The sequence below is a fragment of the Acipenser ruthenus genome, chromosome 2 (genome assembly GCF_902713425.1).
Source record: "Acipenser ruthenus chromosome 2, fAciRut3.2 maternal haplotype, whole genome shotgun sequence".
Classification (NCBI taxonomy): domain Eukaryota; kingdom Metazoa; phylum Chordata; class Actinopteri; order Acipenseriformes; family Acipenseridae; genus Acipenser; species Acipenser ruthenus.
Genome location: NC_081190.1, coordinates 89768262 through 89893570, shown reverse-complemented (window position 1 = coordinate 89893570; position 125309 = coordinate 89768262). Strand labels below are relative to the sequence as shown.

General features: G+C 39.4%; 2 protein-coding genes across 2 annotated transcripts in view; both read left to right on the top strand.

Annotated features, from left to right (window-relative positions):
- The window catches only part of vax2 (ventral anterior homeobox 2), a 46802-nt gene extending 1091 nt beyond the window's left edge, over positions 1-45711 (top strand). The window contains exons 2-3 of the mRNA XM_034014741.3: positions 22050-22237; positions 45259-45711. Of these exons, the coding sequence (XP_033870632.1) occupies positions 22050-22237; positions 45259-45711 (641 nt within the window). The remainder of the gene's footprint in view (positions 1-22049; positions 22238-45258) is intronic.
- A 15322-nt stretch (positions 45712-61033) lies between these two features.
- LOC117408467 (V-type proton ATPase subunit B-like) lies at positions 61034-120249 on the top strand. Its single transcript, XM_059003475.1, has 14 exons — positions 61034-61193; positions 86280-86335; positions 88351-88449; positions 103014-103107; positions 105481-105558; positions 114447-114586; positions 115160-115261; positions 116922-117019; positions 117414-117537; positions 118036-118186; positions 118569-118651; positions 118749-118853; positions 119234-119363; positions 119878-120249. The coding sequence occupies exons 1-14, from the start codon at positions 61043-61045 to the stop codon at positions 120024-120026; spliced, it is 1560 nt and encodes a 519-aa protein (XP_058859458.1). The 5' UTR covers positions 61034-61042; the 3' UTR covers positions 120027-120249.
- The last annotated feature ends 5060 nt before the right edge of the window (positions 120250-125309 follow it).

Sequence of the window (125309 nt, the reverse complement as noted above, 5' to 3'; positions counted from 1 at the left end):
AACTGGAATTCCAATCTGTCAGTGGCAGGCCTTCCGATTTAAATCGAGCATTGCATTGATTTCAAAGCGCTAAATAGGCTAATAATACTAAATTGTAAAAATGTATTTTTTAAAAAAATGGTTCACCTTGCTGCTAATTGTTGAATCCCTAATCTGCTGCAGTAAAAACGCACTTTACTGAAGAAAATATCGATGATATTTCAAATACAAATGCAACAGTATAATTTCCTGCCAAAGTACCATTTAAATGCACACTTTAGCCTGTTCTGTTGTAGGCTACACCTCCTCACGAGGTCTGATTCCGGCAGTTTTTAATATGGAGTATTTAAATATGGATATAAATACCGAGGAAGCATACGAAAAGGCATCGCGTTGGGTTTCATTTAGCTCCATAATGATTTAAACTAGTGTGTATTATAGGCTTTAAAACAGTCGCATAAATAACTCGTCATTAATAGCTTACTCCTTTACAATTTAACTACTTAGTGGCTGAAGTTTTTTTTAACGCTGTCAAATTAAATGAGTAAATACAACTATGACAAAGAAAACGCTTATATTTACTTGGCAGTTTCAGATTAGGCCTATTTAAAAAAAAAAAAAAAAAATGCGATCCGTTAACCAACCAACACAGTAAGACGACACATATATTATACAATTAACGATACTGTTATTAATTTAGCGGGGCATGTCCATCTGCCTGTTTATATATCCATGTTTGTTTTTAAACCGTGATTCCAAATTGTATTAAGGTATAGATTCGTTTATGTGATAGGACGAAAAAAATAGCAATGTTAAAATGTTCTTCTTTATTAGGTCAAGTGTATGTCCTCACAGTATATTACTGAATAAACGCAGCGACTTAATAGTTGCACGTTTTCAGAATAATATATTAATTAATATTTTGATTTTTAAATCCCTTTATTTCAATAATTAACCAACACAATACAATTCACAATAAAACACACATGTACATTCATACTTTATAATTCCCCCTCTACATATATATATATATATATATATATATATATATATATATATATATATATATATATATATATATATATATATATATATAATACATTGCATGTAAAGTGACTCGCATACTTAATCAGCAGCCGTTTTTATTATTATTATTATTATTATTATTATTATTATTATTATTATTATTATTATTATTATTATTATTCCCTCTACCTTTAATATAATATCCTCTGTGTACCCACAATGTTAAATACATATCATATAAACGAAGACTATCAAAACGCGTCTAGCTCGCTTCTCCCTTGTTCTAAGGCAACTAAATTCCATCTGGGCTCTTTATGAAGTTTTAGGTATAATTAAAAAAAAGAAAAAAAAGAAAAAATAGTGCGTGTTTAATAAACAATAAAAAAAAGACAGTGAGCGACACCGAGTTTGTGTTCCCTGTAAACGACGCCGATTTTGATTGTAAAGTTCGTATTTAATACTTAAAACAGGAATGAAAATAAATTGCACAGGGAGTATAGTGCCATTAAAAGGGGTAGTTTACAAAGATACAGTGGAACTGCTGAAAATCAGTTACTGTGAACAATTCAACACGGAGCATTATAAACGACAGTCAGGTGTACTGTTTACTGTGCAACCTTATCATCCTGATTAGTTTTTATTTTATTTTATGTTATTTAAAAAAAAAAAAAAAAAAATAGTCTTCTTGGGCAACCTCTGAACATTTAAACAAATCGGTGTCAAACCACATTTAAAAAAATAAAACCTGTTTATACCAGTGCTTAGGTTACAATAAACATATTTTAGAAATCAATAAGTTTATTCTAAAACAATACGTGTAAAATAAACTGCTTGCACTTAAACCTTATATCATATTAAAATATTAGTTTGTATACATATTGTAACCCCCCCAATAAATAATATCAACAACAGAAGTGCATTATTTTATTTATTTATCTATCTAGCTGTCTATTTATTTTGCAAATAGTTATACACATTCTTTCGATTTTAAAACAGCCCGTTGTTCTTTTTATTCACCCGCAAAAGCTAAATTAAATTACAAGTTCAGTGCGCATTGTTATTTTTAATTTGCGTATTTTTTTTATTCATTTTCTATTCTTTAAATTGGAGAAGGTGGTTGGTTTTATCTGACAGTTGCAATACACTCCCAAGTTAGTGAAATTACACACTGTGTGTGATCAAACTCATTTTGTGTGGTTCTTGCCATTTTTATTCTCGTAATGGTAAACAAACATACGAATAGAATGTAATACCTGCATAAACACATATTTTCTTAAACACGTAATCAAATGATTGCGGTCTTCGCATATTAGTTTCTCCAAGTGCTTTGGGCGAAACCGATGATTATAAGAGGCAATAGTTACTGATGGAGAAAGATCGTATCTGGAATACGGATATTAACGGTTTTGGCAGAGCTCTGCAGCTCTGGAACTCGAAAATATAGTTACGCGTGCAATCCCCGGTGTCACTATTTGTTTTTAAAGCTGTCGATTGAACTCACTGGATACCTCGTGAGAACTGTGGGTCACAGAGAGGTCAGCAAGTCTGTTTTATATTCTGACTGACGTGTGAAATATTACAGCTAGAGCTGCAGCGACCAGGGGTGATTGAAAATGGTATAGACATGTATCAATTGCCTGAAGAAGAGACTTGTGATTTAATATCATAGTTAATCTGATAAAGAGTATCTTCAAATCTATTACCGCTATTGCCTTCATTAGCATGGCAAAAACGAATCTCTTTCGAAACGAAGATGCCGAATATTACACTTTTAAAAATAAAGTCTTTGAGTGATCAACGTGGTTTGATCGTATAAAATGTAAATAAACATCCAACATAAATACACTGGACTTAGATTTCATGGAAGTTAAATGTGTTGGATTTAACCGAATTATCCGGATTTTAATTAACAGCATACTGGAAACACGAGTTTAAACACATGGTTATTCTATTCCTAGCATAATTTAATTCATCCAGATCTAACTGTTCCGATACTCGTTTTATTTATCCTGTTTGTCTATAAAATCAATTCAGGCTTGTATGGGAACATATTGGGAGGAGGCCTAATGGGGATTTTTTTTTTTTTTTTTGCGTACCAAAATCTGCCGACATTTACTTTACATTTTTATTTTGAGTGGATATATTTTAATAGACTATTTATATTTTAATAATACATAAAAGGGCAGATCCACCCTTTCCATGAACACACATGTACAGAAAGCTATCTATTATTAAAAAAACAGTCCCCAGTTATTAACTACACTTGCTACTTTATAACTTTCTATATCTTATTAAAACAAAACAAAACAAAAAAACACACATAGATGTCCTCAGCCCAATAGAAATGATTTGAAATTAAATGGGGAAAATAAATCTGCATGAGATCAAGAGGAGATTTTAAAATGTAAATCTTATCTCACAGCGACGACAATGAGACAGTAGGCTTCTTAAATTAATACACGCGTAGAAAAGTATTCATATTGCATTTTTCCTTTCTTTTATGATCTCAATATCTATGGCTATTTTATGGCACTGCTGTTTTGTTACATATCGCGACTGATCCATGAGGTATCCGTACCCAAACAATAACAGCTCGTCCTCGCAAGCAGTATCACTGCATTACATTCCAACCGCAATGTACAGCTCTTTCTTTCTGGTTGTAATAGCGGTGATGTTTGACATCCTCGGTGTTTTATAAAATTGTCCTCCCATTATTTGATCAGTTTATTCTGATTGTGTTCGCTGCTGCTGTGTGTGTGTGTGTGTGTGTGTGTGTGTGTGTGCGCGTGTGCGCGCCCACGCGAGCGCATGTGTTTTAAAATACAATAGTCACAGATGTAAGAAATAAACACGTATGGAAGCTATAAGTATACTAGGAATTGCATTTCTTCTCTAAAGGTCAAATAAATATTTTAAACCATCATCCAAAATGCAGCCGACGTATTATATATATATGGAAAAATCACTCTATAAATAGACAGTGATATCGTTTGTTTTAAATTCTTCTTCGTCATTTTTTTTCTATAAACTGCCATTAAACAGTTTCACCATTAATTATATGGAATAGTATATTAAATAATGTGCTATTATCTTTCTCATGTGTGTAGTAAATGTAGTCCTAAATGCATACACATTATTATTTTAAAAGTCTCCTAACATAATCAGATCCATCTATCTGCTTTGCCGTGTGATTTTGAGTGATGTAGTGTAGCCATTTCATTCATTTAATTAGAAATAAAGAACAAGAAAAAGAAAAAGGAAAAAAAAAGACTTTGTGGGCCAACAAAGCCAGGGTATAAAAACTGCTATACTTCACCAGTTAATATCCAAAGATGCTACTAAAGCAGAAGTTGTCTAGTGTAAAGGGCAACAGAGAAACACGACCACGGCGAACAATATTTGAAACTATTCGTCTATTCGTTGCAGCCTTGACACTGAACGCCACTATTGGTTGCTGCCTACATTATTATTATTATTATTATTATTATTATTATTATTATTATTATTATTATTATTATTATTATTATTATTATTATTATTATAAAGGTACATTCTTATAAGCAATACATACGTGATCTGTTTATTCTCAGTGAAGGGGTCTAAGAAATGTATAAAGCAATATTAGTTTGTGTGTGTTCAGTGTGGTAAATTTTAATTAAAAATATCAAAATACATATTAATAACAACAATAAAACTGTTTTCTCGATAACTATTTCAGTAGTTTGTTAAACATTTGTATGTGGTGTTGAGGTATGTGCACATATTAACTTGTAAACTGAAAGAAAACGGTGCTTGTTGTATTGATCGATATCTGCATTTAGCTTAGGCTGATAAGTTTTAATTAGTATTATTCTGCTGTGTTCGATTAAAATTATATATGATTTTAAGTGCGAGACAGGGAAAACTATAAGGTTAATAAGGTGAAGGGTTGTTTCCAAATAAAAAAATAAGCACACAATAAATTACAAATGAAGGAAAACACATTTAAAAAAATTGAAAATATCCTAAATATATAAAATATCGCTTTTTGGAGAAAAACATATTTAACATCTCTCTGTGCGACATATTTTCAACACATCTATGTGTTCATTTTTAAACATTAGATGCACACAAATAAACCAAAATATACATTTCTTTGTAAAGTAGGCTGTATTCATAGATGTAGATGTGCGAGCTCTCCCTTATTTGACGGGACTTTCCGTTTTTTGGACACCTCCCGGGACAGACTTTCTCCAGTATTTTGCTTAAAACTCTTCAACCCCTTTATGTCAGCAAACTTTACATTTCTGCAAAAGGCATGTAGCCTACTGTCTCTGGTTAGTGCAATCCCCGTCTGTACTAGGTTTAGGACCCAGGGGAGCCCTGTGGCAGGCATGCATTCAGTGCGCGAGGCTATGAAGGCCATCAGGGTCAAACATGCGTTAGTTAGTAGGCCTACGCGTTTCAAATGTTTAGTACGTGTTCTAATTTGACTTTAGTACGTGTTGTAATTCTAATTTTTACACATATTAACTTGGCCAATCAGATTAGTTAAAATGAAATGAGAACCAATGAATTTAAAGAAAATAGTAAGTGTAATAAATTATCAAATTAAAGGTCGCCTTACATCTGCAATTGCCGCCCAATTCGCGGCGGCAGGGGAGGCCGGGGGACAGTTGTAACACCTTGAATTTCTCCTATTGGAAGCCATCACTCGCTCGGCACATGCTCCGTTCAGGTCTCTGTCTGCCTGTGTAAGAGGGGCTGCCTGTGAAAAAGCCAAGAGATTGTATCTCCAAAAATCAATTTTTGACCTAGGAGAGTCAAGTTTTTCCACGTTTTGTGATGTATACCTGTGTTACCCATTTTATGGATCCAGACTTCTAGATGTTTAGTAATGGCTCCTTGGGCTGGGGACAGTTATGTAATACCTGTTACAACGGACCCCAACGTCCTTAGCTCAACTATATTTGGGCACATGAAGCTTGCACTGAAGGAAACAAAATGTACATGTCACAATTGTGACAGAGTGACATATTGTTGCTTGAAAATACCATTACATGATACAAATATCATTTTAGGAATGGTAAATAGTTTAAAAATGAGGACATACAAAAATAAACAGTTTTTGACTTAAATAAAAACAAAAATATTTGCTTCATGTGAAAATCGATTTTCTTCAATAAAACATTCAGTTACTGAGTTAAATTAAATGTCTTGTTATTTATTTAGTTATTCTTCACAGAATGTTACAACTGACTCTGACCATGGGGTCAATTGTAACATCGGACACCTTACATTTCAAGCGCTCCTCATGTATGTATATCAGCTTTTTAAACAGGATAACTATGGGGATTGGTAGAAGGCAGATTTAAGTTGTTTGTATCAAAGTCTGGTCACTAAAAATCGTCAGTGCGTAATGGAGAGAAAGGTAAAAAAAATATTACATCTGTCCCCGGTCTCCCCATTATTGACTTGGCATTGGGTCAAGTCAAGAAAGATGGTTTAATTCAGTGGTAACCCCGCTGTAACTAATATGTAATTTTAAACCAGTGTTGAAAGATCTGACATATTGAATATCAGCTATGGTAACTCAATATTTGAATAAAACTGTAATAAATATATAAACAATAAGATAATAAAAAAAAAGATTTTGTACATTATTGATACAAACGTAACCGTGTCACGCTCTACATTCTCTGTCTGAGGAAGTCGGCAGCAGTCAGCAAATATATATTTGCACCGTAGAAGAAAATCTCTCGCCGCCATTATTTGCAATTTTCCTTATTCTTGATTTTTAAACTGTATTTGATATTTATTTGTAAATTCTTATTTACATACCATTTTGTATTTCTTTATATTGTATGTGTTTGTTTTGCATTTTTATTGTCTAATATTGTATAATATTTTGCAATCTGTAATATTTTGTTTAATTTCTGTAAGTCGCTTTGGATAAAAGCGTCTGCTAATAATAATAATAATAATAATAATAATAATAATAATAATAATAATAATAATAATAATAATATGTCTGAAATTAAAAATAGGACTATTTTATCCCATAGTATACTCTTGTAATTAACACGTGATTTATAAAACTAATGGTTGGTTATTTTATCGGCCAGTAATAATTTTAGATGTTATATTTCGTCACGGATAGTTACCGAGGGATTTTATCTAACCAGTTGTCATAGGTGTACGAATGAGCTGTGTCCCCTACTTAAGACGTCAATGGCATAGACCGTCTGTTTACACCGTCGCGTTATGTCTGCGGAACATGTCTGGAGACAGGCAGGTTGTCCGAAATATCAAGATATCATTTTTAAAAATAATAATAGATGCACACAGGTGCTAGGCGCGAATGAGAGGTTAGGGAAGGTGCAATATATATATATATATATATATATATATATATATATATATATATATATATATATATATACATACATACATACATACATACATACATACATACATAAAAAATAAATACATACATACATACATAAAAAATAAATACATACATACATACATACATACACACACACACACACACACGCTTTGAAAAAGCACCAGTCGTCAGAAATGTAATATGTTTTCACAGTTCATGATATTTTGGTTGACAAAAAAAGGATCCTCCAATCATACTGTTAACACACTTTCCTTTTCAATGAATTATAGAAGCCTCTACAGAGCCAGCAAGCCCCGCTTATTTCTTATATTCTGTTTAAAACTTTCATTTGAATGACAAATGGCACCAAAAGACAACACCGCAGTTACATTAAAATACAACGAACTGTTAAATGGCATACACATTGTCTATGCTTTGTTACTGTATTCCCTCAGTTTGCAAATACATGATCAATTCATTCAAATACAACATCTCAAATCTGATTCTCATACAGTACATCTTCTCACACAAAAGCTTAATTTATTAAAATTAATATAGCCAGATTGAAAAACCATGCCCGTCGGTTTCATAGCGAAATTGGATTCGAAAACGCCACATTTCATGCAATTAGTTACAACCAGTAGTCCTAAATCTGGAAGTACCGGCACGCCAGTGAAAATATAGATTTTTCTAAAACAAATTATTCGAATTCAGTTTTTTTTTTTTGTACATTGAACTTCACGTAACATTAAGTAGGTAATGCATGCGTCTCGCACGCGATTTCCAGGCTACCCCCCCCCCCCCCCCCCCCCCCCCCTTTATCAGTGCTGCAAAATTGGCGGTTTTCCAGACAAAGTTGGCTTGTGATGAAAGCATCTAGCGGGTAAATGTTGTCTTTGGTGGTTTGGTTATTTTTTGGCTTTTTATCATAAATGTTTTATAAAGCCAAACCAATACAGGGGTGTGTACAGCTACAGTCAGGCGAAGACACCACCGTGGCGTGCAGTAATCTAAGCCAGCTCACATATCCACACACACCTACAGTTGAATGTCTCCCAATCGTGCCCTAGTTTAACAGCACAGGTTATTTTATTGGGAAATAGCAATGCATGAACCACAAGAAAAGCAGGACAAACACAATGGAGTTCAATGTTTTTATTTATAAGACAAAATATTATTTTTGCATTTAGAAAAATAGAATATATGATAGATCCCCCCCCCCCCCAGATTCCTAAAATATTAGGCATATTAGTTATCAGCTAGGCCTACACAATTTAGACACCATTGTTCACAAGTCAGCATCACAGGTTGTAAAGCACTGAAGGGCACCTAAGCAGAACAAAATCAGTCTAGTTAGTTACATTGGTGAATTGGAGCTGTGGTTGAGGACTCGGTCAACGAAATGTATTCAAATCAAAATAATTCTAGATCTTCCCTGCCCGTCTCACTACAGACAGAGCAGCAGTGCCAACACACGAGCTATATGCGGATACACACCACCGCCACTATACTCAGTTCATAAACTTCAGTAGCAGTTTCTCTGACTTGAGCTGCCGCTATCGGTAGATGGAATGCTATGAAAAATATGTAAAGCTATGTAGCCTACTAGCTTTCTGCGCACGGTGATGAATATACTGTAAGAACGCATTAATACGGGGAAAGCATTGTTTTAGCAGCTCCACTCTTCTCTGTTAGAAAGAAAGGTACACATCTGTACTTCAAAAAGGTACAAATGCTTGTCTCTGTAGTGGTATCTTTCAAGGTACAATATATGTACTTTTTAGGAAGGTGCAAATTTGTACCATCTCGTTTTGTACCTCATGTGGCAGTTATGTACCTATTAATGGTACTAATGTCTTGGTACTTATAAGTACCCACGTGACCAAATTGTACCTCTTCCTAATGCACCATGATGGGTACAAACACTTGTATTTGTACCTTTAAGAGAACTATAGTAAAAAATATATATAATGGCTGGTAATTAAAAAAAAAATGAACAAAGTTAAGAATAATGAAATTGGATGCATAACAGTATAAGTACAATGAATGGCAGCCAACTTAAATACCTCTGCAAAAACCATTCACTCAAGGACCAATAAAACAGGAATTTCACCTTTTATTAATCATGTATGTAAACAATTACAAAATTATTTTTCATTACAATTCATAGTTATAATAAATATGGGCACAAACATATTGGAAATTAAAATAAAAAGCACAAATTCTAGCTGTGTATTCAAACTCAACTGCCTTTAAAAATAGATGGTAAAAAGGGGCAGCTTTTCTTAACTTCACTTACATTTCTTATTAAATTTTATACTTTGAGCATTGTAAAGGTACAGAGGATATGTATTACCAATACATTTGTGTTAACCAAAATAATTGCAAAGTCCAGTTACTGGACAGAGCATAGTAGTCTCAGTTGAAAACAAAAAGGAACCTAATATTCTACAAAAAAACAATGATCTAGGTCTATTGTAGAAGCAGTAACATTAAACATTTGCGAAACCATAACCTAGATTTGATGTAAAAAGCAATAATAAGCAACAATCTTTTTAAAACCAGAATACATTTAACCAGAATATAAACACATTTAAAACCACACATACATATTAAAAACATCTCGAGTTCATAAGAAATTAATGCAATCCATGTATTATGTCCTGACGACGTAGTTCAGAGGGAGTATTTACAAAGTTTCTAGTGTGCTTTACTATAGGCAACAATTTTTAGTAATGAGTGACAGTGAATTAAATTGAAATCCATATATTAGTGTCTCTTAAGAATGCATGCTAAAATTTCATGCTGATCGCTAATTTGTGCAGTATCTTGTTGCTACACAAAGATTATCATCAACGGAATACGTCAAGTGCCTGAAAGTCTATTTCATCTCCTGGTTTTAACACAGTCCAGTCATTATCAAATATTACCCGATAAGCATGGTAGCGTTTCTCTTAGGCAACTGGTACTAACATTTTCTCACACAAAAGCCACTGAGTATCCATATTCAATATGTACTTTATTTGGAAAAATAATGGGATTTCTTCAGCATGTAACAATCCAATAACAAACACATCCTTTGTAGCATATTTAACACAGTTAATATTAACTGATGTAACATATTGGAATATTTTAGTTTCTAAGCTGACAATTCCATGCTGTTCATAAAATTTCAGGACAGCAAGCTGTAGTCCATTTGGTAAAGAAGAATATGATGTAGACACACTGGTTCCTGGAACCCTCTCATATTCATTTGGCATATCTGCAGAAAAAAACTCCCAACACTGTTTCATCTGGTGCCGAATGCCAAGAGTCAAAGCAAGGTTTATGAAATTCCTGCAATGGTTGGCTACACTTTTAAAGCATTGATGGTTCCCCTCAAATCTCATATACCATAATGGTCGGAAAGGCCCATAATAATAATAATGAATCAAATAGTGACACTTAGGCATACAAACAGTACCAAACATGTCTTTCATTTCTGACAAAAACTCAAAACCCAGTAATTCAAGAGTTGCAATAAGGTCCTTCTTAATCTTTGGAGCCATAATGACAGTCCAATACCTAGCATCATGGGGAATAAAAGGTAGAACCATTTTTGAGATGCACATCCAACAATCCCTCCATTTTGAATAGGTTTTTTCAGAAATACATACAGGCTTGTTTGCTTTGTCATTTTGACCAATAGGTATTTTTTTTTTATTTCTTCATTTACTTCATGCAGTGTTATGTGCCTGTCTATGTGCTTTTGTCAATACAAGCTAATGGAAGTACACCCTCAAAGTCATGCATCAAATCAGGAGGAAAAGCTGTCGTAGTATCAAAATTAATTTAATTCTTCAAAAGGACAACGGCTTTGTATGCCATAGATTGCAGAATTCTCAGGATTTTCTCTTATGGATTGCAGGTGGTATTTGTGAACTTCTGAAGTTCTTAATTGGAATTGATCCTCTGATACTTTTCTTTTATATCCCCATAAGTAGCCAAGCAGTGTCTACAGATACAGCCTGTATTAAATGACATGGTAAACCAATCAAGTGTGCAGAGAGGTTGTCTCCAGATATTGTTGCTATTGCAGCATGTATTTTATAGTCAATTCCATTCACTGTCACAGTAACATCATTAGATGCAAGCTCTTGCAGATCTTTATGCATTGGCTGTAAAATGCTATCCAAGCCACGCTGCTGCACACATTTGTACCTTACCTTAATAGAGCAAGATGAATATGTTTGAGCTGCGATCTGTACCTACTGTGTACCCCAGTGACCCCAGTGGGTTCACTACCTCAAATTCATCTTCATAGAAATGCAAACGTAATGCATTTGGGTCTGCTGAAAAGGGTGTTTTCTGAAATGAATCCCATCACAGTACTCAGTTAACATATGATAATTCCTTTCTACAACTGCCATAGCTTGAACATGATGCCAAATGTCCTCGTGACTACAATATTTCCAATGGAAATGTATGAGTATGTTCCTACTTTATCACCATTTTCATTTCGGAGAACATACTGTACAGGTTCTGTCATATCAAGTTTTGATTTCTAGTATTCTTTTAACATGTGCTGAGAACGAATTACTTCTGCAGCCTCAGAAAAAAAGTTAGGTGTCTGAACCAACTGTTCAAGTTCAGGATTTTCTGAAATATTGAAACCACTCTGATGGAGATGACACACAATGAATGCATCATAGTTCTCTTTGAAAAATGTGAACACGAAATTTACATCATCAAGAATGTCCTGCTGAACAGACTGTGTAAGAAGGTTCTTTTCTCTGCATTTCAGGATAAAACTACATACATTTTCTCTGAAATTCTCCATTAACTGACCTAAACTCAAAGGAGGGCTATTAACATCCTCTGCATTAACATGCTCATATTCCTCCTGATTGACTTCTTGAACTACATTTCCATGTGTACACTGTGTTACATGTCGTCTATGTTTTCGATAAACATGTTGTCTGTAGGATTCATATTTAAAGAAAGTGCACTGACAGTTGTTTAGGCCACACATCATAGTAAAATTTGGTTAATGGGCATGGATTAAGTCAACATGTTGTATTCATTTAACCAATGTATAAGTACTACGTGCACATTTTGGGCAATGGTAAAATGTTCTGAAAGACATTGTTGGTAAAAATGTAATTGAATTAAGAAGGTTAATAATTTGTGCCAGTATTGTCGGTAGTGGTTTGTCCTGATCTAGTTTCAACTGTAGAACATACCGTTGCAGGAAAGTCATAGTGTTCTTGAGATGTGATGGGTATGATACATCGTACACAAAGTGACTGCAAAATGTTAAAACAACACCTTCTTCCACCGAGTCAGATCTCAACCCCCATCCATCTTGACTAACACTACTGCATTACTCTTGGAGAATACAGAGCTCCACTCAGTGATTTTTGGCATCTGCATGCTTGGATAAGGGGTAGCTGGCTCATTCTGCAATTAAAAAAAAGATAATACAAGTCAAACAAATCAGGTGGTAAAGTTTATGTTTTTAACCTTACATTTTAGATGTCTCCTCTTACTAAAGTCCAAATACCAGTTGTCCTATAAATAAACATGGAACCCATTGTATGGTCCTTTTTCATATAAAGTATTATACTATATTTTGGAGGAAGTGACCTTAAAAATTCTAAATAAGTAAAAAAAAAATGGAGAAAAGAAATTAGAGCGCAGAAGGGTTTTAAAATGTGCAGAGATTGGAAATCGTAAGAATTACAAGACAAGTGTAAAAAAAAAAAATTAAAAATACTCAAGTGCTAAATTTGGTCCACTTTTTTTCTAACTCCAAATAAATTCATTTTACAAAATAAAGTTTAGATGAAAAAAAAATGTCATATCTCTTTTCCATACCAACGTTGTCTTAGATTTTTCTCTGTAGCAAAAAAGCTTTAAAACCATCCCTACTACTGCATTCACAGCATGACAGTATAGGTTAAACATTCCAGTCTTTCAGTGTTTTATTAAACATGAAGCAAACGTGGCAATGATAGAAAACAATTGCTAGTCAGTGACGAAAATAAAATTAACAAATTAGGTCCCCATATTGGACCTGAAATGGAGCCTACAAACCAAAACTACAGACAGTGTAACCACCTCCTGTACTTTATTAGTGAGGCTTGCGAAGCAAGAGTCCCCACTTTAAATCTTCGACATACTACTTCTTCTTCTTCTTCTTCTACTTCTTCTTCTTCTTCTTTGGCATGCTACTCTTCTTTCACCGTTTAAGCTAGAAACGCCGTTCAAACTTTAAAACGTGTAGACCGGTCTGGAATAGTGTGCTTGTATACAACTTTTTGATATATGTTATACTTTTTAAACTATTAAGCTTTTTGTCCTTTTTTGGTCCATCTTCATTCACTTTAATGGGACTTTTTTCAACATTCTAAAGCTCCCCATTGTTTAAAAACTCCCAGACTTCCAACATTCTATTTACTGTAAACTATGTAACTTTTGACACAAATCAGCTACGTTGACCACTTTCCCAACAAGTAAGACAAAAAGTTAGAGCATATGAAATTTTCCTATACTTCTCTGCTATTCAAATCTGAAATCAAAACAGAAATAACTTTTACCAATCAAGAGGTAGAGCTGTTTTAGTAACCGCATCAACTAAATTTTCTCGAACTTTTTATAAACAACTGACATTTTTACCACTTTCCCGACAAGCTAGACAAAAAGTTAGAGGGTATGACATGTTCCTCTACTTCTCTGCCATTCCAATATGAAATCAAAACAGAAATAACTTTTACCAATCAAGAAGTACACGTTTTAGTAACCGCACCAACTATGTTTTCTGTGAATTTTTAGAAATAACTGCCGTTTTGACCACTTTCCCAACAAGTTAGACAAATACTTAGAGCAAATGAAATCTTCCTCTACTTCTCAGCTATTCAAATATGAAATCAAAACAGGAATGGCGTCTACCAATCAAGAGGTACAGCTGTTTTAGTAACCGCATCAACTTCTTTCAGTAGGCTACTTGCCACTGTTGAATTAACTGTCATAGAACTTTGAGAAATTTCAAATTCTAGCACATTCTAAGCATGAGACAATTAGTAAACAATGTGACTTTTGACACAAATCGGCTACTTTGACCACTTTCCCAATAAAGCAAGCCCCACAACTTTACTTGTAAAGTTACAATCTAGTTCATTTTTGTTATTTTCAGGAAAGGTGCTTTATTTCAAATATTCAACACTTTCTTTTCTAATGATGCCATTAAGGAAATTATGACTTTTATTGCCACAATGAAGAGACTGACAATTTTTTAGTTCCATTCATCCAGCTGACACATTTACTACATACCTTTCCCAGGGTTATGGTGTTTTCCGTTTTCTCTCGCATTATTGTAGGTAGCAAAATCAGTGCAGCTCTCTGGTTCATTTCTAAGAGAAGTAATGAGAAATTGTTTTAATAAAAATCTGAATTATTCCAAACCAATTTAAAGGATAATGGAACTGAACTGTTTTTAATTACATTAAACCTTTTTCTTTCGGAAATTACCTTTTAAGATCATCACCCAAAACCTCAGCCTTGGTCTCAGTATATGCTTGGCATTCAACCAATTTGTCCTGAGCCAACTGCAACACATTTGTAAGGTTTTCAAACCTTCCCTGGAATCTTCTGAAGATATTTCCAGTGTGTTGTAATCGGTCCATCTCTTGACACAACTGTGCGAGACAGGGAGGGAATACACTTATATACACTAAAATACATGTAACTGAAAAAAATTAGTGATTTTAACTAAAAATACTTGCAAATTGTAAGGCTGGTCTAGTTTTAATATTTTTAAAACTGCCAATGTGTATATCAACCTGCAACACATCAATCACCGTACAAGATTACTTCACATTTGTTTGTTTTTTTAAATGGTGTGAAAAGGCATCTTACCACTGTTGGTGTGGAGAGAAATGGATATTTCTCTAATTTTTCACTTATCTCTTTCCGTCGGTAAGAAAAGGTTTTAATCATCTGTTTTAATCATCTTGTCTTCCACTGACTTTGTCTGGCTTAGCTTTCTGGAATTGTTCCTCGAGGATCTGGATGTGTTTCAGCATAGATGCTTCATCTTCCTCATAACTCTGAAGATACTGGAGCAAAAAAAAAAAAAAAAAACATAAAAAACATCACTGCATCTACAGCAATTAAATTAAAAAAAAAATGGAAATGTATATTTAATATATTATTCAATTAAAAATATAATTTAATAGAAGAGGAATGTCTTACTCACAGTACTTGACCTTACTCTCCTTTTGCTCCTGTGCACATCTTCGTCACTTGTCTTAGCTTTTTTTACTTGACTTCTAAATTTTTCTTTGAACCGCTTCACTCACATTAACTAATGGTGACCGTTCATTCTTAAATTTCCTCTTCAGCGACATGTGCCACTTCAGATACCTAGATATTTTTTGATGTCTTATTATGAATGTATTTGAATACTTTCACAAATTATATATATTTTTCTTCCAGATTAGCTTTAAAGCCATTTGCAATATGAAACAACAATATAACTAACCTTGTATTTCTGGTCAGATTAACAGAACTATACAAAACTGCTCATTTAAGAAAACATGCATACTTACATATCCATTGCCCTCTGTGTCGCTCAGGAATGCATATTTGGTGATTTTAAAGCCTTTGTCACCTGCACATACTGAGAATTTGATGGATACTATCAAAATGTATTTTAAAAAAAGATGTGTGTTTTTTGAAAAAGAAAATGTTAAACACCATACGGATCCCTAAGTAGTCTTTAGAAATGTCTAATATTTCAATACTGTCTGCAAACTCTTTGTGTATTGTAATTGATCCAATTCTTAATAAATAAGTGATTACAAACACCAGTATATGAATTAAATACATTAGAAAATACATTTTGTCCTACATTGTCCCCTTAAAAACATGTATTAACTCTGCTGTTATCTGAAAACTAATTAGTTCATAAAAATCTACTTTACATTGTATATTGTGCCATTGCTTTTTGTAAAACCCTTAAGATCTTGTGTCGATCCTTGGGCTATTTGTGACATGCCACCTTGCTGTCCAGTTTAGCCTGTATATCTTTTGGAAATACTGGTAATGTAAATACAGCAGGAAAGTTAGCTTCCGCAATGCGTGTTTCAGAGAGATGTTCGTAATTACTAATGAAGGAAAGTAAAGGGAAAGAATCAGAAATTAGTTATGTCATGTATGCCTTGATTAACATGTGTTCTATTGACCAGGTGCTAAATTGCACATAAAGCAAAAGAGGATTTTTAATTTTAAATACAGAACATTTAAGACTGGGTTGAAATTATAGAATTTTTTTCAGTAATGATGAATGAAAGCAGGCATGAATGCTTATATATCTGAAGCACTTGCGTAATACTGTTCCCATTCAAGTGAGTTTTCTTTTTGATTAGACATAAATTTGCCATATAACAATACTTTTGTTATTTACTGCAAATCCAGTAATAAAAAAGGGAACAAGGTTGATAAATTAAAATTTTGTAACAACCTCTGAGTCCAGCATGGTTTTAATTGATTCTCTTTCGTAACTTGTTTTAATTAGAAATATTTAACCATCTGTGTTGAAGTAATTTTTCTACTTCAAAAAGGTATTATTGAAGGCATACATTCACACTTAGCTACAGAATGTGTTTAGTTGTATAATCACCACAAATACTTGCCTGGCTGTAGCAAGTGGGCTTGACTGAAGACAATCCCTTTGCTAAGAACTGACAAGTTGCATACATTTAGCTTGTTTTTTGAATGAACCTATGAATAACTGGCCAACCATTCCTTCAGTGAGTCCAGTAGTAACATTTTCGCCATCTACCTCATTCTCTGTTAAATGCAAAACAAATGTATGTATATATATATACAGTACCGTTCAAAAGTTTGGAAACACCTATTGATATATAGAGGGAAACTGTGCAACTCGGGAGGGTGTGTAAGTGTGTGTTACCTGATTAATCAAGTTAAGCTAGTCCTGATTTTTTTTTTGTTTTGTTTTTTTGCAAACGCTTTAAATGGAATGAGCAGTCTGTCCTAGTGATGTAAAGCACATCAAAATAGGACACACTAAAACAATTCCACTCTTAGCAATGTTTTTATAAAATGTATTGTCCTGTCAAAACATTGACTCTCCTTTTTACCCCAATGTGGTGTTTCTTGCCAGTGATATGTTGCCAAAAGGATTCAAATATTTGGACATTTGAAATTATTTTGACAGGATAATACATTTTATAAAAACATTGCTAAGAGTGGAATTGTTTTAGTGTATCCTGTTTTGGTGTGCTTTACATCACTAGGACAGACTGCTCATTTAAAGCAAAGGTGCGCAAACAAACTTTTATCACGGGCCGTATATCCAGAAAACGTACTGTTATCATATACACACTCATTGCATAATACGAAGCAGTTTTTATTTTAGCAGACCGACTTGTTCAGTTGTAGCAGCCAGCAAAGGCACAAGGCAGTGACGCCAGTTCCCTAGCAACAAGCCTCTATGTTAGGAATGGATTCTTTAAATGCAGCGGTTTTGAGAAAGGAGAGGAAGACTCATTAAATTAGTTGAAGACAAACTGATGAAAAGCAATTACTCAGGGCCAGCCTTAGGGTATTTTTTGATCTGTGCGAACTTTGTTTTTGGCGCCCCTGTCAGTATTCTAACGAAAATGATTAAGAACGAAGTATAATGGAATATATATATATATATATATCTTTTAATATGACCATTTATTCATGTTATCACAAATTCATAACAAGTAATTTAGAAAAAGAAAAAAAAAAAAAAAAAAAAAACTGGCCCGGAAAGATCGATTTTGACAACGACATCGTTTTCAATAGATGGGACAGCTTGCGAAGAAAGCCTTTTATCTCCCATAGTTGATCGTAAGTGGAGTTTTTTTGTTGTTGTTTTTTGTTTTATCAACTTCAATTTAGAAGAACTCCGCTCGCCACTTGCCACTGAAACAGGCAAAGTTAATAATAATCTGAGTGCTACCCAGATGTTCGGAAAGTTGTCACTCAGATTATATTTTTAAAATGAATTCGCATTACGTTGAAAACCAGAGCCGGTAGTTGTTACTAGTTTTCCTGGATCATCTATGTCATCGTCATTTTTTTCTTCAACTCTAGTTTCTATTTCTGTCGTTGGTGCAGAATTTCCAATACTGGTTCCACTGCAACCAGCACCAGCATCCTCAGTCTCAAAGTTTTCGATTAGTTTAAAGAATATTTTTTAATGCTTCCGCACTTTCTTATTTTTGACCTGTTGATCAGCTTTTCGCTTTCTGTTCAGGTATCATGATCTTTTCTCCTTAGACGACATGATTTCGCTCTTTTAAGGGAAACTAAAACTAATATGACACACTTGTGTTGGTAATATAACATTCAACGATTACTATTTATACTTTACATAGGCGACACATTTGCAAGTACCAGCAAAGACAAAGGCTTTGGAGGCGTGGCTTGCTTGTCAAGGGGTGGATGAGATCTCTGTCATGTATCAACAAACAGCATGCCACGACGAAGTGCCCATTTAACTGTGGAAACACAGTGCAGAAACAAGGCGATATCTACTGTTTGTTTTTTTAGATTTCCGCGGGACGATCTCTTGTGATTATCTAACTAGCTAATGATACAGTATTTGAATAATACCGAAAATACCGGACGCCCCATACCCTCCTATTGTCTACTTCTTCATTTGTCTCTGCCATTGTGACTAACGTTACAGTATGCTACTTAATAGTTTCGCGCTTGCTTTTATTGGTTGAATAGGTCTGTCCCTCTTCTGATACGTTAGTATATCTATCATTGTTTAAGTGTGTACCTGTTAGAGAAGCATTAACAGATTTTCTGTGAATTGTTGTCTCTCCGGGTATCTGCTTGAATAAAGACTACCTTCTTTATCACCGACTCTTGGAGATTGATTTCATTTTTCGTCCCTACAGTCTATTTATTTTTTATAACAGATTATTCTATTTCGAATATATCGTTGCAAAAGGCAATATGAAAAACGCCAAAAACGATTAGCCGGAATGTACATGGACCGTCTTTTCCTGTCTGTGTTTTATTTTGTTCCAAAATAAAAATAAATTAATTTTAAAAAAATGCCACTCATCCTCAGTAAAATGTATACAATTTTCACCTAATTTTGCTATCAGGTTATTTGTTGAAAACAAATGTAAGACTGACATTCTCACATATGAAATTCAACCGCCAAAAAAGCCTCTTGATTTCAACCGTACTTGCTCGCGCTGTACTAAAATCACGTGCGCATTCTTCTTTCTGTGACGTAAGCAAGAAGGTATTGTACCTTATTTGTAGAACAAATTTGTACCTTTTGACTTATATTTTTAAATGTTGTACCTTTTTATTAACGGTAAACTACAAAAATGTACCAGCAAGGATCTGTACCTTAAAGGGAATATGGTACTTGTTTGTTCTTTGGGGCACATAAAAGTACTCCAGTTGTACCCTTTTTTTCTAACAGTGTTCAGTACATGTTACTTCTCCAAAAAGGTGAATAATTGTGCTCCTGTTAAATCAATACCTGCTACGAATCACACCATCATAGTAATACAGAGCAGATCTGCGGCGTCTTCTCACTCTAAAGGATCATGTTCCAAGATATCTCCCTCCTCTTGATGTACAGTCCACACAAGCACACCGAAGCCTGGCATTTTCTCAGAGCAAGTAGGCTATAAACATGATTTATGTTTTCCCATCAGTAAGCAGCCTATTCTGTTTAGACAAGTTAACAGTGCAATTTAATGTAGGCCTATACGTTTCAAATAACAAAATACTTAAATTACGTAATTACTGGATGATAAAACATATACGTTTTTATTATTACTATTGTCTTAAATACATGTTCCTAAACGCAGAAATTATGTTAGGAAATGATACAGTTAAGAGGCACATGTTAATTATAATGTGTAATGTCAATTAACGGGACAATACAGATTTATGAATCAGACAAATAATATGCTAATGAGAAAACTGGTCTCTGTGCACGTTATTCTAACGTCGCGATGAGTGATGTTTTTTGACGGTAAATTGCGTTTATGCATCACCCGATGAAATACTGTCATGTACACGGGCGCTGGAACTAGGGGATTGCTGGGGTTTACAGTTTTGTTCTGTGGCTTTCAGCACCCCCACTTTAAAAATTGTTCCAGCGCCACTGGTCATGTAACACTATTAGAGGCACCATAAAGGACTAAAGGGGAGGTATATGTAGAGTTTTAAATAATTAAAAAGTCATTTATTTCAGTAAATCAATATGGTAAATCCAGTGTGTATCTGTGTATTTGTAAAATAAGTCTTTTAGAAGGGAGTTTGTGTCTCAAGTTTTGTTTTTGTAAAAAAAAATGTAAAACTCAATGTGGTTTTAATAATATTTAAAAAAAAGAATATTGTAACAATGCATTAATACATCATGTAATAATATAATCCATATGTAGTTAATAATAATAATAATAATAATAATAATAATAATAATAATAATAATAATAATAATAATAATAATAATAATAATAATAATTAATAAATAATATAGTAAACTCTAATCATGTATGTATGTATGTAGGGGAAACCGGGGTTGGTTGTCACACGGGTTGGTTGTCACAGTGCTCATAACTATGATGGTGCAGGCAGGTGATACTAACACTGAAATGTGTGTTCTGTTGTCTGGAACTCAACCATCTTGTAATTTGAGGTCAAGTCCATCTAACATAAAGGTTAGAACATATTTCATTTTTTTCATATCCAAAGTAAAAAAATGTATATCTTGTTATTTATGTTACTACTCTTAGTAGTATTGGAGTTTGTTTGAACTGATGGCCATGTTAATAGAACCAGATTGGCTATCTTTTTGTCACATAGTTTTTGGGGTTGGTTGTCACATGTAAATCCTATAGGAAGAAGTCTTATATTTTTTTCTTTCTACTATTTTTACACCAACATGTGGGATATGTCACCATATAATGCTTATTTAAGTTATTAACTGTTTGTTCTCTTGTTCTGTGGAGGCTGTGGTATTATTTTGTAGCATGGGTCAACATTTCAAATATATATATAGGTTTATTTTTTATGTTCACATAAAAAGAAAAAAATACAACTTTTTCTGTCATTGTACACAGTAGAAACTTTATGTTATTAAAAAAAAAAAAAAAGTGCATTATTGTCTACTGTAAAACCAAGAACATACTTTGTGACAACCAACCCCAGTCTGGGTCAGGTTGTCACGGGTGACCGGCGCATTTTCAACCGGCTAAATATCATATTTGGAATAAAGTTACGCTGAAATAAAAAAAAAAAAAAAAAAACATCAATTTGTACGTGAAGAGTTATTCTTCAATATAATGAGGAACAGAACCTCGCAGAATGTCACCAGATTGAGGAAAATAATAAAGAGAAAAAAGTGTGACAACCAACCCCAGTCTCCCCTATGTATGTATGTATGTATGTATGTATGTATGTATGTGTGTATGACTGTATCTGTCTGTCTGTCTGTCTGTCTGTCTGTCTGTCTGTCTGTCTGTCTGTCTGTCTGTTTGTCTTTTACATAGGACATAAACCATATGTGCTGTTTCTGTCGTCAAAACCTGCTAAATAAAGTGTGTTTCCCCCACCCCATCCCATCCCCAACCCCAACCCCAACCCCAACCCCTACACACACCAGACGCCAAAGGGACGATTCGGGAAATAGTTCTCCCAAAGGGTCTGGATCTGGACCGGCCCAAACGCACCCGGACGTCGTTTACTGCAGAGCAGCTGTACCGTCTGGAGCTGGAGTTTCATCGCTGTCAGTACGTGGTGGGCCGGGAGAGGACAGAACTGGCGCGGCAGCTCAACCTGTCTGAGACTCAGGTAACAGGAAACAACACAAACATGAATGCAGGCCGAATTCACACGTTTGCAGCATTTGCGAAAGTAAAACTGCTAATTTTACACAACTAGCAACAAGTAATTCTGGTGTATGCACTGCTGCTAAGCCGAGTGGTGTCCTGGTAATATTTGTTAACTTACAATTTAGATCTCTTTAGATAACCCCTTGCATCATACCAACTGAAATACAATTTTCTGAAAACTTCAATATTAGTAGGTTATCGAGTTTTTCTACTCCATTTTCTTTTCAAGAAAAAACGTTTTTGATGACGATATTAAGACAAAAAGAAGTGGACCCGTGATATATTAGTTGTGGAATAGGTAGTACTTTTTTTATTTGAAACATGTTTGTGTTGACTTATCACATGTGCAGTACTCGGCTCAGTGCGTGCGTGCGTGAGTGTGTGTGTGTGTGCGTCTGTGTCTGTGTCTGTATCCTGTTCGAAAACTTTCATATTTTGGTAATGCTTCTACAGGTATCTAATATGCATGCACAAGTGTGTCGTTTAGATTGATTTATTTTATTATTTTGAAAATCCAGCACTAACCCATTAGTGTCACTGTCCTAATTTGAAGCCCGGGGCTCGTTTCTATCTTGCGAGGTCGTAACTGCATTTACAATAGGGATTTCGAGCATGATCACCTGCCTATAACTAAACGAGTTTTCCGTCTTGCAGAGGAAGAGGATTGCCAAGAACCCCGTACCTCTCCATCTCTATTCTGCACCACCAAGACGCCAATCTGCATTGAATTAGAAAAAATAGAAATAAAAGAACAAATGCCGGCATTAAAAAAGAGCAGCTTTTGCAGGTCTTGAAGGGAATCGCTGAGACTGCTGAGAAACAAGTGTTTACACAGACACTAATGTTGATGTTACTTCGGTCAGACCCTTCTGTACCATCATGGGAGCTGTCTCGCACTAGCTGCTGAAAGTTAGCTTTTTTTTAACATAAATAGTTATTTACCTGTCGTGTTTATACATCAAGCAAGTTGGTGTCGATAGAATACGACAAGTAATACGATCAGGTAGTGTGTGCGACGTTATATAGAAACGCTACTTCTATCGTATATCTGCTCCCTAGATCATACTTGCCCGATAAGATAACGTACGTGCATATAGAAATTGCTATGATAATTTACTCTGAATTTGTAAGCCACAAAATTTAAATGTAATATAGCCGATCACATTACATAAATACAGCTGGTGTTGTTGTTTTTTTCAAAGAAAAATAATTTGGTAATGGGTTAAGAGGAGTTTAGCCGTTTCCATACACACGGCACTCTGCAGACTACAGTGGCAGTGCAAACACTCGCTCATATGTTCAATGGGTTACACTTTCCATTTCTGAGCTTGCTGTGCTGTACAAAAGTTAAAACAAGATATCAAGAATAGACCAGATTTTACTATTGCTATTACTGTTACTAATGATGATGACAGTATTATTATTAACATGTTCTTAGTTATACAGTGGAAAGGTTGCAAACTGCGTTTGCCTCAGTTGTTCCGCATATCGTCATGACAGCTTATGTACTATTGTAATATTAGTGAAACAATTACCTTTGTACAAGAGCCAATCAAATCGCGTAAAAGCACAAAGCGGGCGGAGCTCATTTGCATACAAACACCAGATTTAGGTGGCCAGTTAAATATTTAGCTAAATGTTAAATCTTGTAATCAGATTTATAAATTATATCTGAATGTACACATTATATATATATATATATATATATATATATATATATATATATATATATATATATATATATATATTTGTTTTCACAATATTGATAAATCTGGGGAAAAATACACGACTTAAGTTAAATCTGGAAAAAAGACGTTAAAATACTACAGTCTTTTGCTAAATTGCATTTTACGTTGTATTCAGTTCTGTGCATGGGTAACAATTTGATTTCATTTTGTTGTTGTGTCATTAATGGGGAATTTTACATACTGCTACAATATGTACCGGATTTTAAAGGATGTACTGTATTACAGTTCACGTGTCGTCTCTTGGCAAGTGACATTTTCAGAATCATATCGTTCTGAATTAATTTGTAGTTTTAGAAGAAGTGTAGCATAAAAAAAAATGAATAGATTCTACATCATGGTGCTTGAAGGTTTAAATAGACAGGAACAGTAGGCTATGTCGCTGTGCTATTTTGCTTTGCTAAAAACATAAGCATGTGATGCAAAATATTTTGAACACATCTTTTTAGTTTATCATTCTGTAAAGTATATATAATCGCCGACTAAATATGTTTAAAATCTTTCAATTCTTAAATGTTTGATTAGATAGATAGATAGATAGTTAGATAGATAGATAGATAGATCACACAAGGGTGAATCTGTTAGTTCATTGTTTACATAAGCAGGTTATGAATACAGCTTTTCATAAACATAAGTCTTACTGGATATGGTAATGTCATTGAAATGGTAGTAACAAAAGTATAAAGTGAAAATTACAATGAACACTAAAATGCTTTAAAAAAAATCTGTACTTAAATATTTGCGTTTACATTGGTATGAGTATAATAAAGAAATTATTTAAAGAAATAATTAAATTAATAAATACATCTAACTCAAACGGCGTTGTCCCTAATCAGAAACATCACCCAAAACGTGCGGTGTATTTCACTTGCTGCGTTTATTTGTTGCTTGAAACGGTGCATAGATTCCCTCCCCTGGTTTTGAGCAGCCTATCCCTTTGATGATAGTGAATCAGTGAACATGTATTCGAGCTGTAATTACTGGTATTTTTTTTTTTTACTGGTAAGTAACACAATGGAGATGTAACCCTGACCTGTGGTGGTAATGTGAAATGTTGTTGTTGTTTGTGGTGGTGGTGGTAGTCGTAGTCATTTTATTTTTATTTGGAGCAGCACTTGTTGTATTCTTCTAGTTTGCGTATAGGCCTATACATCCGCGTATGACGTGTCATGGCAAAATCTCATTAATAATATTTAAGAGTAGACCACTAACTGATTTCTGAACAGCACATACGAAATCATATTATATTTGCATGCATTGCTTTTACTTCCAAGAAACTGACAGGTGTGTTAATAGGACAACCCGAACCAAACTATTTCCTTCTAGGCAACGAAACAAGTAATACCTTTTCCGGGTCCTTTTTAAAATATGTTGTCCTCAAAAATGGAAACAACGTTTTTCCCTCAAATGGTACCATAAATAGCCAATTTGTGTTATGCTGTGTTCCAGTGTGTGTGTGTGTGTGTGTGTGTGTGTGTGTGTGTCGGTGTGTCGGTGTCAGTGTGGGCGAGTTGGTGTGTCTGTGTGTCTGTGTGGGCAAGTTGGTGTGTGTGTGTGTGTGTGTCGGTGTCTGTGTGGGCGAGTTGGTGTGTGTGTCGGTGTCTGTGTGGACGAGTGTGTGTCTGTGTCGATGTCTGTGTGGGCAAGTTGGTCTGTGTGTTGGTGTGTGTGTGTGTCTGTGTGTGTGTCGGTGTCTGTGTGGGCGAGTGTGTGTTTGTGTCTGTGTCTGTGTGGGCGAGTTGGTCTGTGTGTGTGTGTGTCGGTGTCTGCGTGGGTGAGTTGGTGTGTGTGTTGGTGTCTGTGTGGGCGAATTGGTGTGTGTGTGTCTGTATGTGTGTCGGTGTCTGTGTGGGCGAGTTGGTCTGTGTGTGTGTGTCTGTGTGGGCGAATTGGTGTGTGTGTGTGTCTGTGTGTGTGTCGGTGTCTGTGTGGGCGAGTGTGTGTTTGTGTCTGTGTCTGTGTGGGCGAGTTGGTCTGTGTGTGTGTGTGTGTCGGTGTCTGCGTGGGTGAGTTGGTGTGTGTGTTGGTGTCTGTGTGGGCGAATTGGTGTGTGTGTGTCTGTATGTGTGTCGGTGTCTGTGTGGGCGAGTTGGTCTGTGTGTGTGTGTGTGTCAGTGTCTGTGTGGATGAGTGTGTGTCTGTGTCTATGTCGGTGTCTGTGTCTGTGTGGGCAAGTTGGTGTGTGTGTGTGTGTGTGTGTGTTTGTATGTACGCGGGGGCAGCCGGTAAGTATTCGGGGTCCGAAAGTGCTGTTCTGTTTGTTTGTTTATTTATTTATTTTTCTTTTTTAGCAGATCTCTGAAAGTAATTTGCGATGAAGAAGGCTCAATTTAAAACGTTTTGACAGTGCAAATTGGTTCAAATTACATCTTTCTCTTAGCAACACACTGTGAATGCTTTTTTATTATAGATATGCGAAATGAAAATGAAGTAGGTTCCCATTATTGTATATACTACGTAGACACAGATAATTAAGCAATTTAGCTTACATGAAGTGCTTTGGAAACATGACAATGAAATGTACGGGTAGAATAAAACGTTTAATAAAACGTTTTGTTTATTCTTATTTTATCTGAACATATAGTATAGCTGCACTATATAAAAAGAAAAAGGGACACGGTTATTCACAATTAAGAAATAAGAAACTTTTTGAACTTGACAAGACATTATGAACAAACCTAATGCATCTATGCTTATTAACATTATTATCCAGCAGTTCTCAAAAATCCCATGTGATGTTTTACACATATTATACTGGTTTACTAGCACACTAAAAATGGCATATTTTAATCAACAATCCCTGTATGTGGAAAGTGTGGTGTGCAGCTATTGAGAACATGCTAGGGTTATAGTAAACTTTTTGCCTTGCCTGATGCATGTGAGAATGAAGAAATAAATGTGCTTGGTTTTATACTGCAGCCCTGATATTAATTATCAATTATCAATTATTATCAATTTTGTAACAAGTCATTGTTTACAAAAAAAAATACAATTAAAGTTTTTCAGATTATTATTATTATTATTATTATTATTATTATTATTATTATTATTATTATTATTATTATTATTATTATTATTATTTTCGAAATTAGCAGAATGTTTTGCAGACCATGCCAAAGGTCTTGAGGAGACAGGTGCTGTTTGCAGCCAATGCTTATGCTGTAATATACATGCCATGGGTATCTCCTCAAATGCACAGTCTGTATGAATTCAACATAAATACACAGCAAATATCCAGGAGTATAGTAACAGTGATGTGTGCTGATAAAGAACACACATCATGGGATTAGAAACCGATGAGCAATTCATTAACCTGAAATTCATTAACCTGAGGGTATAAATTATTCATTTAACGAGGACAAGAGAGACAAGCACAGCAATATATATATATATATATATATATATATATATATATATATATATATATATAGAATTACATATGAAACCTAAGAAATAAAAAAGTAAATTAACCAATAGGCTTCAAAGAATCAGCATAGCATAAATTACCTAAAATAAGTAAATAGTCTCAATGCTGTGATGTCTGAAGGTTTAATTAGAAAGGAATAGTAGATTGTTACATCATTAACTATGTAGTAAATACATCACAACAAATTAATAGATTTAAATAGAAATAAGTGAGTGTAGTTACCATGGCATCAAAAACCTATAAGTACCTCCACTATTTGTTTTCAAATACACTTTCCCTTGACAAAGGTATGTAAACATGCCAGAACTTTGGGAAGTTGGCTCTTTTGAGCAAAAAGAGCATTTAACGACAGTGCAGGCTATAGTATCTTGACACTAATCAATATAACGTGACATTAACCTAGAGTAAATAACCTGCGACTGTGGGTCATCTCGCCAATGGTGATCCATTTATTAAATCCTTCCTGTCCTTGGAGGACAGAGCAGGGTGCCTGTTTTATTATTCATTTGCAAGATGTGAATAAACAATTCAGCCGACACATTTAAATCGGGATAAAAATAGATTCTCTTGATGGGAGAATTACATAGCAGCTGCTCTGATGGAGTCACTCGTGGGGGGATTTGGGTCAATACATACAGGGTACGTGCCTGAAGGCCACCCAACACAAGGCACAACCTCCAGTCCATTCTTACAGTGGTATCTGGAATGCCGAGCAGAACAGGATATTTTCAAACAATTTTCACCAAGTTGCTCCATGTAGAATGTACAGGGGAAAAAATAATAAAGGTACGTTTTTAGGTAAAGTTATAGACCAACACTGTAAAACCAAATGTTTAAGAGTTAAACGACTGCTAAATATGTGGAGAACTGTGCAATCTCATTTTAGTTGTTTAAGAAAATACTTTAGATGCACAGAAAACACTGGAGTGTGACATAGAAACATTACAGTATACAGTACTTAAGGTACATAAGGAATAAAGCGGTTGTTTAAAGGGTAGGCCTATCTTCTTAAAATCAATTTGAGTTTATTTAAATATATAATTAGTTGTAGTCAAAAGTTTACATACCCTAATATAAATTTATAATACTAGAAATTTCTCAAAAACAAAGAATTTTAGGGACAATTTTTTGTAGCAACAAATTTGCTTTTGTGGATGAGGAACAGAAGTTACAAGAAATAGATGTCTACAATTATTTATTTCAGCACTTTTTTGCTAATTCAACAGTATTCATACCCTGACAAGGAAAAGGAAATGAATAGGCAGTTGAGGCAACTTTAGCAATAATAACCTCTTTTAAACGATTAGGATATTTGTCAATGAACTTTTGGCTTTCGTGATTCTTGACCATTCCTCAATGCAAAATTGTTCTAGTTCATTCAAATTCCGAGGACTTCTTTTGTGCACAGCCTTCTTCAACTCATACCAAAGATTCTCCATTGGATTTAGATTGGGACTTTGACTAGGCCATTCCAGAATCTTGATTTTATTCTTCATTAACCATTCTGACATAGATTTTGATGTGTGCTTTGGATTGTTGTTGTGTTGGAACGTCCAGTTGCGCTTTAAACCAAGTTTTGTAGCGGAGGGTTTCAGATGATAGGCCAGTATCTTTTGTTATGCTATGGAATCCATTTTACCATGTATTGGAACTAAATGTCCTGTGCCTTTAGAGAAAAAACAGCCCCATAGGAGGATATTACCACGTCCATGCTTGACAGGAGGTATGGTGTTCTTTTCTTTGTAAGCCTCACCAGACTTTCTCCAAACGTAATGACTATCAGCGTGACCAAATAGCTCGATTTTTGTTTCATCACTCCACAAAACCTTTGACCAGAACTCATATCCATCATTCATATGCCGATTTGCAAACTTTAAGTGATTGTCCTTGTGAGGTTTTCCTCGGAGTGGCTTTTTCCTTGGCCTGTGAACATTGAGACCTTCACCATGCAATACTCAACCTACTCAACCCACTTGCAGCCAATTCCCTTTGACAGTCAATCTCGGATTGTTATTAACCTTCCTCACAATTCTTCAACTTGTTCTTGGTGAAAAAACCTTCTTTCTTCCAGACCGAGGGAGTGTTGTGACAGTACCATGAGTCTTGTACTTTTTGATAATAGAAACAATAGTTGAAATTGGGATACTCAAATGCTTGGAAATCTTCTTGTATCCTTCTCCAGCTTTATAACAATAAATAATTTTCTGCCTAAGGTCTTCAGATAGCTCTTTACTTTTTCCCATATTGACTTATTTGTAATGACGGAAATCATCATATAACCCTTTTATACTCTATAAGAATGTTCACCTAGAAAACACTAACTTAGCATCAAAGGGTATGAATACTTTTGAATTAACGTTTTTTGCCAAAAATGCTGAAATAAATAATTGTAGACATCTATTTCTTGTAACTTTTTTTTCGTGCAAGCCAGCTGACCGCACGCATTTCTGTGTGTTCTGCTTTCACATTTTTTTTTAAATGGTCAGTTTGAGAAATAAACTTTGTTCAACAGCTGGCCCTGCTTTACTAGTACAAAAGCTAACTCTACATACTGGTAACATTGCTCTTAAATTACTGTCGCTGATTCTTTGGCTGAAGACATATTATCAGCTCATCATCTAACCATGGAATCTTGTGCAATTAAATCACTTAAACTCCTGACGGTAAACAATGTAACAAAGTCTCCTGGGACTCAAGACGCAAAAAAAAAAAAGAAAAGAAAAATCGTGTTTACTCAAAACTTTATTTAGGCACCCTACGATTTGACTGGCGAAAGATAACATTGCTTTATTGGAGTTCACAAAGACAATTTTTTTCAGCTTGGTACGGTAACCTTTTCACGTCCTTGTTTGTTTAATTGTTGCTCTTTTTACTGCATTACAGCCCTTCATTAATTACGTTAAGTTTTCAGGACATTTTGTTAATGGCACGTGTGCAAGACACACACCTTAAGTGTATTTTTATTTGTTGCTGTTCTTGTTCTGCATTTCCTAAACAATTGTTTATTTTAAGCTACTTTTTTTACACAACAGTACTCACACGTTTGGTCACCATCACAACTGTTGCAAGAAACTGGGGTTCATGTATTCTGCTGGTGTTAATATACCCGATGAAGACACGTTTAGTGTCGAAACGCGTTGTTTGTTATACAACTGTGTCATTTTTTTAAATCAATAAAGAGATTTTGATGAAGAATATAAACGAGCGGGAGTCAAGTACTTAAACCTCATTGAAGTAAAATGATGAATTTCATTTGGTAATCCATTTAAATATAGTGTAGCGATCTCGGTTCCCGCAGGCAGACGCATCACACAGGACGAAGCAATCCACACACAGGCGCGAATCCGGGACCTCTCGCACTGAAGCATAGCGCCGATACCGCTGTACAAAAGAGCCGGCTATCGGGCTTATGTCTTTGTGTGTGATTACGTCACCTACCAGCCCTACTGCTGCATTCTCCCGTGCAAGCTACAATATTATTATTATTATTATTATTATTATTATTATTTATTTCTTGGCTGACGCCCTTATCCAGGGCGACTTACAATTGTTACAAGATATCACATTATTTTTACATACAATTACCCATTTATACAGTTGGGTTTTTACTGGAGCAATCTAGGTAAAGTACAACAGGGTACAACAGCAGTGTCACCCACCAGGGATTGAACCCACAACCCTCCGGTCAAGAGTCCAGAGCCCTAACCACTACTCCACACTGCTGCCCAATATTTTGATCGCTTGCATCGCATTATGTGTGTGTGTGTAATATATATATATATATATATATATATATATATATATATATATATATATATATATATATATATATATATATATATATATATATATATATATATATATATATATATATATATATATAATATTTCTCAGGCCAACGTCATCTCACATTCGTAAATATTTACACTTGCTTTTAAAGGGAGATGCGGCATTTTGGTGCCTAACCCCTGAAAGAGTTTACATAAGTTTACATATAATAGAAGTCAGGCTTATTGGTCTGTAGTTTCCTGGTTCGGTTTTGTCTCCCTTTTTGTGTATCTGTATTATGTTTACAATTTTCCAGTCTGTCGGTACAACCCCTGTCTCAAGAGACTGTTGCATGATCTTGTTTAGCGGTTTGTAAATAACTTCTCTCATTTCTTTGAGTACTATTGGGAGGATCTCATCCAGCCCAGGGGATTTGTTTATTTTAAAAGCTTCTAGTCCCTTTAACACTTCTGCCTCTGTTTTGCTAAAGTTATTTAAAACTGGATAGGAACAGGTTGACATGTGGGGCATGCTGTCTGTATCCTCCTTTGTAAAAACTTGTGAAAAGTAATCATTTAATATATTTGCTTTTTTTTCTCTTCATCTATGATGTTGCCATGTTAGACATTTTACTTCCTCCTTGAATGTTCTTTTGCTGTTATAATAAATTCAAAACTTTTGGAATTGGTTTTAGCCTCCTTGGCAATGTTCATTTCTATCTCTCTCTTTGCCTTTCTAAATTCTAGTTCCACCACAAACTTTCAGTTATCCTATAATATTGTTTCAGCTCTCATTGGTCTCTTGTTCCATATAGCTGGGGGGAGGGGTTCAATTTTCTTAGCTGGGGGGGCTGCCCCCCCCCCAGTCCCCTCTCACTTTAACTATTAGGTTCATATTCAGCCACAGTTGAAGAACGTGTTATAGCTCCCCTATATAGACCCTGATGATGCAGATTACAAAAACATGCTTTTGCTACTTTTGCATATGTGGGATTTATTCACCTCTTATGAAGGCCCCTTAAAATTAACAAAACAAGGGAAAGTAAGGGAAATGGTGTGACCTACTATTTGTAGTAATTATATTAATTAGGCTATGCTGGACCATTATTTCATAGGAAAGCAGATGATTTAGTGGAAGTGGGTTAGGTAATGGGTTTTAACTGGCTTTATAAAACTAATTGCATGTTTATTCAGCAAGCAGACAAACATACAGAAATAGATCACGTAGGGTCATTGCTTTGTTTTTGTAATTGCTGTTTTCAAATCACATTGGAAGAGTGGCGCTCGGAGACAATTTATTTTTCCAATTTTTAACCTTTTATTATTATGTCCCTGATTTAAAAAAATAAAATAAAAGAAAAAAAATTGTATAGACTCGACTTCTGTATGTATGTAGCCTAGATGGAACACTGTATTTTTATTTGTTAAAGTGAAGCATTTAAATACAGCACCATAATAATAATACTAATAATAATAATAATAATAATAATAATAATAATAATAATAATAATAATAATAATAGTAATAATAATAATAATAGAAAGAACAAACAGAACAAACACCCTTCCTGGGTGACTGAGGACATATTTTTTTTTAATACATGTCACTTGCAAATCATTTCCTGTTCTTTGTATCTGTTAGCTATTTTAATAAATGAGCCTGATGGCCAGGTTGTAGGGTCAGTCCGGTGTGCTGCCAGAGTTGTCATGATTACTTTTGAGTCTTCTTGTATAAATTCATAAATAGATACAGAAGTACCAGAGGCCAGTGCATGACTTAATATTCTCATGTCATGCACTCCACTGTGAGGAAGCCCACAAGGTACAAGTTAATGTACTGAAATCTGATTTATTAGCTGGAACCTTTTAGAGTTCTGGCAGGCAGCTCTGAGTGTACAACCATGTAATGGCGAGGGAAGCAATGATGAGGCATGTTAAAGGAAGGAAACAGGCAGTGATATACAGGAACTGAAGGAAACGGGCAGGGATATACAGTAAAGGAAGGAAACAGGCAGTGATACAGAAGAAACGAAGACTACATTAGATGACAAGTGGAATCTCTCTGTGTTCACATGCATTGAGATTCCAAATGCAGTTATCCTGCAATAACAGGGTGTAATGGGATAAACAGCCCATAGCCCACCATATACAGTACACTGCCTGGCTACTTCATTAAGACCTCAACCCAGGGGGTTAATTTGTAAATAAAAAGGTTACTGAAATAATTGTTGTTTCTAGACTAAATATAGTGACCTTGATTTACAGTAGCTTCCATATATGCTTTAAGTTCTCATCAGCTTGTGTGTTTCATGCCCTATTGTTGGTGTCAGTAGCTGCATCCCGACCTTTGCCTAGCCATGTTTTAACCCAATCTTCAGGTTTGAACAATACCAGTGGCAGGCCGACTAATCGGATGAACAGGAATAACGACACTGTTGTTGTTAAGAGCTCCAGTGTTTTGGCATTTTGCTGTGTGGGTTATAAAAAAATGAATAGTTTTCTTACTTATAGATGTCGCATCCTAAAATATATCATTACAATACACTTTTGCCATTCAATTCATGGAAAGGAGAGTTTTTATTGTATGTTATGTATATCAAGTTTTTTTTTTGTAACACAAAAAGCAGTTTCCTGTTTCATTATTTGCAATCTTTACAATTCTCACCTGTCAGACAAAAAGGTACCTGATCTGGGATCTGGTGCAATCCAGCAACAATTAACCCCTGCCTCTACCCAATATCAGGTTGGGTCACCGTTTACCCTGATCAGAGCATGACACGGCAATGCATGTCTCCCCATCTTCCTCTGATAAAACTTTGAAATTTGCAGGTCGCTGTTGTTTGTTTGGGTAGCACTGATGTTTTGCTGTGTATATGTACTGGGAATCTTGAAAAACTGAGGCCAGACGACTGGACGGTTTCAGTCTGGTTAACTGCAGGGTGCATGGTATTAACACTGTTTATAATGTTAATACCAGCATGTAGTGGCTTGCTGCACCTTCTGAATCATAATAAGAATGTTAAAACTCAGGAGTGTATAGGGAGATTGTAGTTTATCATCTCTTATAATAATCATGGGAAAAGCATGTGTAAATGCAATGTTTTAAACTATAAGGGTGCCCCGTGCTGGTTTGCCTTGGCATCTCCCCTCGTCCCATCCCCTACCTCAGCAGCAGACTCTCTCTCACCCTGGGAACAGTGTTGGTTGGCACCTTGTCCTAAATCTTAATATCACCACCTTCCCATTTTATTGAGCTGATTTTCAGAGGAACCTGTATTGTTATTGCTCGTTGTATCCACTAAGCGGGTCAACAAATACAGCTGGATTATTACAGATTTAAAAAGCATCAGTATTAGGGTTTGATCAATAAATCATTAAAACAGACCCCAGTAAACCAAAATCCTGAAGTGCAATAAATTAATCTGAACTGTCATCCTTTATTGATACAAGCCATTAGAGCTGTGATGAGTGTTATAAATTCCTTGCATATTCCTAATTGTATGTCACAGTCAACAGTAGAGGACACAAGTGGCTCTTGTTGATTAAAATTAAAATCAGTCCCATGTCCAGCAGTCCCAGAGGGACCCAGTGGGTCTTTGGCAGAGAGAACAGTGCATTGCTCATACAAATATTTACCAGAAAGGAATGAGCAACACAATTAAAAACCTTAAAGGAAAAAAAAGCTGGTGTAATTGCAGTTACCATCATGCGTGTCATTTGTTATAAGGCAGGGGGGAGCAGTGGCAGTGAAAGGTATATAAACCGAGATGTCTGACTCTTTGATAGAAACAGTTTAATTTATTTGAAGTCTTCCCACTAATGATGGGAATGGGAATGCAGAGATGGGAGCCCAGCTGACAAGATTTAAGTTTTTGCAGGTATCAAGTAAAGGCCCTGGTTGCCCACACCTCTGATGTAAAACGCTGGATGCACAGGCCTGTCGTCGTAGTGTTGGCAGAACCAGTCCGAGCTGAGCCTGGCACAGAGTTCGATTCCTGTTGGGAACGTGCTGAGTTATCAGACATGAATTGGATTATTTAAACTAACCTGTATTGATTAAAATAATATGATATACTCTTTGTCAATAATTATAGTAATACTGTATATACTGCTTTCAAATAGATCTGTAAAACCAGTAGAAAATATTATTAGGAGTCTATGAAAGCACCTGCTGGAAGGAGTCAAACTTGGCAGGCTATTATCATAAGGCCTTGTTAACATATTCCAGTTTTATGAGAAAAAGTAGCTTATTTCGTTACTTTACTTTCATTACTTCATGTTTCATATTAATCAACACCAAAAAATTGGCAAAAGGCTAGGATGTCTTAAAACCTGCTTCAACTGGATTTTGTATGAACAGAGAAAGGGGTCAGACTTAATTCAGTAAAATAATATTGCCATTTCTAGGAGCAACTGTTATACTGAAGTAACTGAATTAGAAATACATGTTATAAAATCATTTCATGTTAAACTTTTATACAAATAACTATTATTGTTGAAAGAACATATTACAGTTAAAAACTAAAGAAGTTCAGTACTAACTGACACTGTCAGAATATTATAATAATTGTACTGTGTTTTAAAGAATATAAAACCAGCATAAATAATATTGCAGCAAATTATGAACATGTTACAATGATTTGAACTAACAAAACTGAACAAGAATGTTAGAAAAAAAAGCTTGTCTGTGTGCCTTTGTCATTAGTGCACATACACTCTTGAAAGCCGGTCACACTATTTCAAGTGGAAGCCTGTAACCTTGAAAGAAGCAGGCATCTGGGGGAACTAAAAACGGTTAGGTATTGCAAATTAGCAAAAACAAAAGGGTAACCCCTTTCTAGACAGAATGATATTTGAAACTAAAAAGACCTATTTGATTTTATTTGATTGTGTTGTTACTAAGCATAGAGGTTTTAAATAAAGTATTCCGATCTAATAATAGAGTGACAAAACTCTCTGAAGAGAAATAATATGTTTTAAGTATTTCGATTTAATAAGAAACATAATATTTAAACTAACAAGTGTTTTTGCTTGTTATGGCTCTACTGTAATACAAATAGACTGTAAAAGCAGAAGTGAGCATTTAATTTAATCAATTTAAGAATTAGTTCAGTTTCTTTCTCCAACTAAACAAAAAATCTTTTAGACATTACAATATCCATTAAATTAAAGAATATAAATGTTTTGTTTATATAAAGGTTTTACTGCAATAAAAAACAGGAATTGTTAGGTTGGAATATTAGACAAATAAAGTGTAAACTGTATTCAATAATTTTAGTATTCAAAAAACTTACAGAAAAATAGCCTTGCCCTTATCTGCTTGCAAGCAGAGCGGTGCTAGATATGGTAGGTTCTTTTTGGCAGTCAAAGTGAGATTTACTTGTAGTCCGTAGTTTTGAATCCAAGGTCTTTCTATGATAAGAAAACATGGCAGTCGAAGTGAGCTTTCTACGAATTATCTTATCAAATAAGTAGCGACTTTCTTTGGGAGAAAACTGATTTCATGCGGTGAATTTGAAGAATTGCTTACAATGGTGTTTCATATTAATCAAAACAATAGTCTTGGCAATAAAACAGGGTGTCTGAATCCTGCTTGAGCAGGCAACTTTTAGAAACAGAGAGAGGTCAAGCATAGTACGAGAATGGAACAGTTAAATAAGGCTATTATACTTAACATGTTCATTATAGTTTAAAATTTAAATGAAAATAACTGAACTGACCACTGTATGCTTATTCAAAGGCAGTCTTTGTCCCATACTTTAACACACATTTGTATATGAAGTTAAACTGGCCCATTGACAACACACTGAAAAGGTAACAAAATATGCAGCTCAGAGGGACATATATTTTTCACCCAGCTAAATATAATCAAATAGAGCTGGTGTTACATATTAAAAACATCTCTCATATATACACATATACTTGTATTATATTATAGCAATGATTCTGTGAACTTTGGGCCACCTGACATTTTAGAAAAAGGAGCAGTTGGAAAAAAAAGAGCGATTAAATCATGTTCCAGTATTTTTTGGCAAGAAGTTATATGCAATCAGTTTTGAAAAAGCAGTTGACCAAATCCTTCTAGAATGTATTATTAACTTAAAGATAAGAAATGTCAAGGCTGAGTGATGATTAGATTTACTTGGGACTTCTGATGTATTCAATGGATCCTATTCAAAATCCTATATAAGCCCAGAGCAAGACCCCATTCGATATCGTGCGACTTGCTAACTACAAGTGGTATGTTCCATGCTCTGAGGATCTCTGAAAAACTGATTGCTGTTTGGTCATATTCACAAGTCTCTGCCTTTTGAAGACGGTTCTTATTTTTCAATATATCCTACACTACATATACTGGAAGGTAAGCATATATATATTTGAATTTAATATCTCTTTTATATTACTGCATTGCTATAAGGTATAGAAATTATGTTTTAGTCTTAAGAGAGTGATATATATTGAATGTTCTAGAATTTAGCGGTGGGTATGTTTAACTTTATGCATGCATAGCCTGAAGGCTAAATATACAATAATCATATTTGTATTACTGTATTGAAGTACAAATGCTGTTAAACCTGTAAAGGCACTGGATCGCCCAAACTGCTTTTTACTTGGGATTTATGGTGGTCTGCGCAACCAACCAATCCAGTTTTTAAAGCATTTAATAAACTGAAAAGAGCACTACTACTGCTCTGATTCATTAAAACTTCAAATTAAATGAGTCTGTGTGATTTACTTGAATATTAGAAAGTTGTCTGGACATATAGCACGCCCAGTGCACGAACAAAACCACTACAGGAGTTTAAAACATCTCTGTCCTCCTTGAACGCCTCCCCTGAGTTTAAGAGTGTGCTCAGAGCATATATATAAATAAAAAGAGTAAGAGCAAAAATCTTGACTGTATAAACCGTGCTTTAAAAATACTTGCATTGCACATTTTGTAGAATTTATTTTAAGAATAGGAATGATGTTGACCAAGCGCAGCACGCTATCTCGTTGTAAACAGGTCCAGTTACTGCCTGTTTTTTCTCATTCATGATGCTATTTGGGACAGAGAATGTTCAATGTTGTCACAACTTTGCCCTCCTCCCCCCACCCCCCACCCCCAGAATTTTTCTGAAATGACGCCCCTGGTTACCATCATGACCATCGACTGTATATCACTGGCTGTTTCCTTTCGCTTCCTGTGGCAAAGTCTTTTGAGTGGATAATAAATAAAGAAATATTAAAGAAATAAGAAATGGACTCTATATCCATCTCTCTGTGTGTGAACACATACTGTATAGAGTCCCTGCCACCTGTTGGTTAGTAATCTGCATGAAACTGCTGTGCCTCGTTTTCACTGCCTTTGCCCAGGTATAACTGCGCTGGACAGTCTGGTTGAGGTGTAGTTAAAGATTTCTGTATTCATTTCAGTGTAATTTTGTCAGGTATAGCTGAGCTGGACGGTCTGGGCAAGGTGTAGTTAAATGCAGCTACCCTATTGTATTTACAGCTATAGTGTATGATTGTGCATCACAGTTGACACAGAAGGAGGGTTCTGAACATAAATGATCAGTCAAATGCCACAAATCCATAATTGTTTGTGAGCAATTTATTACGTGATTTTTGTGTTCGGAAACAAACCCTCAAATATTTGGTTAATGTTAGTTATCGTGCACCATTACATTGTTTGTTATATGGTATCATACACAATATTGTGGCGAACCTCGGTTCCCGCAGGCAGGGGCTTCTCATAGGTATAACCAGACATACAAAGTAGACATAATAAGGCACGTTATTGGACCCCACAAATTGAATAGGGCACAAACACAACATGATTGGACAACATTCACAAGCACATTCGGACCACGACTCGATCACGCTCCCCCCCTACCCCACAGGTGCACTCCTTCACATGGACAGGCACATAGACAAAACACAGAACAGCGACACAAAACAATGCAACACGTAACTCTTCGCTACACAGCTCCACAGATACACAGCAGGAGCTGGTATCGGAATTATGTTTTCATATTTGATTGCATCACCTACCAGCCCTGACGACTACCCCCATGCATGCTACAATATATTAGTATTACGAATATATATCTTGTATGCTTATGTTTTAAAGTGTATATAATGCATATAAACTAAATATATACTGAGTAATATCTTGGCTGTAAATATTTAAGAGGTACAATTTCATACATTGCTATATCAACTTGTGGAGTCCCCATGGGAGATAGCAGTGTCAATCATGGTACTGCATCCAGGGTTTAGCTTCATAGACTTAGTTAAGGTCGGAAGCATTTAAAATAAATAAATAAATAAAATAAGTCGTAAAACATTAAATGGATAAAGTCACAAGACTCCACAAGACATAAGTGATGTAAGGAATGCAAATTAAATTACCCACAGAGATTATTAAACTGATGAATACCCACTAACTTACTGTTGGTGGTGGAGCCCGACAGCGCATGTGTAACTTTTGAGTTAGCAAAAATAAACTGCGCATGCGCGAAGAAAAATTAAAATAACTCGCTAAATACTTTATTAGTGGAAACACCCTCCAGCTACACCTCGCCCAGATCGTCCAGCTCAGCTATACCTGGGGAAAGGCAGTGGAAATGAGGCATAAATTCTGCCTCTCTCCATCTCTATATAAATTTAACTGAGCAACGCATTATGATGTATTGTGTCCTTGGGAAGTCTCTGTGGGTTAAATGCATATTCTCTACATTATATTCATTTAGGAGATCTCTCTTGGGGGAAGACTTCAAACATTTTAAAAAGGTGTCTCTGAATAGGCCAACTCAGAATAAGTGAGTCAGCATTACTGAGGGCGCTTGGATTACAGTGGGTTCTGTTTGAGATGTGCTTATGTACTGTAACAGGCAGTGTGGTGTGATGTACTGCCGTTAGGAATATCTGTCCTCTGTCAGTGAGATGCAGACGAGCCCGGCATCTTTGCATAGTGGTTAAGACCCTCGCTTGCAGTGTGCACGTCCTAGATTCCTTTTTATGCTATGAGTGTTTCGAAGATTATTTTTTCATAATTCAATGGCCAGATTGTAAAGTAAATGACTTCATTAAATCAGTCATAATGAGTAAATGCTGACAGAAAGCACAATGATTCTTCTTAGGTAACTGAAATAATCAGTTTGCGATTTAAGACATAAACAGCTGTAGATTATCTGATCCGACTGTGTTTGTCTTCATTGGTTGATTATTGGTGCGTTACCCACTTAGAACCATCGTGCGTTCTCTATGAACAACACGACAAATCCTGGCATTTAATCAAAGGGCACTAACAGGTGTACAACGTTTATATACTCACAGCACGGCACTTGATGCCGAGATGAGCCTGAAGTGTCTGTGTATCAACAATACCAGCACATGCCACATGTCTGCGGGAGCCTCCTTTGCAAATGAGTTAATCTTGTTAGCTGTCAATGAGAGTATGCATATTCCAGGAACACATATCCTTTTAAAGAACTCTTATATATGCTGACTCAGGATTAGCAGGCTTTAGTCATGAGCTTCTGTGGGAGGGCAGATCCATTCCGTTCCTTTAATTAATTAATGAGTAAGCAGCGCCGTCCTGTTTGTGCACTGTTAAAGTAATCGCTTATGTAAATAGTTGCTCGTTGGGTTTAGTTTGTGCTGCTGGCAGACGATTCTCCTGCTATGGGGTGAAGTGGATGAACTATGCTGCAGCCCCTGGGGGGTTGCCATTTGTTGCCCAGTGTACCCCATTATAACATCATTTAAAAAAAAAAAACATGTCATTTATACTGTGCATTATAATTAGTAATTCTTTTTTTTTTACTCATGGTGAAGGCTTTTAAATCATACAACAGGGCCTGGTATTACAGATTTATACACCAGATTACAGTCTCCGCTGCAGTATGCCAAACTGGAGCCCATGCTCATGGAAACAAAGTCTTAGACTCAAGCACCACTCCGATCTGAGATTGAAGCAAGAAAACAAGAAGAGGTGGTCCCGTGGGGTAGAACTAGTCTTGCACAAGATGGGAAACTACAGTGTACAAAATGTACAACTGCAGTAAAGTAACTGGGCTGATCACCTCCATGTGCAGATCCAAACACTGCTAAATGGCAGAGCCTGGCTGGCACAGCAGATTCTCTTTGTTCCAATGACAAAAACCAGGGAAGTCTTTCAGAAAAACATTTATATGTAATAATAGATGTGACCTGTAATATTGTTATTTCTTCACATATTGTCTTGATAATGTAGTTATGTAGAATTTAAAGTTTTGCTTCTGATAATGTGTGTTTTCCTGGGAAGCCGTGTTCAAGCGTGCAAGAACAACTCCATCGCTGTTCTTTGTTTTTCAATCTTGAGATTGATGTATTACTGTGTGTATTCAGATTGGTGCACTGGTGTTTTTTCTATTCCCCTCGATCCTTTAAGCTCAAGGATATAGCCTGGATAAATCATGTTCTCAGTGTGTGTGTGTGTGTGTGTGTGACCCAGCTGGAAGCTCAATGGCATGAATCCAGCAGGACAGGAATGTTCCTCTGGAGGCTTTGCTGCTACAGGTGTTTATTGAGGAGTAAATGGGATCCACTGAATCGCCCTACACAGCGTCATCCTAATTGCTATATTCCATCTGTAGCATCGTAGCATACTGCGGTATTTATAGGTTAAGTGCTTTAGACTGAGGCGGATTACTAAGTCATATCTACCAGAGCTTCAGTAAGACGCCACTAGCCTTTCGCTGAACCCTTGTGGACATGTGTTTCATTAAAATAAAATAAACACAGACACACACACACACGCACACACAGAGTAAAGATATGTCAGGATTTAACAGGTGAAGTTGAAAAGAGGAAACCGATTAACTTATTGATCAACGAAGTAAAGTGGAAGCCGGTTGTGTAAAAGACAAGCCTTTTCGTTTCCAGCGCTGGATTTACACTGGGGGTGAGCTATCAGAATGGGGTTAGAATAGAATAACATTGTAACGTCGCGTGTAAAATTAAAGCTGGCTCCATACATACAGTAGCTTCATGCTAGAATTCAGCATCTCTCTTTCTCTCTCTCTCTCTCTCTCTCTCTCTCTCTCTCTCTCTCTCTCTGTCTCTCAATTCAGTTCAATTCAAAGTGCTTTATTGGCATGACTTATTTTCCACAGTGTTGCCAAAGCAATTACATACATATTACGAACAGATGCATATATATACAAACAAGGAACCATGGTAACAAAATAATAATAAATAGAATAGAAGATAAATAATAATAATAATAATACAGAAATTGAAATAAATATTGAAATAATAATATTGAAACCATTAAATTGTTTAATTGTGCCGTGTCTCTCTCTGTCTCTCTCTCTGTCTCTCTCTCTGTCTCTCTCTCTCTCTGTCTCTCTCCCTCTGTCTCTCTCTTTGTCTCTCTTTGTGTGTGTCTCTCTCTCTGTGTGTCTCTCTGTGTGTCTCTGTCTCTCCCCCCCCCCCATTTATATACTGCAGTTTTATCTAAATCTATTTTTTTTATTATTTGATTTTATTTGTGAACAAAATGTATTTGATATTAAAACCCGCTGCCGCTTCACTTTCACATAGGAGGGCTACGATAGGTCTGAAACGACACAAGCTGTGCATGGTCAGATGTAACGGGGTTGGTCAGATTAAACGTGATCCTAGGTAGTTGATTGAGTCAATCATCCTGCGGAGTTTTTACAATCACCAGAAAATAAGCCACAAGTATTTTAAAGGCAGGTCTTGGCGCGACCCCCAGTATGTTAACGTAACATTATTCAACAGGTTTTATTCAGCTTTGTGAAGCAACATTTGTTAATTCTGTATTGTGATGCAGAATCTTCAGGTGCCTGTAAAGCTCATGCTTTGTAATGAATGAGCTGCCAGGCTGAATAGCCCTACAAACCTCTTCAGATGGCGTGTAATGTAACAGAGTCAGAGAAAGAAACAGATAAGATTCATCTCCTTGTCTGCCCCAGCTTTGAACTCTGTATCCCATTAAGGAATACTTATTTGTAATAGTGTATATGGTTTGTGTTTGTGTGTGTGTGTGTGTGTGTGTGTGTGTGTTTACATTCTGCAAGATTTTTCTTTTGAAACAAATGCAATGTGAAAGGTGTTGTGCATTACTATGCATGATAATATTGTAACTATGTGTAAGTACGCATGTATTTACAAAGTAACTACTAAGTAAATACACAGTAATTAGAGTAATGCAAAGTGTTACCCATCATTCTATCATTAGGCTTGTCATTTGAAGCAATTTTCTGGAAACATAATCCAATTTCTTAGAAATCTGAAAAAAAACAGCTAGATTGTTTGTTTATTTATTAAATTTCACAAGTTAAAATGAAGCATGATTCATAGCAAGGCTCTCAAAGAGCATTTCTGGAGTCTTAATGGTAGACCCTGGTACTGAACACAGGCACAGAGCTCCACGATCCCAGCATACGGTAGTTGGCCCCATAGGCAAGTTCTGCTGTCTGAATTGTGGAACTACTACCATACCAGCATCCACCTGGAACAGTCTCATCCATAGCCAGTTACCAGTCCAAGTAGGTACTGCAGAATTGTGCACAAATTGTGCAATCATGCAAACTAAAAGCAATGATTTTAAATACAGAAAGCAACGTGAATAGACTTGCCACCTGCTCTCCTAATGGTCACCACCTGCTCTCCTAATGGTCACCACCTGCTCTCCTAATGGTCACCACCTGCTCTCCTAATGGTCACCACCTGCTCTCCTAATGGTCACCACCTGCTCTCCTTATGGTCAGCACCTGCTCTCCTAATGGTCAGCTCCTGCTCTCCTAATGGTCAGCACCTGCTCTCCTAATGGTCAGCACCTGCCCTCCTAATGGTCAGCACCTGCTCTCCTTATGGTCACCACCTGCTCTCCTAATGGTCACCACCTGCTCTCCTTATGGTCAGCACCTGCTCTCCTAATGGTCAGCTCCTGCTCTCCTAATGGTCAGCACTTGCCCTCCTAATGGTCACCACCTGCTCTCCTAATGGTCACCACCTGCTCTTCTAATGGTCACCACCTGCTTTCCTTATGGTCAGCACCTGCTCTCCTAATGGTCAGCTCATGCTCTCCTAATGCTCAGCACCTGCTCTCCTAATGGTCAGCACCTGCTCTCCTAATGGTCAGCTCCTGCCCTCCTAATGGTCAGCACCTGCTCTCCTAATGGTCAGCACCTGCTCTCCTAATGGTCAGCACCTGCTCTCCTAATGGTCAGCTCCTGCTCTCCTAATCGTCAGCACCTGCTCTCCTAATGGTCAGGTCCTGCTCTCCTAATGAGCTCTGTGTGTAAGGGCTTGGATGTTAAATGTAGATGTCGGCAGGGGTTGTTGAAAGGTCAGCCATGAAGGGATGGGTTCTGTGTTCCCAGGTCCTGAGTGCATGTCAGGCAGACAAAGATATTATTTTGAAAGATGCAATAAATCTCTTGTAAGCTGGAAGACGTCACTGCCCGAGGATAACACTCTTAATCCTTTCATCTCTTTGGACTTGGGGGCACTTTACACCCGCTTAACGCTTTTCAAAAAAACGCAAAACTGAATTTCAGTACGTTACGCAAATTAGCTGGCAAAATTAGCTAGAATGAATGCAGCATTAAAAATGACAGTATGTTATAGTGAGGAATAATATACAACTGTGTGGAATCATTTGAAAATGTAGTACTTTTGACATTTCTAATAATTACACTTTGTTATTGAGTAAATGGGTAATTGTAACCTGAAGTGAAGTGTCCAATTGCAAGCTTACATCTTTCTTTCTTTCTTTCTTTCTTTCTTTCTTTAATGTCCAGCACCAAGACCTTTCCTTCACCCTAATCCTGACCAGTTTCTGTGCAGTTCGCCAACTGTGCCGATTTGTGTGGCAGTGTTATAATGGGGTCCAATGTCCACTGCGAGCACTTGATCTAGATTCAAATCCTGCCTCCAGAAATGAAAGCCATGCATTTATCAGTAATGCCTCCTAATCATTAAAAGAAGACCCTCCACCCTCAGACAATCTGTGAGTTTACTAACTGTATTCTGATGTGTTCCAGGTGAAAGTGTGGTTTCAGAACCGACGCACCAAGCAGAAGAAGGACCAGGCAAAGGACTCGGACAAGAACCCTTCCTCCTCCTCCGAGTCCCTGGCCACCTGCAACATCCTGCGTCTCCTGGAGCAGGGCCGTCTGCTGAATGTGCCCCCTAACTCTCTGCTCAGCCCTTCGTCCAGCGCCCTGCCACACTCCACAGGCAACGGAAGCCCCAGCAGCACCTCCCTGGCAGTCAGCAGCACTCTGCCCAGTGCGGGGGCCACCTACGGGCTGTCGGTGCCCTCGCTGGGTGCGCCCACCTCCCCCCACCTCAGTGCCCCTTCCCTCTGCCTGCCAGTCCTGGGCAGCATGCACGAATTGCCATCTAGCTATGGCTGCGGGGCATCGGCCTTTGAACCTTACACACGGATTGAGAGAAAGGAGGCCGACTCAGGGGGCAGGAAGACCAGCTTTTAGAATCAGATCTGCCCCTAATATATATATATATATATATATATATATATATATATATATATATATATATATATATATATATATATATATATGAGGATGGTTAAAACTGGACAAAGAGAGGAGCTTTGTTCCTCTGTGCCCCTCCTCCTCCTCATTCACTGCTGCACTACTAGTGGGTTTTCTCAAGGCTGTGTGGCACTGGAACTTTTTAGAAACTTCCAAAGTGTTTGAAATGATGTCTGTGTGTGTTTTATGGAAGATATTTGATGTTTTATCACTCAAATGGGGTTTACCCCCTACCCCTGTCCCCTTTGTTTCTTTGAAAAACCCCACATCAGTTTGGACCACCCCCCCCCCCCCCCCCCCAAGTTTCTGGCCAAAGAGTGCAAATCAAGTGTGGCAGCAGTTCAGTTCTTAAGGTTGTCTTTAAGATGTCTGCATTTGCCCTCTCCTCTTCAGGCAGCCTGGTAAAGCCATCAAAGGTCCCAGATTTAGTTGAATTGTAAGCTGTTGTTCTGTGTGGCTGAGCTATCTCTAACCTGACCACACTGTACTGTAACCACAGTCTATTTCGAGGAAGAGCAGGAGGGTTTAATCATGTCTTTCCGGTCTTATCAATACAGATGAAAAATTTACCCTGGACAAATCCCTCTGCTATTACTAGGAACATTGAACACTGGTCTTCAATGCCAAAGTGCCATTTAAAAAATAAAATAAAAAAATAATAATAATTGTGAAACTGTCAATGTTACAAAACGTGTAACAAGAACAAGGCTTTCTTTTTTTATTATTTGATTTTATTTGTAAACAAAATGTATTTGATATTAAAACCTGCCGCTGCTACACTTACAAATAGGAGGGCTGGGCAACCGAGCCGCTGAGCTATGATAGGTCTGAAACGACAAGCTCTGTGGACAGAGATTGGTCCGATTTTAACAGGGGGTTGTTCAGATTAAATGTGATCTCTGGGTAGTTGATTGAGTCACTCATCTTGGAGGTCCACCGAGTCTGCCATTTACTGCAGAGCTTTTACAATCGCCAGAAAATCAGAAAAAAGTATTTTCCAGTCAGGTCTTGGTGCACCAAGAAACTTTTACAAAATTAAATAATGCTTTCCCCATCATTCTACACATTGTTAGGTACCAAAAAGACAGTTTTCTGGCAGTGTGAACTAACATAAAATGATCAAATAACTAGCTAGACCCTAATCTGTTAAACCACTCATATTGTAATTGTTATCTATCTTTCTGTCATCTGTTGTAAAATCAGTTTACTTCACTAAGACCTGACTTTTCTAAGGAGTGTCCAATAACGTAGCAGTTCAGTGACTTCTGTTCAACCCTTGTGTCCAGTGAACTTGAACTTTATCATTGATTGGTACTTGTGTAGATTGCAAATAATGGGAAAAGTATTGTTTAGTGCTTTCGAAATTAACACATTTTTAACAAGCTTCTTTCTGTTTTAATTAATACCTAATGACTTCAAGAAATATTCAAGGGAATTCTTGAATATCCTCTATATCCACACACCCACTTGTTACTGTAGGAGTCATTATGATTCAATTTAAATTGTGGTGTGTTCATTTAGAAGATAATACAGTAACAAAGATCTGCAGTTAGTTTGTCATGTGAGGGTGTTGGATACTTTATCAATGCCCGGCTTTCACAATGTTTCAGAGAATACCTGAGTTTGTAACTCAGGTATTCTCTGAAACAGAAACAGAACCCCTACTTGTAACCCCATTGTATTAGATAGAAGAAACACCTGCTGGGCTCTTAGCAGGCCACAGCATTAGCAGCAATGTCATGGCGACAGATTACCTCTGTCTAACGGTTAATACCATTGTAAAACCGCTGGTGTATCAAGATATGATTTCGACTGTGAGTCAGTTCTACCAGTGTGAATATCATTTGATAAGAGACCTCCAACTCATTTTTACTCTGGTCCCCATGGAAATCACTCTATAAACAAACTTTGAAATGACACTGTAATATCTCAAGATACAGCCCCCACCCCACCAAAATCACAAAACCCATCAGATACCCTCTACAAGCTTCTCCTTATATTACTGAACACAAGCAAAACCCCATGAGGGGGATCACAGTGATGGGATGTGCACAACACTGAATATTCTAGCTGATATGTATTCTCCTTTTAAGATTGTATTTATTAAATTATTATTATTATTATTATTATTATTATTTATTATTATGATGATGTATTGTGCCACCATTTGGCCAGATATCGTAAGTGTATTTTGTTGGATTGAGATTTCATCTCAACACAGTGGTCACAATCACCAGATCCGAGAGGGCATTTATTTACACTGCTGCATGTAACCCTGACTGCTGACAGCAGCTGTTGGCTGCTGATTGATATTCTTACCCCCCCCCCCCCCCCGGGCACTTGCTTGTTGGATTAAAGTGCGAGCATAATGCCAGTGAGATCCATCTAATTTCTAGAAGTATTGATGAGGACCAATCACTGAGTTTGAAAAGGTGGAAGAGGCACAGGGAATGTTCTGAGAGCCACCTTGTCTAAAGCATTTGAGAAACAGGGAGCCAAGATATTCAGCCATGATATAGAGTGCAGTGAGTACAAAGCAGTGTGCAATTCAGAACTGTTATATGGAGGAACACATCCTTACATGTAAATATAATTTATTAAGCATCACATCTCACATTTATCTCTTGACATTTAGGTCACAGAAACCCAAACATTGTTAAACTGTACACCGACTGCACCGACTAATCGGGATCCTGATAATCAGGATTGCTGCTTAAACGGGATACAACTCCGGGTGACGATTCTTCCCACTGCTATTTATGTTGTTTAATTGAGATGTCACTTCGTTTAATTGGGATACAGTATTTTGAAATGATGAACGGAGATTGCTTTTCAGAGCAGGACAAGCCACGTAGCACAGTGCAGTCAGTGCAGGGAGTACGTGATTACGCTGTGACTTGTGTAAACCACGTTGAACTGTTGAAGAAGGAGGAGCTGCCTGTGGTTTCTCAGGCTGCTGTTGCAAAGAAAGTTAACGTCAACATCTCAGGTGTGATTCATTTTGTTTAAAAAAAACATTGACTTGTATTTTAAATGTAATCATAATGTGATGTGATTTCATTCTTTTTCTTTTCATTAAGAATCAAAAAAGTGTGACTAAGGTCATCTCAGCTGCCTCTCGTTTAATTGGGACAGCCGGTTATTCTGGATATTTTTCCTTCTCCCGAGGCTTCCCGATAAAGCGGCGCCGACTGTACTTTAAAGTTCACAGCATTACAATAATATTTTTTTTTGTCATATTCATGTAATGTCATTAGGCCCTTATGACAAATTTTTGTTAAGGACTGTTCTAACCCCTCTAAAACAGTTAAATTCGCCCTAAAACAATATTCATTTTCATTTTAAAATTGCAAACTTGCAAAACTGAATTATAATTGAAATACTACAATATGATTTTTAATTTAATTTACTGCCACAGATCTCTAAGACTGTGTCTTTAGGCACTCAAGAAAAATACCTGATGCACTTTTGATGTGAGAGGCAGGAAAGTATCTCCAGTTATACCAGGGTGGTTGAAGGGAACACAAAACCACTTTATGGCTTGGAACTTGGTTTCAGGAGATTAGGTTTCAGGCCACTGCATGGCACACCAGGGAAGACTTGGGGTTTGATGCAGCAAAGTTGCCTGAAACTAAGTCTCCCGGTCTCCTGGAACCAGGTTTCAAGGCACTGTTCCAGTGAGACCAGTTTACAGCATCAACCTGGTTAAAGAACATTTTTGTTTCTCTTTCCCTGCGTTACTCCTTGCTTCAAACACGATCTGGGAGATAAAACAATGGATTCACACAGCTCCATTGAGCACAACAACTTGGTCAATTCCAGTGCTCCATCATCTTGTCTGTATCATTGTACAGTGTAGTCCTGCCTTGTTGCATAGCCCATCTACCTCAGATTTGTCTGTGCACAGAAAATACTCAAGCCAGGGTTCAGCGGCCATTGTTTTCCACCATGGGCAACTTGCCCATTAAATAGGGAAGAATCTGGTCTATTATTGCATTGGATTGTCTGCTTATTCTGGTCTCAACTGTAAATACAAATGTTTTGTTTTTTATCTGGTTGAAAGCACCCACAAATAACATGTTAGTCAGTTAAACCTTATGATCCCAGTTGTTTTCATCAATATCTACGACCCAAACACAACAGCCTTTGTTTTATAAACAACAAGGTACTGCTACTGCTGCATATCACGTGGAGTTGTAATTGTTTTCCGAATGAAATGGTCAGATATTTTTATCATAGTGCTGCAGTTGTAGTTCTTCCATTCTGAGATAACAGTACATCATTGTCACATCATTTTAATAGTGTAATTCTTAAATTATGATCATAATGAATCTGATTAGTCAATTCACGACACATTTTTAACTCCTAGACTGAGAGATAGCTGCGGAATCGTTTGTTTTTCTGGGCGGGGCGGGGCAGGGCGGGGCGGGGGGGGTGAGGGGGTTGGGAGTTACAGCCTCTGACTTATATAACTATGAAATACTACAATAATTAATATACTCACATACACACACAGTCTTCACTAATGTCGCAATTTTAAGACTTATTAGAAATGCGATGACCTCATGAACATTGGATATGGTATATTTTTCTGCTGAGTTATATCCAAAAAGTTTTTTGATTAAGTTTTACTCTCTGCACATCTAAGTAATTTGTATAAAACCCCATTCCTTGCTCGACCTTAACATTTAACTTTTTAACAGCCACAACAGTTCTGATTGTGAAGCCTCCACACTGCAGTTTGACAGAGCTGTATCGGTATGGACTGAGAAATATTTGCATTATGCAGGACCTTTTCATTTTAGCCATTTTTAAAGTTTGATTTCAGGGCAATGTTTTTAACATGACAGATCATTAATCACTTTTATCACATAAAACAGAAACTGTTGTGGGGTATGTTATGTTTGTTCCTTTAATAATGACAAACAGGGCGTAAGTTTATAACCTTTATTAACAAACGTAAACTAGCTAACCGGATACAACTCAGGATTACCACACCGAGCTCAGCTCCCAGGTTAGTAACATATCCATGTACGTCATTACCACACTGCCTACTGGGAACTGGAGTCCTTGTTATTAACACATAACAACACATCTTCCCCCTTTAAAATAAACTACTTTTCTTTATAAATAAGGAAGTTTTAAACAGAACACATTTGTTTCACTTTTTTCTTTCTACTCCGTCTACCCCATCCTCAACGTATCTCTCTGTTTACACAAACATACTTTTTTTTTCTTTTTTGTTGTTGTCTAACCACAGTCCCTATGCTATTGCAATTTAGCAAGTTTCAATAAGTCTCTCACGTGGCTTTACAGTCCTTCGTGGTCTGCTATATATCTCCGCTGGTGTACTGGGTACAGCTGTCAGACCAAAGTCAGTTTGATTCAGGGAACTGTGATCAACCTGTTCACTGATGGTGGCTTTTGACCATTCTGGAGTGCTTTTTTGATGAGTATCGGCCTCTTGGTTTGATGTTTGATTACGAAGATCCACACGATTTCTCCTCAGAGCTGTTCCATGCTCTGTCTGGATCTCATAAGAACGAGGTGCGATTTCTTGTTGCACGCATCCTTGCTGTGTCCAGGTTCCTGTGGAGTAGTCTCTGAGTCGTACTTGATCTCCAGGCCTCAGGTTGGGTAGTTGTTTTGCACTCTTGTCATGTTGCTGTTTTTGTTTCTTCTTTTGTTGCTCTTTAGCGTGTTTGACTTTGTGTGCTCCCTTAGGTGTCAGCAGGTCTTTGTGCATTGGAAGGTTGGTGAGTATGCGTCGTCCCATCAACATCTGGGCTGGTGACAGGCTGTTCTGCAGTGGCGCACTCCTGTATATCATGAGACTTCTCTGGAAGTCTTCCTTTCCATCATATGCCTTTTTCATCATACCTTTGACGATTTTGACTGAGCTCTCCGCAAGACCGTTGGACCTTGGGTAGTTCGGGCTCGAGGTTGTGTGTTGGAATTCCCATTCCTTGGCGAAGGAAGCGAACTCACTGCTCGAGAACTGAGGGCCATTGTTGGAAAACAGTTCAACGGGGACCCCATTTCTCGCGAAGACTGTCTTCAGGTAAGAGATGACTGCTTTACTAGATGTTGATTGCAGTTTCGCCACCTCCGGATAGTTAGAGTAGTAATCAGTGACTACAATGTGACTTACAGTCAAATAGGTCAACTCCATCTTTGAAGTAGGGTCTGTCGGGCACAGGATGAGACATAAGCGGCTCTGCTTGCTGTTTGGGTCTGTAGGTGAGACATATTTCACATGAAGCTGTGGTCTAGCTGATATCTTGGTTCATTCCCGGCCAGTACATAACTTCTCGTGCTCTGCGTTTGCATTTTTCCTCACCTAAATGTCCTTCATGTATTTTTTGTAGCATTTCCTTGCGTAGTGCTGTCGGGATCACAAACTTGTTTCCCTTGAAGACAATGTCATTCACGACGGAGAGTTCTTCTCTGCACGTCCAATAGTTCTGGATTCTCCTTGTACAGTCATTCTTCTGTGCAGGCCATCCTTTCAGTATTCTCTCTTTGAGCTCTTTCATTGTTTCATCTGATTCTGTCGCTTGTCTGATCTGCTCAGTTCTCACGGCAGACACAGGAAGTGATGTCACGATCATGTCGACATAAGCTTGTATTTCTGCACTTTTCTTGTCATCTGCGCTTTCTTCCTTGTCTACAGCTCGAGAAAGAGTGTCGGCCACAAACATGAATTTTCCTGGTGTGTATATCATCTTCACATCATATTTTTGCAGTCTGATCAACATGCGCTGTATCCTCATAGGACAATCGTTCAATGACTTGGCCATGATGGACACCAGCGGCTTATGGTCAGTTTCTACTTCAAAGGCTTGTCCGTAGACGTACTGGTGGAACCTTTCGCATGCATATGTGCTGGCTAGGAGTTCCTTCTCTATTTGAGCATATCTGGATTCTGCGCTCGTTAAGGCTCTCAACGCATAGGCAACAGGTTGCCAGGTCTCTTCGTGCCATTGCAGTAGCACTGCACCTAGGCCATACTGTGATGCGTCTGCGGAAATCCTGGTGCTCCTCTCTGGGTCATAGAACTTAAGCACCGGCTCCTCCATTATTGTCTTTTTCAGGTTTTTGAAGCATTCTTCCTGCTGATGGGACCACATCCACTCATTTTTCTGCTCGTGAAGACATCTGAGTGATGCTGACTGCGTTGACAGTTGGGGTATGAACTTTGCCAGATATGTCACCATCCCTAGAAACCGTCTAACGTCATCTTTGTTCCGGCAGACGTTCCATGTTCTCGATGGCTGATGTTTTCCTTGGGTCTGGCTTTACTCCTGCCTCAGAGAGGACATCTCCCACGAAGGTAAGTGTTTTCACCCCAAACTCACATTTGTCTTTGTTTAGTTTTAAGTTTACTTTTCGTGTCAAGTCTAGTACTTGTCTCACTCGTGAGTCATGTTCTTCTCGCGTGGACGCCCAAGCATCATGGTCTCTACCCCTGGTATATGCTCGAATAGCATATGAAATGTCTTGTGGTAGACCTCTGGTGCTGAAAGAATCCCGTATGGTAGACGAAGAAATCGGTACCTGCCTTCGGGTGTAATTGAAGGTGCATAGCTTCGAGCTTGCCTCGTCTAGCTTCATTTGCCAGAAGCCTGATGATGCGTCCAGTTTACTGAACCACTTGGCACCAGCAAACTGCGACATGATCTCTTCTCTTGTGGGCAACTTGAAGTGCTCTCGCTTAATTGCTTGGGTCCCTTGGGTCTAGACATATCCGCAGCTGTCCGTTTTTCTTGGCAACTATTACCAGCGAGCTCACCCAGTCTGTAGGTTCATCAATTTTCTTTATCACGTTCATCCTCTCCATTCGTGCGAGTTCCTCCTTAAGTTTTCCTCTCAGTGCAAAAGGAACTTTCCTGCAGGCATGGACAACTGGAGTCACACTTTCATCCATGTGTATTTTGTGTTCACCAGGTAAACATCCAAGTCCCTTAAAAACATCTGCGTACTCCTTCAGGAGGAAGTTTTGTTCGTTTTCAGCCTGTGATGTCACTACAAACACTCTCTTTACCAGGTTGAACCTTTCACATGTTCTGAGTCCTAGGATTGGCTTTACGCTCTTCTCCACGATCAGTAGCTGTGTATTGATCTGTTGTCCCCTGTGTTTGAAGGTTACCATGCAGCCTCCTTTGACTGGTACATTTTCTCCGGTATAGCCAGTCACTTTCACTTTCACAGGGTGGATTTTGCTCTTTGTTTTTAGTGTCTTGTAGTCATCAGTGGATAATAGGTTTACCTGGGCTCCAGTATCAAGCTTGAATGGTATTATAGTCTCATTTACAGTCAATGGCACAATCCATTCAGCTTTATAATCATCGCAACTCTGCACAGAATCAACAAAGAATTCTTCTGGCTTTTCATTGACTGCGTGGACCTTTTTCTTTGCAGCCTCAGCTCTGCAGCATTTTGAGAAATGGTTCCTTTTCCCGCAGTTGTTACATGATTTGCCGAATGCTGGACATGACTTGGGTTTGTGTCTGCCTCCACATCTGCCACATTTGTTCTCTGGGATTTTCTCTCTCTCTTGCTTTTGTATTGTAGAGCGTTTTGTGTGCTGCTCCTCTCTCTTTAATGCATGCACGGCTGTCTCATCCCTGCGCAGCTCCTTAGCTTGTGCACGGGTGGTCTCTGCTGCTCTACACATGTTCACTGTCTTTTCCCGTGTCAAATCTTGCTCACGTAGTAATCTCTCCCTAAGTCCATTATCAGGTATTCCACAGACTATTCTGTCTTTGATGAGAGAGTCTTTTAAATTTCCAAAATCACATGTTTTACTCAGTGTGTGTAGCTCAGCTAAATACTGATCAAAACTTATTCCTTATTCCTTCTTTCTCGGATAGAGAAAAAAAACTTACGCTTACAAATTTTCTTCACACCCGCCAACTATCTCAAAGGTTCTTAAAAAGAGGAGTGCAATTTTGAGTGCCTATCACAACTCAAGTGACTTCTACTACTAAACGAATGCATACAGAGAAATATGAGGATGTAGAAGAGAACTTAAATTGGTTTAAATTTGTACGCGGTTGTTAGTTTATTGATGAACTTCTGATAATATTATCACAATGTATGCTCAGTCCCTTTGAAGTGGGTTTGACTGTACTACGTAAATAGATGGGTCTTTGCCCAGCCTCAGTATAATGTGTCAAACTTCCTGCAAGTTGTACATAAGAACATAAGAACATAAGAAAGTTTACAAACGAGAGGAGGTCATTCGGCCCATCTTGCTCGTTTGGTTGTTAGTAGCTTATTGATCCCAGAATCTCATCAAGCAGTGTCAGCTTCAATAACATTACTGTGGAGTTGGTTCCAGACTCCAACAATTCTCTATGTAAAAAAGTGCCTCCTATTTTCTGTTCTGAATAACCCTTTATCTAATCTCTATTTGTGACCCCTGGTCCTTGTTTCTTTTCTCAGGTCGAAAAAGTCCCTTGGGTCAACCTTTTAGAATTATGAATGCTTGAATCAGATCGCCGCATTGTCTTCTTTGTCTTGAGACTGAATAGATTCAATTCTTTTAGCCTGGCTGCATATGACATGCCTTTTAAACCCGGAATAATTCTGGTCGCTCTTCTTTGCACTCTTTCTAGAGCAGCAATATCCTTCTTGTAGCGAGGTGACCAGAACTGAACACAATATCCTAGATGAGGTCTTACTAATGCATTGTAAAGTTTTAACAGCCCCGTTCCTGTTAACACATTGCACTTATTCTCATCCTGTATGATGCTCTATATATTTCTTTAAAGAGAGTGTTTCTGTGTGCTCAGAATGAGTGTGTCAAAAGCAGAAAATAAGTATGGAAACAAAACCAAGATATTCTATATTTTATTCATACATGTTTTTATTCTATGTAAATGCTTTAACAACTTGTGATTTACTAGACGTTGTTTTTTGTTTATTTTTGCATTTAGCCGGATTTATCCATAATATCCCAATTGAAAAAAAGAAACACCTCCTAGTTAGCAAAAAAAAAACAAAAATGGCTTGCACTCTTCTGTGTTTATTTTTTAATAAACTAAAGTGTGACCAACTTATCTATAAAGATCATTAACAAGGAACATCAGTTCATTACAATACATTCTAATAACTCATTACAAATGGAAAGCTTTATGTTATGAATAAAGTGTTAAGGATTATTATAAATGCCCATGTTACTTGGTCTCATAACATTGTGTTGCTATAGGCAGTTATTAATAATAATGGTCCAATATTGTTCGTAACACATTTATAAATGAACTAACGGCTGCTTACAAAGGTTCCTTAAACTAACTTCTATCCAACATAAAGACATAGGTAACACTTTAGGTATCAGTTATATCTGATTATAAACAATAGCAACAAAAAAACTAAACAATGGCAAGTGTATAATAATAGTCTTATTATTTCTAATCATATTATATAATTGTTAATAGTATAATTAATAACATATTTATAGATTGTTTATAATCCCTTATAAAGACTACCTAAGCTAAAGTGTCAGCAAGACATAAACACCTCCTGTCTAATTGTTTGTCTAATTGTTATACTCAGCCTCTGTTTAGTACTTCTGAATATGAGTGTATGATTGGTATAAACAATTCAAATTAATTGAAAGCACATGCAACTGACCATCTGTTAAGAGGTAAAATGCTGATTGCTTACTGACTGTACCTCATGCATTGCTGGTGAATTAAAATGCTGCAGTACAGATCACTGGTAAGAGCATGAACTTATTGCTTGGGGTGGTTCCTTGCTACTTTTAGAACTTTTAAGTCATACTTTAAAGTTCCTTTCAGAAAAAAAGTCAGTCAAACTTTGCAGAGAGTTTTGACCAGTTTATTGTTTTTGGGGCCCTGTCACTAAATATTCACTGGGTACTGTATCTGTGTTTATGCTATGGCACTGGGTACTGTATCTGTGTTTATGCTATGGCACTGGGTACTGTTTGTGCATAACACTATAGGAAACTGTAAATATGGTTACCATAGCAATGACTGGGCAGACCATGGTGGAAGACACAACAGAGACATGTCATGTGATAGGCTGACTCAGGTCTGCCTACACAGCCATCCAATGAAAATCAATTCCAGAGAAGATGGGGGCGCTTACTGGTGTATAATATCGGGACTCAATATGCTGTGTTCCTTGGTAATCCTTTGAGGACTGTAATGAAGTGTGTTCGATGGACAGTTACAGTAGTTGTCATGTTGTACAGTGCAGTCGTCTTGTTGGTGAAGTCAGATGTCTTGCAGGGCTCTTGTTTTTGCACAAACCCTTTACTGTAGATAGTAGGTGCAGTCATTCTTTGATGTTAAATGAACAGGCCAAGAGGCACTCAGAGTCTGAGAAAGTATTGCACCTTGTGGCTATGCACCAGCAATTGTCATTCCCATTGTTGTTTTCTGTGTTGTGTTTTTATGAGATGGGGTTTGGTGTCAAATGGACCTACTTTACTGGTGTCACTTTAAATAGGTTTTCTTTCCTGATTGTTGAATGATTCCTGATTGCATGCAATGGGTACAGAACAGTGTAGTGTGGGCATTGAGAATGAGTTCTGGGGATCTAGGCAAACAAATGAAGGTCTTGAAGTGATTCATTGATGTGTTTATATGAGAGGAGAGCGAGTCACATTCTCAGTGCTTTTTTATGAATGAATTCAAGTTTGAAATTAAAGCTGGACATCAGTACAAGGTCTGCACTTACCTCTCGACTAGAGAGCTTGCTTTTCAGCTGAATGGTAAGACATCTGTCTTTGAACCGTGAGGTTTGCAGTTCATGTCCAGGCCTTGCCTTTCTATTCACGAGATGGCTTCTTGTCCAGCCTGTTCACAGAATGTTATGGCAGAGAACAGTTTAAATACGCCAAATTTCTGTATCCCAAGGTAGAATTCAGATAAGGTTTCTAGTGAATGCAGAAAATGTGTTGGAGAGTTGGCTGTAAGTTTACAAACTACCATTTGTTGACTGGGTTTGAATATTTGAAAGCACTAAGCATGGCCCTATAATCAGTGGTGTAGTCGAGCTGGAACGCACCGGAACACCATTCCGGTATTATTTTCTATTGGCAACGGTCGAGCCTGACCTTGTATAATAGGCAAGCTAAGTCACATGACTCACACCTCTCGCATAATTGTCTGATTCAGTCAGTAGTCCTCTTGATGCAATGAAAAGAGCATTAGGAACTTCTATAACAAACTACTTCTTTAAGAAGGCTGAAAATGCTGACAAAGACAACAGCAACAGACTGCATAGACTACGACTGTGGACACAAGCACAAACACAAACAAAGCCACTGACACACACAGACACATAAGTAAATCATTCTGATAAGATGGAGAGAAACACCTTGTGAAAATACTTGAGGAAATTAGATACATGCATTAGCAGTTATACGTGTTACTAGAAGTATACCAATAAAATGTGAATTTGTATAATAATTCTTGTTTAAGAAAATCTATATTTCAGTGCCGTTCTGCTACCTTCAAATTTAGGACACCACTGCTTATAATCTGCAGAGCACGACCCCTTACTAAATCCACCATCTCCCTCAACAGTAATTTCAACAAGGAACTGATCAGCAGCAGCAACCTTTTTTAAAACTCTACACAGAATGCCTTTGTATCATTATTTGTTTTCTTTTCAGACGAATCCACTGTTTTTTATTCTCTTAGTTAATTAGTAATTTCAAATATGTTTGTTAATATGATAACTGAAAATAGCTCATGTAATTAAAAAAAAGAAAAAGAAAGAAATAGTGATAAAAAAAATATTATTTAATGGTCCAAATATGAATCAGAATATTTTAATTTCCTCTCTGTTGTGCAAACATGACTGGTATGTTTATTGTTATGAATAAAGTGGATTTCTTGTTATAATTAATAAAGAATTATGGGAATATTGAATGTGGTGTTTGCGTATGGCTTTAATTAATTTCACAATTAAACTATGCTTGAACTTCATTTAAGTTTAATGTGGAAGAGTATTCAGATGTAAATAAATATTGGTTCCCCTCAATATTTGTTCCCCCAGGAACAAATATTCAGTGAATATTTGCACCCCCTTGGGAACTAATATTTGTTCCCACCAGCGAACATTTATTCCCCCCTACATGCATGTCTGTTAATTATGTTATTTTAATGTAAATGATGCATGTATAATGCTAGTAAATTGGAGCAATGTTTGCAGGTTGTTATAATGTATTATTGCAGTGAGACTGGACCTGTCAGAGGGGACTGGATGACACAAGGTTAGGGTTATGGTTAAGGTTAGGGTTGGGGTTGGGGAAAGAGGTCTTAAAGGTAAGGTTTTAGTAAAAAATGTATGGATATAGACTTACATGTAAAGAAATATTACTTTGTTACATAAAAATGAGATACAAATATTCGTAAGGCTAACCAGTATTACCAAATATTGGTTCTTAAGGGGAACAAATATTTGTTCCTGGAGGACCAATATTGCGGGAGAGCATATATTGTCTGACACCGTCAGTCTACTCTAATATAAAACTAGTTGCCACCACTTCTTAAAATGCAGGTAAACTTTCTTTGGAGTATTTCTGGTTACACTTTAACTTTATCTAAACTGCTGATACAAACCAGGTTCATTGAAGCTGTAACTAAAACACAGATCTCTAGAAAAGATATCTTCTCTCGAACAAATGTGAGTTCTGAACCAGGGAAATCTCAGTATTACACAGCAGTGTGTGTCAGCATGCTATCTGTTCATCTCCAGAACACCAGCTGGGCTGACAGACTCTGACAGGTGTGGTGTCTATTCCTTAACAGAAAAACTAAACTTTTGATTAAAGGTAATGAGTTTACCTACAGTAACATTAGGTAGACCAGGGTAAGTGCAATCATTAATGATGCATAACTAGTAATAAGCTTAAACACCACTGTTACTTGTTTTGTTTCATTAGGAGTAAGGCCCTGTGTAAATCGCCATTTCAATGCTGGGAAATCGTGAAATTAGCCCAATACCGTGATTTTTTCAATATTCTTAAGAAATAAAAAATAAAAAATTTTATAATTATTATTTGTATTTCATAGACACAGGAACGAAACTGTACAACTCTGCTCTGTGCCTGTGTGTACTGTGCAATGATTATGTCATGTGACTATATACAATCAAGGGGGGAAATTGAAATACAACACACTGTAAACAAGGAAAATGTGTCTGCAGCAGCTTACGTAAAGCAGTATCCAGCAGGAGCTTTACACAGCTTTACACAACGTTACTGTAGATTACTACTGAAAATCATCTGTTGAGAGGCATTTAGATTCAAGTGTTCACTGAAAGAGAAAGGTGGAAATCCCAATCAAAAACAAAAAACAGTGACTTCCATGTTCCAAAGACCACTGAAAACCGCGAAGCACGAAACACATACAGCTTTGACATTGATTTTGTCAGTGCATTTATTTCTCTACTTGATGTTTTAAAAAAAATAATAATCTGTACAAATAATTTATAAAATAGTTCTGTGCACATTCCGCAAAATACGATACTTTACCCATGACACTGCCGTGATTTTTTTTTTTTTAAATCTGCAATTTTCACAGGGCCTTAATTAGGAGTTTTAATTACATTTGCATTGTGGGTGAGAAGACCTTGATAGGTCCGGGAAAATGTAATTCTAGAAGTTTGGAACTAGTTAATAGAAGTTCCCCCTATGGGACACAGACAACAAAAACAAATAATTCCAAAAATGAAATGTGCTGTACAGTAGACTCCCCAAAATTCATTCTCTCTCTCTCTCTCTCTCTCTCTCTCTCTCTCTCTCTCTCTCTCTCTCTCTCTCTCTCTCTCTCTCTCTTTCACACACACACACACACACGTCGACAACAAACTAAATATTTTGACACTTTTTTTTTTTTTAAGGCCTATTTAGTTCTTAAAACGTGTTTTTACAAAGTGGGACGTCCCTACAACGTTGTTTTTTTCAGGAGTTACTATCTTTGTGGGGACATTTTCTCAAATTTTGTGTACACACACACACACACACACACACACACACACACACACACACACACACACACACACACACACAGACACGGACACACAGGTGTCTCTCTTTGGGCCTGGCACACACTGACTTGAGTTTATAGTTTAAACAGTACGGAACGAGGCGGTTGACTGTAAACAGTGCCTGAGGCAGGGAGGGAGGGAAGTAAGTGAAGCCCCGAGCTGCCGAGCCAGACTAGGATGGATCACTCAGGATCTCCCAGTACAGGCTCCGGGAGGCTATAAGAGACCAGCTCCTATGCTTGCCCCAGGATCATTCTCTCTGTCTGGTGAAAGCATGGCGACCAAGGTGGACATCAGGGTGAGTGGAGTGCAGCAGGCCAGAGTGGCAGCAGCGAGGGAGCACACCCTGGCTGTGACCAGAGACTACATCAGCCAGCCCCGAATCAGTGAGTACCCTGCTCTGCCCTGAGCCCAGCACACTGGACATTGAGTTAGCATTGGGGGACTCATTGATTGATTGTTTTATTATATTAACATGTGATTTATGAGATAAATCAAATCTGAGTTAAATAAAATAAACGCTTATGGTTTGTTCACAGACCCCAATTATAGTAGGAATAATCGTGGACTGTCCGACATTATAAGTTAATACACTGTGTGCAGGATGTCTCTTATTGTTATAAGAGATAACATCTTGTGCATGGGACGACATCTATTCACAGGAAAAGATGGACTGGGATTTTGACAAATCCTTAAAGGTGATTGGTTAATTTCACATACCTTGTTTATAATACCTGGTAGTCCAAGATAAGAGCTAACTGGGTGTCTAGACCACCTATAATCAGTTTAAACATTATGGGCTGGTTTCACATACCCCATTTAGCATTAATCGTAGACAACCTTACTCAAAGTAACATTAGGGAATCCAAGATTAGTGCTAATCAGAGTCTGAAACCAACCATATGAATGCATTTACTACATGTGCAGCATTTCTGGATAGATTATCACTACAATTCACATGTGATCAATCGAATATAGAAAGATGAGTGAGCTTTCTCTGATGTTTGGGGAAAAGCTGTGAGCAGAAACTTTGTGATTCTTCACCAAGTGTAATTTGTGTAGGGATTAATTTTCATTGCAGAGAATCTGCACATGTTCAGTTTTTAGATTGGTCTTAGTAAGGGGCACTTCTCATTCATCATTAGTTATAATGGGTCATTCATTTGGTTTCTTTAAGAAAAGCGATTCTTTTCACTCTGCGTTATCTGTCCAGGTAATAAGAAAACTATTCACCTGGTTAATTGAAAAGGTAAAATAGGTATAGAGAGAGAGAGAGAGAGAGAGAGAGAGAGAGAGAGAGAGAGAGAGAGAGAGAGAGAGAGAGAGAGAGAATAATAGATGGGTTTAGGTGAGTTAATTGAAAATAATTCCATCTTGGGTTTCTGTGACGTCATAAACTACGAGACCTTAGTTCGAGTGCTTTATAAACTGTCACAGAAACCCAAGATGGAATTATTTTCATTTAACTCACTATTAGTTTTTATAATACATGGATATTAATATCTGTAATAAAAAAGACAATAAACGGATGTTAATGCTTAAATTGCAAGTGGATTTAATGAATATCAATAACGTAATAACGTAAATTAAATTAATATTAAAGAATCTTATATATATATATATATATATATATATATATATATATATATATATATATTGATAATTCAGGAACGGTGAATTAAACTGGGTAGATAATGAACTGCAAAAAATAACGGATTTTTAAGGAAAAGGTTTTTCAATGGGGTATGCTTTTTTAATTTTGTCGGTCGCTGTCAGAGTCGAAGATTATTTGTCTCGCTCGCTTGTTTTGTGCTCCCGTTGGTGGAGGATGATTGTAAATCTTCACAGAGACAGATTTGTTAAAAGTACGTAAAACGCACGAATTGCGGATGTTGTCGAGTGATTGAAAACGTGGTCTCGGGGTGCACAGGAGTCAAACATGTGTCAAAGTTTAAGTATAGTCTTCTTCACTACTGTTGTATTATGTGGTTATATATAACATTTGTATTGGAAAAAAGGGCATATGAGGTGTAATTATCTCGTTTACAACGGCGTCCAACAGCAAATTACAATCACACAAAAACACGCACTACACATTTCAAAATCTACACATCATACACACACACACACACGGGGCTTCTTCAGATAGTTGGAACAAACATTTCGTAAGCTGTAATCACAGGTAAACTCCTGGAACAGATTACTCAAATAAACAGGCAGTTTGTTAAACAACCCTTTAAGAATCTGATTCCAGTGAAACTAAGTTCCTTCGAGTATCAGGTGACATTATCAAGTTTAACCTGGAATACAAGGTATAGTGATGTTCTAAAGGAGTACTCTGAAGAACAAATCTACAAATCCTGTTAAATATTGTATAAATCTTCTTCAGCGACTCCTTACTAGCAGTCATATAAAATCATTATAGTCCAGAAAAGGAAACAAAAGTTGCTTTTAAACCTTGATGTAATATATTACACACACACACACACACACTTGAAATTAACACCAGTTAATTTCTATTTAATTGCTGTTTTAATGTTATTTACAGTATGACAGAAATTGAGTGAGGAAAAGGGGCAATACAGTGCCCACCCCAGTCTTGCTGTTAATTATATATATATATATATATATATATATATATATATATATATATATATATATATATATATATATATATAATTCTGTATGTATTTAAAAGACAATTTAATCAGGTCAGAATGTGTCAACCTTAGAATCATAGAAATCAGTTGATACTATTGACTATTGACTATAAATATATATAATTAAATTGAAAACTTAACACATTACTGTAACCTGTTGTCATTCTATGTGCAACACAGAAGATATTCTTTATTTTTTGTTTATCTATTTATTTATTTAACCAGGAGATTTACCCATTGAGATTGAGGCATCATTTAAAAGACGGTCCTGGAAAACAACAAAAAGGCTATTGCAATGCCTAAAAAAATCTATTACAAAGTACAAACAACACAATAAAAACATTTGTGGTTCGAACTTAATCGGCAGCATAGAGAGATCTAAAAAAATATTTAAATTAGTCATACCTATTTGTTAATGTGGACTGAGGGAGAAGCATTGGCAGGAGGTTCTAAGCAATTCTCTCAAACGATCTTTAAAACCAGAGAAGAAAAGATGATCAAATCCCATCTTCATACAATAATAGAAACAATTCCATGTCTTTGGGAGCTGTATACAAAAGAGAATTCTCCCAAATGTGTTCAGTCATTAACATGCCTTTAAATTCGTAATGCAGTGTAATCTCACAATCAGAGTTTATAGTACACACTAATTACTGTTATGTGCAAACAAAACCACAAAGAAGTGTAGCAATATTGATGTTGTTACCTTGTTGCTCGGGACGGGACAGGACGGGACAGGGTGGGTACTGCTTCAGGCTTTTCAGCTGCACACTTATAATAACATTGAAAAAGCCAGACAAAGTCAAAAGCATGAATGCATGGGTAGCAAAGATCAGTTCTTGCTCAAAGGCGCCCGGGGCTGGTGTGTTTAGTAAACAGTGCTAGTGGAGTCAAGCGAGAGCAGGAGCGAAGGGAAAAGAGCTGACCCTCACCCCCTGCCTGTGTGTGTGCAGTGGGTCTAGTGAATCAGGCACACACCAGATTCGACTGGAGCAAAAAGGGAAAGCTCAGCCCTGTCTGGGTGATGGGTTTGCTGTTGTTAGAGGGCTGCACGGACTTGAACGGTGACAAAAAGCTGGCCATCATTTTTATTGAAAGAGCCGTATCGATGACCATAGGCTTCCTAAGAAGCTGTATTCAGCAAATCAAAAAACAGCAATGGAAAAGAAAATGTTATAGTGGATGACACACACAACTTCAGTACTGCTGAGCTCACTAAACAGGTTCCATGTTTAAACACTTCCACAACACTTGCTTCTGCACTTTGACTTGCCTGCTACCACAAAATAATGAATGTCTAACCTTCACTTCAGAAAGCCATATTGTGACGCTCCACAAGCCATATAAGGCTCAAGAACCATGCTTTGGACAACCTGCCAAAGAATTCCAGTAGAATTTCATACATAAATATATTATTTCTGTAATAACATGTGGGTTCTGTTTTCTGTTAATTGTGTACTAAGTAGGCTACAGTAAGAAAAAAGAAAATTAGCTAAAATAATTTAGTTTTATTTAAAAATTATATTTTAGTATTTTCACACTGTACAGTAAAGTGTAAACTGGAGGTCCATTGCCCGGGGCCCACAAAAGCCTGGAGCCGACCCTGTGCATGCATGGCTCGGTCTTTTCTAGTTCTGTATATAACTTTAAAAATGGCTACAGATTCATAATGAATCCAGGTGGGTTTTTAAAAGTAGCTTTCACAAATCCTAATAAAGAAAAAGCAGGAGATAGATATAGCTTATCTGGAGCTGTTGTTATTGCAGGGGTCACTGCCTCATGTGAATTATGTGTCTGGATGTGCACTTCCCATTTTGAAGGTTACAGTTATTTCACTTGAAAGCATGCGTTGTGCAGTGCACTGTCATCTATGCATTGAAATAACATTGCACAAATAAGAAAACGCACAGCGCTTTCCTGCAGCACAATAGGGAATGAAGGCTTGTAAACTGCTTGCAACTTCTTATATAACTCAGGGTACTGGAATGGAGGCAGTAGCCTAGCCTAAACGGTAAAACTAACTGCAACCCTATAATCACCACAATATGGCAAACCTGGGCACCTCAGTATAATCCTACGCACTGAGATCTGCTTCACACTCCACTGCCCTTCACCAGCGGGGGCTGTGACCTCACTTCACATCTGTGCTTGGAAGCTCAGCCTGAGGGGTGAGTGGGGGTCCCACAAACTGAGAGGGGCTCCCGAAACTTGTGACCCCACGCTTTTGTATTTGCAGGCCACTCAGTTGGGATGCTATTCCTTAACGATCACAATGTTAAGTTTGATTTTTCTTTTTACGGTGGGGCTTTTACTAAAAACTACTCAATTTTATTAAGGGAAGCCAACTCCTTCAGTAAATTAGTTTGTTTATTATGCCTTTTTAATATGCAAAGATTGTTATTTTACATTTGAATTCCTACATTTTAATATCTGTAACAGTAATTGATTGTGCTTTATGGTGTGCGGAAAGATTGTCAGTAACAGAGGGTAACCTGAAGGACCAGGGGTCACAAATGGAGATTAGATAAAGGGGCATTCAGAACAGAAGATAGGAGGCACTTTTTTACACAGAGAATTGTGAGGGTCTGGAACCAACTCCCCAGTAATGTTGTTGAAGCTGACTCCCTGGGATCCTCCAAGAAGCTGCTTGATGAGATTCTGGGATAAATAAGCTACTAACAACCAAACGAGCAAGATGGGCTGAATGGCCTCCTCTCATTTGTAAACTTCCTTATGTTCTTATGTTCTAATTCAAATACAAAGAATTTACAGGGAAGTCGGTATCATAGATTAGATAGAGGATACTGAATGATCGTTCGTGGTACATGGTTTTAATTCATTGCAGGAGGATTTCCCAGTTTATGTAAGGACATCCTCCTAAGGTGAATAAAAACCGTGTACCACAAACGATCATTCAATATTCTGTTTTTTTTAATTTTTTTTTACCACGTATATATTTAAAATAAATAGCAGTAACGTGTACATTTTTTATATTAAATAAATGAATTCAGAGCTTATTTTACCTGGCAGATCGTTACTTTCATTTTCAACAGATTATGCTTCGATGCAGATTCATTTTGAACCCTGTTTATGGCCTCTTCACTACAGTCTTTTAAGATAGAACCTTGTGCTCCTTCCTGAATTTCAGCAGAACACCACTGGATTGGAATGTAAGCAAAGACACATTTGAAACTAGTCCCGGTAAGCATGTTATCCCACTCGAGTGGAATAACACAAATGGATCCCACGCTAGATATAGCCACGCTTCTGGTATAAACATATTAACTCAATGATTATTAAAAAGATGGTCCCAAAATGCTTGATTTTAGTTTCAAATATATATTAAAGGATAATGCCGATGTTGTGGGGCATGTTAAGAGGAACTAATGGAACTCCAGTCATTAAAGCTAGAGGACTGTCTTTAAAGTTATTAATTTATTTATTTACCTCTGTTTGTCTGCAATAATCATTGCAGGCCACTGAAAGAGTTGCATTTAATCAGTACACACTGGTTTTAGAACACCTGTCATTAATTAGTGTCATTCTTTAAACATACTTTATTTGCTGTTCCGTTATTTAGTAACAACAGAATAGATGACCACCATAAAATTGGAGAGCAGTGTGCAGTTGTTGTGTAATATAGGCTATAATACAAGTCCTTCCATCCATCATTCACTCAATGCCTAGCAGTAGAATTGCAGATGCAATTTCCACAGTTGGTTACAAACTTGGTTTCTACAGACATACTGCTTGAGCAGGCACAGTGTAGATACGTGCATGCTTAAGACAGTTGTACAACATATGCTGGCTAATCTAGATGAGTGTAAGGACTATGTATGATTCCTGTTGTTGGGCTGGGTAGCATAGGTCTATAGCATTTCTCAGTGCTCTTGACCCCTGCTTCCCAGCCCATCACTAGGGGACACAGGCATGCAAAGGCATGAAAGAAGCATTTAAAAGCACTGAATGTGTGCACCAGCAATTAATATGTTGACTGTTAGTGGACTTTTACATCTCTCACTTTTACATGTTTAAGAATTACTCACATGGATGACACATTCACTATACCAGAAGAATTCTTTTCAGCGTGTTGGCTCAAGGTTCTCCTGCAATTAGTCTTTTTTCACCGTTAATTATCTTGGTTTTCGCTTGAGCTAGCCTCCCTTCACCCCTCCACTCTCCCCTGACCCTCCGCTCCCAGCCGCTGACCACATGACCATGCAGGTGTGGATGGGAACCCAGCAATGCAGGACATAATTAGGGGCTGAGAGCATGCCTCCCTGCAGAGCTATTGACAAAGCACCAGGCAGCCTGCATTGCATTGGGGGTGGGGGGGGTTGCAGCTGAAGTCTAAAGTTAGGGTCGACACTGAAACACAGCTGGGCTGCCTGCATGGGGGGAGGCAGGCTGTGACCTCTGCAAAGTCTTGTGCATACCAGAACACTGCTCTGCAAATAAAAACTACATTGGTTCACCAAGCTGTTCTTATTCCCTTTTAGAAGTTTGCCACAGTGTTTACCATGTTTTTAATATGCTTTACCATATCTCTCTGTGCTTTACAATGCTAACCTATGCTTTACCATGCTTTTACTATGCTTTATTACACTTTGCTGTACTTTTACTATGCAAAACCCAGCTAAGAAGTAATGAACCAGTAATTATTGAAAGGACTATGGAGAACTATAATCACACTTCTGAAATATGAGCTTTTAAAGTTTCATGTCTAGTATAATACTCAGCACGGCAAAGCGCTCCACCAGTATAGGAAAGAGTCACTGAAACTATTTAATTAATTACCCTAGGGCAGTCTTTCGCTAAAGAGTTTAACCAGAGTTAAAGTTTCCCGGGCCCTGCAGAGAAACCTCTAATTACTTGGATTTCAATATACCACGGTCCTACCCCAGCCAAGCTCTGTTCACTCCCCATGCTGCAGTAGCCAGAGCCCCAGATCCACACCCCCATTCGGTTGTCAAGGCCTGATTAGACCTGACAAAGCCCTGGTGTGGTCGGCCTCTTTGTGAGCATGTTCGAGTTGTTAGTGTCTGTTGAGGGTGAGATAGTCAGTCCAGCTGGACACCCTGACCGTGACAGGAACAGACAGGAACTGTGAATTCAGGAGGGGACTGAAAGGGGACTGAACGAGGAAGGGAGCTAGCTAGCTAGCTTTCTTTCTTTCTTTCTTTCTTTCTTTCTTTCTTTCTTTCTTTCTTTCTTTCTGCCCACCCAGATAGTTTCTTCTTCCAGGCAATTTCTTCTTCCTTTTTTTGTTCATTTCCTTTTCTTAGCTAAAACCATTAATTGTCTTAATTGGGAGGCTTAACCCCTCACACATTCAGGACTACTTTAATACTTAGACACTTCCCATCCACCCACCACACCCTACCCAACCCCTTTCCCTCGTGTAATTATAGTCCTACAGTAGCTTGCCAGCCAATCAGGCTGTGTGTTCCACTCATGTTCTGTGATAGGAAGCTGTGTGATCCAGTGGTTAAAGAAACAGGCTTGTAACCAGCAGGTCCCTGGTTCAAATCCCAGCTTAGCCACTGACTCACTTTGTGACTCTGAGCAAGTCACTTAACCTACTTGTGCTCCGTCTTTCGGGTGAGACGTAAGTGACTCTGCAGCTGATGCATTGTTCACACACCCTAGTCTCGTATCTTGTAAAGTGCTTTGTGAAGGTGGTCCACTATGAAAGGCGCTATATAAAGATTATTATTATATCATGTTCAAGCTGAGTCACTAAATTGAGATAATTTATAACAGAAAGTCTAATGCGTACAAGAATATCACCCAAATGTATCTGAAATGACATGCCGTTAGCACAATGTAGTAATTATATTTACAGCTCAACTGTGTTGGAGTGGCCTTGACATCATTCTGAGAGAGGTTTATTAAATTCAGCTCTGAAAGGTGGAGGTGTTGTTTCATAAACCAGACTCCATTTTGGCGCTACCTCCATTTTCCAGCTGCAGCTTTTCAGAGGAGTACCATACCTTCACAGGGTAAAGGTCAGGGCCAACGTCGTATCCAGAGCTCACATTGTACTGAGGCCAAACTTAGGTTTGAAGCTACAGCTGGCAGTATTTATATGACTGCTTGGTATTTACTATTCAACCTCCAAATTTATGTTACACGGCAAACCAATAGAGAAAATTTGATGATGCAAAATAACAACTGAGGACACGACCTCGGTGTCCTCATAGCTAGTTACGGACATGGTCAGAGCTGTTGCTTTATATATATATATATATATATATATATATATATATATATATATATATATATATATATATATATATACTGTTGTGCAAAAGTCTTAGACATGTTGCATTTTTCTACTCTGGTGCATTATGGAAATCAACAATTTCCTCAAAGCCTCCACTAGTGTTTTCTACTATTATAACAACCTTGACTTGCATAAAGAAGGAAAAACATTGAGTGAAATAGCTTGCTTCACTTGATTTTCAAGGTGTGGTATCCAAAACACAATCAACAAGTTTGTAATTGACAAACCCAGGACTGGAAGACCCAAAAAGCTGTCTAACAAAGATGAGCAATATTTGAAGATAATATCCCTAAGGAATAGAATGAAGACAAGCGTTGAATTGACAACAGAACTGGCAGAAGCCACAGGTGTCGTTGTCCATCAAATCAACAGTACAAAGGTCACTCTTAAAATCGGGACTTCAAGGATGTGTTGAAGTAAGAATACCTCTAACAATGGTCAAAGGTGCTTTGGACTGTTGATGGATGGACAACGACACCTGTGCCTACTGCCAGTTCTGTTCCCCCAGTCCAATCCAAATATTGGTTTAGCTGGGGTCCCCAGTACCAGAGTGGTTTGAAACACATGTGTACAGTTGCTGATCTTGGCCTGCATTGGATGAGAAGTAAAATTGACTAGGAGTAGTTCACCCCGCCATACTTCAGCAACCCCTGCTGGTCAGGATTACCGGAGTTCAATAGCTTGGGAATGGTGCCACCGTCATTTTGATTTAATACAGGCCTCCTGTATGTATGTCCTGAGCAGAGTGGAGACCCTATGTTTCTGTGATTTTAGTCTGGGTTTGTAGTGTCAGGATCCAGAAATACATTGCTTGCACAAGTCAGTGGGAATGGGTTAACTTTGCCTAAATGCTGTGTGGGGCAGTTTAAAATAGTTTAAAACAGTTTAGGTCATCTGTTTGTGTTTGTGAATGGGCAATGGTGTGTGTGTGTCTGTGTTGTGTGTTTCTACAGATGATTGTTTTCAGAAAGTCAGAGACTTGCTGCTGCTTTATCCTGGCAGCATTCAGACAGAGAATAACATCGTATTGGGAAAACAAAAAAACATTCTTCCAGTGAAAACCACGTCAAGAGATACTGGGTTACAGATAGACATGGCAGTGTTAGACATGGAAATAGTATGGGATAGTGTGTTATATATTTTTTTAAGTCTGTTATATTTTTTGTAACACATCTTTTGATGCTTGATCCTGAAGTGTGCTATAAAAATGAAACTTGTGTGGTATTGCATGGTATGGCATGGCATGGGATGGCATTGTATGGTATGGTACGGTATGGCATGGCATGGCATGGTATGGTATGGTATGGCATGGTATGGTATGGCATGGTATGGTACGGTATGCTATGGTACGGTATGGCATGGCATAGCATGGTATGGTACGGTATGGTATGGTATGGCATGGTATGGTACGGTATGGTATGGTACTGTATGGCATGGCATGGTACGGTATGGTACTGTATGGCATGGCATGGCATGGCATGGTACGGTATGGTACTGTATGGCATGGCACGGCATGGTATGGTACGGTATGGTATGGTATGGTATGGTATGGTATGGTATGGTATGGTACGGTAATAGACCTGTACCTCGGGAAGCTGTGAAAGTGTTTGCTAAACAGATTAAGTACTATGTGTTAATGAAAAGGGCAGTGACCCTGGAGCGGGGGTAGAGGGGTGGGGGGGGTGGGGGGTATTCACTGAGCCTGTCAGCCTTATCTGCAGATGCATCAGACTTACCCAATCAGAAGTAATTGATTTAATTAACCTAATTCCTGCCTGGGCTCCCAGATCTACTGTCACATCCAAAGACTTGAGGGGTTGATCAGTGGGGAGCATTTAAGCAAATAAATAAAAGAAAAGACACTGTCAATGTAATGCTGCAAAACCAGTGGTGTAGTGGTAAAAAAAAAAAAGAAAAATGGTGAACTAACCCTTTTGGTGTTCCGGGCCGGGCAGTGGCATGGTAGGCATGAAGGGTGGGCAGAGATGCCCTTAGTAGATTAGGTGCACGTCAACGAATTGTGGGTTAAAGCTTAATCAGGTTAAAGAGATTCTGCCCATCATTAAATTCGCACAAGTCACTTTATATAATACATTGAAATATGGTAGAGCCAGGATTTGCTTATCACAGGAGAGTGGGAGCGAGTAAACACTTTATTCCCCAAATGAGAAATGGGCAGACTCCGTTTACCTGTGTTTGCCCTCGAAAACAATACTGTGTAAAACTAGAAATAAACAACTAACTGCATTTTTAAGGCTCCTACTTTTTAATTCATAAAAAATGTAGGATTCTAGTGTGTTTTCATTTGATCTAAATGTAGGCAGATGTAAACACATCCATTAAAAGAAGGGGTCTCTAACGCAGTGTGTGAGTCTCTTTAGGGTACTCTATAATAGTAAGTACAATTAATGGTTTGGACCTATTTTATTATTTAAACGTTGGTGGTATAAAGATCTGCTACAGTTTTGATTGACTGAATAGACCACTCTGTCTTTTCACAATTTTAATTTCCCATTATAAATAAATAAATAAATAAATAAATAAATAAATAAATAAATATAATAATAATAATAATAATAATAATAATAATAATAATAATAATGTTTATAGCAGTAAGGTTTTCCACGTGTATGAGAAATTGCTCCTCACATTCCTTTATACAGCATGACATTTCACATTCAATCATCACAACAATTGTTAAATGTTCATTGCTATTGAGAATACGAACATGTCCATCTGTGATTGCCAGATGGTAACTTCAATGCAGCGGAACTATATAAAAAAAAATAATTAACCTTTGGTTCAGTGTAGTTTTTCGAGCTAGCTGGGGGCTATGGGTTCCAGGTTTGTATAGTCAGTTGCATTGTCAGGAAAAATCAGTGGTCACGATACACAATTATTGAGTTATGCATACCAATTATGTTTTCTTCCAGGAAGTTCAAGAAAGTCACAGTTAAATTTGCACAGCACACTCACTATTGTACAAGGTGTCAAGGTTTTAAGCAAAATCGTATTTAATAGACTCAACCTCAATAATAGTTCATTATTATTCCTGTTCAATCAGTCCCATATAAGTACGTATTTTTATTATACTTCGAAAAATGTATAAAATAAATAAGTACTTCACAATTGCAGCAACTTCTATCATCCTGGCAGCTTCATTGTGTTGTTTTAAAGAACGGAAAAATAACCCTTGAATTATTGCAATGTAGGCAGCTCTTGATCTTTTATTATTTGTTGAACAAGCTCTTACTTCAGCTTACAAGCACAGTGCTTTAAACTAGAGCTGCACAGGATTCACAGGAGTGTTGGACCCACAAACATGCTTCATACCGTTCACAAACAGGCCCCTTTCGAGCTCAATGATAGTCTATGGGGATTTGAGTTAAAAACAGATAAAAATCACAGACACCCCAGTGCTTTACACTATGTGGGATTGGATTATTTAATGACCTGATTCCAGCACCTCTGGTTCCATACTGATTACCTCTCTCAGTGGCTACCACATGCAATTTACCAATATCGCTTCTCTCTCAGTATTACAAACTGTTTCTACCTCATTACATTGCTCAGACAAGCAGAGAGGAATTTAATTTAGTCTACCGAAATACAAATCTATTGATTGAACCACCAAACAAGTCGGTTTTTCATGTACACTTCATAAGGAATAGTATGATTTTAAAAAGCTAGAGAAATTATTTTAGATATCTGCAGTAGTTAAGCCTATAATACAGTCATGCAAGAAATAAATTCAATCCAGTACTGCAATACCACATTATTAGATGGTCATGTAAGGAAAATAAATGACGTTCCTGCGTGAAAGAGCGCACGCAAAAAAAATGCAGAAGTTTCTCTTATTGATTCCAATAGTCAAAAGTCACACTTTTAGATCTTAATCATTATCATTAGATAATTATTATTATTATTATTATTATTATTTATTTCTTAGCAGACGCCCTTATCCAGGGCGACTTACAATCGCATGCAAATACAAATACAAATACATATAAATACAAATACATTCAAGTGTTATGTATTTAATACTAATCATTAGCATAAATTAGTTAGTAATGAGTTACCAATCTGAGGTAATGTCTTTTTTATTTATTAAAAACTGTAGAGCGAGAAAGCAAACCTGCCTGTTAAGATAGGAAGCCTGTTTATTTTTGCGTATGTTAGAGAAAAAAAATAGTGTTCCCTACCAGTGTGTGTCAACTTCCTGAATGCAGATGAGCTAAGGATGCAGTGAAAATAGTAGTTGAGCGGCACAGTTTATACAGCTTCAGATTTGAATTTGAGATGCAAGCTCCATATGAGCCTTTTTTAGGAATAGCGCCAAAGCTTGAGAACTTTGTACAAACTCTCAAGGGCTTGCTCGAATTCCAGTCGGAACTCTCAAGGGCTTGCTCGAATTCCAGTCGGAACTCTCAAGGGCTTGCTCGAATTCCAGTCGGAACTCTCAAGGGCTTGCTCGAATTCCAGTTGGAACTCTCAAGGGCTTGCTCGAATTCCAGTCGGAGCTCTCAAGGGCTTGCTCGAATTCCAGACCAAACTCTCAAGGGCTTGCTCGAATTCCAGTCGGAACTCTCAAGGGCTTGCTCGAATTCCAGTCGGAACTCTCAAGGGCTTGCTCGAATTCCAGTCGGAACTCTCAAGGGCTTGCTCGAATTCCAGTCGGAGCTCTCAAGGGCTTGCTCGAATTCCAGACCAAACTCTCAAGGGCTTGCTCGAATTCCAGTCGGAACTCTCAAGGGCTTGCTCGAATTCCAGTCGGAACTCTCAAGGGTTTGCTCGAATTCCAGACCGAACGTGTTCTCTGTAGCTCTATTTACAATGCTTGTTCTATATATTTTTTTTAAATTCGGTTTTGTGTGTGGGGGATCATTTTTACTTCTTACGGGATCAAAACAGAAAAACCTCACAAAACATTTATTTTGAACACCGCAAATAAACGTTCAGTGTAGTAATGAGTATTTATTTTAGCCCCATCTTGTATGTGTTGATCCCCATTCCTGGTGTTTACAATAGTGCATCTAGATCATTACAACACAGGAGCATTTTATGAACATGATAAGGTCACTCGGCACATCAATGCTTGTCTGATTCTAGCAGCTGATTGATCTCAAAACTTGGGCAACTTACAGGATCCCAAACCTACATCATGTGGGAGTCAATGCAAAGTCCTTAGGAACACTATAAACAAGCGTGTATGTGTGTGTGTGTGTGTGTGTGTGTACGTGCGTGCGTGAGGGTGTGAGTGTGTGTGTGTGTGTGCATGTGTGTGTGTGTGTATGTGTGTTGTATTACATTTTTGTTTTAGACTCATTTAATAGCTCTATTTCTACAAGCTAGCTTTTTATCTTAGTGTTTCTAATTTTACAATTAAAACCTAATTCTGTATCTCGTTTTTAATATCTGTTTTTATCAAATCTGTATTAATTTAAAGGGTTACATTGTTCTTGGGTGGGTGGGCGGGTGGGTTGGGGGTATGTTGTGGGGTGCTTTCGAGTAGCTTTATCCACCAATAGACTGGTGGAATAATAACACAGACAAACACAAGACCTCGGAGTTGCAGTTGCCCTCATTAGGAAGCCCAGGGTGTTGGAGCCTATTTGCCTCTTGGGGCTGACCACACAGGAGCTACATCCAGTCAGTGAATGGTCTCTTTGGGGCTGCAGGCTCCCCCCTCTCACACTCCAATTACCAGCTAACCCACTTCCGCTGACCCCACACCTCCATTCCTCCCTCCCCTTTGTCAAGTGCGGAGGGGCGAGAGGATAGGGAGGGGAGTGAGAGGTAGGGGGTGGGGGAGCTTTTTTATCCAGCTCTTTTGAGCAAACGTGTTAACAAAAGCCTCTTGAAACTGTTGGGCCAAAGCCTAGGGTGTTTACAGCGTCTGTATCTATAACCAACAAATCAAGGCTGCCCAGTTCCCTGTGAAAACGGACATTGCGATTTTTTAGTAGCAGCAAATAAAGGACCGTCCATCTGGGTGTTAGGACCAATTAGAGTGAAAAGTGTCAGCTGTGATTAAAGCACCACAGGGGGGACAGGGGGACGAGGGGATGGGGGGAGGGGGGGTCGGGATAGCCCTGGGAGAGGCTGCTGCTGATCACAGCTCATTTTGGTCTTGGAAGCAAGCACATACTATACACAGCTAAAAATCAATCCAACAGCTTTTTATTTTTTTTATAAAGCACTTAAAATATTACTCTGTAGGAAGATGTATTTTTTTTACTGTAATTTAAGATCACTGTGCTTAGCTAGGTTTAGCTAACCTGCAGTGTTTTGCTTTCATATGGTTAAAAAAAGGGGAAAAAAATGTTTTTTGAAACCTAAACCTCAAAGAGCTCTTCTCAATGTGTCCAGATGTGTGAAGGAACCAAAATCTGCTGTGCTGATTGCTGAGATGTTAAAAGCTCCTGGTGGCTGGGAGAGCAGGACTAATTTGGACTAATTGAATTGGATGTGGTGATCAGATAAGATTGTGGAATTAATCTGAAGTGTCACACTGTATAAAGACTTCCTTTCTTAGAGTGTCTGCTTCATGTGACCCACAGTAACACCCTGCAGCCTGGGAGAGGGCAGCACCAAGGGAGGAGGAGTAGCCTTGTGGTTACGAGAGAGGACAGGGAATCAGGACAGGGGTTGGGATTTGAGTTCAAAGTTTTTTACCTCTTTTCCAATTACACAACACCTGCTTACTTTAGGTTTGACTGACTCTGTGTCTAATTGCAGCAATATTCTGCCATCTGTGCAGTAAATGTAATGCTATTATTATTATTATTATTTATTTCTTAGCAGACACCCTTATCCAGGGAGACTTACAGTCGTAAACAAATACATTTCAAGAATCACAGTACAAGTAATAATACAATTAAGAGCAAGATAAATACAATGACTTTGGTTCTAGCAAGTACAAGTATGACAAAATACGATTCAATAATGGAGCAGATAACAGTGTCAGTGATAGTTACATCAGGATATAAATACAAAATACTACAGATTAAATAACACTTGACAGGTTACAGTAATCTAATTAAATGCAGTAAAATATGGGGCAAATAAGAGCAAGTAAAGCGCATTTAAGGAAGAGTGATAAGTGTCCAGGTGGTGCTGTCTGAAGAGGTGAGTCTTGAGGAGGCGACGGAGGGTGGTCAGGGACTGGGCAGTCCTGACATCTGTAGGAAGGTCATTCCACCACTGCGGGGCAAGAGTGGAGAAGGAGCGGGCTCTGGAGGCAGGGGGAGCGTAAAGGAGGTAGAGCCAGTCTTCTAGTGCAGGAGGAGCGGAGAGGTTGAGTGGGGGTGTAGGGAGAGATGAGGGTCTGGAGGTAGCTGGGTGCAGTCTGGTCAAGGCATCTGTAGGCTAGTACAAGAGTCTTGAGAGTGGTGATCAGGAGCCAGTGGAGTGAGCGGAGCAGTGGAGTTGCGTGAGAGAAGCGAGGCAGAGAGAACACCAGGCGAGCAGCGGAGTTCTGGATGAGCTGGAGCGGACGGGTGTCGGACGCAGGGAGGCCAGCCAGGAGGGAGTTGCAATAGTCTAGGCGGGAGAGTACCAAGGCCTGGACCAGGAGCTGGGTTGCGTAGTTGGTGAGGATGGGTCAGATTCTACGGATGTTGCTCAGGAAGAATCGGCAAGTGCGTGCCAGAGTGGAGATGTGCTGGGAATAAGAGAGGCAGGGGTCCAGGGTGACTCCGAGGTTCTTAGTGGAGGAAGAGGGAGAGAGTGTGGTAGATTCCAGAGGAACAGAGATAAAGAGATCAGAGGAGGGGGAGGAGGAGGAGGGAAAGAAAAGGAGGTCAGCTTTAGAGAGGTTGAGTTTGAGATGATGCGAGTGCATCCAGGAGAAGATAGAAGACAGACAGGTAGAGATACGGGAGGGGATGGTGGAGTCAGAGGTGGGGAAGGAGAGGAAAATCTGAGCATCATCATCATAGAAATGGTATCAGAAACCATAGGATGCGATGAGGGGGCCCAGGGAGCGGGTGTAGAGAGAGAACAGGAGAGGACCCAAGACTGACCCTTGTGGGACTCCTGTTGAGAGAGGGCGAGGTGTGGAGGTTGCTCCACGCCAGTTTACCTGGTAAATGCGGTTGGAGAGGTAGGAGGAGAACCAGGCCAGAGCAGTGCCAGAGATTCCCAGGTCAGCGAGAGAGGATAGTAGAATAGAGTGATCGACAGTGTCAAAGGCAGCAGAGAGGTCGAGGAGAATTAGGACAGAGGAGAGAGATGCAGCTCGGGCAGAGTTTAGTGAGTTGGTGACAGACAGGAGGGTGGTTTCAGTGGAGTGAGCAGAGCGGAAGCAAGATTGGAGAGGGTCGAACAGAGAGTGGTTGGACAGGAAAGCAGAGAGCTAGTGGTGTACAGCTCGCTCAAGGGTTTTGGAGAGGAAGGGTAGGAGGGAGACAGGATGGTAGCTCTGGAGGGAGGTGGGGTCGAGGGTAGGTTTTTTGAGGAGGGGAGTGATAGAGGCTTGTTTGAAGGCAGAGGGAAAGAGACCAGAAAGGAGAGGTGTTGAGAAGGGAGGAGATGAAGGGAAGTAGAGCAGGAGCAGCAGCTTGAAAGAGGTGAGTGGGGAGGAGGTCCAGGGCACACGTGGCGGGTTTGTGACCCTGGAGCAGGGAGGAGAGGTCAGAGTCTGAGAGGGGAGAGAAGGTGGAAAAGGAGGGTGAGTTAGTAGGGGATGCAGTGGGTGTAGGAGTTGGAGCAGGAGGGGGTGCGGGGGAGGGAGAGGTGTTAAAGAGTTTGCGGATATCTGAGATATTAGAAGAGAAGAAAGAGGCAAAGTCATCAGAGGAGATAGAGGAGGGAGGAGGAGGGGGAGGGTTTAGGAGGGAGGAGAAGGTAGAGAATAGTTTACATGGGTTGTTAGTGGAGGCTTGGATTACAGATTGGAAATAAGTACATTTAGCAGAGGAGAGAGTAGACGAGAAGGAGGAGAGGAGAGTGCGGTAGATGTCTAGGGCAGCAGGGAGTTTGGTTCTCTTCCATTTCTTTTCAGCAGATCGCAGTGTGATTCTTGCGTGGAGTGGAGCGCAGAGGAGAGCCAGGGTTGGGAAGGGAAGGGGCGAGCAGGTCGGGAGGTGAGGGGACAGAGGGAGTCGAGGGAGGAGGTGAGGAAGGAGAAGAGGGTGGAGGTAGCAGAGTCCACAGAGAGTTGTGAGAAGGAGTCGATAGGAGGGAGGTGAGAGACAGCAGTGGAGGCAAGGAAAGAGGGGGAGAGAGAGCAGAGGTTACGGCGGGAGGTGACAGTGGGGGTAGTTGGAGTAGGGAGAGAGGGGAGAGACAGAGAAAAAGAGATGAAATAGTGATCAGAGAGGTGCAGAGGAGTGACAGAGAGGGTGGAGGGGCGGCAGGCCCTGTGAGGTCCAGTTGACGGCCAGCTTTGTGGGTAGGAGGTGATGGAGAGAGACAGAAGTCGAAGGAGTGAAGGAGAGGGAGGAATCCGGCAGAGTGGCTGGGGTTGGAGAGATGGATATTGAAGTCACCTAAGAGATTGGAGGGAGGAGAGTAGATAGTCGAGTTCATCTAGTTCATCTAGAAAGTGAGCGAGAGGTCCAGGGGGGCGGTACAGTACAATTAGCAGGAGTTCACAGGGAGAGGTTAGTTGGACAGCATGAAATTCAAAGGTATTAACAGAGAGTGATGAGAGATCGGAGGGGACAGAAAAGAGTAAGGAGGGAGAGAGGAGAAGACCAGTCCCACCTCCCCGTCCAGTGAGATGCAGGGTATGGGACAGGACGTAGAGAGGGGACAGGGCGGCAGGAGTTACAGTGTTATCAGTGGACAGCCAGGTTTCAGTGAGAGCAAGGAAATCGAGAGAGGTGGGAGGCAAAGGCAGAGATGAAATCAGCTTTGTTAGCAGAAGAGTGACAGTTCCAGAGTGAACCAGAGAGTGTGCGGGAGGGATGGAGGGAGATGCAGAGGGATGACTCCCCCTCGCTGGACTCCCACAGCTAGACTCCCGGCTCTTTTGTTGAGGGTCTTCTGTTTGCTGGCGCTTCGTGTTGGCGCGGAAATAGCCTGCCTGATTAATATAACAGCTGGGTGGGAAAAGAACAACTGAACTGTGTGGAAACCATTCAAATAGCAAATCAACTTCTATTCAATTTAACCACACTCACCTGGTACTAATCACACACTACCTCACCTAATTCAAACACCACCTCACAATGTTACTGAATGTCATTAATTTAAAATTACTTGAAGCAGGAACTTACCTATCTGCCTCAGACCCTGGTTACCTGTAGACTGTAGTCGAACTATCTCTTGCATAGCTCGCTATAGCATCCCTGCCAGTATGGGACACATTTTCTTTAATATGTAGTTTCCATTGACATTAAACACTGTAATAGTTATATTATTGGTAGATGGCAGCCAGTGGTTGCCTGCAGATACCACTGCAGAGAGAGAGAGAGAGAGAGAGAGAGAGAGAGAGAGAGAGAGAGAGAGAGAGAGAGAGAGAGAGAGAGAAAGAGAGAGAGAGGATATTTGTTTAAGTATTGCTGTTCAGTAATACCCCAGCAAGGTCTTTGTCATACTGACCACTTTCCACAAAGCCCTTTTAGTACATGTCCAAGCCCCATGATGATGAGCTATGTTTGGGAAAGAATTGGATTTGAAGTACCCAGTTTGTTTTTTCCGATGCTTTGCAATGAAAGCTTTCTTCTCCATTGTGACTGTACTCTGACCCTCTAACCCTGCTTGTCTAGCCACAGCCTTGGCTGCTACCATTTGGATGATCACATGACCATGTCATGTGCAAAGTGCTGGCAATGGCCAGGATGCAGGTGGCTGGGAGAAACAAGGCAGGGTTCTGTTTCCCTGTCGCTTGCAAACAGCTAAACGGAACAAGTCTGCCACTGTCGTTCGCCATGAGGTCCGTCACGAGCAGTATGTGCTTCCATTCAAGGAAAAAAAATATAAGGAAGGGGAGGGGGGGAATCTCCAAATAAAATAGTTTTATAAACAGTTGAAAATCCTAATCTGCAATTCTTACCTTCCCCCCACCTCCCCCCACAGAGAGCTCTAAGAAAGGCCAAGCCCAATTAGAGCAGCTACACTTTCCAATCGGTCCTTTAATTTATTTGCAACTTTGAAGCGAACCAGAAGGCAGGGGGTTTAATCTGCTGTATGCAGGGCAGGGCTGAGTGCTCGCCGAGGTTACAGGCACAGTGGGCTGCCCCGGTCCGAGCCACGCAGATGTGTCAGCTCGGAGCCCTGCCCTGGCAAAGCCTGCTGGGGGGTCGTGACCTTTACAGAATTGATGCTTCTACATGTCAGAATCAATACAGGTCAAGCGCAAGCAGTGGCCTTCCGAGGGGGAGAGAGGGCAAGGCACGGGCTCATAGCTCATAGAGCAGGTTTAGAAAGGGAACCAATAAAGTAGAAAATACACTGGCATGCACAAAGCACAGCTAAGTATAATGAAACACAGTGAAAGCACGGTAAAGCATAGGTAAGCATTGTAAAGAATAACATGTTTTGTTTTGCCACAATGCAGAGTTGTAATGACTCGAGTCAATGACTCGACTCGACTCAGAATCAAGTCGCAATTTTTCATGACTCAACTCGACTCGAGTCATTGCCGTCAAATGACTCGACTCGACTCCCTGCTCAAAGGACTCTAATTGACTTGTCTCCCTGCTCAAAGGACTCGATTGACTCGACTCCCTGCTCAAAGGACTTGACTCGACTCCCTGCTCAAAGGACTCGACTCGACTCCCTGTTCAAAGGACTCGACTCGACTCCCTGCTAAAAAGACGTGACTCATGACTCAACTCCCTGATCAAAGGACGTGACTCGACTCGACTCCCTGCTCAAAAGACATGACTCGTGACTTGACTCGACTCCCTGCTCAAAAGACATGACTCGTGACTCGACCCTGCTCAAAGGACATGACTCGACTCGACTCGATTCCCTGCTCAAAGGACTCGACTCGACTCCCTGCTAAAAGCACATGACTCGACTCCCTGCTCAAAGGACTCGACTCGACTCGACTCCCTGCTCAAAAGACTCGACTTGACTCCCTGCTCAAAAGACTCGAGTCATGCAAAATATAATATAACTGACTATACACATCACAAAGAAATCACGCCGTCCTGTCGAAAAAGTTAGTAAATGATTGCAAAATGCAGCCGACAACTGCTGCGCGTGCACATTAGTATTTTACCTCAGACACGAGCAGAAGAAAAATTAGACGGGCCTGTGGGACTATCTCATTTTACGCATGCGCAATGCGCCAGGGGACACAGGTTTCTGAGGGGGTACGAATTGGTTAAAACACCTGTTAACTCACGATGTAACTCAGAAATGAGTTCAGATAAAACCTGCACCAACGGGCCGTTCGCATAAATTCCGCTTGCCTCTGAATTAATGAAAATACTTTGAAGCCACTCTAAAATGTACAAAACGGTATCATCACTGGTATTAGTTTCTAGCATACTTCTCGCTAGATCAATTTTTGTGTCGAGTGCAGTTCTGTAGCTGAGTCGTTTTGTCGGGCCTAGCAGCTCAACCATGTGAACATAATAGGCCTACAATAAAATAAAAACCGTTGTAAAAAAAAAAACTAACAAAAAAAAAACTTTTTTACATACTAAACAGGTAAAACAACAAGACCGTTTTTAATTTCTACAGACGGCACAAGATAGGTACCGTATTTCAGTTTGAAAACCAAAGCCTCTCATTGACTGAACAGGTTAACAGTAACAAGGAGGAACACCGATCTCCCCGATGTGGAAGGGGTGGAATGGGCGGGGTGGATGGGATTGATTGACAATTTGCAAGTGCATGCATTGAATGGATAAAAAGCACATCGAATGACAAAGTGCACACCTAATGGATAATAGTTACAAAGCCAATAAAATTGTACATGATAGATAAGCTCTAAAAATAGAGAGCTTTTAAGATTTCTTCTTTAGTTTAATTACATTAAAAGTGGCATATGGAACGTTTGGTTTTTACTAGTAAAAAGCAACGCACAAGCAGTTTTATGGTTTGTTTATTGATAAATATATTGACATAGGTTAAAAGTTAACAAGTTATACTCTACTATAAATCAATGTTTTATTCAGAATTAAACTTAAAGGGCAATTTAAAAATAGCTACAAAACATCAACTCCCTTAAGAGATATGGTGTTCAAACATAGATAAAATATACAACCATACATACATTAAATAAAGAGAATAGTGAGCACAAATACTTCCCAAATTACTTACTTTTCAAGCTTTCACCAGGCAACATTTTACTTATTAGAAACGTTTTAGATGCATTCATTGCCTTTATTTGTGTGCTAACAAAACCTGAAAAATAACTCCTAATCGGAGCTTTTTCTACCGTGTTGTTTAATTTGCCCTGGCATTATTTTTTAAAATATCGAATATCGACTACCTACTTATTTTGGAAAAATACCGCTTGCATTGTGCCTAAGTTTTTAATTAATTCAGATTCTCATTTTAGCCGTTGAAAAAAACTAAAAACCTACCGGTATAAATTAGTGCCAGTTACCGGTGCTATGTTTTGAATGCAGTTTATTCATATTGTCGCTTTACAGTCCTGGCAGGGTGTATAATTGTTAAAAAGTAACTCCACCACCGCAGGTATTTTTAGTGTACTCTCAGTGTTGTTGTTTAGTTTTTTTGGTGTCTGTTACAAAACTCAGAAATTACTATTTTCCTCAGGACTTTCTGTGATCAGTGATCAGAAATCTGTCTTGCTTCCCGCCTACACATTTGATTCCTGCGCTCCCTGCTGGTTATGACGTTATGATCACAGAATGGAGCTATAGACTAGAAAGGTGTTTTCTATTTCCTTAGCAGCTGTCTTAACAACCAGGCAGGTATGGGAGGTGAAAGTAACAACAATTAAATAATGAATGACAACTCATTACATGTTAAATTTAAGCAAGCATCGAATATTCAATTTTAGCATCAAATAATAAGTACTAGCATTAAATATTAAATTCGTGTATCAAATGTTAAATTTTAACATCAAATGAGCTTTATACATTCGATGTGCGCTTCATCCATTCAATGTGCCTTTTATAGCCTAGGCAACGTGCATCTCTGCCATACAAAAGCGCACAATAATTTCCAGTTGCACTATTTGGAATTCGTGTTATTTTTTTATTATTATTTTTTTTTTCTGGTTTTCTTTTAGTAGCCTAGCTAATGGCTTTCTGTAGGTGACATTTTGTTTTCGGTAAGAACTCAATAAGGGACATTCAGTCGTTAAGGAAGACCATTTCATTTTAAATGTTTTGTTTATTTTATTTTTAAAATTGTAACCTACAGTATTCGTTGCCTTTTTAAATGGTGGGTGTAGTTGTTTTGAACAAAAAATATGAAGAAAACGTTATTCATTGTTATTAATAGACCAGAGTTTGAGACGCCTTAACAAATGGTTACGCAGCACAATGAGTCAACAAAGACTCACACATCTTGCCATTGTATGCATGTCCACCTTGACATACTTGACAGTCTGGATGTTGTATCCCTTATGAGGAATTTTGTAGGCATGACACCGGAGCGCAAATCAGTGTTTGGAATAGCCGAATCTACACAGATCAATTTTATGTTATGTACAGTTAAGGATGGGTTGATGTTTTATTCCCGACACGTGTTTCATTCTGTTACTGTTTTTAAAAGTAATGTATTTGAAATAAAGTGTAAGCTTTGGGGACATTGTTTCTATAGCTGTTGCAAACATTTATTTCCTTCTCGTTTTTGAATAGTCTACAATGTAGCCGCTACGTATTGCAAACAATACACTGCAATGGTATACAATCATTCAGCTTGTGAATTGACATGACCTGTCGAACAGAATTAAAGCGTTACAGTGCCTAAGATGAATGTATTGTATTAGTATATCAATATTTTAATAAGACATGCAAGGAGGTCGTTACATTTTTTATGTAACATATGTTTGGAACGCAGTTATTAATGCTTTACCTTGTTGGTTTTTAGTGTTAGGCTACACAAAGTATTTTTTTTTTTTTTTTTTTGACATTTCATGCCACTGTGTTATTCCTTATAAAACTCACTTGGTTTGGTCTCTGCATATATGATTATGAAATGCACAAAAACGACTATTTTATATACATTTAGAAATCATTAAAAAAAAAAAAAAAAACACGCCCCCCCCCCCTCCTTTTTTGAAATTCGTTCCCGCGCCTCTGTACTAAGATAACAACTACCTAGCCTAAGTTTAATTAATCGTTTTTGAAATCTACCAGCGGCTTCTGTTGCATACACACCGCTGATAATAGTGCAGACTGTGGGCCAAACCAATGTTTGTGTTGGGGTGCGTATTTTATTTTAATCAATGTCGTCCTTCTGGAGTCCTCGGAATGCCTTTTATTATTATTATTATTATTATTATTATTATTATTATTATTATTATTATTATTATTATTATTATTATTATTATTTATTTCTTAGCAGACACCCTTATCCAGGGCAATTTACAATCTTAAGCAAATACATTTCAAGTGTTACAGTACAAGTAATACAATAAGAGCAAGATAAATACAATGACTTTGGTTCAAGCAAGTACAAGTGTGACAAAATACAATTCAATACTACAGCAGATAACAGTGACAGTGATAATTACATCAAGATATGATTAACTACAAAATACTACAGATTAAACACTTGGCAGATTGCAGTACTCTGAAGTACAGGATTAAATGCAGTAAAATAGGGGGCAGATAAGAGCAAATAAAGCGCAATTAAGGAAGGGTGATAGTGTCCCAGGGGAAAAACAGAGGAGTTCTACAGGTGCTGTCTGAAGAGGTGAGTCTTAAGGAGGCGCCGGAATGTGGTCAGGGACTGGGCGGTCCTGACATCTGTAGGTAGGTCATTCCACCACTGTGGAGCGAGGGTGGAGAAAGAGCGGGCTCTGGAGGCAGGGGAGCGTAGAGGAGGTAGAGCCAGTCTTCTAGTGCAGGCGGAGCGGAGAGGTCGAGTGGGGGTGTAGGGAGAGATGAGGGTCTGGAGGTAGCTGGGTGCAGTCTTGTCAAGGCATCTGTAGGCATCTGTTTTAATTTGTTTTTGTTTTTTAAAACAATTTAAATGCAATACCATAACAAAATATGTGTACAGGCTTTTTTAAAATTTATTATTTGTCCTGTGGTTGCCTTTAATTATTTTTTTCTGCACGTTTGTATATGATGTAGAATACGTGATTGTAAACATCTAACACTAGTACCTACAATACTCTTTCAAATAAACGTTATGATTTTAAATGTGCGGTTCTTAAGGAAGGTATTATTGCCATTGCTTGCGCCCAGACACCTTGCATTGTTTAGTTATGTGTAGTACAGACACTCTTTTTATATGCTTTTTTTTATTTGGGTGTTTATTTTACACATTTTAATGATTGTGTTATAAAAATAGAAGATGGGCTGCAGCTTCGCTCTTGTGGTTTTATAATATTCAAGAACCCCTGGATGGAATTGTTCTCTGCTGGTTGCCAGTGGCATGGTCCCTTCCTAACACTTCTTCTCTGCGCTTTTCCACAGCGTACAAGACCGTGTGTGCTGTGAACGGGCCGCTGGTCATCCTGGACAATGTGAAGGTATGCAATGTCTGGACTGCAGTCACTGTTTCAGGGGCGTCTTGGATTCAACACATGTGCTTATTACAGGACTACCATCAAAAACTGCTTTCTACATTATTTTATTTTTTTTATCGAAAATGTTCTGGAAAACCCAAAGGCACAAACATTTCCGTTTTCATTGTTGGGGAAGGAAATTACATTTTAGATGTTTTCCAAGACTGTTTAATATCCATTAACTCAGGACACACTGAGAACACGCATGAAATGAAGTTTGGAAAGGTCACCCAGAACTGCCCAGATTCTGACTGTGTCATTATACACGTTTTCAATAATAAAAACACAGTTAAGTATAATAAAAGAATAGTGAAATAATGATAAAGCATAGGTAAGCATTGCAAAGCACAGAGAGGTATGACAAAGCATATACAAAACAAAAAAAACATATCAAACAATGGTAATCTAAGGTATATGCCTAGTAGAATCATGAGAAAAACACGGGGAAAGCTGTACTGTGCAAAATGATATTGGTAAACATTAATACTATTAATACCGATATGAGCCAGGGGGTATCTCGTTAAACTTGTTGATGTATCAGAGATATTTTATAGAATATTTATTGTACACTGTAATGCAGGATAGTCTGCTGGGATGTCCCAGTACTTAATTGGCATCCGATCAGCGGTCCTATAACCCCCTACCCCCCACCCCCCACCCCCAGCCCCAGCAAATGTGTGTGATTACTAATTACATTGTAATACATGCCTTCTCCTGTTTGCACCCCTGTCATTCAGGACACAGCCATGGGGGAAAGGGGCCTTTCACAAAATTAAGCATGAATGAAAGTAACAACGTTATTTAAAAAGAGGCTACTAGCACAGAGACTGTCAGGTCACAAAAGGCAGCCCAGCCCCTCCGACTCTCCTGACATCCTGGCCCACCCTGAGCACACAAGAGGGTCAGTGAGTCAGAAAGATTCTGAGCCGCCCTCCATACAGCCTCTCTTTACAGACCCTCTCAGCCTGCTCCCTCCCGGCTCAAGGTCTTGTTTAACAAGCCCATTTGGGTGTAGGGCTTGATCAGACTACTTCCTCATTAGCGCCTCCCCTAATGAGCTCTCGGCTCTCAAGCTGGGCTGGCTGCACCTGGAGAGTTCATCTCCCCTGCAGAGTAAGATGGGATACCTACAGACCACCCAGCATCTCCTCTTCGACCCTCACTACAGGACACGGGCCAGCTGACCCTGAAGCATGCACCTGAGTCTGGTGTTTGTTTGTGCTAACTCAAGCAAACCATTCAATGTAATGATGCACACAGGAGGAGATGTGGAATGTGTTTAGTGGGCAGCATTAGGCTTAGGAAGGAGCATACAGATATGCAAGAAAGGGAGGGACTCAGTTTGGGGTTAGGGGTATGGGTGTAGAAGGGAAAAGCTGTCAATAGAGGTAGTTCTGAGGGGTATTGGTTGATGTACTGTGTTATTCCATGCTGTCATATGGCAGGGGATTAGTTAAAATCTTATTGTGAGAATGGTGTTTTTTAAGCAGCATTTGCAATGAAGGTGCATGGGATAGGCCAAGGTTTTGAAGGCTTTGTATACAGTATCTAAGTTTATAAATTGTGTAGATTATGGAGTCAAACAAATTGTTAAAGAGATGGTCCTATACTACTACTGAGATTAAATTATTTTGTTATCATTTGTGCTGCATTGAGAAATATTCACTTAGTTTTAAAACAGTTTGTGTGAACTCTGGAGTTTGAGAAACTTTGAAAAACATATATGCATTACATAATACAGTAGATACATAGACAGGAAACTTGTGCATTTGATGCCAGGCTATGGCAGTGCCACCATTGGACATGCCACCCACTGACCTGCATCCACTACTCTCACCCCGGACATGCCTTTCCAACAAGTTAGTAAAAACGAGTCTAGCGCCATCCAAAGGCCTCCGGAGAGTACTGCAAACACAGATCCAAATAAGGTTAAAAAAAGGTCATAATCATTATTATTGTTATTTCCTCTCTTTTTCCAGTTCTCCAAGTTTGCAGAGATTGTGAATTTCACCCTCCCTGACGGGACAGTGAGGAGTGGACAGGTGCTGGAGGTGTCCGGATCCAAAGCCATTGTGCAGGTAAGCAGCAAGAAGACTTCCATAGAGAATGTTTCACTGGATTGAATTTGCATGGTGCCCTTATAAAAGCAGAGTCAGAACATTCTGAATATTCATTCCCCCTAGGAACTAACCTCCAGTTGGCAGAAACCACACTGAAGAGGCCTTGTGGTTAATTACAGACCACATAACTCTTGTATGTACATCTTATCCTGTGCACATATGTCATCCTATGTATAGAACACCACAAAACAGAAATACATTTGATAGTGGCTCAAAACAAAACACGGCACAACAAAACACGCACACACATACCTGGTCCTTTTTGTAAAATGGATCATCCTATTAACTTCACTCTTTCTTTCAATTTTGATTAACTTGACACATGTTTCTTTGGCTGCGTAACGTCTTTGGATGCCCCATGTACCCCCCCTCCCCCCCCCCCCCTCCTTAGACGCCTTGCTCACTAAATATTTTGGTGTCTTATGATAGGTTATCGTCTCCACTTTCCAGAAACACTAAATATTTGAATGACTTAGTTGTGGTGACTTAGTTACAGTTACCCAATTATGTTAATATGCAAAATAAATACATAAATAAAATAAAATAAATAATAATACAAAAATAATGTTTTTACTGTTTTAAGTAGGTGTTTAGTTAAATGGGGTTCTTACAGGCAAAACATATTTTGTAAATACTAGACAGCAGTTGACTAATATAATTATTTGAATGTATTATTTATTTGAATGTATTATTCATTTTATTATTTATCTTTTTGGCATTGTGGTTGTGTGTGGCAAAGTGCCCCGCCCCTGTGTGCATTTGTGTGTTCTGTGTTGTGTATATGCGTGCGTGTGTAAATGTTGGTGTATAGTCATTGGTACACGGGATATAAACGGGTCTGTGTTTCACGTGTATTTAAAAAGTGTAGATTTGTATTTAGGCACGGGATTGCACATCACGCACGTGCATTTAAAATATAATATGTGAACACGGGGTTTCACGTAATGAATTCACGTGCTGGGATTCAAGTGAGTAATTAATTAGTAATTGAATCCCAGCACAACAGTATATATAGATGCACGTTTCTGTCACTCAAGGTTAGGTGTTCGGTGAGTGGAGAACGGGATTGGAGACGGAGGTAAATGTTAGGAAAAAGAATAATAAGAAGAGTAATAGTTAACGTGTTTTCACTCACCGTGTTTGTTCGTCTGTCTGTCCTGCACCGTCCGTTTACTGTTTAGTCCGTTTTGTTTATATGTTTCTTTTGGCTACCAGTGCCGTGTCCTGTTTTGTGTTCTGTTCAAACCTTTTATTTTCTGTGCTGTTAATTATTAAATGCTGAGCGCGATCACGCGCTCAGCTTAAACAAACCACATCTCTCTGTGTATTCCTTCCTGCTTCCGGTCTGACGCCACCCACTCTGGCCGTCTTTGTGACACGTGGTGTCAGAAGTGGGGTAGCCGCGCCTCCAAGCGTCAGACCAGGAGGGGTCTGGGAAAAAAAAAAAAAAAAAGTCAATGGCAGAAGACGCCATCAAACTGCGGGGCTGGTTCCTAGAGAATGCTGGGCTGGAGGCCCAGTCTCTGCCCATAATCGTCCGGGCCCTGTGGATGATGGACAGTGAGAGATGGGAGGCCTATCAGGAGGAACACACCCCAAACACCTTGGAGGAAGGTGTGGAGTTTCTCCTCAGCTACCTGGAGGCAACGATAAAAGGAACAGCAGCCCAGGTAGCAGGCCCACCAGCAGAGGGTGAATGCCTGCTGTCCCCATCTCCACCAGCAGAGGGTGAGTACCTGCTGTCCCCATCTCCACCAGCAGAGGGTGAATGCCTGCTGGTTTTGCCTCCACAGCCCAAATGGGAGGAGCCTGAGCGTCCACAGCCCAAATGGGAGGAGCCTGAGCGTCCACAGCCCAAGCGGGAGGAGCCTGAGCGTCCACAGCCCAAGCGGGAGGAGCCTGAACGTCCTACGCCTGAGTGGGAGGAGCCCGAACATCCTACGCCTGAGTGGGAGGAGCCCGAACGTCCTACGCCTGAGTGGGAGGAGCCCGAACGTCCTACGCCTGAGTGGGAGGAGCCCGAACGTCCTACGCCTGAGTGGGAGGAGCCCGAACGTCCTACGCCTGAGTGGGGGGAGCCCGAACGTCCACAGCCCAAGAGGGGGGAGTCGGTGCGTCCACAGCCCAAAAGGGAGGAGTCGGTGCGTCCACAGCCCAAAAGGGAGGAGTCGGTGCGTCCACAGCCCAAAAGGGAGGAGTCGGTGCGTCCACAGCCCAAAAGGGAGGAGTCGGTGCGTCCACAGCCCAAAGGGAGGCAAGTCGGGGCTTCCACAGCCCTGGGACCCAAGCCACCAGCAGAGGGAAAATGCCTGCTGGTTCAGCCCCAAGAGCCGGAAGGGGAGGGGTTACAGGCTCAACCCCCTGAAAATTTTTGGGGGGGAGAAGGGCAGGATGCTGGTGTCCCCCAGCAGCCTCTCGCTATGCTGCTGAAGGCAGCACGGCGCGCACATGCCCAGCCGCCACAGCAGAGGGAGCCAGCACCGCCAGGAGCAGAGGAGCAGGAGCTGCCTCTGCCTCCGCCACCACCACCGCAAGGAGCAGAGGAGCAGGAGCTGCCTCTGCCTCCGCCACCACCACCGCAAGGAGCAGAGGAGCAGGAGCTGCCTCTGCCTCCGCCACCACCACCGCAAGGAGCAGAGGAGCAGGAGCTGCCTCTGCCTCCGCCACCACCACCGCAAGGAGCAGAGGAGCAGGAGCTGCCTCTGCCTCCGCCACCACCACCGCCAGGAGCAGAGGAGCTGGAGCTGCCTCTGCCTCCACCACCGCCAGGAGCAGAGGAGCTGGAGCTGCCTCTGCCTCCACCACCGCCAGGAGCAGAGGAGCTGGAGCTGCCTCTGCCTCCGCCACCGCCTGGAGCAGAGGAGCTGGAGCTGCCTCTGCTGCCCGTACCTCCGCAGGGAGTACGGTGGCCGGAGCCCCAGAAAGGGGAGCTGCCGGCCACGAAGAAGGGGGATGAGGTCTGGAGACCACTTTCCCCAGCAGCAGTTTCGCTGCAGGAGTTCTTGTGGCCGGAGCCCCACAGGAGGGAGCTGCCGGCTATGAAGAAGGGGGAGGTCGGGGGACCACCTGCCCCCGCAGCTTTTTCGCTGCAGGACGGGACCAGCATGCTGTCAGCCGTGCCACTACCGGCAGGGGAGCTGACAGCATGTCCAGCCATGGGCCCACTAAAGCCTCCCTTCCCAGCCCGAGACTTTGGCCGGGACTGCTGGGTATTTAAGGGGGGAGGTGGCCGTTGAGGCCATGTGTGCTGCGCACAAGGGGGGGTATATGTGGCAAAGTGCCCCGCCCCTGTGTGCATTTGTGTGTTCTGTGTTGTGTATATGCGTGCGTGTGTAAATGTTGGTGTATAGTCATTGGTACACGGGATATAAACGGGTCTGTGTTTCACGTGTATTTAAAAAGTGTAGATTTGTATTTAGGCACGGGATTGCACATCACGCACGTGCATTTAAAATATAATATGTGAACACGGGGTTTCACGTAATGAATTCACGTGCTGGGATTCAAGTGAGTAATTAATTAGTAATTGAATCCCAGCGCAACAGTATATATAGATGCACGTTTCTGTCACTCAAGGTTAGGTGTTCGGTGAGTGGAGAACGGGATTGGAGACGGAGGTAAATGTTAGGAAAAAGAATAATAAGAAGAGTAATAGTTAACGTGTTTTCACTCACCGTGTTTGTTCGTCTGTCTGTCCTGCACCGCCCGTTTACTGTTTAGTCCGTTTTGTTTATATGTTTCTTTTGGCTACCAGTGCCGTGTCCTGTTTTGTGTTCTGTTCAAACCTTTTATTTTCTGTGCTGTTAATTATTAAATGCTGAGCGCGATCACGCGCTCAGCTTAAACAAACCACATCTCTCTGTTTATTTACTTCCTGCTTCTGGTCTGACGCCACCCACTCTGGCCGTCTTTGTGACATTGTGTTTTTACATTTTTTATATTTTGTGATTTAGGATGTAATAAATATGGGAGAGAGGTTCGTTACTGATACACTAGTAGTTTAGTTTTTCTCTACGATGCGTCTCAAAGTAGATGTAAATGGTTCGTACCAAAGGTAGGCTGTTTTTTTTTGTTTGTTTGTTTTTGTCTTGGCACGGTGTATGGCGCTACATATTTGCTGGTCTCATTTCCTATGATGCTTAAGTTTTCTTCTTATTCGGCCAGCTTCTTATCCACATTCCAGCTTCTTATTCGCATCCCGCAAACGTAACCCCAATTTATTAAGTAACCAGTGTATTTCAGGGGTACAATCGCTTTAGACCACTTATTTCAAAGTTGACTCTCACAGAGGGGGAAGCCCTCTCTGTCCCACATATGTATTTATCCCAGCCGAAAACAGGTTTTGGTCCAGAAACTGCGGGCAAACATGGCACAGATTGCAAGTTGTCCAATAACGCAAATTGAATAAGTAAGCAACCCCAGTTACTTAATTGGATAACATGCCAACTTGCTATCTGTGCCACGTTTCCCACTGTTTTTGTATCAAAATCTGTTTTGGGCCCGGATATATCAAGGAGACCGGGGACAGTTGTACCATTTTTTACCTTTCTCTCCATTACTCACGGATGATTTGAGCTATACTTTGATACAAACAACTTACATCTGTCCTCTACCAATCCCCATAATTATCCTGTTTGAAGAGATGATTTACATATGGCAAGAGGGCTTGAAATGTAAGGTGTCCGATGTTACAACTGACCCCATGGCCAGGGTCAGTTGTAAGGGGGTTGGGGTCAGATGCAACATTTTGTGAAAAATAATTAAATAAATAACAACACGTTTCATTTAACTCAAGAATTGAATGTTTTATTGAATAAGATCAATTTTCACATGAAGCAAATATTTTTGTTTTTATTTAACTCAAACACTGAGTATCTTTATTGAAAAATAAACATGTTCGCAAGACATTTTTTTGTCCTACTTTTAAAACGTTTTAACATCCCTAATATTATAGGCCTTATCAAGCAAGAATATGTCACTCTGAGTCACAATTGTGATGTAGGAACATTTTGTTTCCTTCAGTGCAAGATTCGTGTGCCCAAATATAATTCAGCTAATGGTGTATGGGGTTAATTGTAACACGTGTTACAACTGGTCCCAACCCAGGGAGCCATTACTAAACCTCATGTTCCAGCAAGTAACAACAAAACTAAGACCAATCAATTGTGTCAATTATAAGTACAGAGATCAGGGATGAGAATGCTAAAAGCCTGGATCCATAAACTGGATAACACAGGTATATATCACAAAAAGAAAATTCTGGAACAAATGTACTCAACACAGAGCGTCGGAAAGGGTACAACTCTTTGAATGTGCAGATTATATGCAACATGTTGTTGCTAAATGGCCGGGCTGTACGCATGACGCATTGATATGGACAAACTGTGCCGCTAAAACCATTGGAGAGGAAGGTGGGGCCTCCACCTGCTTTGTCACACTCACGTCTCCACTGTACGGATTTTCTTCTCGTGCGGCTACTATAATCAGCCCATTTTTTAGCCTGTTCTCAAGATATGGCCCTCCAGTCACTTGTAGCACTCATTTTAGCAGCAATTTCAGTCCATTGAACCGTGTTTGCAGTAGACGTTACACGGCCGCCAAGTTTTGCGAACAGTAGGTCCTTGTGGCGTTCCACTTCTTCGAGTTAAACAAATAAACTCGCTTTGCCATAATGCTTTCTCTTCTTAGACGACGTCTTAGCCATTGTTCACCAACAGTTAGAACCACTGATTTTCCTACTTCAACCCACAATGGCCCTTAATTTTTGACATCATCATATAGGGCTCTATACTCAAAGGTGTCGGTGTTTCAGTGTTGTGGTAAACATTTTTCCGAACATTTTTTTTTTTTTTTTTGCACATTGTCGGAAAATCGAAGCGATACTCAAACAAAATCCTCTAAAATAAGGGAATTCAGTGAGCACACATTACTCCTTATATTCTTCTGTACAATCAGTCAATTTAGGATTCAATCCGTGAAAACAAAATGTATATTAACAGGTAGATTGCCTTCCTCCCAGGAAAACAAGACGAAAACAGAACAGCAAAAGCAATGAACTACGATTCAACTGTTTCCAAAGAGAACTTATTACCGGGATGTTCCATGTTTTTACAGGAATCGGCTGAAAACGAGCTCTTCTTGGTTTGGGGTACCATTTATTTTTTTAAAAAAAAAACTAAATTAGCTTCTAAACATTGGAATTGTTAATTCCTGTCATTCCATGTTGTTCATTGTGCACCTTTCCCCCATATCCACCAGTGCAATGGTTTAAGCCAGTAGGTCTGTCCAGATAGGTTTTCTTTTTTTATCTTAAGTTTAATAAGCGGCACGTACGTCGATGCTCAGTATTGTTATACAAACATTTATATATTAGAAGAGGTTGAACTACTACAGTGTACATGAATGAAGGTTGATAGAATAAAAAAATGCAAAACAACCTCAAAATATATATACAGCTCTGGAAAAAATTAAGAGACCACTGCAAAATTATCAGTTTCTCTGGTTTTACTATTTATAGGTATGTGTTTGGGTAAAATGAACATTTTTGTTTTATTCTATAAACTACTGACAACATTTCTCCCAAATTCCAAATAAAAATATTGTCATTTAGAGCATTTATTTGCAGAAAATGACAACTGGTCAAAATAACAAAAAAGATGCAGTGTTGTCAGACCTCGAATAATGCAAAGAAAATAAGTTCATATTCATTTTTAAACAACACAATACTAATGTTTTAACTTAGGAAGAGTTCAGAAATCAATATTTGGTGGAATAACCCTGATTTTCAAGCACAGCTTTCATGCATCTTGGCATGCTCTTCACCAGTCACATTGATGTTGGGTGACTTTATGCCACTCCTGGAGCAAAAATTCAAGCAGCTCGGCTTTGTTTGATGGCTTGTGACCATCCATCTTCCTCTTGATCACATTCCAGAGGTTTTCAATGGGGTTCAGGTCTGGAGATTGGGCTGGCCATGACAGGGTCTTGATCTGGTGGTCCTCCATCCACACCTTGGTTGACCTGGCTGTGTGGCATGGAGCATTGTCCTGCTGGAAAAACCAATCCTCAGAGTTGGGGAACATTGTCAGAGCAGAAGGAAGCATGTTTTCTTCCAGGACAACCTTGTACTTGGCTTGATTCATGCGTCCTTCACGAAGACAAATCTGCCCGATTCCAGCCTTGCTGAAGCACCCCCAGATAGGTCCAATTTTCAGCTTTTCCCAACACCTGGTTGTCTAATGGTTAGACGGAGACCTGGAGAGGCCTACAAGCCACAGTGTCTCGCACCCACTGTGAAACTGATAATTTTGCAGTGGTCTTTTAATTTTTTCCAGAGCTGTATATATATATATATATATATATATATATATATATATATATATATATATATATATATCTTTCGTATTTCAATTCGAAAGCAAATTTGATTCGTATGGAATATAGAAACGCGTGATAAGTGTTCGTAATTGGAGGTGATAACTTGTCGTAAGACCTTTCGTATTTCCACTTACGCATTCGGGATATCCAAACGGGCCCCAACTCTCTACACCCTCAATCTGAAGAATAATACAAGGATACAGCAGAGTAATTCAATACTCATATTGTTATGGTTCTAAAGTTTTTAATACAGTACCTTAAATGGAAAAAGGTACTGTAGCAAAAGCACAGATTTAAAAGTCTGTGAAAACCTGGGTTAACGTAGTGCCTGTTTTAAACTAAATGCATTCGTGCAGCTTGCCTCCTTTGGCTTGAACAAAAAAAAAACTGTGTTTTGTTTAAAACTAAAATGTACTTGCTTTGAAATCTGCCTCACCTTTCTGGATACATTTGTTGGTACAGTAATTGTGCATTCTCTGTGACGAGCATGCCGCTTACAGGAGCGCCTATGTGGTTGCATCGCACTCATGGTTAAGTGATTGCATACTTCCGTTTGAAAGTGGGGTGTTTGGTAGACCGGTCAGTTTTGTAACTTTGGTGTTCATAACTCTGGGGTTCTACTGTAAATGAAATCCAATAATGCCCAGCCAATTTGAATGCGCAAAGAACGTCAATGAGTTATTTGCTTAGCAATGGGCTCAACAACCACGAGCCTGTTCCCAGGGGAGACCAGATTTCGCACCGGCATGATCATCCAGTACTTCCAGATTTAGGACTATACCACTGCTCATGATATGGTTCCCTAACATCAGCAATAAGTTTTGCAGAACAAGTAACAGTGATATAAGACGTTGAGCATTTTACGACTAAAGAAATGTGAAGTATAAAATGTAATTATGTACCATTTTTGCCGCTCCCTTCAATGTGACGCCCTGCGGCAGCCTGTTCTGCCTATATGGTTACGCCGCCCCTGGGTGGGGGAGGAGGTAAATGGGGCATGCATTCTGTATTGTTTATAATGAGCTACACTTTTGGGGTGCTGCTGCTCGTGGAGTACGGCTTGCTCATTAAAATCGTTACTGTTTTTGCAAAGAGGGAGTGATAACCTATCTAGAGATACCTAGATATTCAGTGAGCAAGGCGTCTAGGGGGTAAATTGGGTATCAAAAGACGTGTCCTCCATGCGTTCAGTGTTGGTTATAATGGGCTACATTTTGATTGTCTTTTAAATGGTACCAATATATTTATTGATCAAGATGTGTAAGTGAGTTAAAACACACAGAAAAATGACACGCTGCTTTGTCAACTGCACGGCGAATAAGTAACCAACTTCCACGTACCTCCACGTCACGTGTTGCACTTACTCTGATGGTATCGCTGCAATTAGACCCTGTGACCTACAGCAACAGTACCAGGATTCCGCAGTTTCTACAGACTGAAGCATTTACATATTGTGAATGATATATAATTCAGCGGTTGTTCAATTTCTTCTTAAAATACATTTGAGAGTGACTCTAGTATCACAAGGAAACTGACAATTTGGATGACCAGATCCAACCTAGCAGTTTGGAGTAGTGATTAGGGCTCTGGACTCTTGAACGGAGGATCATGGGTTCAATCCCAAGTGGGAGACACTGCTGTTGTACCCTTGAGCAAGGTACTTTACCTAGATTGCTCTACTAAAAACCAGACTGTCTAAATTGGTAATTGTATGTAAAAATTATATCTTGTAACAATTGTGAGTTGCCCTGGATAAGGGCGTCTGCTAAGAAATAAATAATAATAACCTCTCAGTAAATTGTAAACCCTGTTTCGTGCACCTCATTGCAAAGATAAGTTAGCATAATTTTTAAATTTGTGGGACACATATGTCCCTTGTACCTTAAAGGGTTAACCCTTGCTAGGGCTGCACCTGTAGTTCTGTTCGTGGGTATACGTGCTGTTTCACACACACCTGCACACTCAAAGCCGTTGCAGAGATCTCACGTGGCTGCCTGTCCTTGCTGCGGCAGCCTGACTCAAATACGATAAGTAGAGCTCGCAAAGGTACCCGCGGCATTAAAGGAGTGCAGTTTGGCAGCGCTCCGGCAGAGGTTCTGGCCAGGTTAGCTGTGTGAGAGAGCCTTGTTGTTTTCACAGATTGAGCACAAGGCGTGAGCGGTTCTTCAGGTTGCAAGCCGCAGACAGGCTAGGGAGGCAGGGAAGGAAGGAAGGAGGAAGGGGACAGAGGGGAGGTAGAATAGGTGAAAGGGGAAGGGGAAGCAATTAACCATTTAAGGTACAAGGGACACACGTGTCCCAGTCACACAAATAAAAACAGTTCGAACTTTCTTATTTTTGCAATGAGGTGCACGAAACAGGGTTTCCAGACAGGTTTGATCTGATCGTCCAAATTGTCAGTTTCCATGTGATACTTGAGTCACTCGCAAATGTGTTTTAAGAAGAATCAGTTTGAACATCAATACATAAATACAAACATACATACATAAATAAATAAATAAATAAATAAATAAATAAATCGGAAAGAAATCCCTCTTTGACACTTGACACTCAGTTTGCAATGACACTTTTTACAAAAATAAATGGTTAACAAATGAACCCCTGGGCATTATCAAATCATTTTCTTTCTTTCCATTTTACGTTCTAAATTAGGTATGAACATAAATTACAAATATATTTTCCTAGATTTAGCTTTCTAAATTCTTGGCAACTTCGGTCTCATTTGACAGTATGGTACTTTTTTTCTATAGGCCTTGCCTTAGGAATGACCTTAAGAACATTTTCTGATGTGTTTTGAAAATGCTTAATAGCGCCCGACTGCTCTAAGGGGTCTATTCTGGCTTGGTTTACGCGCGATTTACGCACTGGAAGAAGGGTTTACAGGACCATGAATGGTAAATACAATACCATATGTGAGCATGTAAACCCTTCTTCCACCGCATAAATTGTGCATAAACCAAGTCAGAATAGACCCCTAATTGCGGCGACTGGGTATCAAAGAAGCGATCTATTTTCCATAGTGAAATCAAATTAGTCTTTCCGTTGAATACGCACAGAACAAAAAATACATCTTTAAAAATACATTTAAAAAAACAAAAGAAAAAATGTAATTGTACTGATAGAGTTCTTAATTTGGTGACAAATAAAAAAAATAATTTAGCGCTTTTGTGATTCGTACATTATTGGATGCAGAGCTCCGGAAAAAAAGGCGGGGGGAGGACATGACAGGACATCGTGGTAATTGAAGTTCTGCGCTGGCGATGACATAACGGAAATGAATAGAAAAAAACATGCATGCATGCTAACAATAGCCAAAAAATAACCAATGCACCAAAGACAACAGTAACCCGCCGGATAGTTTTAAAACAAGTGAAATTTGGCTGGAATAATGCCAATCTATCAACACTGGGGGCGTAGCCTAAAGTCGCATGCGAGACGCATGTAGGCCTTAATATTATTAATGTTACCTCAAGTTCAATGTACAAATAAAAGGTGAGTTCGTATAATTTATTTTAGAAAATCTGTATTTGAATTATCCTTCCGGTACTTTAAGCTTTATGACTACACCACTGAGTATGGACAAATGTGACAATATTTTTTTGAGTCATCGTTGAGCCAAATATGTCTTGATCAATTTCAGCCTGGAAAAGCTACGCTCATCAGAAGCAACCGTCACTGGAATGATCTGTCGGCTCATCTGTTTTCATGCATGAACTGCTGTTCTTCCAGCCCGTATCAAAGTTTACAAAGTGTAGTACAGCATAGTAAAAACATAACGAAAGCACGCTAAAGCAAGGCTAGCATGGTAAACCATTGGTAACAAAGTTAACCAGCACAATACAAACAGTACTCAAGGGACACGTTTACTTCTGCACCATTCTGGTTCTCTTAAGAGGAAGAGAACATGATGCAATGTAAATAATATTAATAATCTTCTCCTCCTCCTCCTCCTTCTTCTTGTTCTTGTTCTTGTTCTTGTTCTTGTTCTTCTTCTTCTTCTTCTTCTTCTTCTTCTTCTTCATTGCAAACTTTTATTTATCTATGAACTGCCAAATTTAACAGTTTAATCATTAATTCATTATATTAAATATAATATTAAATCGTGTATAGTTATGGTTCATTTTAATATAGGTGCAATTTTATTTTAATAGCCTTGTTCTTAATAAAGTCATAGTCATAAAACTGTCATAAAACCGCAATCATTCACCAATACAAAGAACACTGCATAATACTAAAACATAAAACTGCAATCATTCACCAATACAAAGAACACTGCATAATACTAAAACATAAAACTGCAATCATTCACCAATACAAAGAACACTGCATAATACTAAAACACAAAACTGCAATCATTCACCAATACAAAGAACACTGCATAATACTAAAACATAAAACCGCAATCATTCACCAATACAAAGAACACTGCATAATACTAAAACATAAAACTGCAATCATTCACCAATACAAAGAACACTGCATAATACTAAAACATAAAACTGCAATCATTCACCAATACAAAGAACACTGCATAATACTAAAACATAAAACTGCAATCATTCACCAATACAAAGAACACTGCATAATACTAAAACATAAAACTGCAATCATTCACCAATACAAAGAACACTGCATAATACTAAAACATAAGACTGCAATCATTCACCAATACAAAGAACACTGCATAATACTAAAACATAAAACTGCAATCATTCACCAATACAAAGAACACTGCATAATACTAAAACATAAAACTGCAATCATTCACCAATACAAAGAACACTGCATAATACTAAAACATAAAACTGCAATCATTCACCAATACAAAGAACTAGCCAGTTCTTTTTGTACTTTATAATTAATTAATTAATTAATTAATTAATTAATTAATTAATAGTAACTGTACCGCATTTGCCGATCAACATTGAACCTACTTTTCGTTTTAGGTTTATAAATTATTGATATTATTGGTTTTGAATAGGCTGGGCTATTGATAAGGATTTCAATTGACTTAGAAACAGATTGTATTCCGTTTTGTTTTTAGTCATTTTTCTTGATTGTGTGTGTGCGTGTGCGCGCGCGTGTGTGTGTATTTGCTATGTTCAAATACCCATAGCACATTGCCTTGTATAGGACCGGTTCATTTATTTATTTTGCATATTTGTATTACTTTGTTTTGTAACACATTTTAATAAATCAATAAATAGTAGGCTTATATGATCTTAACTATTTATTGTGTTTTAAATAATTCGTAAATATATTTACTACCAGAATCAACATTATTATTATTATTATTATTATTATTATTAGTAGTAGTAGTAGTAGTAGTAGTAGTAGTAGTAGTAGTAGTAGTAATCCTAGTCGTAGTAGTAGTGTTATTATTATTCGATAAAAGTAAATCACGTATTTCTTAATATCCGACTGTAACTCTTCTCATTGTTGTTTTTGTTGAGAATATGTCACTTTCCGGTTTCAGAAATAATTGCTTTGAAAAAAAATAAGAATGTTCCTATTGGTTTTTTTTAGCTTCAAGGCGCACAGCTAGTAAGAATGAAATTATCTTTTTATAGCTTTTTTAGCCTCTACATCAATTTCAATTCGCTAAAATTGTATTGTTATTAGGTACTATTAGTATTATTTTAGCAACGTCAAATGTTAAAAAATGATATTATTTTAAACTATTTTTTTACATTTTAGAATTTAATCCATACTTACAATCATAACTTATTTAAACAGTTTCGGTAGACGGTAACGCTTTATATTGCGTGGCATAAATTAATATTAAATAGATTATCAATTGCATATTGAATTAATGTTAAATTAATATGTAATAAATATGCAAGAGCTGGTTTCTTGCCAAATGTTAACCAAATGTCGATTGAAAATGTAATTGCATATCACGTCTATTTATATTACGTTTTGTTACCCTTGAAAATATGTAATAATTTCCCATTGTTTACATGTCCTTATTGAAAATACAGTTAACCGGACTTAAATGTTAATGGGAAGTAACAAGGAATAATTTAACGTAAATTTAATATCATTTGCATATTTATTAAATATTAATTAAACATTAATTTACTATGCAATTGCATATCTATTTAATATTAATTTATGTCGCGCAATATAAAGCGTTACCAGTTCAGACTGCGGGCTCTTTCCATTCCCCGTCTCCCCAACACTATACCCGGAACAATAAACACAATAGCCGTTATGTCTATTGAAATAGACTCTACGTTTGTTCATCTGCTTTAAACCGAAATGTTCAAGAAAAATGTAAACGGACATTGCCGAATTGTTTCCTCGAGTAGGCCTAACCATTGCCCGGGTCAGTGCTATTTTCACTTCAAGATTAACATGCGCCTAATTGTCCAGGCCTCATATATGTCTTGATATCGTGATATAAACCACTAATAACCAAACGGATGGCCGTCTTTTACAAGTTTGCGAACTGCCGTCTTTTACAAGTTTGCGAACTGTTGCTTTAAAACGCTTACTGATGAAACACACCATTGTTTTCTGCGATCACTGGCACAGTGACAGCGTCGACCAAATATATCTCACCCCTATCACCGCAGCATTCACACGATAAAACCTCGTTTAAAAGGTTCTTCTCTCTCTCTCTCTCTCTCTCTGTCTCTCACCTACATATCAAAACAGCGTCAAAAATGTGTGCTTGTTAATTTTATCCTTGGTCAAGCGAAGTTAGCCATTTATAAATCTCGAAAAAACATGCTTGGAGTGTTTTTAGAGTCCTGCTTGTCAGGTAGATTTTTTTTATTACCGTTTGGTAATGGACTTGGACAAGTTTAAACAGACGTAGTGTGAGGGGGGGGGTGGGGGGGGGGGGGCTGTGTGATGTGAGTAAGGAGGGAGAGCTCATTTTGTTATTTTAACCTTGTCACGCTAAAAGATTTATATTGGAACTTTTGTTGTTTTTTTTTTGACTGCTTAATTGTTTTTTTTTGCTGTGATGGTTTATTTTGTGGCTATCTTGTTTTATGTATTTTTGTTTTTTTGTTTCAATAAAGGGATTTCAAAACTCTCTCTCTCTCTCTCTCTCTCTCTCTCTCTCTCTCTCTCTCTCTCTCTTTCTCTCTCCCCTCGCCCATCTCTTTATTATCCCCTCTAATTTGTTCCTGCAGGTATTTGAAGGGACCTCTGGCATCGACGTCAGGAAGACTACATGCGAGTTCACTGGAGATATTCTCCGCACACCTGTTTCTGAGGACATGCTGGGTAGGTGTGGAGAGAGACGCCCCAGCCAAAAGCATTCCGCGCCAGCAAGGCGATAATTTACACAAATTCATCATCATCATCATCATCATCATCATCATCATCATAATAATCAACTTTATGTATTTATTTAGGTTTGCGCGTTTTTCAGATGTCAGATTTGAAATTAAACTGTATACGTGTATTTAAGAATTTTTTAATATTCATACTTAACAAAACAAACACACACACACACGTATTTAGGAAGATAAAAAAGAAAGAAAGAAAGAAAGAAAGAAAGAAAGAAAGAAAGAAAAATACTGTATACAGCACTTAATGCAGGTACATCTTTTACATTTTTAGTTGTCCAGTAGTTTACATTACAAAGAATTTGAGACAGATAACTATAATTCCTGGATTTTAAAGTAAGTACCAAATTTGACCCACCGGTGGGGCAGTGCATCCTCGAGATGAATCTGTATGTATAAGAAAATAGATTCAGCAACGGTGGTACAAATTATTAGAATACCCTGCTCCTGGGGGGGCGATTCCAGTCCAAGTGTTATTAAATCATAAGAATACCGGACTGACCTGGTTAAAGGATTTATTAGGTCAATGTTAAGGCTGGAACAAAGAACTGGACTGGAATACCTTGGGAAACTGAACCTGTTTAGCTAGGATAATAGAAGGTTTTGGGGGACTTGGTCATCTTTCTTTTTTAAAGATAGGAGTGGTTCAATTATTATTCATTACCTATTTTTTCAATAGTTTTTTTAGAATTATTACACCGTGTAAATTTTTTTTTGTTCCTGGGTAGTAAGTGTTATTTCCTAATTGCTTATGCCTCAAAAGTATAGAACATGGCTATTATTCCCCACAAACTTTGCTTTTGTGACCAGGACAGTGATATTTTGAAATTTACCTATTTTCCAGAACATTCCAGATAGATTCAGTGCTGAGTAAACTTGGAGTAACTTCTAGAACTTTCTATAACTTTCCAGTAATATAAATAGTAGTATAAATACAGGGGCCTTAAGCCCACCAGTTCAGTTTAGTTCCAGCTGCCTAAGTGGATACATATCTGCATTTTTCTGAGATGGCATCAAGGTCATAGGAGACTTCAAAATGGTGGCATTCCTGATGGGTCTCCAAGGCGGTTTTACCAAGTTTCCCTCCTATCTTTGCCTTTGGGACAGCAGGGACACCAAGGCGCACTACCACAGGCGGGACTGGCCACAGCGGACCGAGTTCTCTGTGGGGAGGAACAACGTCAAGTGGGAGCCACTGGTGGACCCCCGGAAGGTGCTGATGCCACCACTGCACATCAAATTGGGCCTTATGAAACAATTTGTCAGAGCTCTAGATAAGGAGTCAGCAGCCTTCAAGTACCTTCAAGACTTCTTCCCTAAGCTGTCTGAGGCAAAGGTCAAAGCCGGTGTCTTCGTCGGACTACAGATAAAGAAGATCCTGGAGTGCAATGAATTCCCCAAGAAGCTCACTAGTAAGGAGAAAGCAGCTTGGAACAGCTTTGTCGCAGTGGTTCGGGGCTTCCTGGGCAATCACAAGGCCGAAAACTATGTGGAGCTGGTTGAGACTCTGGTGAAGAACTACGGCACAATGGGCTGTAGGATGTCCCTCAAAGTCCATATCCTTGATGCTCAGCTTGATAAATTCAAGGAGAACATGGGAGCGTACTCGGAGGAGCAAGGCGAGCGCTTCCACCAGGATATACTGGACTTTGAACGCCGCTACCAAGGACAGTATAACGAGAACATGATGGGAGACTACATTTGGGGGCTGATTCGTGAAAGTGATTTACAGTATAATCGTAAATCTCGAAAAACTACTCACTTCTAAATCTTTTGTAGTCATTTTTGTATTACTTTAGTATAAATACATGTTAATTTGGATTCATATGTTGTTTTTTTCTGACTTTATGTGAACGAAATGACACAAATTCGCCCGTTTTCTCATTGGAAATAGGTAAATTTCAAAATATCACTGTCCTGGTCACAAAAGCAAAGTTTGTGGGGAATAATAGCCATTTTCTATACTTTTAAGGCATAAGCAATTAGGAAATAACACTTACTACCCAGGAACAAAAATTGTGTTACATAGTGTTATTATTATTATTATTATTATTATTATTATTATTATTATTATTATTATTATTATTATTATTATTATTATTATTATTATTATTGTTGTTGTCATTTTTCTTGATACTGCATACTTGTTTTAACCAACATGTAAAGCACTTTAAGATACTGTGGTATGAAAGGCGCTATATAAATTAAATACAATAAAATAAATAATTTAACGTGCTGCAGTTTTGGTGAACATGCTGTTGATAGAACACAACGCTAAATGTGCTCTCCTCCGCTTCTCTGCTTTCAGGTCGCATTTTTAATGGATCCGGGAAGCCAATCGACAAGGGTCCTTCTGTGCTGGCTGAGGATTTCCTTGATATCAATGGCAAGTACAGTTTACATTTCAGGACATCTCCAGACTTCTCTGTGAGGCTGGCTCTTACAGGCAGTGCTGTAATTAAGCCGGAACACTGTTTCCTTTAGACAGCTCAGACATCATTGTTCTGCCACTCACACAGACATGTAAAATAAAGCATGTTGACATGATGGAGAAAGACACTTTATGGAAATACTTGTAGAAATTAGATAAATACATTACCTATTATTATATCTGTTACTAAAAGTTCAGTATACCACGACTGTGGACACAAGCCTCTACACTCAAGTGTCGGTATTTCAGTGTTGTGGTAAACATTTTACCGAACACATTTTTTTTAGCATTGTGTCGGAAAATCGAAGCGATACACAAACAAAATCTCCTAAAATAAGGGAATTCGGTGAGCACACATTCATCCTTAAATCTTAAATACGTCGGTACAATCAGTCAATTTTGGATTCAATCAGTGAAAAGAAAATGTATAATTGACAGGGAGTAACAGGCAGATGATGTTCCTCCCAGGGAAAAGCAGACAAAAAAACGATCGAATATCATCATGAACTACGAGGAAACAACAGTTTCAAAACATAACTTATGCCGGGTTTTACTAATGACAGGAACCCGCTGAAAACCAGCTGTTATTCACATGCGTCAGGCTCTGGTGAAACATTTATTTAAAAAGCGAATTTGTATATTTGTCTTTTAACCATTAATCCTACATAAATGTGTTTCTAAAATATGCTACAATTCCTGCAATTCCTTATTATTCATTGCGCACCTTTCCCCCCATCCCCACTAGTGCAGTGATTCACACAATCCGTAAGTCAATAGTGGAAGATTTGTCATTTCATTCCAGATGTTGTTTATTTGAGATATAATAGAAGAAAATAATGTAGAATGAAGAGTTTTCCTAAAGTTAGGCATGTATAGCTCACCTTGGAACCATGAGCACCGTTGCTGCCTTTATTATAAATTCTTTATAACAATAACAAAGTCCGCATTTTGTATTGGTTCGGATGCGTACCTGTGAACCTCTGTCTAAAGGCTTTGTCTGACCTGCCTGGCACTTGCACATCTGCAACCTCCACCACTGGTGCTTCAAGTTCAGCATCTGCTTCCCTCAAACCCTGTAATCTTTCCTCTGTAAGTTCAACATCCATTATGGAAAGCTATGTTGTGTAAAACACAAGCCAGGATGATATTGCTAACCTTCTGAGGAGTGTAGGGGAGACCAGGGTCAGTTGTAACAAGGGTTGGTTGTAACACCTTGAATTTCTCCAAACAGAAACAAGCTAGAGTGGTGCAACTCACTCTGCACATGCTCAGTTAGGTTCCCTGCCTGCCTGTGGAAAAGAAACTGCCTGTGATAAAAGCTCAAGATTTTATCCACAAAAAACGATTTTTGAGAACCCAAAAGAGGACCCCTGGCTCCCCATAACTGCGCCACAAATGCAACGAAGAGAGAAAATTGTTAGTTAGAAAAGAAAGTTAGTGATTAAGTTAGTGATTAATTACAATTATATATATATATATATATTTTTATATATAGCTAATCTGTGTACTTACAATTTACACCGTTGTTTGTTGTTAGTTTTGTTGTTAGGGTTGGGGACAGTTGTAACACGTGTTACAATTGACCTCATACAAAACTAGCCTGTCAGTCCAGGCCATTGATTTCTGTAAGAACAATGGCATTGTTCTCCTGTCTTCTCCCCCACACTGTTCCCATAAATTGCAGCCTCTCGATCGCAGTGTTTATGGGCCATTAAAGAAGATGGTCAGCTCATGCATTGACAGCTGGATGAAGACAAAACCTGGAAAAACAATGACAATCTACGATATTCCAGGAATTGTGAAGACTGCTCTTCCCTTAGCTGGTACACCCAAAAATACTCAGGCAGGCTTCAAGTGTACAGGAATCTGGCCTTTCAATCAGGATATTTTTGAAGAATGTGACTTCGCACCATCTTTTGTCACTGATCGGCTACTTCCACCTGCTTCACTTTCAGAAGAAAACACAAATGCATCAGAGTCACCTGCCCTAACACAGGTCATCTCTCCAACCACACCTCAAGTCATCTCTCCAACCACACCTCAGGTCACCTCTCCAGAGGCAAGTACATCAGGCTATAATCAAGCTCTTCAAAAGGAGACACAAGAGGAAGCTTTCTCTCCAGTCACCGTCCACCCGTTCTCCAAAACAGGCTCAAGGCAAAACAAAAGGGAGAGAGGAAAGTAACAGCAATTCTCACTGACACACCTGTAAAATTAGCCATGGAAGCTAAAAAAAAGAAGTCTGGGTCAGAAGGCAAAAAGGAAAATTGATTTGGCAGATAAAAAAAAAGAAAATGGCAAAGACAAAACACCAAAGAAAGGAAGAGTTCGATCTTTCTGATGAGGAAGAGAACATTTGTATAGTGTGCCTTGAAGATTATGCTTCATCCCTACCCAAGGAAGTATGGGTTCAGTGCTGGTCCTGCAAGTTTTGTGCCCATGAAGCTTGCACTGAAGGAAGCAAGTTATATATATATATATATATATATATATATATATATATATATATATATATATATACTGTGCAAAAGTTTTAGGCAGGTGTGAAAAAATGCTGTAAAGTAAGAATGCTTTCAAAGATAGACATGTTAATAGATTATATTTATCAATTAACTAAATGCAAAGTGAGTGAACAGAAGAAAAAACTAAATCAAATCCATATTTGGTGTGACCACCCTTTGCCTTCAAAATAGCATCAATTCTTCTAGGTACACTTGCACAAAGTCAGGGATTTTGTAGGCATATAGTCAGGTGTATGATTAAACAATTATACCAAACAGGTGCTAATGATCATCAATTCAATATGTAGGTTGAAACACAATCATTAACTGAAACAGAAACAGCTGTGTAAGAGGAATAAACTGGGTGAGGAACAGCCAAACTCAGCTAACAAGGTGAGGTTGCTGAAGACAGTTTACTGTCAAAAGTCATACACCATGGTAAGACTGAGCACAGCAACAAGACACAAGGCAGTTATACTGCACCAGCAAGGTCTCTCCCAGGCAGAAATTTCAAGGCAGACAGGGGTTTCCAGATGTGCTGTCCAAGCTCTTTTGAAGAAGCACAAAGAAATGGGCAACATTGAGGACCGTAGACGCAGTGGTCGGCCAAGGAAACTTACTGCAGCAGATGAAAGACACATCATGCTTACTTCCCTTCGCAATCGGAAAATGTCCAGCAGTGCCATCAGCTCAGAATTGGCAGAAAACAGTGGGACCCTGGTACACCCATCTACTGTCTGGAGAAGTCTGGTCAGAAGTGGCCTTCATGGAAGACTTGCGGCCAAAAAGCCATACCTCTGACGTGGAAACAAGGCCAAGCGACTCAACTATGCACGAAAACACAGGAACTGGGGTGCAGAAAAATGGCAGCAGGTGCTCTGGACTGATGAGTCAAAATTTGAAATATTTGGCTGTAGCAGAAGGCAGTTTGTTCACCGAAGGGCTGGAGAGCGGTACACGAATGAGTGTCTGCAGACAACAGTGAAGCATGGTGGAGGTTCCTTGCAAATTTGGGGCTGCATTTCTGCAAATGGAGTTGGGGATTTGGTCAGAATTAATGGTCTCCTCAGTGCTGAGAAGTACAGGCAGATACTTATCCATCATGCAATACCATCAGGGAGGCATCTGATTGGCCCCAAATTTATTCTGCAGCATGACAACAACCCCAAACATACAGCGAAAGTCATTAAGAACTATCTTCAGCGTAAAGAAGAACAAGGAGTCCTGGAAGTGATGGTATGGCCCCCACAGAGCCCTGATCTCAACATCATCGAGTCTGTCTGGGATTACATGAAGAGAGAGAAGCAACTGAGGCTGCCTAAATCCATAGAAGAACTGTGGTTAGTTCTCCAAGATGTTTGGGCCAACCTACCTGCCGAGTTCCTTCAAAAACTGTGTGCAAGTGTACCTAGAAGAATTGATGCTATTTTGAAGGCAAAGGGTGGTCACACCAAATATTGATTTGATGTAGATTTTTCTTCTGTTCACTCACTTTGCATTTTGTTAATTGATAAATATAAACTATTAACATGTCTATTTTTGAAAGCATTCTTACTTTACAGCATTTTTTCACACCTGCCTAAAACTTTTGCACAGTACTGTATATATATATATTTATGTCACAATTGTGACTCAGAGTGAAACAGTTATTTTGAAAAGCCCTAGTTTTCAAAGTATTAAGTTTTGAAAGTTGGTCTGCTTTCAGCTAGTACAAAGCACTACATATTATAAGTGATTCAATGTAGATACAAAATAAATGTTTAAAAATTGTTCTTCTTACAAAAGAAAAAAACATTGATAATATTTCAGTAAAGTTTGAGTAATTCAATTAGAATGTATGACAATTGTCCTTGTTACACTGTTGAACATTGTTTGAGTATTAAAGATATATATCTTATTGAATAAAGATATCCTGTTTTTAAATGAAATACAACGTGTTGTTGTTTATTTGTTATTAAATAAAATACACAAAATGTTACATCTGACCCAGACCACTGTTACAACTGCCCCCGGCCATGGGGTCAATTGTAACATCAGACTCCTTGCATTTGAAGCAATACTGTGGTCTTTACATTACCTCTACAAACATGACAATGGTGATAATTGGTAACAGACAGGTGTAAGTTGTTTGTATCAAAAAATGGGAAAACCAGCTCAAATGGTCTCGGAGTTATAACGCAAAAAGTAAAAACTGTTACAACTGTCCCCGGTCTCCCCTACTGTTGTGTTCCGCCACAGACATCCAAACATCGGAATTCACTCAATTACAGTACAAGCACATTTACAGGTACGATTATACCTTCGGCAGGGGTTGTGGGGTTGAGCAGCGGTCTCAGTAGCCACCGCTTCAGTGGATACCCATTGTCCCCTATCAACCAGCCTCTCACACTGTCATAGTGCTGAAATGCAGCTGCCACCTGTGAATTAGCGAGGATAAACAAGTCATGACCGGAGCAGCGATAGTTTGCATACACATTTGTGATGTAGTTGTTGGCATCACAGATCACACACTACTTGCACATTGACAGAATAGGTCCTTTATTCTGTATTGGTGCGTGTACTTTAGTGCTACAGGCAAACAGTGTGCTCTCTGCATGTCTCCTTCCAGGTCAGCCTGAATGAAGCAGTTGGCAGATGTCAGTGACTGTTTGTCTGTTGAGGCGAAATTGCTGCATACATTGTGTGTCAGACAGGCTCTGAAAAGACAGATGACTTTTAAATATTTGGGGACGTCTCCTCCTCCACTCTTTGTCTGGCCACATAGAAAGTATTATTTATTTATTTATTTATTTATTTATTTATTTCTTAGCAGACACCCTTATCCAGGGCGATTTGCAATTGTTACAAAATATCACATTAATCCAGCGCACACTCCATATTTCTTTTATTTCTCTTTTTTCTCTCTCTCTTTTCTTGGCCTGCTTCCCTGGTAGTTTCACTGGTATTTATAGTCGACCATGTAATTTGCGCACAGTTTAGACCTGGTTTTCACATGTCTACTGAAACGCAAACGCTAATGCTGTTGATAGTTTGCTAAATCACCACATTTGTATTTAAGTGAGGACACTCCCCAAGTTCAGCCTATGTCAAGCGCTGACACTAACTTGCCAAGTGGGCACAAAAACACGTGTTGCTGAATCACATAGGTGGGCAAAGTCTGTTTGCCCACATGTGCGCCTGATTCTGGTGCGGTAACTGTCCTCAAAAGTGTTTTGCGATTTCCTTAGGTGTTTGCGAATGTTGCTAAATAGGGCCCGTTACCTGTAAATGCCCCACAATGGCGCACAATTGCTTGGTATTAACCCATTAAGTGCCATTGTCCTCCCGATCATCCATGACTAAGTCTGCATTTGTTCATGTTTTCACGGATACTGACTACTTTGTAATGTTATTTAAATGTTCTCCTTAACTACATTGTTATGATAACTTACTCTAATTGTGTTAACCACAAAAGTTAAGTCTTACTATAACTGTTAATTCTGCAAATATATCCCCTTCAGAAGCTTTTATGACACTGTGACGGGTTACACCCCGCCCCTGTGTATATTTTGTTTATTTTGTATAATTTTGTATTATTATTATGTAAATGTATGGTTTTGTGTGTTACACAATGTTTTGTTATTGTTTTTTTTACAGCATGGATGGGGTTAAAATTCCCAGTCTAGCTAACCCTGTGCAGAATGTGACCATCTCCAGATTGATACATTTATTACTAATATGGAGACGGTCACATGTATAAAACCGCAGCTTTGGCTTAACGGGGTTGGTTTTAGTTCAGAAGTGAAGTGAGAGACATGAGTCATGGGTGAAGTTAAAAACTAGAGAAAACAATTGCTGTTCGTGCTGATTTTAAATCAGCATGCTGCTTGTTCCTGTGTTAGTTCGCTGTTTTGTTTTGTCTGTTTATTTTGGCCTCTGTGCCGTTTTGTTTTGTTATTGAAAAGTGTTTTGTTTTATGTTCAAACCTTTTATTTACAATAAACTCGCACGTCAGTGCGTCATACGTCAGTGCGTCATACCCCAGTACCGCGTGTCTCTCTTCCTGATCTGACGTCACTCCCGAGCCATCCTTTCCACAGATGCCTTAATATAACATAAGAAACTGAAGCCTAAAAATTATACATTTATTGATGTTTTCCTACCCAGAGTGATGATTAAGGTCCATTTTCAATGTGTTTCTATTTTTGACAATTTTTCGTTAAGTATATGGAAAAATACAAAGTGGTATGTAATTAAATATGTTAACGTAACATTATTCAGCAGGTTTCATTCAATTTTATGAAGCTAAATGAATTATTAATATAGGGTGATGCATATTTTTTAGCCATAGCTGTAAGTTGTAATGCTGTATAAGAATTTTCACAGAGAACTACATATTACATGGCAATGGGTAAACTCAGGGAAATCCTGAAATCTGTTAAACATGAAAAAATACAGACTTAGTCATGGATGATCGTACGTATATTTTCAGCTGTCGCAGGCATGAAAAGCTACATCGGGATAGTAAGATAGATTCTATAAGATATAAACAGCATCTCATTTTATGTAGGGCGCAGAGTGCTATACAAGCACCTTTTTCCACTGTGCATGATTCTTTAGTCCCTTGACGATTCTTTAGTCCCTTGACCCCCCCCTCCCCCCCGTCCGGCGCCCATGTGTGCTATCAATAGAAAGGCTATCCTCTTTGGAATTATATTTGACCACAAGTATTCTTGACAGATGTTGGCTTGACCTTATAATATGGTATTGCCCGCCATCGCCATTACTGAAAAAAACTTGAGAATTATTCCAAAACCATGCCCTGTAGAAATGTAAACTAAAGTTCTACACCCCTCTTTAAAGCAAGGCACTGCAATCAATAAACATGGTTTTGAAATGCTGGGTCGTGAGATGACAATATCATACATCATTAGATGAGTTGCAAAAAAAAAAGTCAAAAAAGAAGGAAAGGCAAGCAAACTGAGAACTTTGTTTTACCTATTGTAGTACCAGATATCACATTTTAAATATGTCATGTTTGGATTATCATGAAACTGCACACTTGAGACCTACATAGTAAATATAAATGTGTATGACAGGTGAGATTCAATTATTTAGTTAGCTGCAACCGCTATAAGTAGGGCCCTGTGAAAAACGAGATTTCACGGGCTGCGCAGAAATCGTGAAATTAGCCCAATACCGCGATTTTTACAATATTCTTAAGAAATAACATTAATTTAAAAAAAAAATCACATTAACAAAACTGTACAGCTCTGCTATGTGCCTGCATGTAATATTCGCCATGCACACAGTGCTGTGCAGTGATTGTCTTGTGACTATATGCAATCTAAGCGGGAAATTAAAATACTACACACGGTAAACAAGAAAATGGATGTCTCTAAAAAGGCTAAAAATGTGTCTGCAGCAGATCACGTAAAGCAGTATCCACCAGTTTTACACAGCAATGGAGGTAAGCTCTTCTGTACGTCCTGCAATATTACTGTAGATCACTACCGAAACTCCTCTCTTGACAGCAAGTATTCACCAAAAGAGAAAGGTGGAAATCCAGAGCAGTACTGCGACTGCTTTACTTGCAAAGAAACAAAAAACGGTGACTTCCATGTTCTAAAAGTACACTTATTCAATTTTGACCTGACAGAGGCATTTGCTTGTGCAAATTTCCCTTTTGAAAAATTGGACAACCAAAAGTTAAAATTCTTCAGACAGAGTGTAGCAAATGGTGGAGCGATTCCTTCATCAGCCCAACTGAGACGTGATTACTTACCTAAAGTTGCTGAGTATCACAAGCAGGAGATTATGGAATTGGTAAAACAGTCTGGTTGCTTGTCAGAGATCACACTGACGAGTCGACTGATGCACAAGATCAGTATGGGTTACACATTGTATTTGTTTTGCAAGATCTAAAGGGTGAAAATGCATCTGACGTACTAGACATACTAGTTAATTTTGATGCCAGTGCATTTATCTGTGTATTTGTTGTTTAAAAAAAAAAAAAAATCTGTACACGTAATTTATAACATATTATCCTGCACATTCTGCAAAATACGAAGCTTTACCTGTGACACAGGGATATTTCGTAGTGGAACCTGTAATGAATTGGCATCTCAGTCCATTGAATTGAATGGAAAGGCAAAGACTAATGTCTTACCATTCAACTAAAGCTCTGTAGTTGAGTGGTACGTACAGGTCTTATGCTGATGTCAGTGTTATTAACTCATCAGCCACTAGGAAAATATGAATTACAAGCCTAAGCTTCATCCAGTCTCGACCATGGCCCCCCATGGCTTCTGCAGGTCTACTTGTTGTTAACATTCTCCTGTTGCTCCTCTCCTCTGCCTACAGGTCAGCCCATCAACCCCCAGATGCGCATCTACCCTGAGGAGATGATTCAGACTGGCATCTCTCCCATCGACGTCATGAACAGCATTGCTCGTGGACAGAAGATCCCCATTTTCTCTGCAGCAGGGCTTCCTCACAACGAGGTGCGTGGTATTCTATTCCCCGTACTGTGTGTGTGTGTGTGCATGTGTGCAGTGTGGGCAACAAACAGCTAGGGAACCACTCGAGTCATTCGAGCCCGTATAAATGTTTACTGCAATAAACAGTGGTAAAAGCATTGCACAGTAAAACCATAGCGAAAGCATGGTAAACCATTGGGAGCAAGGTTAACCAGCACAATACAAACAGTACTCAAGGGACACGTTTACTTCTGCACCATTCTGGTTCTCTTAAGAGGAAGAGAACATGATGCAGTGTAAATAATATTATTAATAATAGTATACAGGGTCAATCAAAAGTTATTTTTGAAGTTCAAAACTCCTTGCTGCCATTTACCAGATAATATTTTACTCTATCTAGTAATCTTCTTCTTCTTCTTCTAGCATTTTAACTCTAGCTGCATTTTTTCTGCCATTAGGTCCCTCTTTCTGTGTGCAGTGCCAAGTGAAGTTTCAACAGGGTCCACATGCGCTACTAAAATAACTAGGTTTGAAGCAGTCCTTGTTTGTATCAGCACACATGCTCATTAGTTTCCTCTCCTCCTTGTCCCCTGGCAGATTGCAGCTCAGATCTGCAGGCAGGCTGGTCTGGTGAAGCAGCACAAAGGCGTGATGGATCACCATGAGGATAACTTTGCCATTGTCTTTGCAGCGATGGGTGTAAGTGCACATGCTCTCTGTTCCTCTGAGCTCAGGGGATGGCTTTGGAAGTGGCTAGGCAGGGGAGCTCACTCCCAGGGCCTAAAGGAATGATCTATGAAGATAGGCTGATGTAACATAATTTGTTTAATCTAGAACAAAGAACAATTATGGGGAACTTGAATAAAGTCATTGTGAACAGGATGGCTTTGCAGGGGTGACGTCAGACCAGAAACACAGACTCAGCACAAGGACTGGCGGGGCAAAACTGAAGCGCAACAGCGCTCAGCCTGTTTATTAAATAATAAAACAAACAAAAGATTTAAACAAACACAAAAGACACAAAACAAAAGGCATGTTGGCCAAACTAATAAACAAATAACAAATAAGTCTCGTGCTGGTGTTTAAACCAGCACGCTTAGCAATCGTTATCTTATTACCTCCTGTCTCTGCTTTCATTCTCCAACTCTGCACCCTCTCCCCACGAGTGCAGCCAAACGGCAGATCTTTTATAATTTGTGACCGAGGGACTAACTAACTATCAATTATTATATTATCCGTCTGTCACATTCTGCACGGGTCTATAAAGTCTGCGTGACTGTCAGCTAGTTAAATAATCAGTGATTGACAGTCACGCATCCTCACGAGGTATTTAAAACAATAATAAATACAACACAATACCATGGCGGACGGCATCTCGCTCGTCCTTGCCAAACAATAAATCAAAAACACGGCTTTTCACCGTCATATATAAACCAAATCATAATACAAAAACAATAATAAACAAAGGGGCGGGACACTCCGCCACAGTCATTAACATGTGAAAGGAGTTGATAAAGTTAACCCTAACCAATACTTTAAGTGCAGTACAGAAACATGACAGACAGGACAGATGGTAACAAACACTTATTTTCTTTCCTCAGTGGTGAGGGTATGGAATGGGTCACCTAGTCATGTTGTTGATGCTGAATCATTTGGATCCTTTAAGAACCAACTTGACAATGTTTTGAGTTCAGTCAGTTATTAGGAACCAGACGAGCACTGATGGGTTGAATGGCCTCCTCTTGTTTGTACATTTTCTTGTGCTCTTAAATTTTTTAGACTGTCTGGCGATAAAAATGAAGTCCACCCATTTTACTTTTCATCTTTCCAAATATAGGACAATACATGACTTTGATTGCGATTCTGCATATTTTTCTCTTTTATTTAATTGATCGAAACAGTGCCGGATCTAAAGACCACCTTCCTTTAGATAACTAACAGGACCCTCTTGGAATTTGGAACAGTGCTTTGGAATACTACAGTTCTGTTCATCCCTCTGATTGGTTGGGTTGAGCTCACTGCTATACCTTGCAATCTGAACGTCACAATTCAATGACTCAGTGTTTTCCTTTGCCAGCCCTTTGATAAGTGCTATGCAGTTTTTGAAACGGAAAAAAGTGCCAGTACACAGAAATGGGGGATGGGGGGTTGGGGGAAATGGCAGTTACACATGAGTTTGCAACATTTAAACTAAAATATGTAACTCACAAGTTTAAAACTATAATTAAAAAAAACACTCAACAAGCAGAGATCCAGTTGTGTTTGATCAGCTCAGCTCTGATTGGTTGTGTTTGATCAGCTCAGCTCTGATTGATTGCGTTTTCCTCAGCTCAGCTGATTGGTTATGTTTGATTGGCAGGTCAACATGGAAACTGCTCGCTTCTTCAAGTCAGACTTTGAGGAGAACGGCACCATGGACAACGTGTGTCTCTTCCTGAACCTTGCCAACGATCCCACGTGAGTGACAGTGACAGGGCAGGGTCACCAGTGCAACTCACTGCGCATCCCTTATTGAGCAAACATTCGTAACCCCTATCCCCTAGCCCTTCAGTACGGATTACTTGTGTCCCCCCAGTTAGTATGATCAAGGTTGATTTACTATGAGAGCATGTGATACTATATGTTAGAATAGTGAATTCCAACTAACATTTCTCAATTTCCTATGATTATCCCATGAATATGCCCTGTATTTCATGTATTTTGCCAAAGTTTTTGACAATGCTTAGCCATGCCTGCCTCACTTTTCTTACTTTACCGTGGGATAGTGCAGTGCATTTATATGAGGGACTGTCTCTGTGAAAATGGAAACAGTATGCTCTGCCGGTCTATAATTGTTCTGATTGGCCCACAGCATTGAGCGCATCATCACCCCGCGCCTGGCCCTCACCACGGCGGAGTTCCTGGCGTACCAGTGTGAGAAGCACGTCCTGGTCATCCTGACAGATATGAGCTCATATGCCGAGGCGCTGCGAGAGGTAGGAACGGAGCTGCATTCACTCACCAATACAGCCAAGTGTGTTTAATCAGGCTGAATGGTTATTAAACTATTTGTAGTGGAAGTGATTTATTTAAGACATTGAAAAAAAATAAGTATCAACTAATATCCCCTTTACCAGTCTCCTCACTCCTCTTTCCCTCCCTCTACATTCTCCTCTTCATCACCTTTTACCCTCTACTCTTTCCCCTCTCCTTCTTCTCTCCTTTCTCTTCTCTCCTGTCCTGTCTCCTCTCCTCTCCACTCTTCTATCCTGTACTGTCTCGTTTCCCATCTTCTCTCCTCTCCCTGCTCTCCTCTTCTGTCCTGTCTCCTCTCCTCCTGTCCCCTTTCCTCTCTCCCCTCTCCTCTCCTCCCTTTTCTCTTGTCTGCTCTCCTCTCTTATATCTCCTATCCTCTCCCCTCTCTTCTCTCCACACTCCCCTCTAGCCTGTCTCCCCTCCTCTCCTGACCCATCTCCTCTCTTCTTTCTCCCCAGGTGTCGGCGGCTCGTGAGGAGGTACCTGGTCGCCGTGGTTTCCCAGGCTACATGTACACTGACTTGGCCACGATCTACGAACGAGCCGGCCGAGTGGAAGGCAGGAACGGCTCCATCACTCAGATCCCTATCCTCACCATGCCCAACGATGGTCTGTCTGTCTGTCTGTCTGTCTGTCTCAGTCTATCACCCACATCCCTATCCTCATCTGTCTGTCTGTCAACATCCTCAAGGGGGTTCAGGAAAAGGCTGCCATCTGTGAACTACATCCACACTGAAAAGCCATCTAAATGCGAGCCATGCAAGAGTTGTAATTTTCTCATATGAACATTTTAAGGATAAAAAATCTCAAAACGATTGTCATTCAAAGGTAATCTAGGCAAGGACATTTGTACTTCTTTTTATTGCAATATGTACTGTAACAGCCCATGTCTAAAACTGATCAGTGTGGAGTGGTCTGGTGGTAGAGGATGCATTGAATGAAACCCTCAAATCCATTCTTCTGTACTGACCTGCTGTTCTCAATGCTTTAGATATTACCCATCCCATTCCGGACTTGACTGGTTTCATCACAGAGGGGCAGATCTACGTTGACAGACAGCTGCACAACAGGCAGGTGAGTCCGACTGGGTCCAGTGAAGTCGTTGGTCCAGCTGGGTGAAAGGTCACTCTTTTAAAGTGTCTCTCCCCCCATCCGCTCCCTGCTGTTTTAGATCTACCCCCCGATCAATGTGCTGCCGTCACTGTCCCGTCTCATGAAGTCTGCCATTGGAGAGGGCATGACCAGGAAGGACCACTCCGACATCTCCAACCAGCTGGTAGGCCCTTCCCACCTCCACTTTCCTTTCTCAACCCCCCTCTTTGCCTGTTCCCCCTCTCCCTTCTCTCCTCAACCTTAACCATTTGTCCACCATCTCCCCCCTCTATCCCTTCTTTCACATTTCAAAACAATTCACAGATGTACCCTCAGTAATTGAGGACGTAGTGTTTTTATGTATGATTCACCATACCTCACTGTGCTTTCCAATACATAGATTTACTATGTTTAACTGTACTTTGCCATGCTTTTAGCATGTGATACCCCAGTAAGTTTTTTAAAAGGAAGGCCAGCCCCGTTTCCATTGCCCATGGTTAATATTCAAGCATAGTGTCCCCCTGTGTGGGGTGCACACTCACCCCTCCCTGCTCTCGCCGACAGTATGCCTGCTATGCGATCGGCAAGGACGTGCAAGCCATGAAGGCCGTGGTGGGGGAGGAGGCCCTGAGTGATGATGACCTGCTCTACCTGGAATTTCTGCAAAAGTTTGAGAAGCAGTTCATCGCCCAGGGTGAGAGGGGAGTGAGAAGAGGAGGGGAAGGGAGAGGGGGGGGGGGGGGGGGCAGCACGAGGGGTGCACAGTGATGCTGTGTGTCCTGAGATCTTCCCAGGATAGACACACACACCTCCTGTTTCCGTGTTTGGGAGTCAGAAAGAAACCAGTCCTAAAGAGCAACTTGATAGAGGTTTAGTCATCATATCCAGGGGTTAACTTGTTCTGGATCACCCCAGCTCCCAGCTCTGGTACAGTTTTTAAATGATGAACTGTGTCTTTTTTTTAAAAAAAAAAAAGGTTTTTTGTTGTTGCAAAAAATAACTATATCTATAACATGTACAGTAAAAAAGCATGTTTTAAAATCAGTAAGATGCTTCACTGGGAGCCAATGTACTGAATTCAAAACTGGGGAAATGCAACAGGTAGACTTAGTGTGAGTCAGTATTATGGCTGTGCGTGTCGGTACCCTCTTCAGTTGTCACTGAGCATGGCTGCGATGTGTTTCTGTGTCCTCGCTTGCCCCCTGTAGGCCCCTATGAGAAGCGCACAGTGTTCGACTCGCTGGATATCGGCTGGCAGCTCTTGAGGATCTTCCCCAAAGAGATGCTGAAGAGAATCCCAGAAAACATCTTGTCTGAGTACTACCCGCGGGAGACCAAGGAACCCAGCCAAGACTGACCTGACCTACACACTGCACTCATATACTGACACACAACCAGATACAGCAGGACTGACCCCACCCACACCACTATACTGACACAAAAACAGATGCAGCAGGACTGACCCGACCCACACCACTATACTGACACACAACCAGATACAGCAGGACTGACCCGACCCACACCACTATACTGACACACAACCAGATACAGCAGGACTGACCCGACCCACACCACTGTACTGACACACAACCAGATACAGCAGGACTGACCCGACCAACACCACTATACTGACACACAACCAGATACAACAGGACTGACCCGACCCACACCACTATACTGACACACAACCAGATACAATACAACTCACTGAACTTGTTTTGTTCATAAACAGTATACAGAAAATGTATTTTTTTGTTCCACGATGGATATATTTAAATCAAATGTTTGGTTATACAAAAATACTCTATAGACACTCTATGTAATGTACTCTATAGAAACTCAGTGTAATAATTATGCTGATTTTGCAGCTTGTACATTTTGCTGATTTTCCATAAAAAGGCAATTAGAGATCTGGCACAGATATCTTGTTCCTTATAACAGAATCTATGCACCTGTGTCTATCTTGAGAAATTACACCTATGTGTATCTTGCTATATTAAATTTATGTATATCTACTTGTTATAAATTAAAGAAAAACTAAATAATTATTGTTTATTAATTATTTGCTGTTTTGTGTCTCTGCAATTCAAGTTATGCAAATAAAACCTGAGGTCTAAATTGCTTAATTCTGCTTACTTCTTACCTACTGCTTATGTCCTGAAGTAGATAGATGCTGTCTGTTGACAATCACCACATGAGTCAACTCTCCTTGGTTCCGGTACAGTCCTTCTAGCCCTGGCCGTCTCCCTGTGATAGTTCATTAACTCCTTTTGCTTACGGAGAGGGCAAAAGAAGCTTTCCAGACTAGATTTTATGATTTAATGGATGAGGTGCAGCTAAAGCCATCTCAAGCTTTTATTTCAAACTCAAGACTTAATGAAAATCTATGGACAGTTGTGGCAAAGTGCCCCGCCCCTGTGTGCATTTGTGTGTTTTGTGTATGTATGCGTGCGTATGTTAATGTTGGTGTATAGATTGGTACACGGGATATAAACGGGTCTGTGTTTCACGTATATTTAAAGTGTAGATTTGTATTTAGGCACGAGGAGAGCACAAATCACTTCACGTGCTGGTTAAATGTAATATGTGAGCACGGGGTTGCACAGAATTAATTCACGTGCTGGGATTCAAGTGAATGATTAATTAGTAATTGAATCCCAGCACAACAGTATATATAGATGCACATTTTCACTCGGTCGTGGTTAGGTGTTCAGAGAGTGGAGAACGGGAGAGAGAGAGGAGAGTTAAATCGTTAAGTATAAATATAATAAGTGTATTCTCACCGTGTTTGTTCGTCTCCGTTTCACCTGTGTGTTAGTGTCTAGTCGTTTTGTCTGTCTGTTTATTTTGGCGTCAAGTGCCGTGTCCTGTTTTTGTACTGTTAAACCTTTTTATTTTGTTAATAAACGCTGAGTGCAGCCATTGCACTCAGCTCATCATCACAACCACTGTCTTTGTTTGAATTACTTCCTGCTTCTGGTCTGACACCACCCACTCTGGCCGTCTTTGTGACACGTGGTGTCATCGTGGGATAACAGCGCCTCCAAGCGTCAGACCAGGAGAGGGGGTTTTGTGTTTAAAAAAAAAAAAAAAAAAAAAAAAAAAAAACCACAGGACTGGTTTCAAAAAAAAAAAAAGTGAAAATGGAAGGCTGGAGAGACGGCTGCCGGGACCTGGAGGACCTCCTCGGGGGCCTCGAGGACCAAGGCTGGTGCATGGCCTGTGGAGTCTACGGACACACGGTGGCGATCTGCCCCTTCCAAGGTGAGGAGGAGGAGGAACCGGATAAAGAGGTGAAGGACAGGGAGGAGGAGTGCCGCCTAAGGGCCAGGCATCCACGGCGATGTAACAAGCCATCGCCGGGGTGCCTCCTCTGCGACCAGGATCACCTGTTCGCCCACTGTCCCTTCCGCAGCTATGGGGAGGAGCCTGAGCGTCCACAGACCAAGCGGGAGGAGCCTGAGCGTCCACAGCCCAAATGGGAGGAGCCTGAACGTCCTACGCCTGAGTGGAAGGAGCCCGAACGTCCTACGCCTGAGTGGGAGGAGCCCGAACGTCCTACGCCTGAGTGGGAGGAGCCCGAACGTCCTACGCCTGAGTGGGAGGAGCCCGAACGTCCTACGCCTGAGTGGGAGGAGCCCGAACGTCCTACGCCTGAGTGGGGGGAGCCCGAACGTCCACAGCCCAAGAGGGGGGAGTCGGTGCGTCCACAGCCCAAAAGGGAGGAGTCGGTGCGTCCACAGCCCAAAAGGGAGGAGTCGGTGCGTCCACAGCCCAAAGGGAGGCAAGTCGGGGCTTCCACAGCCCTGGGACCCAAGCCACCAGCAGAGGGAAAATGCCTGCTGGTTCAGCCCCAAGGGCCGGAAGGGGAGGAGTTACAGGCCCAACCCCCTGGAAATTTTTGGGGGGGGAGAGGGGCAGGAGGCTGGTGTCCCCCAGCAGCCTCTATTCATGCTGCTGAAGGCAGCACGGCGCGCACCAGCCCAGCCGCCACAGCGGAGGGAGCCAGCGCCGCCAGGAGCAGAGGAGCTGCCTCTGCCTCCGCCACCTCCACCGCTTCCTCCACTAGGAGCAGAGGAGCAGGAGCTGCCTCTGCCTCCACCACCGCCAGGAGCAGAGGAGCAGGAGCTGCCTCTGCCTCCACCACCTCCAGGAGCAGAGGAGCAGGAGCTGCCTCTGCCTCCACCACCTCCAGGAGCAGAGGAGCAGGAGCTGCCTCTGCCTCCACCACCTCCAGGAGCAGAGGAGCAGGAGCTGCCTCTGCCTCCACCACCTCCAGGAGCAGAGGAGCAGGAGCTGCCTCTGCCTCCACCACCTCCAGGAGCAGAGGAGCTGGAGCTGCCTCTGCCTCCACCACCGCCAGGAGCAGAGGAGCTGGAGCTACCTCTGCCTCCGCCAGGAGCAGAGGAGCAGGAGCTGCCTCTGCTGCCCGTACCTCCGCAGGGAGTACGGTGGCCGGAGCCCCAGAAAGGGGAGCTGCCGGCCACGAAGAAGGGGGACGAGGTCTGGAGACCACTTTCCCCAGCAGCAGTTTCGCTGCAGGAGTTCTTGTGGCCGGAGCCCCACAGGAGGGAGCTGCCGGCTACGAAGAAGGGGGAGGTCGGGGGACCACCTGCCCCCGCAGCTTTTTCGCTGCAGGATGGGACCAACAGGCTGTCAGCCGTGCCACTACCGGCAGGGGTGCTGACAGCATTGCCAGCCAAGGGCCCACTGAAGCCTCCCTTCCCAGCCCGAGACTTTGTCCTGGACTGCTGGGTTTTTAAGGGGGGAGGTGGCCGTTGAGGCCATGTGTGCTGCGCACAAGGGGGGGTATATGTGGCAAAGTGCCCCGCCCCTGTGTGCATTTGTGTGTTTTGTGTATGTATGCGTGCGTATGTTAATGTTGGTGTATAGATTGGTACACGGGATATAAACGGGTCTGTGTTTCACGTATATTTAAAGTGTAGATTTGTATTTAGGCACGAGGAGAGCACAAATCACTTCACGTGCTGGTTAAATGTAATATGTGAGCACGGGGTTGCACAGAATTAATTCACGTGCTGGGATTCAAGTGAATGATTAATTAGTAATTGAATCCCAGCACAACAGCACATTTTCACTCGGTCGTGGTTAGGTGTTCAGAGAGTGGAGAACGGGAGAGAGAGAGGAGAGTTAAATCGTTAAGTATAAATATAATAAGTGTATTCTCACCGTGTTTGTTCGTCTCCGTTTCACCTGTGTGTTAGTGTCTAGTCGTTTTGTCTGTCTGTTTATTTTGGCGTCAAGTGCCGTGTCCTGTTTTTGTACTGTTAAACCTTTTTATTTTGTTAATAAACGCTGAGTGCAGCCATTGCACTCAGCTCATCATCACAACCACTGTCTTTGTTTGAATTACTTCCTGCTTCTGGTCTGACACCACCCACTCTGGCCGTCTTTGTGACAACAGTTCAGAATGAATCTCAGCAGTGAGCCATTAATCTACTGCATGTACTTGTGAACATGTAAATGCTGATATACAGACAGATGGACATCTGCCCTTATATACCCCTGCATTCTGATCCTCTCAATAGCTCAGGCACGTTCAGACCAAGGTTCTTCACAATTCAGTAAGTATGTACTGTATGTTTGTGCACTTTCACGACATAAGTCTTGAATGAGCAGTTTTGAAAGAAACACGTGCTTTGGCAAACTTATTTATTATTTGAACATGAACAAAGTAGTGGGTGCAGCTGGTTGGTGAGTGACAGGAAGGAAGGCCCTTAAGGGCCAGTGACAATTTTCCTCTCCATGTGAAATGACCAGGAAAGTGCAAGACTATAAGAAAGGAAAAAAAAAGGATTTCTTTAATCTGGTGTAGTTTCTTCAAATCTATACATTTCAGTCCTTTGGAGTGAATGGAGCCTATGACATCATAAAATTGGACTTCCAGAAAAAGAACCTTTGACAAACTGCCTCATGAAAACCTAATCCTAAAGCTTCAAACATTGGGAATACCAGGAAGTGCATGCAAGTGGATACAAAGCTGGTTAAAGTACAGGAAGCAGAGAGGACTTGTACGAGGGGAAACCGTGAACTGGGGCCATGTACTGTACTCAGTCGGGTAGCGCAGCACTCCATGCTTAGACCCCTGTTGTTCCTTATTTTTTTATGTTCTTATGTTTTAGCTACAGTCCCATTAAAGGCACAGAACATTACACAGGGGTTCATTATAGTAAGTCATTGTACATATCAGATAAGGAACAGCAACACTTTTTCAGTTCTTTAAAGAATAAGTACGTGCAGTTTTCCTTCCTCTAGTTTCAGTTCAGATATAAAGAAACCTTATTCATGTATATCCCCCTGTGGTGAGTACTGATGAATTCCGCTGTCAGTGAGATCTCAGTACTGTACAGACACTTTAAATATTGTGATGTCACACCCCTCTGAAATGCACCACACCATGTGCAAGTCAATGCAAAGTCCTCATAAACACTGTAATCAAGTATGTGTTTGTATGTGTGTGTGTGTCTCTCTCTGTGTTTGCAAGTGCATAAATCACGATAGTTTTACACCAGAATAAACTAAATCCAAACAGTAGATGTAGATGATTGCTCTTGTTGTTTTTCTGGGGGATTGGTGTAGCTAGTTCAAAGCCAGTGATTTTTTTTTTTTTATTTCAACA

Excerpts from the sequence above, each read along its gene's own strand:
- LOC117408467 (XM_059003475.1), top strand. The coding sequence starts at position 61,043 with ATGCTTGCCCCAGGATCATTCTCTCTGTCTGGTGAAAGCATGGCGACC. Across the intron at positions 103,108-105,480 it reads TGTTTCTGAGGACATGCTGG|GTCGCATTTTTAATGGATCC; the intron begins GTAGGTGTGGAG and ends CTCTGCTTTCAG. Across the intron at positions 118,187-118,568 it reads CCTCACCATGCCCAACGATG|ATATTACCCATCCCATTCCG; the intron begins GTCTGTCTGTCT and ends TCAATGCTTTAG.